We start from the raw sequence: 143767 nt of genomic DNA on the forward strand, positions 1-143767 counted from the left end.
GTGCAATAAAAAAGAGAAATGATTGTCTATGTTGAGATGATTATAGTGCAATAAAAAAGAGAAGTGATTGTCTATGTTTGAGATGAGATGATTACAGAGAGGGGGTGTTCGACTCTCCGAGGGAGGCGTTGTAAAGTTTAATGACCACAGGCAGGAACGATTTCCTGTGGCGCTCTGTGGTGCATCTGGGTAAGAGTAGTCTTCTGCTGAAGGTGCTCCTCTGCTGGGCCAGTGTGTCGTAGAGAGGGTGTGAGACATTATCCAAGATGGACTGAAGCCTGGACAGCATCCTCCTCTCAGTCACGGTCGTCAGTGTGTCCAGCTCCTCCCCCACGACATCACCAGCCCTCCAGATCAGTTTGTTCAGTCTGTTGGTGTCTGCGACCTTCATCCCACTGCCCCAGCATGTGACAGCGAAGAAGATAGCACTGGCCACAACAGACTGATAGAACATCCTCAGCATCGTCCGACCGATGTTAAAGGACCTCAGCCTCCTGAGGAAAAAGAGTCGACTTTGGCCCTGACTTCAGGCTGGGCAGAGAGGCTATGCAGCAGATGATGGTGGCCCTGAACACGGACAGGCAGCACGGATGGGCCCGACCCTGGAGACACTCGTGTTCCTGTTCTGGCTGGCAACCGGTTCAGCCTACCGAGTTGTCTCCAGGGTCTTTGGAATGCCTCTACCCACCGTCCACAGAGTTGTCCACAGGCTGGTGGATAAGGTGGTGGCTGTGCTGCCTCAGTTTGTCCACTTTCCCCGCACACAGGAGGAGCTCCAGGTGGTCGGGGATGGTTTTGCCCGGTTGGCTCATCACCGAGCATTTGCCAAGGCAGCAGGGGGAGTAGATGGCTGCCACATCAGAATTAAATGTCCTGGCGGCCCTGATGGTCACGACTATAACAACAGGAAACTCTTCCCGTCCGTGGTGCTCCAGGCAGTCTGTGACCATCAGGGTCGCTTTATGGACATCTTTGTGGGTTACCCAGGAAGCGTGCATGATGCACGCATCCTGAAGAACAGCCCCATCTACACTAGGGGGACTTACCCTCCACCTGGGTATTTCCTCCTAGCTGATGGTGGCTACCCATGTCTACAGGAACTCCTGGCCCTTATCACACCATATAAGAGGCCAGTGAGAGGCATGGCAGAGCAAAGGTTTAATTACCATCATTCCAGAGGTCGCACAATCATTGAGTGTGCCTTTGGAATGATGAAAACCCGCTTCAGGTGCATCTTTTTAGAAGCACTTGAAGTACATCCAGTGTTTGTCCCTAAGGTAATAAATCACTGCAATATTTCTGTAGTGAATTTCTTAATCAAATCATAATATCCTACTCAAAACAACAGTTAATGCTTAACAACTGCTAAAGTCACACTACATCTTCTGTGTTCATGTTTTTTCATATGTCAACAAAGTCTTGTCTTCTTTGCTCTGCCTTGTGCACAGGTGGTGACAGTGTGTGTAATTTTACACAACATTTGTGTTGGTGTTGGGGATGAGCTGGAAGAGGCTGTGGAGGAGGACGACAACCAGCCACCTCTGGAGCGTGATGGTAGGGGAGAGCCGGAGTGGAGCTGCTTGGCGAGCTGCGCTGACAAATGACGTGTCTGCACTGCCATTAAGAGAACTGGAGACAGTGTTCGGCGGGAAGCCCCGTACATTCCAATGAGAGTGCTCAAAAGCGCATAAAGCAAACATGGAGCTCGGCTCTTCCGCATTGTTGACCCATAACGCTGGTTGGCTCACGATGGGCATGCGCACTAGCAACAATTTGTTTGTGTTGTCTTAGCAACATGCGCGTTCATGAGCTCCTCTCTCGTGTCTCGTACAAGTGGCGAACTCATGAACTCGCCGTTTTCATTGTCTAAAATATTCACTAACGTTAAACATTGTGCTTTTCGTTGTTCCCGATCGTTTACATGCTTAGCTAAATAAACGGTAGATGTATTTAGCTAGACAACCAAGGAGATTTAATAACTATGTTGTGCTACTAGCTAGCTAATAACAAGCGCTAGCAGTTAGCCTGCAGTTTCGTGAACAGAGCTCATCCATGGCTTCATCCCTCATCCACGTCACAAGCTTTACAGCATACAGCCCTTGGATGTATCATAAGAGAGAACTAAGGCGATGTAATCACTATGTCTGTAGTAACGTTATGTAGCTAGGCGTATAACTAGCTATGTATAGATCTTAATACAGTCATGCTAGCTACCCCTGATGTTAGCAACTAGCTAGCTAGCCGATAGCCCACCAGTTTGGGAAACGCTAATGACGTTATATCCACGTAGCTAACAGGCTTTACAGCATGCATACATCCATCGGATGTATCATAACTTCATAAGATAATACAATGGACGTATTAATAGAACACATGGTGAATTAAAACCATTAGCTATATCCATTATTACAGCTAGCTACATGAGCTCGGGAGAACAGTCATGTCAGCGGGCGGGCGCAGTCCCGTGGCTCTGCTCGCGTCCACTATGCGCGTTCATCATGCCAAATTTAATAATTCTGGATTCGCTTCTAGTGAATGTTAAAAATGTTAAAAACGTGAAGTTTTAAACAAGGACCCTTTCAGTGTTCGGGCTGGTAAGTTGATATACCCAGAAACAAATTATCCGCTGAAATATAAACGTTTCTTTCGCCATGCAAAGTCTATGTGAAAAGTCTTTCTGGGCCATGGGGTGCAGTACCACCGTTATCCGCTAAGCCCATGGTGGCTTTTAGACTTGACGCTCTTCCTGAGAGAGACACTGAGGGTGTTCGCGCAAGCGTAGAACTGATCAGGCAGTGTCGTAAAACACGTTGAGTTTCTGCCAAAGCCCATTTACGTCCCTTATTAGAAATTCTTTGGTTTTTGCGCGTGGTCTGAATTATGCGCATGCGCAGAACGGATTTTACAGGCGGCCTATGGCTGTGGCCTATATCCATATCTATGGGCTGTGGCTATGTGTTGTCGGGGCCATGGCCGGGGCGTGTCAGGAGACAAGCTTGTAAATAAAAACTGAAGTTGCAGACTGAAGTCTTCCTGTATCGGAAATACTCTTAATCGCCCGAGGACCTTCAGAAAAGTCTCCGTATGTAAGTAGAGGATGAGTCTCATTCAGTTTGTACACTGTTGGTGAAACAGCAGTAGGCTACGTTTATTCAGACTAGAAGCACATTGATTCCTAAATCACTTTTACCTGACAGGTTAAACGACACAGTCAATGGTTACAGGTGAAAAAGTATAATGCTATGTGTGGAGCTACTTAATGTAACCTAAGTACTTTATTTTTTTGCTATACAAGAGCGATAATAACCATTTCAGATGTTGTTTCTACCATATCGCATCGAAAAATTAGGAAGTTTAATACTTTATTGAATGTGTGATGTTTTATAAATATATTTACAATCTGGCCCAATGAGAGAGTAAGATACTAGTCCGATGAAGAGATAAAAACATTATTTTAAGTTTGTAATAATTAATGCTCTGTCCTCTTTCCTGTGTGTCAGACACAATGGCATCTCCAACCCCTCTGTCCAAGGCCAACACCACCTTCTCTCTGGCTTTGCTCAAAAAGTTTGGAGATGACGACAAGACGGCAAACATCTTCTACTCCCCTTTCAGCATCTCTTCAGCACTGGCTATGGTGATGCTGGGGGCCAGAGGAAACACAGCCACACAGATGTCAGAGGTATAATACACACACACACACCAACTGTCTTTGTAAAAAGTAACAGATTTACACTGCAGGTTTGTGCACCTAGTTTGGAGTGGTTTTGTGAGGCTTTTAATCGACGGTGTTGATGCTTTTCGTGTAGTGGACAAATGATGCAGATTTGGCATTATAGAATGCACTCCTTTTTTTTTAAACTCAACATTGTCATTTATCTAAAAAGATACATTTCCAAAAACTCAAACTGCACTAACTAGTGGACACAAAAAGCAATTGATTTTATTATTTTAGTACAGGGGTCTTCAACGTTTTTTTAAGCCAAGGACCCATTAGCTGAAAGAGAGACTGAGCAGGGACCCCCTACTACATATATTGTATAACATGAAGTTGCATAATAAACTGGGACTACAAGTACGTGTAGGGTGGCCTTTTTTTTTTTTTTACATAGAATACTAAGCTATTAAAATAGCTTAATAATTGTAATAATTTGCATGATTTTATATGTATCTGTGGGTGGCTATTGACTACCTATAGGTAAGCCTATCATAAGTGGGGATTTATATTTGCTAATAATATGTTGGATTCATTTTAGGACAACAATAATCATTTGAAGGCCCCCCTACATTGACCCCCTTAGGGTCCCAGACCCCCTGTTGAAGATCCCTGTTCTAGTACCAAAAAGTTAAATTCTCATGTGCAATTTATTTAATAAAAGCTCAATACTTGCCATTGGTGTATCAATACAGTATTGCCACAGAAAATATTGCGATACCATGCTGTATTGATTTTTTCCCCCACCCTAAAACTGTGTCTTTTGAAATTACCATAAAGATAACCCAGCACCTCTCTTTGTACAGTACATGATGAATGAAAGGCAGAGTGAAGAACTGAGGCGTGTAAGCCCATACTTAGTATGAATCACCAGTTTCTTTCTGTCAGCATCAGCAAGAACAACAAAGATCTTTCCTGTTCAGACTTTGACTAGAATTTATGGAGGGGTGGCTCTGTGTTGTGTTACTATAGGAACAGAAAACATTATATGGATGTGTAAGGGCAGTACAGATATAGGTAGAGTAATCTGTACGCCTTATCAGTTCCCATTATGTGCAGCAGGCCACTTGTCTGGCAGCCTGGGTAGTTCCCTAAAGTTGAGTCGCTGAATGGATGCCAGCCAGAAGAATATTTGCAGTTCTCTATAATTAAACTCAATTATTCCCCATTGGACAATAAATATGAATGACTATTATAATCATTACAATTATAGCTTCCATTCTTACTGTACTCCTATGTGCAATGTAGATAGTTGTAGAATGAATTCCTAAGTTTCTCTCACACAGTGGGAGTCTGTGCACAAGAAGAAACAACAGAAGGGCCTTGGCAATTAAAATACAGTGAGAAATCAGTAAAGGTAGTCAGAAAGTTTATGTGGGAGTTAACATGGTGTAAAACAACAATAAAAGGATTGCCAAAGCAAAGCCACACCCAGATAACTGGACTGGTGGAAGTGTGAGAATGTGGGAGGGGCAGGACCTTACTCTAAATCCACCATGTTTCTATGAGAACAACTCCAGTCAATTGAAATGATAATATTGTTAAAGATTACACAAGAAAGTGATTACAACATACTGCTGGAAACGGTGGGGAACTGGGGATTGTGGGGAAATGAATTGTTTGAAGAGCAAGTTGACAGTCAATACTGTTAAAGTTATTAACAGCAATGTGCAGGTTACAAGTATGATAAAAGATATTACAGTATTTTGTCCTTTTTGTTCCCTGCTGTCTTCTGATGCAATGACAGTGGGGTTATTACCATGCTGTTAGACAAGTTCAGGGACAATGTTGGTGTTATACTGTATTACAGCCAGTGGTGGAATGTAACTAAGTTCATTTATTTAAGTACACATTTAAGGTACTAGTTCTTTACTTGAGTCTTTTCTTTTCAATCCACATTCTACTTCTACTCCACTACATTTCAGAGAGAAATATTGTACTTTTTACTCCACTTCATCTGCCAGATTCAGTTACTAGTTACTTTACAAATTAAGATTTTTGCACACAAAACACATGTAGTTTTTTTGAGTGAGAGAGAGAGTGGGTGTGTGATTGTGCATGCATGAAAGAGAGCAGAGGTCACAGTAACATGTGGCTGCTGTTTAAAATGAACATTTTAGATTTTAGTATTCAATTTTGGTGAGGTCTGAGACACCAAAGGGTCATTTGTCCAAAAGGACAGTTAAAGCTTTGGTGCGTAACTTTGTGACATTAATGAACGTCCGTTTTGCTGACAAAATTAAGACATTTTGCTTAAACCTTCTCTTTACTTTTGGCTTTGTGCCAAGTCATGCACCTTTTCTCAAGGCACACTGATTGGCTCAGGTAAATTTAAAAGGCCCAATCTTGTGTTTGCTGACCTCCAGTTCCTTCCTCCCCTAACTCAGAGGTGTACTCAGGGTGCGGTGAATACACCCTGACTACATAGTTGGGTGTGGGTACTCTTTAGGACCAGAAAGTCCATTCTGTAAACTGGTTTCTTATAACTTGTTCATGAGCCAGCTGGCTACCATTTGCTTTACAAATACTGGAGTCCATTGATGAGATTTAAAAATCTGTGGGTCATTAATAATATTAACCAAATTTGCGAGAACTTGTCTTTAATCTTCTCCCCAACCATTAACGTAATAATAGCAATAAGAAATATTTTTGGAAATATGACGTCAGCATTACAAGTGAGATGTCTTTGAATTAGTCCAAACCAGTGGTTCCCAACCTTTTTTGTCTAATGCTTGAACTAAAGTACCCCCAACACCCTCTGTCATGTTTTATTTAACACTATTAATTATATAAAAGAAGATATTGGTTAAAAAATTTTTTTCCTGCAATTGAGCTGTCAATGTTAAGTGTCAGTTTGGTCGACTTTGCATTCATACTACATCCACTTTAGGTCAATATATTTCAGCAAATGCATGCTGGAACATTGTCTACGTTCATAGGTGAATAGTTTGACTTGGAAGATAATCTTTGGACAGTGTAAAATGTGTACTATAACTACATCATCTCATACATTTCTTTTTAGCCTGTATAACTGTTTATTGTTTTTATTTTAACTTTTATTTCTTTGCTTTGCTTCTGTTTTTACCCTGTTTTTAATCTGTAGCACTTTGGCATTGATTTGTCAATGAAAAGTGCTCTACCAATACAATGTATTATTATTATTATTATTATTATTATTATTATCATCCCAAAACAGTGTTTTAATGAACAAAAAATGATTTAACTCACTTCTCTCGGTTTCGCTGTTTGACTTTGCATAGTGTTTGATCCATCTTCCCAATCTAATGGCAATGTACCGGACCACGCCTGCGGAATACATCATTGTTAGGATGATATCATAACTTCCTGTACACAACCAGAGACACATGGTCTCTAACTTAACAGTGATATACAATTGCACCCCTAGGTCCTCTGCTTCACTAAGGCAGAGAAGCCGCGGCATGCAGGAGCAAAGCAAATGCAGGGGCTGCAGCAGCAGCAGCAGGTCCAGTCCAGACTGCCAGCGCATCTGCTGAAGGGGGTAACAGAGTCAACAGCAGAGGAATAATAAACTAACTGAGGGGCATTTTACTGTCTTTTAGGGGCATTTTAACAGTCATGGTGTCATCTGGTGAGGGGGAACCTTGGAGACAAAGAGCTGGTGGTTTGAGAGAAAATCCCACGCTTGTTTTCACTCTGCTTTGCTTGCTGATCGTCCAATCTGCTGCTGTCTTGAACTGAATTTGAGAAAAAAGGCAACGCAAGGGTGCAGCGCTTGTTTACTGAAGGGTTAGTGTGTGTGTCCAAACAGCTCAAAACCCCATAGTATTACTTAATCTTCATTAATGTAGTCCTGCCTTTTTTATGGTTTCTCCCTGGTGTGCTTCTTATCTCTTATAAGCAGCTGCTGGAAACCACAGTGTGATTAGACTTCACCCTCACTTACAAATTTGAAATTATGACAACAAAATACTTTAGGAAAATAAAGTACACATAAATTAAGCTGTTTCCTTTTGTTTATATGCCGTATCCTAGTGCATTACTCTGATAACACTCATCTATGTTCTTAACACCAAAGTTAGCAAACGTCATTATGACTGTCTTCTGAAATGCTGATTTGGATGCACACCAGACAACACATACCATCCTGAATTCAGCAGAATAAAAATATGGAAATTAGTTTTTTGAAGATAACCATGTAAAAAAACAACATGGTGGAGGACTGACGTGTGTCTTCATGTATATGTTTCTGGAAGGGCTCGTCAAAGCTTGGGCAGGCATCTCCATGGGTTCTTTAAAGTCTGTGTTTAAGGTGTTAAAGTCTTCCTTTTCCACGTCTGTTTTTTATTGTATTTATTATGCCTTTTGCAATATTTTTCAGTCCGTGTTGGGATGTTGTACACTAACATTGACTTGCAAATGATTTAGGTGTTCTCATATACAATATGTCTGTTATTTGGAGGACTGGCGAATGGATTACTGAAAACCTTCAAATTTAAATAGTACACCAGTAAAGCATTTTACTACTACTACTACTACCTATTAGGTAGATCATTATGGACCAATCTATTGGTGTTGTACTAGACTGCTCATACCATTTGCATATCCACATTTTAAATACCTTTTAACCTTTTTGGAGTTTCTTTTTATGACCAATTGATTTATAAGAGAGAGAGATTTACAGCCAAAGAAATAGGGTTTAGTTTGGAAGTATATTACATGAGTGACTGTGTACTCACATGTTACCCACCATCATTCAACATGCATGGTTAATGTAATGCAAATGCATAGCATTGGAGCACAAAAGTCAACAACTACAACCAAAACATTTCTTATTTAGTCTATAGTCTCATCACTTAACAGGGAAGATGCCCAGTCTAATATACTGTTTATAATAGACTGGTCTGTCAATGCTCAGTGCATCTCTGTAACAGTTGTCTCCTTTGTCCACAGTGCCTGAAAACCAAAGGATTGTCAGGATGATGTCCATGTTAGCTTTGCCCAACTGCTGAGTGAGCTCAACAAGGCTGATGCTCCGTATGCCCTCAGTGTTGCCAACAGGCTGTACGGGGAGCAGTCCTACCAGTTTGTTGAGGTGTGTGTGTGTGTTTCAGTATGTGTGTATGCATCTTCATGAGTATGTGTGGTGTGAGAGGCACTCATGGGAATATTTAAGCTCTGTAAGAAGGAATGATGAATGAAGGAGTGGAGAGCAGCTGCTGTCCACTTCCTCATTGTGAAATAATTCCCTGGCTGTAATGACTTTAAATTTCACTAACTAAATTAAGTAACTGTTGTTGATGCTTCCAGGATTTCTTAGGAAAAACCAGGAAGCACTACAATGCAAAGCTGGAGACTGTTGACTTCAAAGCTGGCTCAGAGGCCGCCAGGCTCAACATCAACAGCTGGGTGCAGAAGCAGACTCAAGGTGGATCATACACACTAACATACACGCTACACACATGGAAACGTGGCTAATTAGCTTACAATTTCATCAAAACTTCAGACTTGCTTTCAGTTGTGTGCCATTAGTTCACGTATGTATCAATTATGTTTACCAGATAAAATTAAGGATCTGCTGGGCAAAGGTGTGGTGGACAGCCTGACCAGGCTGGTGCTGGTTAATGCCATCTACTTCAAAGGCAACTGGAACACGCAGTTTGAGGAGAGGGCCACACGTGATGCTCAGTTTAGACTAAACAAGGTAACACTACTCTAAGAAAAAATAATTAGACTAACACTGATTCACAAAACCTCAGTAAAATGAGTTTTTAAATCTGTATTATGGTAGCATAAACCATTTATGCCACTAGGACGCTAATCCTGACTTCATTAAAAGTAGTGAAAAAGTGTAAATGAAAAAAATGTGACATCAACCTGACCATATGAAATGGTGGAAACCAGGGACAAAGAGGGTGATATTTGATTACTTAATAAAAGCAAATTTTTCTTGACATTTTTCTATTGCATATTAGTCAGGGCTGGGAGGATTTGTTGTAGGAAGGTACCTTTTCTTAGACCATATGTGTGAGGGTAGGAATTAAAATGGAACGGTAGATCGAGAGCTTTGCATTCTGGCCTCGGGTCTCCTTTTGTCAATACCGCCCTCGCTGCTCCGATTCTCCAGGCAATCTCCTGCTCCATGTCCCATCCTTGCGAGCAAGACACCTAAGTACTTAAACTCCTTCACTTGGGGTAAAGACTTCCCTACCAGAAATAGGCACTCCATTGATTTCCTGCTGAGAACCATGGCCTCAGATTTAGAGGTGCTGATCCTTATTCCACCCACTTCACACTCAGCTGCAAACTGATCCAGTGAGCGCTGAAGTTCACAGACCGATGATGCCATCATGATAACATCTACAAAAAGCAGCGATGAGATCCCCAGCCCACCAAACTGCAACCCCTCCACACCAACACTATGCCAGCTTGATAACTTGTCCATGAATATCATAAGCAGGGTTTGTAACAAAGGAGAACCCTGGCGGAGGCCAACCCTTGACTGGAACAAGTCCGACTTACTACCGAGAATCCGGACACAGCTCTCAGTTTGGACGTATAGGGGATTTGTTAGCTCTGAGAAGAGACTCCCTCACCCCATAGTCCTACAGCACCTTCCACAGTTTCTCCCGGGGGACACACCTTCCTTATATCCACAAAACATATGTAGAATGGATGGGCACACTCCCAGTCCCCCTCCAGGATCCTTGCAAGAATGAAGAGCATGGTCCAATTACCTGGACGGTATCCGCATTGTTCCTCTTTAATCTGAGGTTTGACTATTGGCCAAACCCTCCTTTCAGAACCTTGAAGTGGACTTTACCAGGCAGGCTGAGAAGTGCGATACTCCTGTAATTGGCACACACTCTCTGGTCCACCTTTTTGAATAGGGGAACCACCACCCTGGTCTGCCACTTCTTAGGCACTGTCCCCATGCAATGTTGAAGGGATTGTCATCCAAGACAGCCCCACCACACCCAAAGCTTTTAGCATTTCTGGACAGATATCCTCAATCTCTGGGGCTTTGCCACTGTGGACTGCCTCAGTGTCTTCCACCAGGGAAATTAACATCAGCCTACAGCTCTGCCTCTACCATAGAGGACATTTTAGTTGGAATCAGGAGTGCTCCTTTCACCGCCCATTTGCCTCCTCAGTTGAGGTAAACTGTGTCCTATCTTTGCTGTTCACAGCTTGGATGGTTCCCCATTTCCCCCTCCTGAGGTGATAACATACCCAGGAAGGACTCTCTTTTTTTTTTTTTTGTCAGACGGCTACCTTGACCACTGGTGCCCACCATAGTGTTTAAGGGTTACCACCCCTTGAGGCACCTAAGACCCTGAGACCACAACTCTCCGCTTCAGCTTCAGCAATGGAAGCTTTGAACATTGCCCACTCTGGTTCAATGCCCCCAACATCCACAAGGATGCCAGAAAAGCTCTGCCTGAAGTGTGAGTTGAACATTTGTCAGACAGGGGCCTCCTTTAGACATTCCCAGTTCACCCCCACTATTCCCAGTTCACCCCCACGACCCGTTTGGGGTTACCAGGTCTGCCCAGAGTCTTTCCCCACCCCAGACCCAACTCACCACCAGATGGTGATCAGTTTACAGCTCCGCCCCTGTTTTCTCCCAATTGTCCTAAACGTGCGTCCTCTGATCAGACGATACGCTCACAAAATTGATCATCAACCTTCGACCTAGGGTGTTCTGGTACCAGATACACTTATGAGCATCCTTATGTTCAAACATGGTGTTTGTTATAGACAATCCATGACTAGCACAGAAGTCAACAACAAATGATCGCGAGCGGTTAAATCAGGGAGGCCAATCCTCCCAATCTACCACGCCTCTCCAGGTGCGCATTGAAGTCTCCCAGCAGAACTTTGGAGTCCCCCACTGGAGCCCCATACAGCCCTCCATTAAGGGTCTCCAAGAAGTATACTCTGGGGGGGTAGACCAAGTAGACCAGGGTGAACTCCAACGTCGCGGTGCTTAGCCGGGGACTGTGAGTACCCTCACACCCTGGGCAACTCCGGAAAAGAAAAGAGTCCAACCCCTATCGAGGAGTAAGGTTCCAGAACCGAGACTGTACTGAGAGGTAAGCCCCACCAGATCTAACTGGTCACGCTTCATCTCCTGCACAAGTTCTGGATCCTTTCCGAAACAGAAATGTGACGTTCCACGTACCAAGATCCAGCCTCTGCTACCCGGGTCTGGTCCGTCAAGGTCCCTGAATGTGTAATTGGCAGTGCACCCGGCCCCAGCCACAGGTGGTGGGCCCATGGGATGACATTGAACTTTCCTCCTGATAAAAAAAAATTGATTTGAACTGGTGGACAAAAAGCTAAAGCCGCATACAGTGATTTTAACCAGTAGGTGACAGAAACACTAAAAAACTAACTCAACTGCAAGTCTTGGCACTGTATCAACTTTTCATGCAAGGACCAGCAATCCTTTTATTTATTTTTTTAAAGAATATTTTTGGGCTTTTCCACCTTTTAATTTGACAGGACAGCTAGGTGAGAAAGAGGGGAAAGACATGCAGGAAATCGTCACAGGTCAGATTCGAATCCTGGACCTCTGCATCGAGGCATAAACCTCTCAGTATATGTGCACCTGCTCTACCCACTGAGCCAACCTGGCCACTGGCAATCCTTTTTATATAATGGAAGAAATAAAATTTTTACTGTAGCTTAATGCAGCTTTAAATGTACTGTAGACTGTGTCAACGAGTAACTTAATAAGAGGCTGAAAAGCAGTGTTTTGCAGCTATCTCTGGTTGAAAGTTTCAAGATTGTTGCACTTCTAAACCACACCCAACAGTGATGTCACTATGTACTGACCACACCCTGCTGAACATTTCTACATTACTGAAACAAGGTGATGTGTACAAGATTTTGGTTGGTGTTAAGTTTCTCTTTAAGCTTATGTATTTTCTGCTTACTGTTTACAGAATGACACTAAGCCAGTGAAGATTATGCACCAGAAATCCAAGTTCCCTTTGACCTACATTCCTGAAGCCAGCTGCCAGGTAATGATGCAATTGAAACAGTCTTATAACCTTTGTTAATAAGGTTAAACAGGATTCAATGAAATTTCAATGAAATGTGAATGATTCAACGGAGAATTGAGATTTTGGTTATGATTCATTTACCATAACTGTGAAACTAACTACCTAACAAGTTGTTTTGTTGTTGCATGGAATCCCATACTATCTTGTTGATACACAAAAAAGCAGTTGTCAGACCAGTATATATTTGCTATAATGTTTGAAACCCTCTGTTGAACAGATCCTAGAGATGCCTTACAAAGGGAAGGAGCTCAGCATGCTCATCTTTTTACCCAATGAGATAGAGGACAGTACAACAGGTCTGGAGAAGGTAAGACACACACTTACACACATACACACATAAAGAAACCCACAAACTAATCATTGATTCTGCGTCCACCTCCAGCTGGAGAAGCAGCTGACCTATGAGAACTTTATGGAGTGGACTCGTCCAGACATGATGGATAATGTTGAGGTCCAGGTGGGGCTGCCTCGGTTCAAGATGGAGGAGACGTATGACATGAAGGAAGTCCTGGTCAGCATGGGCATGGTGGATGCCTTCAACATAGCACTGAGTGACTTCTCTGGTAGGACATGTGCCTTGATCATATTAGATATATTCATAATCATTTAAAGAACAGGCAGCTGGAACCTGAACTGTCTCCTGTTAGTTTAAAAGAGACCACAAGTTAATACAGAGGTTCTCCCAAATCAATCTACTCTATACATGTCGTAGGGTGAGACCTACATTATATTATAGTAAGTCATCTTTTTTGTTCTCTTCTGTGACAGGCATGTCTCCTGCCAACGACCTGGTACTGTCAAAAGTTGTCCACAAGGCTTTTGTGGAGGTCAACGAGGAGGGAACTGAGGCTGCTGCTGCCACTGCTGCTGTCATGATGATGCGCTGCATGCCCATGCGTCCACCCGCGTTCATCGCAGACCACCCCTTCCTCTTCTTCATCCGACATAACTCCTCCATGAGCGTTCTCTTTGCTGGCCGATACTGCTCCCCTGAGTGAGCAATACATCGTTTAGAGTAGTGTTTTTCAACTTAAAGGGGGGTTACAATACACAGTCTTGAAATGGTATACAGTTTTATTTGGTATTACTATAAAAACGTTGAGAATTACAGCCTTAGTGTTTTACTACTAATCACACCCTGAGTTCCCGTCCTATATTTTTAACACCAGAATGATGAGTAAAAACTGTGGTGTTGAAAGAAGCTGTGGCTTCTTGTTTGCATCACTTCTTACATTCTGTGTTTATCCTGAACATTAGGTTCTTGCATTGTTTATCTTTTGCACCTAATCTCATCCTATGTTCTGTTTACTTTATGCATGGCCCTCTCTGCTGCATGCTCACACCCTACCCTAGTTAATCTATACCGGTAAAGTCTAGTTTATCTTATCTTAAACCTTACACCCTTTGCCTTTGTCACAATTTCTATTATGCCTATTTTTTTCAACTGTACCATATTAATATAGGACGATTGCAGATTCTCTGCACTTTATCTACAGAACATGCAATGTCAGCCTTTAATATATTCAGCTAACCAAAGAGAATAATGTGATGAAGTCACATTGTCAGAAAGATATGAACTTGGTAATTATTGGAATTGTAATCAACAAAGTGCAGTTATTTGTAATTGTATTGACATTTTTATGTATGCTTAATACTATTACATATGGAATAAAAGTGTGTGGTTCACAAATATTGTTTGTCACATTTTTCTTTTAGTTTAACATTTTTCTCAGACCTGTGAGATAATATGGATAACCTGCAGTTCGATCTGCCAAGAAATGCAGTGGGATTACTAATAACACAACATTGTGGAACAGAAAATACTACATTGGTTGTCTATGAAAAGTCTTTATCCTATTACTTAGTGTTAATGTTTAACCTGAACACACTATAGTATGATGCTTTGATCAATTCTATATGAGGAAGAACAAGGAGGCTATATTACAGGAACTATTTTAGTGTCCAATTTCTGCAGGTGCTGTATTTCTTCTCTGTGAGCAAAAGAGTAATTCATGTTCTTTAAAGAAACATGGTTTGAACCTTCAAATCAGGCTGCTACATGATTCAAGCATGAAGATATAATAGTATTAAAATTACATTTTTAAGGGGATTAAATGTACGTACAAAAGTGTCTTGTCTGACGAATGTAAATGTAACGGAAATGCTTATTAACAAAACATGACAATATTACAAAAAATAAGTACGTCATAGTCAAGCTTAGATAAGAGGAACAAACACTTTGGCTAACGTATTCCAGCTCAAAAACGAGAAAACTAGCTAATTTAGCTCCCGGTGCTGAGTGCTATTCTGGTTTCCCCTTCGTCGAAGACTGAACACCTGTCGACAACTCCCTAATCACAGAGAGAGCGCTACTCATTTTAACGGGATGGGGTTTGACTGGTTTTCAGGGACGACGCTGAAGTGGGACGTCAGCGCTTAACATGAAAAAGCTTAACGTGGTTTAATGTACCTAAACAATGATCAGTGATCACCAAAATTCTCATGGCCATATCTTGTCATGAACACTTAGCTAAGCCTGTCAAAAAAACTAAACCAAAATCCAACGATTATAGTTATCTCACATTAAAGGTGCAATATGTAATACTGACAGCTAGTGTTTAAAATAGTTACTGCAGTACAAATTCAAAATACTGGAGAGAGTCGTCTCCCCCACCCCCTCCTCCCCAGACTCTAAGTTCACGGAGGTTGCCAGGCCGAGGCCGCAGCATCCTCAACAATGTTGCTAGACGCTTATCTCACATAGCCAGACGTTACTTCACAGCGGAGTAGCTAACGTTAGATGCTGGCTATATTGTCATTAAAGCCTGTGCTCACGCGGAGCTCTGTACTGTACCTGTACCAGCTGACAGGCACACTTTTCGGCTTAGAATTACGGTAGGAACCACTAAAAACACAACATCATCGCTGTCTTCTCCACCCGACGGACAGACACACTTCCTAGGCTTAGAACTACGGTGAGGACCGCTACAAATAACACTACCTTGCCGTCCTCTCCACTAGAATGAACACACTTTTTTGGCTTAGAATTACGGCAACAATCACTAAACACACTGCAAACTCAGTCATATCTTTCCACTTTACAGCCCCCCTCTCTTGGCTTAAAATAACTCACCGTTGACGGCTATGGCCGCTGAACAGGCTACACGTTGTAAACAGCCGTGGCCCGCTTGTTTGGTCCTCCAGTAACGTTAGCTAGCAGTTAGCAGGGTTAATATGGTGGCGTTAGCCAGGACCAGTCAGAATCACTTTACTGGCTGTGTGTCAATTGTTTTTGCAAGTAACCAACTCAGGTACTCTAGCTATATAATTCAATGTGAGTACACAAATGTTGAAATGACATAAAATGCCCATCCCTTGTACCTGTTCAGGAAGAAATTAGCCAACTCGGTCTCCTTTTGGGCTCTAAGATGTCTCCATCTTTCAAATACATCTCCAGTATGGTTTCTCTGGTCACACAACTGTTACAAACATGCCGTCTTTTTAGGTCGGGTAGAATCTATCTCCGTTAATCCTGTTTGTTTGTTTGCTGCTTTCATGGCTGTACTAACGTTACAGTTGTAGTGCACTGAGTTTAAGTTTTTACAGGTATATCTGACAACCCGGCCTGTCTGTCAAACTGGGCCGTTGATAACAACACACAGGCCAAAATACAAACAGAAATTCCGTCACGGAACTGAAATTTCAAAAGGAGAAAATACTGGCGTTAGCATTGTTGTCAGAAAAGATAGTATTTCAACTTAACATGTTTCCTTAATATCTGATGACGCATTGGGGTCATTTTTGGATTTATTACAGTAAATATATTACATATTAGACCTTTAACGTTTAGGCCTATTTCTTCTTCACATGGCACCTATATGGCGAGGAAAAAGCTTAACGTGGTTTAATTTACCTAAACAATTATCAATGATCACCAAATTTCTCTCTCATATTGCTCCACATAACCACTGAAAACTGTCAAAAATTGAACCCAAAATCCAATTATTATGGACGTTATCTGACATTAAGCGTTTCGATCTGCTTCACATTTTTAGCAGGGCAGCGGAGCGCCTGTGGGTTGACTCTCCACGGTTCTCATGGGCTTTATAAATCCTAACGTGAAAAAGCTTAATGTGGTTTAATGTAGGCTACCTAAACAACGATCAGTGATTACCAAATTTCTCTCTCATATTGCTCCTCATAACCACTAAAAACTGTCAAAAAATCCAACCCAAAGTCCAATTATTATGGACGTTAATTATCTGACACATTAAATCACGTTAAGCGTTTTCCTCGCCATGGGCGCCAATGAAGAAATATATTTCTTCATCCAACGATTATAGTTATCTCATATTAACGTTTATAAACGTTAATGTGAGATAACTAAAAAGTGTTCATGACAAGATATGGCCATGAGAAATTTGGTGATCATTGATCGTTGTTTAGGTACATTTAACCACGTTAAGCTTTTCCACGTTAAGCGTCGATCAGTAGGAGTTAGATTTTTAAGTTGCATGTGGCAGCTTTCGATTCGGCGGTTAAGGGGACATTAAATAATGCAATTAAGGGGGAAATTTCCCCTAAATCTGAAACTGTATTTTAATAAGCCTCTCTGGGATAATTTAGCCCAGATTTGACAAGTCTAGATAGTGGTTTTGGATCTGGACCTAGTCTAATGTGGTCTACATATGAAAAAGAAGAAGGGACATCCTCCTTATTGCATTTTCACAACTCTGAAACTGTGTTTTTAAGAATCTTTAGCCTCTCTGGGATAATTAGTACGGATTTGATGTCTAGGTGTAGTGGTTTTGGATCTGGACCTGGTCTAATGTGTGAAATCTCCCATATTGCGTTCTCAAGACAATAAAGCTTTCACAAATCTAAAAGTGTGTTTTAGACATAATTAATAATTTACCTTAATGACTTACACGCTTTCAATACAGTTCAGAGGTTCAAAAAATGGAGGATCAGTCACTCAGTAATGTAAATTATGTTTCTCTGCTGAATCGGACGCTGTGAATCGGAAGCTAACTTCAGCTTTAAGTTTCCCTTACATTTCCCCTTAACCGCCAAATCAGAAGCTGCGAATCGGAAGCCAACTTCAGTCGTTTTTCAGGGCGTGTCAGGAGTCAGCTTGTAAATAAAACTGAAGCTTCAAACAGAAGTCTACAGTATACACCTTTCTCGAGGACCATCAGGAAAGTATATATAACTCCTCTAGGGGCTGAGGAGTTCTGAAACATACTGGGGAGCCTGACCATTAATGGCTTTAAAAACAAATAAAAGAATCTTAAAATCAATCCTGTATTTAATAGGTAGCCAATGCAGGGATGCTAGAATCGGTGTGATGCTTTCTCTTTTCCTTGTGCCAGTCAGAAGTCTCGCTGCAGCATGTTGCACCAGTTGCATGCAAGGCAAAGAGGACTGGCCAACACCCAGGTACAGTGAGTTGCAATAATCAAGTATGGAGGAGATTAGTGCAATGGTGACAGTCAGTTCAGTTTAGCAATATTCCTGAGTTGAAAAAAAAGCAACTTTTCACCACTGAATTGATCTGCTTCTCAAAACGAAGTGATGAATCAAAGATGACACCAAGATTTCTGGCATGGGCGTGCAGGTTAAGAGATAGCAGACCCAGGTGGCTAGCTATGCTTGCTGTGGTGTTAGGGGGACCAAGAATAATCACCTCTGTTTTGGAGTCATTCAGTTGTAGGTAGTTTTTGGCCATCCAGCATTTCACATCCTGGAGGCAGTTGAGATTGGATATAACCGAGTTGGAATCCCCCGGATTTAACGGCAGATAGATTTGTGTGTCATCCGCATAGCAGTGGAAGGAGTCATTGTTTTGGCGGAATATATAGCCCAAAGGGAGCATATACAGAGCAAATAAAATAGGCCCTAAAATGGAATCTTGGGGTACTCCACAAGAAATAGAGGCTGTGGAGGAGGAGAGGCTGCAGATATTAACAGAGAAAGTCCTATCGGTTAAATAGGAGGCAAACCACTTGAGGGCACTGCCCTGGATGCCAACCTGGTCCGTAAGACGGTTTAATAATATATTGTGATCCACTGTATCAAATGCTGCACTGAGGTCTAATAGAATTAGGATGGGACATTTACCACAGTCTAAAGCCAGTAGCAGGTCGTTTGAGACTTTGAGAAGGGCCGATTCTGTACTGTGACGAGCCCTGAACCCAGATTGGAATTTTTCCATGATGTTGGTATTATCTAAATGAGACACTAGCTGAGCATGTACAATTTTCTCCAATACTTTAGACAGGAAGGGAAGCTTAGAAATGGGACGGAAATTATTTAAATCTGATTTGTTCAGGTTCGGTTTTTTAATAAGAGAATGGACTATTGCATGTTTAAAAATGGATGGGACAGTTCCATAGGCAAAACTGCTATTTATAATAAGTGAAATTATGGGACCTACCGTGTCCAATACATCCTTTAAAAGGTGTGAAGGAACAATATCCAAGGGGTAGGTGGAGGACCTAGTACGAGCAATAGTGTCATAGATGAGAGAGCTACAGGCTGAAAGCCATTAAGGACAGCAGGGAAGGTTAGTGCTGCGAACAGTGTCCTAAGCTGATGCCAGAGAGGGAGAGAGGGTTTCCAAGGGGTGGGTGTGTGTGTGTGTGTGCGTGTGTGTTGTGTAAATAGTCAGTTGTGTGGTGAGGCCTGCACAACATGCTCGATGTTAGTGGCTAGCATTTGCGAGCCTAGCTTGTTTGGATGAATACCGTCTCTCATGAAGAGAGAATATTGATCCCAGAAAACATTTAGCTACTTAATGTAACATAAGTAGCCTACTTTATTCGTGCTATCCAAGAGCGATAACTATTTCACATGTTGTTTCTACCATATCCCATTGAAAAATCAGGAAGTTTAATACTTTCTTGAATGTGTGATGTTTTATAAATATATTTACAATCTTCTGGTAAATTTGCATAAACACCACCAACTATTCAGCTAATTTCAACATTATGTTAAATTATTAACCACTATTTTTTCTTTGTTATTACTAATAAATAGTTAGGTGGGTTAATGTTTGGGTACGTGAATTAACTCTGCTTGAGTCTTACCGCTTCAGAAATGGTCTCAATATATCAGGTATTCATATTCAGAGACTTTCTATGTATTTGTAAATTAACCAATATTTCAGTCGAGGTTTGGCCCAATGAGAGAGTGAGAGACTAGTCAGATAAAGAGATAAAAACATTATTTTAAGTTTGTAATAATTAATGCTCTGTCCTCTTTCCAGTGTGTCAGACATAATGGCATCTCCAACCCCTCTGTCCAAGGCCAACACCACCTTGGAGATGACGACAAGACGGCAAACATCTTCTACTCTCCTTTCAGCATCTCTTCAGCCCTGGCTATGGTGATGCTGGGGGCCAGAGGAAACACAGCCACACAGATGTCAGAGGTATAATACACACACACACACACACACACACACGTCATAAAAGTAACAGATTAACATTGCATGCTGGTTCAGAGTGATTTTGTAAATTGCATAAAATCACTCCATTAAAGCACCAACACAAACTGTGTCTTCTGAGGTTACCATAATGTTAATCTCTATCGACGACGATTTTGCAGAGGCACCGTGGCTCTGTCCGGTGCTTAGCGGTTTAAAGAAATTGGTTCTAAAGAATTGCTAAAGCAAAGCCACACCCAGACCAGACCAGGACCTCACTCTAAATCCACCATGTTTCTAAGAGAACAACTCCAGTAATTTGAAATGATAATATTGTGAAAGATTACACAAGAAAAGTGAGCGTACTGCGTACTCTAGTTACTCACCATCATTTAACATAATGTATGCAAATGCATAGCATGAAACACACAAATTCAACAACTTAAAGGAAAACATGGCTTATTTAGTCTATAGTCTCATCATTTAAGATGCCCAGTCTAATATACTGTTTATAATAGACTGGTCTGTCAATGCTCAGTGCATCTCTGTAACAGTTGTCTCCTTTGTCCACAGTGCCTGAAAACCAAGGATTGTCAGGATGATGTCCATGTTAGCTTTGCCCAACTGCTGAGCAAGCTCAACAAGGCTGATGCTCCGTATGCCCTCAGTGTTGCCAACAGGCTGTACGGGGAGCAGTCCTACCAGTTTGTTGAGGTGTGTGTGTGTTTCAGTATGTGTGTATGCATCTTCATGAGTATGTGTGGTGTGAGAGGCACTCATGGGAATATTTAAACTCTGTAAGAAGGAATGATGAATGAGAAGTGGACAGCAGCAGTGTGATTGTGAAAATGCTCTTCTTGCTGTAGTGACTTTGTCACGGCTTCAGAGAATGAGTTGGACCCAAATGCAGAGACTGACAGGTAGTGTAGGGTTGCCAGAGGATTTAACAAATGAATCACAGTCCATACCAAACAAAAGGTGTCCTGAGTACAACATGCAGAGTACAAAGCAGAAACAGGCAGAATCCACAAACTGGAACAGGCTGAATCCCCAAAACAGGAAAAACAAAATACCAGGAACACTGAGACAAAACGGGGCAGCCGCCACACTAACACAGAAACCCATACACAGTAAAGAATGACCTGACAACAGACAACGGCCACACAGAGACTAAATACAGGAGGTAACGAGCAAACAAGGCACAGGTGAGACAACAGGTGAAACACATAAGACAATCACAAGGGCGGGAAAACTAAAGACAGGAAGTAAAACTTGACAAAACAAGGGAGAAAACAGAGACTTCAAAATAAAACAGGAAACAGAACAAACACAACCATAACAGACTTTTAGTTCCACTAACTAAAAGTTAAGCAAAGCTATTAATATGTTTGGGTGATCAGAATTAGTAACTGTGTTGTTGATGGTTCCAGGATTTCTTGGATAAAATTAAGGATCTGTTGGCCGAGGGTGTGGTGGACAGCCTGACCAGGCTGGTGCTGGTTAATGCCATGTACTTCAAAAGCAACTGGAACAGTCAGTTTCAGCAACGTGCCACACAGGATGTTCAGTTCAGACTCAACAAGGTAACACTGCTCAAGGAAAGCATGAAATATACTAACACTGATTGATAAAAGTCTGGTAAAGTCAGTAAATATGAGTTTTTAAATCAGTAATATGGTAGCATAAACCATTTACACCATAGACACTAATTCTGACTTCTTCATTGAAAGTAGTGAAAAAGGGTGAAGGACAAAATTCAACATCAGAGCTAGGGTTGGGTACTGAACTCGGTACTTTTTTGGGTACCGACCAAATTACGTCAGTACTACCGTGGACCTGCACTGTTTATCTTTGGCCCCTGATCTTAATCTCATCCTTAGGATCTTGTTTACTTTGTACGGCTGTCTTTGCTGCACCCCCTAGTTAATCTATAACATTAAAGTCTAGTTTAGACTTATTTTAAACCTTAGACCATTTGAAAGAATTTGCCTATCGCAATTTCTATGATGTCTTTTTTTTTCAACTGCCAGACGTCAACTGTACCATATTAATATATGATGATTACAGATTCTCTGCACTTTATCTACAGAACCAGCAATATCAGCATTTTATTTATTCAGTTAACCACAGAGAATATGATGGGATCAAATCGTCAGATAGGTCCTTGGTGATTATCAAAATTGTAATACTAATAATTCCTTATATTTGTATAGCACTTTATCATAGACAGTCAAAGTGCTTCGGGACAAGACACTCACCACACATTAGCTTGGTAGAGAGGGGGAACGTGTTTTTGGTGGTGGGGGAAACCCATGCAGACACGGGGAGAACACGCAAACTCCACACAGAAAGGCCCAGGACGACCAGGGTTCGAACCCGGTACCTTCTTGCTGTGAGGCCACAGTGCTATCCATTGGACAACCGTGCAGCGTACAAGCTTCACGTTATCATGAATCCCACTAGTGCAGTGATTTGTAATTGTACCACTATGCATAATGAATATAGACTATAGAACAAGAGCTATTATGAAGGTTTGAACTGCTATTAGGTCAGGTCATTTTTATATGTATCCATATGCTATTACATATGGAATAAAAGTGTGTGGTTCACAAATATTGTCACTTTCTTTTTTCTTTTTTTTACTTATTTTTATTGACATATTTTTAGTGCCCTATCTCTGCAGGTGTCTCTTCCCTGAGAGCAAAAGAGTAATTCATGTTCTTAAAAGAAAACAAAACTGGTGTAACCTTCAAATCTGGGGCTGATACACTATTCAAGAATGAAGGTCTGATAGTATCTTTAATAACATTTTTGAAGGGGATTATATGTTCATGCAAGTGTCCTGTCTGACCAGTTCAAATGTAACGGGAGCTAGGCTATATGTCACATAAGAAACATTTTCGACAACTGCCTAAACGTTATCCCTAACCACCACGGAGGGGGCGCTACGCATTTTAACAGGATGGGATTTGACTGGTTTTCAGGGCGTGTCAGGAGCATGTACTGTTATGTACAGTCAGTGGTCAGGAGTCAGCTTGAAACTAATATAAAGCTTCAGACTGAAGTCTTCTTGTGAAAAGGAAATACTCCTTATTACTCGAGGACCACCAGAGAAGTCGGTAAGTAGAGGATGAGATTGCATATTAGATGGTGTAACAGCAGTAACGGTAACTTGATCCAGACTAGAAGCACATTTATCCTCATTGTCTGGTGTTATGAATAGTAATTGGTGTATGTAATGTAGGTACAGTATAATGTTATATATAGCTACTTAATGTAACATACTTTATTTTTTCTATTCAAGAGCGATTCAAACCATTTCACCTGTGTTTTCTACCATTAAAAAAGACACTTTCACACGTACTATTGAAGGTAACATCCGCGAAAACCGACGAATGTCAAACATTAAACTATCTTCACCGCGGTTGGTTTCACACGTGTGGTGTTTTGTAAATATATTTACAATCTGCTGGTAAATAAACACCTCCAACAATGCAGCTAATTTCAACATTATGTTAAATTATTAACCACTACTTTACTTTTGTTGTTACTAATATATTTTGGTGGGTAAAGGTTTGAGTAGGTGAACCAATTGTTATAAAATCTATACTGAATTAACTCTGCTTGGTCTATTTAATATTTGCTGAACTAAAGACTGAGTCTTACTGGTTTAGAAATGGTCTCAATATATCAGATATTTACATTCAGAGACTTTCCATGTAATTGTAAATTAACAAATATTTCAGTGGAGTTTGGCCCAATGAGAGAGTGAGATACTAATCAGATAAATAACATTGTTTACGTTTGTAATAATTAATGCTCTGTCCTCTTTCCTGTGTGTCAGACACAATGGCATCTCCAACCCCTCTGTCCAAGGCCAACACCACCTTCTCTCTGGCTTTGCTCAAAAAGTTTGGAGATGACGACAAGACGGCAAACATCTTCTACTCCCCTTTCAGCATCTCTTCAGCCCTGGCTATGGTGATGCTGGGGGCCAGAGGAAACACAGCCACACAGATGTCAGAGGTATAATACACACACACACACACACACACACACACACACACACACACACACACACACACACTTAATGCACTCGACAAAGCCAACATCTTGTCACTGCCCACGACTTGTTTAAAATGGTTCCATACCTCCGACTTTCCTCCAAACTTGCTCAAACTTAATTCTCCTGTTTTTCGTTTTTTCTTTACATCTTCAAGCTCCATGTTGCACTTAAGCACATCAGGCCCGGTGGGATGCGTGCGACTGGAGGAGACGCTGCGCATGAGTATGACATAACTTTCTCCTCACCCAATTAGGCTAATAAAGTAATCATTAAAAAACACAAATGCTTGATCAAGGGCCCGGTCCGGCCTGGCCCGAGGATCGTGGCAGGAAATATCGTTTCGGGCTCGGGATTGGTCAGAGAATCTAGACTCTACTCTAAATCCACCATGTTTCTAAAAGAACAACTCCAGTCATTTGAAATGATAATATTGTGAAAGATTACATAAGAAAAGTGAGCGTACTACATACTCTAGTTACTCACCATCATTTAACATAATGGATGCAAATGCATAGCATTGGAGCACAAAAGTCAACAACTACAACCAAAACATTTCTTATTTAGTCTTAGTCTCATCACTTAAGATGCCCAGTCTAATATACTGTTTATAATAGACTGGTCTGTCAATGCTCAGTGCATCTCTGTAACAGTTGTCTCCTTTGTCCACAGTGCCTGAAAACAAAGGATTGTCAGGATGATGTCCATGTTAGCTTTGCCCAACTGCTGAGTGAGCTCAACAAGGCTGATGCTCCATATGCCCTCAGTGTTGCCAACAGGCTGTACGGGGAGCAGTCCTACCAGTTTGTTGAGGTGTGTGTGTGTGTGTGTTTCAGTATGTGTGTATGCATCTTCATGAGTATGTGTGGCGTGAGAGGCACTCATGGGAATATTAAAGCTCTGTAAGAAGGAATGATGAATGATGGAGTGGACAGCAGCAGCGTGATTGTGAAAATGCTCTTCTTTCTGTAGTGACTTTTAGTTCCACTAACTAAAGTTAAGCAGAGTGATTAATATGTTTGGGTGATCAGAATCAGTAACTGTGTTGTTGATGGTTCCAGGATTTCTTAGGAAAAACCAAGAAGTACTACAATGCAGAGCTGGAGACCGTTGACTTCAAAGCCGGCTCAGAGGCCGCCAGGCTCAACATCAACAGCTGGGTGCAGAAGCAGACTCAAGGTGGATTATACACACTAACCTACACATAACACACATGGAAACATAGCAGCAACCATTTTTCAACACTTCAGACTTGCTTTCAGTTCTGTGACATTGCTTCACTTATGTGTCAATATTGTTTTCCAGATAAAATTAAGGATCTGTTGGCCGAGGGTGTGGTGGACAGCCTGACCAGGCTGGTGCTGGTTAATGCCATGTACTTCAAAAGCAACTGGAACAGTCAGTTTCAGCAGCGTGACACACGGGAATGCTCAGTTTAGACTCAACAAGGTAACACTGCTCAAAGGAAAGCATGAAATATGACTAACACTGATTGACAAAAGTCAGCTAAAGTCAAGTAAATATGAGATTTTAAATCAGTAATATGGTAGCATAAACCATCTACATACGCAATAGACGCTAATTCTGACTTCTTCGAAGGAAAAAAATTCAACATCAGAGCTAGGGTTGGGTACCGAACTCGGTACTTTTTTGGGTACCGTCCAAATTACGTCAGTACTACCGTAGACCGATTCAAACAATGAACAGCAACACACATTTTAGCCACCAGATAAATGACCACTTAAAAAAAGCAATATCAGTTTAAGTGTACGCTATATATTTAGATTTTTTCACCACTTTACCTTGCCATGAGAGAGCCATGTTGAAGTTTATGCAGGGGAATCTGAAGGGGTTCTTCAAAGCCACCAGACTCCTTTGACCAAAAAAGTCATTTTACCTACCAGAACATTAGGAGCTGCTCGTCTACCACTGCCTCAATCTCTTGGTTAGTTTTTGTTATTGAATGACTTTGGTGAATCCAAACTAATCCTTTAAAACACCAAAGTCATACAATAACATAAACAAAGTAACTGATCGAGGCAGCTGTAGACCAGCAACTCCCATCTTCTGCGAGGAAAAATGATTAGCAGTGCTAGCTGCTGCCAATTTTTCTCAGGTTAGCGCCGTGAGGAGGTAATCCCAGCCCAGACTGAATTTCGTTCTAAAAGTCAGTGTGTTGTTTTCAGAATGACACCAAGCCGGTGAAGATGATGAACCAGGAATCATTGTTCCCTTTCTCTGACAACCCTAAAGCCAACTGCAAGGTACTGATGCCATTGATTAATTCATTAAGTGTAACTGACCAGGCAACAATCAAACTAATCATTTATAACTTTTTGTTAAACAGGATTTAATGACATTTCCACTGAATGTGAATGATTCAAAGGAGAAAGGATGAGAGTTTGGTTATGATCCATTTTACCATACAGTAACTGTGAAACTAACTGCCTAAAAAGTTTTTGCATGTCATCCCATCTTGTTGATACACATAACACAGTTGTCACGCCAGTATATACTGTATATGTACTGTGATGTTTGAAACCCTCTGTTGAACAGATCCTAGAGATGCCTTACAAAGGGAAGGAGCTCAGCATGCTCATCTTTTTACCCAATGAGATAGAGGACAGTACAACAGGTCTGGAGAAGGTAAGACACACACACACACACACACACACATAAAAAAACAGACACAGAAAAAAACAGACACAGACAAACTAATCATTGATTCTGCGTCCACCTCCAGCTGGAGAAGCAGCTGACCTATGAGAACTTTATGGAGTGGACTCGTCCAGACATGATGGATAATGTTGAGGTCCAGGTGGGGCTGCCTCGGTTCAAGATGGAGGAGACGTATGACATGGAGGAAGTCCTGGTCAGCATGGGCATGGTGGATGCCTTTGACGGAGCAAACTTCTCTGGTAGGACACGTGCCTGGATCATATCAGATATATTCATAATCATTGAAAGAACAGGCAGATGGAACCTGAACTGTCTCCTGTTAGTTTAAAAGAGACCACAAGTTAATACAGGTTCTCCCAAATCAATCTGCTGTATTCATGTTGTGGGGTAAGACCTGATGTTATATTTATTTAAAATATTCTGTCCCCTTCTTTGTGTGACAGGCATGTCTCCTGCCAACTGGCTGGAACTGTCAAAAGTCGTCCACAAGGCTTTTGTGGAGGTCAAGGAGGAGGGAACTGAGGCTGCTGCTGCCACTGCTGCTGTCATGATGACTGGTGTCCTGCATGCCCATAAGTGCGTCCACCCGCCATGTTCATCGCAGACCACCCCTTCCTCTTCTTCATCCGACATAACTCCTCCATGAGCGTTCTCTTTGCTGGCCGATACTGCTCCCCTGAGTGAGCAATACATCGTTTAGAGTAGTGTTTCTCAACTGGAAGGGGGGGGTTACAATACATCTAGTATTGGAACAGTGTACCATTTTATTTGGTATAACAAATGTTAAGAATTACCACTCTAGAGTTTCCTAAAGCTAATCCCACCCTGAGTTCCCGTCACCAGAATGATGAGTAAAAACTGCGGTGTTGAATGTTCTTAACTGTGACTACTTGTTTGCATCACTTCTTATATGAGTGAGGGAATGATTCTGTGTTCATCCTTAACATTATGTTCTTGCACTGTTCTTTGTATCTTTTTCCCTTAATCTCAATCTCATCCTTAGGATCTTGTTTACTTTATGTCCTTGGTAATTATTGGAATCAAATAAGTGCAGTTATTTGTTATTATACCAATATGCATGTAATGAATATAAGACTATAAAGATAAAGAGTTTATATGAAGGTTTGAACTGGTATTGATTCTTCCAGGTCATTTTTCATTTATGCTTAATGCATTTTTATTGACCATTTTGTGTGACAAGAGGGATATATATATATATATTTCTACAGGCTTGTCTTCACTGAAAGCAAGAGAGAAGTTAAAATAAACAAATTCTTTTAAAAAAAAACACTTTAAACCCCCAAATCTAGGGGTTGTTACACTATTCAAGCATGAATTATTTAAGTAAAATCAAGACTTCTTATGGCATGCATGATTTTATTCCCTTGAAATGAGCACTGTGGTAATTTCAATATGCATAATACTCCACTGTCTATTATTATCACTCACTTGTTTAGTTGTAAGTAATAGAGAAAAGAGGTCTACTAGCCATGAGTTATTTGTTTAATTCAGAAATCAGTGCACTGTTCAGTCACCAGACCCATCCAAAAAATGTTGTCATTCATGTTGTACCTACCGTTTTCTTCTCAAAGTGCCAATTATATATGCAACAATAAGCCTTTTGTGTGACTTTGTGTGATTTATTTTCATACTTACATGAAGGTTTGAACTGCTATTAGGTCCAGGTCATTTTTGTATGTATCCTTGTGCTATTACATATGGAATAAAAGTGTGTGGTTCACAAATATTTTTTGTCACATTATTTTTTTTTTTTAACTTATTTTTATTGACATTTTGTGTGACCTGTATGATGAGATGGATAACCTTCAGTTCCATCTGCTACACAGGTCGTGTCTGGCCCAGTAAAGTAGTGGGATTCATAATACCACAACATTGTGGAACTGTTAATACTATACTGGTTGTCATTAAGAAGTCTTTATCATATTACTTACTGTTTAACCTGGATAAACAGTAGTATAATGCTTTGATCAATTCTATATGAGAAAGAATAAGTATATTACAGGAACTATTTTTAGTGCCCTATTTCTGCAGGTGTTTCTTCCCTGAGAGCAAAAGATTAATTCATGTTCTTAAAAAAAAAACTGGGTGGGGTAGGAGTGTGTGGGTGAGTGTTTGTGTGTGTGGTGAGGGGGGGAGGTTGTGTGTGTGTGTGTGTGTGTGTGTGTGTGTGTGTGTGTTTCTGACGGCAATGGTCCGGAGCAATCCAGGAAGTGGAACGTCATGGATATAGACCGTTCTCTTAATACATCCGTGATATAGACTATTAGGACTACAAATATCCAAAGCAAATGTCATGTAAATCCAGCTGTTGCTTTTGAGGTGCTTTGACATGGACACAGGTGTTGGAAGAACAGACCAACAAAAGACAGAAAAGACAGAACAAAGTCAGAAAGAATTCAAGAAAACTTTTGAACATTGTGCACGAGAGGTCCCCTAGTAGTCACACTAAAAATGAAAAGGATAAGAAGATCAGATTGTCTTTAGTGGATACAAGCTGGTACAAACCTATTTATTGAGCAGTATGGTTGGAGTGACTCTCTCTGTTTTTGAACTTTATTATTTGAAATGTATCTAGCTGCTCCAAAGACTCTGTCTGGGGTACAGATAATAGAGATAATATTATATTCTCCTATATAAATATCTTAAATCTGCTTTGTAGCTCGACTGTTGCTTCAGTCTAGTGCCGATGCATTCTGCTGCTGTTTTGCAGGTTATTTTGTGTTGCCACACTGCACAGCTGGAACATTGGTTGATTAAAGAATCATCCAGCACAGATGGACTGTATTATAAGGAGTGTATTATAAAGAAACACAGCCCACACCTGCCCTCTACTGATGCAAAATGTGCCCAAAGGAGGATTTCTAATCCTCCTCACACACTCCATATATATATACTGTATAGTATTTAAAAAGAAGGCAGGTGTCTGGCTCAGCTGAGCAGATGAGGGGCCAGTCGAGGGTCTCGTTTCAGCTTCTGATCAAGAGTTTGGTACTTCTGAGGAGCTGCTTCCTTGTGCCTGGAACAAACACACATAAATAATCATATACACACACCATTTGCAGTTAATGTCTGCTCATTTTCTGCAGTAACAGCTAGCCGACCAATGCTTTTGCATCATTACACTACTTTAAATCGTTAAAATGTTTAAAATAAATGAATCTTATTAGTCTAATCGTATTTTTAAACTGGAAAATACTGATGATCTGTGTGTGTGTGTGTGTGTGTGTGTGTGTGTGTGTGTGTGTGTGTGTTTGAGTAATTACATGCTGAGGCGTTTCTTGGCCACATGTATTTGTAGTGTTTTCTCAGAGCAGTAGGTCTGGTACTCTTTCTCCTGCGGTTCGGTCATGTTGAGCTGGTTCTTCTGGTACCACTGCTGTTTACTCTGCAGCTCTTGAGTCTCCTAAACACAGATTGTTGTGAACATGTTAGCGTGCCCACAAAAAAAGTTTTATAACAGCAAAGTTGTAATGTCACTAAATCCGTTAAATCGTTGATTCCAAACTCCTTTCGTTGACTGAACCTCTCTGGCTGATCCATTTGTGCACAAAACAAAACTACATCTTTAAGGCGTCTATGTGCTGATTTGGGTTGGTTGTCATGCAGACACTCTTTCTGTAGGTACGGTATATAAACTCCACAAACACAAAGCATGTCTCCTTAGAAAAATGACTCTAGTATATTTAACCTTCAAATACACACAATGCATTTTTTTTTACTGCAGAGACGTAACACCCTGTAACCTCAGTCTGACAAGGTTCTTCTTCTAGGTTTCCACTGTAGTTTTCAAACACGATGTTTCAGATGTCAGTAAACAGGCATCAGCTGGACCAACTATACAATGTCATAATTATGTTATGTTGGTCTTCAGAAGGGCGCAGACCAACATAAAATAGCTAACTGTTGCCTCTGGGAGCAGTTAGATAGACCTACAACCAATCAAAGCATTAAAACGTGTGACTTAACGGCAGCCTGCTCACAAACTTTCTCAAATTCATGCTAAACAGTATCCTAAAATGTGTTTCTGAAAACATTTGAGGTAGGAAATAGGCAAAACGCTAACAGAATATTGACTCATATTTGATCAGCACTGCCTAGTTTGACAGTTGAAGTTTAATGAGCCTGGTGCTGCAATAGATACACCTACAGGACGCTGACGATGATGAGATAAACATTGTGATTGATCCGCCCAGGGCCTGGTCGGCTGGAATCTGTCTGAACGGAAGGGGTGCCAGACGCATCTGCCAGAGGAAATAAAACCCAGGTTCCAAGGCTAGCTCTGTATAGCTGTGTAGGGAAAAGATTCTGCCAGACGCAGCTGGATGCCGAGAAATCTTTTTCTTTCAAATGGCTGAACCCAGCTCCCTCTGAACGGCCTCCTCTTCACAAATACCAATGAGGGTCATTTAACATGTTGATTTCTCCAACAACAGTGTTCTTCTTTTTTTAAAGTTTGGCTGTCCTGCTCTGTACAGAAGCAGTAGTAAAATGATGCTTCCTGTTGTGCTTGTTGTAGTCATCCTCGTTCAGATATGACTAACCATCTGCCTGACTCAATCATCAATGGCACTGCTGGTAACACCTGAAAGTTCCTGCAACATGGATTTAATGTCTGAGCAGTGCCTACATTTAGTTCCAGGAACTGGTCTACAAAGCGGGCAGAGAAGAGTGGAAACAAAAGCAAACATTCTGTTTGCTTTGCGGTTCTGCTACATTCTTTTGAGATCCAAAAACACACCTGCAATTACAGCTTATCTCCTTAGATGCTGCCAAATGGAACGAAATGGAGCTCTTAGAGATTGTAACTTTAAGTTCCTGCAGTGGAAAAGCGATACAATATACATCAGGAGTACATTTGTGCCGTACATTTTCATAGCGTTCCTGAATGAGGTTGGCGTGCTCTACCAGTCTCTGTTTAAACTCGGCCAAACAGTCCTGGTGGATATGCTTGGCGTCTCTGGCGCTCAGAGTCTCTGCGTTGTCCAGCCGGATCAGGAGGGGAGCCAGGATATCCTTCTCCTTCTCCTGCAACCACCTCTGCTCCTCGGCGGCCAGATGCTCCTGCAACAAGCAAAGAAATGGCGACACAAGACATCACGAGTGGTTTGCTTTCCTGAAGGTGTTTTAGCCTGCTTGGTTGTATGAGGTAAGGTAAGATGAGGTAGGTAGGTAGCAGAGGTGGAAGAAGTACTCTTCTCAATCTCCACCGTGCAGGAATCCTCTGTTTTAGGTCAACTGCATTCAAAAACTTACTTGAGTAAAAGTATTAGCATAAAAATATACCAAAAGTACTAAAAGTAAAAGTACTCATTATGGAGAATGGCGCATTTGAGAACAATATATACTGTATATAATGGAATTATAATTATTGATGAATTAATCTGTTCATCACTTTAATGCTGAAGCTGGTAAAGGTGGAGTTAAAGGACTACTGTACAGTATATTATGACTACTGTACAGTATATTATATACTGCTGGGTAGTTTAATCCATTATAAAACATAATCATTTGTTAATTGAGTTATATTTTGTGTTACAGTTATGATCTCAACATTGAAAAGTAAAGTAATTAGTAGCTAATGTTATCAAATAAATGAAGTGGAGTAAAAAAAAATATATATATATTTACCTCTGAGATGTAGTGGAGTCGAAGTAGAATAGTAAAGTAGCAGAAAAAGGAAAATAGAGCACAATAATCTCAAAAGTACCTGAGTAAATGTACTTAGTTACATTCCACCACTTGGTAAGCATAGTTTAGTAGGGTACGGTAAAGTAGTAGGTTAGGGAAACAGTCATCCATAGAGACATAACAGCAATCAAACTGGGAATCTGACACAACCATAATGTGTGTGTAGTTTCAGTGTGTGCGTGTGTGTGTGTGTGTGTGTGTGTGTGTGTGTGTACAAGTGCGTGTGCGTGCGTGTGCGTGCGTGTGTGTGTCCCCCACCATTTCCTGTCTCTGGCTGCGGGCCCTGGCAGCTCCGGTTGTCGTCCATGGGGAGAACTCAAGCTGAACATGTCTCTCTTCCTCCTCTCTGCAGGCCACAATGTCTCTCACCTGATCACACATTAAGGTCCTTAACTCGAGTAGAAGTAGCAACAGCACAATGTTCTATAAACTCAAGTATCACACAACCTTCAGGGGTAATGAACTGGGAAATGTTTGACAAAAGGAGTGGGACTGCCAGTGGGATAAAAGATCTTTTCCAGACATGTTTAAAAAAAAATCTTCTTAGAATGACATGTATGGCATGGGTTTTCAAAACTGTTTGTCCGTCATTCAGAAATCCAGAATATATGATTATTATGGGATCTTACCTCTGAATTGGGACTCTAGCTATACATTTACTCCAGGTGACATGGTTACCTCTTGTTTAGACTCTTTGATTTGGAGAACCACCTTCTCCTCATCCTTCATCAGAGCCACCAGCATATCATACAGAGCCAGGGTCGTAAGAGGCTTCTCAGATGGATCCACCTGAACCCCCACACACACACAGATGCACACAGACACAAAGTTATTATTGGAGTGTATGAACTCATAGATTTTTAGTTTAAAAGGCTGTGAACTCTACTGTTTATCTTATTGTGTGTTTGTTGTCTGTACCTGAAAGCTGGATACCATGTCAGGTGTGAAGTCCTCGGCCTTCTTATTTTCTGTTGACTCTCGCGGTTTGATGAAGCTCCTCTTTGAAGAAATAAATCGGTGATCCTCTAAGTGATAGGTCAGCTCAATCCGTCTTTGAGCCAATAGGAACACTCGCTGCGCCACGTCTTTGTTGGCCAGTTTGGATCTGTTCCTGTGGAAACGCTCCACCACTTTCTGTTTACACACACAAAACCCAACAGAAAACCCACATTGATGCACATAGAAATCCTGTCTAGTTTAACCTAGAATTTTGCGGTTGTATGCTTCCGCTAACCTGTCAAGTTGCAGTTTACTGTCCAGGCTAATATAGTATATGTAGTGAAGACTTTGAGGCAATTTAATAAAAAGGCATCAAGTGCATTTTTGGGGAAACATTGTTGTTTCATGTTTTATGAAATGGCTGAGACCTTTTCTTAAACATGAAGATTTATGGTATTAAAGATTTACGTCTTCAGTAGGAATCAATGGGCTGATAGCCACAGACAGAAAGTCAGTATTAAGAGACGGACTTGTCTTTCAACATGGTGTTTTTTTTGTCTTTTCTTTGAATTTAAGTAGATAAGAAAAGTAAACATTGTTTTAAAAAGCGCTGACCAAATACAGTTATTATCATATTATGTGCCCAACATGTAGTGGAGACATGTATCAAACACTGTTAAAGATGTATGGCGAATAACCTAAAATAACACTCAAGTCCTGATACAATTTATAAACTGATGATAAAGTGTGAATTCCTTATTTTTACCTCCAGCGGTCGGTCATCCGGATCAATGCCCAAATCTGGTTCTGAAAGCTGAACAAAGACGACGTGCCGGTAGTAGAGAAAGTCCTTCCGACCCTCGAAGAACTCGGTCATTTCACATGGTGACTCCACCCTCCGCACCAGATCGTCAACACGAGCACTGCTAAACTCCATCTCATGCTTTGTGTCTGTGCTCATGGAGGTGTAGCTGTGAACTGAGCAAAACAAACATACCATCACTCAGGTGACTGACTTTACACTGAGGAAACAATATTAAAGATTAAAGCCCTGATTCTGGTTAACTATGTTCCTGCACATTTCCGCTCTCAAACTTTATTAAATATATGTCCCATGAAGCAGTTGCTGGACAAGACGGGGAATTAATTCATTAGTCAGTATAATTTGAACAATTATTTGTTCTTTCTTATTGTGATCGTTAATAGTTAAGATTCTCCTGTTTGAATCACACTTTTTAATGTTCTTGTTAGAATCAGTTCAGCATTTAGTATTACCAAAAACTTCTATTTACAGGATTAAACTGAGGAGTCCGGCCCTGCAGTACATGCCGTGTGCAAAGCTCTTACTCAAAGACATTGTTGTACATTACTTTTTTGTTATCACAGTAAACTATTTAATACATGTTAAATATCCAATATAACTCCAAACTTGAAATCCCACTGCTAATTAAACATCAAGAGAAAGAAAAATGTTTTTCAAAAGATTTCACATTTTTGGTTCCTGGAGCTATTTCACCCACATCTGTGATTTAAGAAAGAAGACGTTTTTAGCAACTACAAAACCTGCTTAGAATTATTAGTATGTAGTGTGTGACTGGGGCACAGCAACTGCTTTTTACAATGTGTGCTCACAAGTAAGGAGGATAACATAAAGAGATCTTATCCTTCAAAAAAAGACGCTCCACATTCTTCATTGCGACTGTGTTTTAATTCACCTCTGCCCCTTGCACCTAGTCTGTTTGTCTGTTTTTTTGTGTGCTAGAGGTGAGGTTAAAATGTGTCTGGATGAGATGCGAGGTTCTAAGTGGACAGCTGCAGAAAGCAGATTTACATAAAAGGTGGAAACGTCTTCCACGTTTGAAGCGTTCTGCGGTTAAGTTGTTGGCCTTGTTGACCTCCCTCTCCACCAGGTGGTCCTTTCTGTGTTGATACCACTCCTTCACCATGACGACCTCTGTGCCTTCAACACACACACACACACACACACACACACACACACACACACACACACACACACACACACACACACCACATGTTATGCACAAACAAATTCCAATGTCATAAACATTTTTTTTTAGATCTGTAGGGACTGTGGTAAAAATAATAATATGCTGAATTATTTTTAAAAAGTCCAAAGTTTCTGTGAAACACTCACAGTCCAGGTCTTTGTAAGAAGTCAGTCGTGTGTCCATGCCGTCTGACTGCAGGTAAGGCGCAAACCTCTCCAGCTGTGCTTTTCTGTAGTGGGTCACCTTCTGTCCTCCTGGCCAGCGGGTCTCCAGGTCTGAACGAGAGAGGAGAGGCTGCAGTTTGTGGAGGATTTAACAGCACCAGCTTGCATGTGTTTGGTTCAGGTTTGTATTTCCTTTCTCTGCTATATGCACTTTATTTGAATAATACTCAGATGTTCTATTGCATTAAGGTTTTTATTTTGTGATTCACTGTTGTAGTAACAGCAATATAATAATAATAATAATAATAATAATAATAATAATAATAATAATAATAATAATAAGATAATATGAGAATAATATAACAATGATATGATAAAATCATCATTATTTGTTTGTTTGTTTGTTTGTGTTTGCACATACACGTTAAATGACTTGTATGTATACACTTCCTTGGCCAATAAAGCTGATTCTGATTATGTTTTTGTCTTTGATGCTTTCATGTCAGTTTTTGTGCTCTGACCCGTTGACATCTCCATCTGTATAGATGTAACGACAAATAAGCATTAACTCGACCTTTAGAAAACAAACAGGTAAAGAGTGTGGAGGGTAACGTTCAGTATCAGTACCCCGCCTGCACGGTCAGATGGATAGAGCTCATGTGGAGTTACTGTACCTTTTTTTTGGATTGTGATGTAATTGACCCAGGATCGTGGCATCTCAAAAGCCTGGGGCTGCTCATCTTCCTTTATAATGAACAACACACTGTTGAGTTTACAAATAACCTCATTATCAGAAAATCAGATTTCAGTGTCAATGCTTCTTTTAGCTGTAACTCTGGTAAATCGTGCCATTATTTTCTCTCTCCACACCTCGGACGGCTTAAATGCATGTTTTTTAATGAATCAACTTGGTGTAAAAGGACTAAGGAAAAAATGGAAGTAAATGCTGCAGTTGGAGACATTAAGACAACATCTGGGAACTGGGCAACGTTTTTTGGTCTTTGTTTTTCTATATTTGTCTTATTATCAACAAATCCAAATGTGCAGATCCAAAACATGTTGGTACGTCTCTCAATAGTTTCTGACTTCCTGTCTGTGGCTCTCAGTTTCAAGCACACTGGTTCCTACTCAAGAAGTAAATCTCTAAACGTTCATGTTTAAAACAGTCTCAGTAATTTCCTAAAGTTGCTGGTCACTGTAATTTTTATCAATAAAAAAGGAGAATAATTTGTTGGGGTATATTTTCAGTAGCGGATTAATCCATATTTGGTGCTCTAGTGAATATCAGGGGCAGTTAAGATCATTTTAGTCGTACCTGCTCTGCTTCTGAGTCTTGCTTTTAAGTCTAATTATCCACAACATACAAACATATGTATATACACAAATGTAAAGATACACATACACATACAGAAAATACACATACACACCTCGTCATCATTGCTGATTTTTCTCATCATCTTACTCTCCTTTTTCTTCAAGACATCTGAAATCAGCTGCTTTTTACTGGTTGCGCCGTACAGGACTGGCTCCCACACCTTTAAATCTTCCATGTCATACACCACATCCTACACACACACACACACACACACACACACACACACACACACACACACACACACACAGAAAACATATAGCATATTTCTCGTCTAATGATTGTTGTTTGTGATGTGTTGATCTCTAATGACTGTAACTGAATATTGCGTCTGGAGTGGACATGGACTCACAGCGCAGCCGTTCCTGCAGTCCTGCATGTTGACGTAGTAGTTGAGATTGTTCCACGCGCTCTCGATGCCCAGGAAGTTGTCGTTGTCAGTGGTGTAGCTGTTCCCGGTCAGAGGGTCGATGAAGAAGTTCTCCTGGACGCTCCGACTCCCTGACAGCACCAGCACCCAACAGTGCACCCTCAGTCCTCGCAGGGGGTCCGCAGGTCGCTGCTCACTCTCCTGTTCATGAAGAAGAGCTCAAAGGTGAAAGGAGGGAGAGTAGAGACGGACTGGTTTCGTAGCTTTCTTTCAGCTTTATTTAAGAGACCTTTTCTCGTGTGTGCTGTGATGTCAGAACAAACAGTTTCTCCACAGTGACTGTTGATTTGATCCCTGGTCTGGAGTCCATGAGCTACCTTTTGTTATTTTTTTTATCAGTATGATCCTTTATTGTTTTGTTCTTGTTGGTTTTACAGTAAGATCACATTACCTGCTGTAGTTTTTGTTCCTGAAGCAACGCAGCTTCTGCATCCTGTTTCTTCTTGTCTTGCTGCGTCAGAAAGTGACTCTTCAGCTCCCTCAGAGGTTTCACTGTGTATTTATTCTCCTGTGAACCCTCCTCTGAGATCACACTCTGCAAACACAAAGCACAAGCAAGCAGACATGCTCATGTCTGTGAGTCAACAATCTGGGAGGAAACCCATGTGTTCAAGCTGTTCACCACCCTTTCTATGTACAGTAGATAGATACGCAGTAATGTACACTGCACTTACCTTGACCTCAGTGTCCAGCAGGGGGCACTGCTGCAGGCTTTGGTCAAGCAGACACATCTCTTTGACAGCGTAGCCGCTGACGCAGTAAGCGTCGTAGTTGACGCCAAGCAGCAGGCTGCACAGCAGGGTGGCATATTCAAAACATGTGGCTCTCTGACTCTGCAGCACCGAGGTGGAGGAGAACAGGTACCTGGGCTGGGACAGCAACACACACACCTGCTCAAGAATTATGCATTTAGCTGCTTCTCCAAGCTACCTCGTGTTCTACAAGTCCCAACTGCACAATCGATTCATTATGGAGGTTTTCTTTTTTTTCATCCACCTTTCTGAAACCCTGAAACATGTTCCTGAGGTGTTCTGTCCACATAGAGTAGAGTATCTACTACAGTACTGCCATTTAAAAGGGGCCTTGCACTAATTCTACACCTGAAGGTCAGTTAGGTGTCATAAGTAGTCTAATAAGCCTGTGAAAACAGTTATACAGTATATTGTCTTCTGTCGCTCTGGAGGAGTTTTGTTAAGTCTATGAAAATTACCCTGATGACATCATAGTGACATCATCAGGATTATCTCAGTTTAGGCTTGAGACATTTTGAACAAGTGGGGTCTAATGAAAGATGCTATTGAGTTGCATCATGGGTAGTATAGGAGCCAGTGTTCCTGAAACTTGACTCCTACTGGAGACTAAAAGTTACAGTTCTGACCGTTTAGTGACTTTAGGGAAGTCCAGCACTCAATGGCTTTTTAGAATTGAACAACTTTAGCTCCCATTGGGTGTTCATAACACACCACCAGGTACAATGATCAAATAAAGTCTAGGACTTGACTGTTCTGACCCTGACAACGTCTGATATGATGTATGTCATAAATACATTGATATGCTGAAATAAACCAAACCAAAATGACAAAGACTTATGAGAGCTTGTCTTTTTGGTTTCATGCAAAGCTCTTTGAACTGTCTTGTTGTTAAAAGGTGCTATATATGTGGCTCAGTTGGTAGAGCAGGCGCACATATGTAGAGGTTTACTCCTTGGTTGGTGGCCGTGGTTTCAACTCCGACCTGCGGCCCTTTGCTGCATGTCGTTCCCCCTCTCTCTCCCTTTTCATGACTTCATCTATCCTGTGAAAATAAAGGCCTAACTTTGCCTAAAAATGCCCCCCAAAAAAAGGTGCTATACAAATAAACTTGCCTTGTCTTACCCTAACCTAACCACTTTCTTTTTGTTAAAATGACAAGGTATTTCCTTTCACATAGCCACTAGAGTAAAAGGTATCCATTTGTTATGGACAGGAAAGTCCAGTGCCATTTTTCAGCTTTCCAGAACAACTGATTGCTCCATCATATCATCTCTGAGATGGCACGCAACTTGCGACCATAAAACACCATTGGACAACTCAAGACAGTAGTATGATAGTAGAGTTGGTCGTGTGAACAGAAAAATAGTGCGTGGTCACTATAGCACTACCCAATTTGCATTTAATTACTTTAAACACGGATTTGAGGCACTCATGTTTGGTGGCTTTGTCAGGCACATCCGTATTATTTAGCGGAAAGTTGGCTATTTCGGAGCTTTCAGAAACACCTGAGTTTCCCAGTCATAATTATGATGTAGTTACGGTAACTCTAGTCTCGCTTTGCCAGACCTTTCCTTCACACGCTGCAGAGGAGGGTCTGGCTAGTCCACACAGCAGTCCGAGATGGGAGAAAAACGTGCTCTGATTTATTGACATTTCTTTAAACCAATCACAATCATCATGGGCGGGGCTAAGCTCCACACTGAGCCGCTGCTAAATAGCCTCGGGAAGGAACTTGTTTTGGTGGAACATGTGTACGTTCAAGGGTTGTTTTAGTCGTGCAACAGAAAACTCCTATTGGACAGATAGTCTAGCTAGCTGTCTGGATTTACCCTGCAGAGATCTGAGGAGCAGTTAACCATAGTCCTCATGAATCCACCGGAGTTTAAAATTCCAACACAAAGAAAGTGGAAGGAAACGGACATCGGCGAAAAGACATGCATCCGGCGGAATTTCCTGCGACACCGGAACAATCCCAGAAGTGGAACGTCGTGTATACGGTAACTCCAACATGACCTGAATGTGGCATGAGGAAATAAACCCTCACACATTCATTAGCCACATCTGCATCTACCACAGAGCCCAGTTCTTGTTCTATTAACGGCCATTCTATCAGCTACTGAAATAAGTGCATCAAATGTATGTGTCTGCACCAGTGTTGCCTTTCTCACCGGGTCAACAGGCGGGTCCAAAGGGTCCAGAGACAAGAAATTAGCCACAAAGGAGGCGCAGCCCTCCCAGGTGAAAAGTTCAGGGTAGACTGTCGGTGTGGGCCGAAGAGTCATGGACACAAACTTCTGAATGTTATGAATGACAAATATACATAAGTATTAGACAGAGGTACATATATTAGTGCTTTTTAAAGATGTAAGGACTAGTTGGTATTTCTCTAAAAAAAGGAACGATGATTTCTACTGAGTTGAGATGGATTGTTAGTGTTACCTTAACACCACATTCGTTGACAGGGCAGAGCAGCAGTGGTTTGCGGCTGGGCAACAAGTGTGAATACTGACGCTGGAAGTTGTCGGCGATGGCCAACAGTCGAATCTCGTCGGGGGAGTTAACCCTGTAGGACTCGGGATACAGCTCGTCTGCCTTGTCCAACTTCAGGCTGGTGAAGCACAGCAGGAGAAGAATTGTTTTATGGTCATAAGGCGTTATACCCATAATCACACACAGATCAGATTATCAGATTATAGCTGATATTAATATGAGGGAATGCAATTCAAGGAATGAAGTCTCGAGTGCATGAGTTTGTATTTTGAGGTCCCAAACTATTACTCTGGAGCAAATGTCAAAGTTGTGAAACAGCCAATCACATTCTCTTAGAGTCCACATAGACATAAAAACTTGTTCTGTCTAAATGTCCAAAAACTGAAAAAACACACTTTACAATTATAAAGTAGTTTTACTTCAAAATGAATACCAATCAATTAAATGACAGCCTTAAATGTATTAATAGATATATTAAACGCAACAATTAGTAATGGATGAGTCATTTGAAGACAACTCCTTCGCTGTGTGTGGTGTGTTTATACGTCGCGGATGCTCACAGAAGCTCCTGAGGAGCTGAAACATGGAGATTACTGAGAGTTTCCTTCAGCTCTCGGTCGTCGTCCTCCTCCTCCTGTGGCTCTCCATCTCTGACTTGCTCCTCACTGTCTGACTCCAGTAAGGTCTCCATCTTTTATAACAGTATTACATGTAAAGTTTATACAAACACACAGGGGAACCAGTCAGAAACACAGATGTTATCATGAACCCGACTAGCAGCTCATGATGAGTCATTGCTGTCCTGTCACCTGTTTGTAAACTATTCCTGATGGAAATACTGTAATATTTATATATTTGTAAGTTTTTTGAGTGTTATTCATTTATTTTACATTTTTTGATCAACTTTTTATTGTTTTTATACTTTTGAACATACAGAACAGACAAAATTGTTATTCATGTATTAACTGCTCTAACGTTTCCAATAATTTAGACACAGATATAGTGGTAATAATTGTCCAAAATGATGTGAAATTGCATTTTCTTTTTTCTATGTAACATTTTCTTGAGGGAGGACCCCTAAACTCACTCCGCCAAATATGTACACCCAACTCTTCCACAAACCTAGGCAAAACACTGGAAGTACTTATTATAATTAATATAGTGTAAGGTTAGCTATATCATTGATGCTGGGGAAAACATGAGGCCAATCCTAGGAAAACGTTAGCTGTATAGTTGTGTGAATATTTGTTTTTTTATTATTGTATTATTGTACAGTATCAGGGGCGATTCTAGGATCAGACCTTTAGGGGGGCTCATCCCCTAATGAGAACATGACACGGATATAGTGCGTGCAAAATTGTTAACCCCCTTCTAAATCTTTTATTTCATTAGTTGATAATCTCTGAGCTAGCTACTGAACAACCTCCGATTGGCCAACACTACGTTTCTGTTAACCCTTTCCTTGACTGGGTTACAGGTGCTAGCATCAGCGACAGACACACAGGATATTAAACCTGTTTCAAGCCCTTTGAACCTGTAATTGTTTGTCCTCTGTCACTAACAGACAAGTTCGCAAACTCCAACTAGAAGCACCAAAATTGATTTAAAAAAAAGTTTTTATTATTATAATTTATAGGGGGGATGAGATGAAATTTTAGGGGGGGGCTTGAGCCCCCCTAAAAAGAGTCTAAGATCGCCCATGAGTATTGTTTTCTTGTATCTACATATTGTTACCTGTTATGTTCTGTTTTTGTTACCTACCTTTAGGGACTAGGATGTAAATTCGCATTCTTGCTAACTCCAGCATGTTTAACGTTACATCTTCATCATATAACGTAAACGTTACTTATTTTCATTAACTTGCCTTGTCCCTATGAATCAACCAATATCTAAAACTACGAATAAATAGTTGAGGTTATAGGGGACATTATAATTCTGTATACCCAGGCTGGAGAAATATGTTTCAAACCCCTAGCTAACGTCACCTTACCAGACTAACGGACCTACCTTACCAGTGTAAAAAAAAAAAAAAAAAGAAGAAGCACCGGTTGCGTTAATAACTGTGGAAGTTGTGGAATTTGAGTTAGCCTAAGATAACGTCAGCTAACGTTAAGCGTCAAGGTAAAATAAGGCATAACGTTACATGGGTGACTGACCTTAAGTTATTCAAATATATATTCAAATATCCTATTCAAAGTTGTACTCACCTAGCTAGTCCTATCCACCTTATTCTCGGAAATAAACGGGTTTTTTTGGGAAAATATTTTCTGTTCATCAAACTGACCCTAACGACGTTAACGTCAATTCCTTTTGAACGATTGAAACTTGGAGCGTTGTTGTACTCCGTGTCCATGGTAACAGCCAGACGTGATGACGTAGAAATATGTTGCCTTCAAGTGCTCTAAAAACATTGTAGATTCCCCCGTTTCAACCCAACATACCCTCCGTCACAGCCATGGATGTATTGATCACAGCAGGGTCATCCAAAGCCAGTGAAGAGTTGTTTTTTTCAGCACACAGTCTTTTCACTTGCTTTGAAACAGGCACGACTTTGAAAAAACAAGCAAACTTCATCAAAACGTTTTCTGGTTGGATAATAATCAATATCCTGTTCATATAATATTGGCATTCCTCACAACTTCATCACTTTAAACAATGACATGGACATGTGGTATAGCTACATACCCCATGTGTTGCATCAAGTCAGCACAAACTTATCATCTGCAGCTGAGCACCGATTCATGCTAATTTTCCAAACAATTCCTTGAAAATGATCAACATAATCAGTGTTAAAATCTATGTCCAGAACTTGTTTTTTGTTATATTATCATTTAGAAAATGTAATGCTGAAGTAAATCTAAATCTAAATACAAATACCATTTGAATCATGAGTTTAGACACACACACACACACACACACACACACACACACACACACACACACACACACACACACACACACACAATTTAAATTATCATTAAGTTAACTCAGCGACTTACACGATTTCACACATTTATTATTCACCATTTTATTTATTTTTTCTTCTGACTCAAACTAGAATTATGGGGGGTGGCTCAATGTTGTGTTACTATAGGAATGATAGAAAGTGTAGTTATAAAGTTTAGGTGGGACTTAACATGGTGTAAAACAGGAACAAAATATTTGCTAATTGTTGAACATAGAAAAAGACATAAAATAAACAGTTGAACTATTAATAAGTTAAGGTAAAACAAGTAAAGGCATTACAATAATGAATAGAAATAAGAAGCTGTTAAAAGTCTTAATATAATTTACTGGTTTGGGCGCTTTAGACATCTGTTGAGCAGAGAAAATGACCTTTATATAAAACCTTATTTGTCAAACTAGCTGTCTTGCTGTCTGAAAGTTAAATTTGAAATTGAAAAAACATCTTAGCCTATGTGTAGTTCATGGCTCAAATAAAACGGGATCAAAAAAGTACCTATGACTATTCACTACCATAGACTGTAAAAAATAATGGACAAAACTTCTGGGTCTGAAAAGTGAAGCCAATGCGCAAGTGCCTTAAACCTGCATATTATCTAATTTCCAGCAGGGGGCGACTCCACTGGTTGCAGAAATAATTCTGTTCTATAGAAGTCAATGAATATGTTACCCTACTTCTGCCTTGATTTATTACCTCAGTAAACATTTTTCTAATGAGTTTAGGGGCTCAATCTCTAATTGTAGATCTTCTTCAAATGTTTATGTTCATTTAGTAAATTATGGTCCCCTTTATTTTAACATAGACGATAAAGCAGGGCATGCTTTAGGGCGTGGCTACACGCCGACCTATCAATCATGACAGAGGCTTAGCAATGCATATCCTTGGCACTGTGTATATTAAAATAGACATTAAAACTATACACGACACTGGCTTAGCCGTTCCATCCTCCCCAGCTCCGGCCCTCTTGTCCAAATGGCTGACATCACTGATGCTGCGTCCATTATTTTTACAATCTATGGTCTCACCCTACTTTGAATCCTGGCGTGTTTTAACTGCTGCAGCTTTAAATTTGAGATCAAATTTGGGATTTAGCACAGACACACCAGAATGAATAGACTATCAGAAACAACTGCAACATATTTTGTGACAGATGAATGGATAAGATGATGAATTAAATACAAGGGCGAAGTAGAAATGGATCACAGATAGAAAGAATTTGGGAAAAGAAAGCAGTTAGGGACATACAGAAGGTAAACAGAGACAGAATCTAATCTTATCTAGCACCATAGTTTTCATTCAAAGGCTTTATTGCAAAATCCTGGTCTTGAAAATATAGGACAGGGACACAGATGAAAATTAGATAAAATGACACAGTCTAATGCAATGATTCTCCATTTTTTTTCCAGCAATACCTATTAGTCTCTTATACGGTAGCTACAATAGATACATCCCACCCCTGGCTGAATCACAATGCTCCACAGGCATGAACAGATTACTGAACTGGCCTACTGGGCACAGGCCCAGCAGCCTAAAGGGCCACAGCCTATTGCTAACATTTCTTGTGGAAAGTCACAAAGAGACACAAAACTACAAACAGACACAAAACTACCATAAAGGGTCACAAAACGACTACAAAGAGGTGCAAAACTACCATATAGAGAAGGTGTCTGTTTGAATTTGTGATTCTTGTTCTGATGTAGGAGATGTGATGTGGGGGGCCTTTTACATATCTGGGCCCACCCCCCCCTTGTCTTATAATCTGTCCATGTCTACAGGATGTACAGTAGTGTTCACTCAGGGGAGCAGTATTGTCCGGCAAAGAGAACGCTCATGGTGGGGTTATGTCGGATGAAGAAAAGGAAGGGGTGGTCTGCAATGAACGTGGCGGGAATCATTGCAGAGCGTTCTGATAGGATAGCAGCAGTGGCAGCAGCAGCCTCAGTTCCCTCCTCGTTGACTTCTACAAAAGCCTTGTGGACGACTTTTGACAGTACCAGGTTGTTGGCAGGAGACATGCCTGTCAGCACAGGAGAGAGAGAGAGTCCATTGCTTTACCATGCACACTCAGTAAATCAGTAATGCAGACTACCTCGTGTTTTGCATAGCTGATGTCACGTTTTCGGCGTGCTTGATGTTAAAATTTCAAGTGCAACCTTTAGGGACAGACTGATCAGTTAAAGGTGCCCTGCCACATAAAACCGTTTTTACTTGTATTTTTTAAAATATGTTAGGTCCATATGTGTTTGTGTTATGTGGTGAATGTGAAAATGAACTGCTACCTCCTCTGTCAGCTCTAACCACTGAAAAGAAACCAGCGGAGAAATCAGGCCAATTACAAAAGCTGGTCAGTCTGACGTCATGTTGCCTGAGCTCATTACTATTCATGAGCTCGCCCAGTTGCGCTGGGTAAAGGACGCTGATAGCCAGGCTCTCATTGGCTAGCTGTTAGCCAATCAGAGTCAAGCAGCTTAGCTCGTTGAATATTAATGAGAATTGGCAAAAATCGACTTGAGTCTTCCTGCAGACTTTCTATAACACGCTAGAATGGCTTGAAACAAGGTAACCAAGGCATTTTTTCTACAAAAAATGTTACAGTCCATGGTAGAACTTCAGACATTACCACAAAGTAATGAAATACGTGTTGCAGGGCAACTTTAATGACATTTCTACATGGAAAGTGGTTTTTATTTGTCTGTTCATATATGTTGTGCTCTTAAAATAATTATGCAGCTTATATGGCATATGTCTCACCAGAAAAGTCACTCAGTGTGACGTCAAAAGCGTTCGCCATGCCCATGCTGGTCAGGACATCTTTTAAATCGTACGTCTCCTCCATCTTAAATCGAGGCAGCCCCACCTGGACCTCAGTTTGGCTCATCATGTCTGAACGAGTCCACTCCACAAATTTCTCATAGGTTAGCTCCCTCTGCAGCTAATGTGAGTACAATAACAATTATTAGTGTTTTAAAGTTTAAAACTGTGCATTTGTTCACTGCGTGTGTATATGTGTCATACCTTCTCCAAGCCTGTTGTGTCGTCCTTTATCTCATCGGGCAGGAAGATGAGCATGCTGAGCTCCTCCCCTTCATAGAGCATCTCGAGGATCTGTCCAAACACATTACGTTTTTTATTTTTCAGATAATCTGATTAGTTACATGTATGGAGAATCTTTTAAAAACCATAAGTCAGACGGTTTCAATCATTGATCATTTTCAAAATGGAACCAATTGTAAATCACTACATGCTATTGGAATCTGTTCTTAAATTACTGAAATATCAGATTGCATGGCAGACAAACAGGCATGGGAAAAACCATACTGTTGAAAAACATGGACATTACCTTGCAGTTGGCCTCAGGAATGGCAATGAGAGGGAATTTACTTTTCTGCCACATCATCTTCACCGACTTGGTGTCATTCTGAAGACAGCAAACAGAACATTCATTTTTCTTGTTGACATCATAGGTCCGATTTCATAGTTCAAATTAAACATTTTATTATTACGATGGAAGCCTGATATGTTTACATTTTGTTTATCTGGTGAAACATTTCACTAGACATGTTTCCTCGGACCAACACCAAAGGAATGTTCTGGGATCAAGCGCATGATGGCAGGGGAACACATCTACGGGATATTTTTCAGGATAATCCCGAAAATCAATGACCAATGGGAACATATGCATTGTCCTGAAACTTATTTTCATTTAAGGAAGAATAGGACTAAAATTGGCTTTTCTAGTCTGCTGCAGTTTGCACACCAGTGGTTTCATTGAGCTGCAGCAGATCAAACTACAAACATGGTACAACATAATAATAAGTATGACTTTCAAGATGTAAATTTCCATCCAGCTAAATAACTTAGCTTTGTAACGGTCCACTATCAGAGTGTCCTGCACATTCCAGCTACAGCATTACGGTGCTCAGGTAAACGGTGCGCTATCGTGCTAAATCATCAAGTGTAACAGTTTCCAAACCCAGATGGCTGCTTTTGCCCCTTAGTGTTTATCCATCCAGTGCTGCTTTTGTGCAGCGTTACCTTGTTAATTTTAAACTGCGCATCAACTGTAGAATCCTCCTTGAACTGTTTGTTCCAGTTGCCTTTGAAGTAGATGGCATTGACCAGCACCAGGATGGTCGAGTCGTCCACCACATTCTGGACCAACAGGTCCTTGATTTTACCTGGTGAACAGTAATGAGAGAAGACATCATCATTAAGACAAAGACACAGATACAAGCTCTCGCAAGGTTTTCATCCAAAGCTCAGGAAAATTTGATTTCTTACTCTACTGCAGCTTCTAGATGTACTAACACTACTGGAAAAGGAAGAACTAGAGAGGCACAAAATGAGTAACAGAGCACTCAAATATAACATCAGAAAACAAGTCAAATGGTAGAATGTTGTAGAGAAGAGACACAACTATTATAGAAACCCAAAGAAGGATACAAAACATAGTAACTGTAAATGTGGGTCAAAAATTCCCTCCCTGGTAGTTATATTTAAATGTAAACAAAAACTTGAAACAGTGCTACCTACATGTACCTCCCCAAATTATCATGTACTCTCTTGTTGGATCTTGTAATTAAAGTCTGCTTGGTTGTGATGGTTTTAGCAGTTGTAGTGAACTAAAAGCTTCAAATTGAATGCATTTAACCAAAGGAAGTTGTGAGACATGAAGTTGTTCCTGATTTGTTTCTCACTCATTTGTCAATGAACTAATCATTAATAAACCATTACCTAATCATTAGCTCGTCTATACAATTTGATAAGGAGTTACTCATTAACTAATGGTTCACTAGCAGTTAGTTCCTCATTCGTTCCTCAATTGTTACCTGCTAACTACTCAAGATTTTGTGTAACTTATTGTTAACTGTTACCGGCCACAGATTTAGTTTCCAATTTATGTAATATGTACTCATGAGTGTGTGTATGTTAATGTGAGATCTACCTTGGGTCTGCTCCTCCACCCAGCTGTTGATGTTGACCCTGGCAGCATCTGCGCTAGCTTTGAAGTCCACAGACTTCAGCTCTGCGTTGTAGTGCTTTCTGGTTTCTGCCAAGAAATCCTGGAATCATAGACAGCACATTTAAATACTCACACCAAAATGAAATACTCCCATTACCCAATTCACAAACAAAAGAGACATCAAGGAATACTATGTAATTGACATGAGCTTCGTTTGTATGTTGACAGTTTTAAGTTCTAAGAACATAGTAGAACAGATTTTGTAGAACAGCACTCTCTTATTTTAAAAATTGATTTCCTGAGAGCTGAACATGTAATTACACACACCTCAACAAATTGGTAGGACTGCTCCCCGTACAGCCTGTTGGCAAGACTGAGGGCATACGGAGCGTCTGCCTTGATGAGCTCACTCAGCAGTTGAGCAAAGCTTGCATGGACATCATCTTGATCATTCTGGGGTTTCAGGCACTGCAAACAGCCACATATTGCAGTATGTTAATATGGAGCAATGGTGGTCAGCTTACCTGTTAAATGATGAGAACGGACACCAAAATCATCATTAACCCTGGTGCTCCATGATACAGTTTTGCATACACTGTGTTTAGGACACCATTACCAAGGGAGACAGCTAACAACTCTTAGCACCTTAAAAGCAATTTACATTTCATGAGTCCATACTGTAGGCCAAAAATCTAAATTCCTGTTCCAGAGTCAGTTTTTTGGATAATGCTATATTGGCCATTGTTTCTCAATTGGTCTATGTGCTAGAATGCTGCCCAGTGATTTTGGCGTCAATGTTCTCATTATTTACTGTAATTAGAATGACTTTCAGCAAAACCTCCCATGATCCAGACGTTTTCAGAAGTTTAATTTCTCTTTGTGTGACCCGCAGCACCTTCGAGAAAGAATATGGAAAAGGCAAAAACAGACCAAACAAAAGCTTTACAACCATTAAAATAAATATCAAACAACCCAAAAGGGAGCTTTTTTTTTAAGCATTTACACAGACAATTCCCCACCATTATGTTGTTTTACACCGTCATCTTCATTGTGGACCAAAGAAAAGTGTGGATGGTGTGCTTTTGTTGCTGTCTCCAGACACTGAATTTTCCATCTGCACAATAATTCTGCTTGTTTTGCTGTTTTAAACTTCACGTTACACTTCATATTTTCAAATTCTGTTTTAAAAGATGCAGCGAGATATAGAAAATAAGCAAGCAAACCAGTGGGAAATTAAGTGTGTAAAACCAAAATCTCAGATTTGCACACCAGATGGCCCCACCAAGCCTTATCATTAATCATTTACTTCATTCGTTTTGGGGTTTGTTACCACCTTGAGCAGATACTGTGGCAGTCTGCTGGTCTGCTGTATCTGCGTCCGCATCTGCATCCGCGTCTGCATCTGCGACTGCATCGCCGACTGCACCGTCGAATGCGTTTGCATCTGCTCTGCTCCCGTCTGCTTCGGCTTCTCTGTCTCCGTGAAGCAGAGGACCTGGGGGTAGAAATGGTAATTTCTCTTATCATTAGGATCAAGTTCAACATTGTGTGTGTGTGTGTGCGTGTGTGGCAGGGCAGATTGATGCACAGGTTAACTAAAACTGAGGCGTTGCAACTGCACTCTGGTGACTAAATAAACCTCTCTATAGGCATACACGTACACACACGTTTTGCTCACCCTAACATGGCTCTCATTCATGATTACACTCTTTTGTTTAACCGAGAAAGTCTTCAGAGGTCTTCACATCTGGCCCAATCATTGCTACATCGACATCCCATGTGTTCAACAGTTGGGAACAAAACCACACATGCATAATTTATCCAAACCAGGTTGTCAGGTTTACAGTGTATCCAATACAATAACCATAAAATAAATCAAATGATGAGGCAACCAATTTTGCAACTCCCATTCCTATGTTCATATACTACAGCATATGCACAGTGCAAGGGCATGGTAATACTGTACAATTCAGTGTACAAACCGATCCTAGCTTTTTGTCCCTTTTTTTTCCTTATTCTTTTCAATTATAGTTTCCTTTAACTCACAAGATTTGTGATTTGCATAGTACATTGCTGTAACAGCACAGTTTCACTGTTAAACTCCCTCAGTGGTGGATGAAGTATCCACGTGCTTTTAATTACTAGTTTAAGTAGCAATGCCACGCTGTGAAAATAATTCATGCATTAAAAATGTTACTAAAGTAAAAGAACAGAAGTATTGACAGCAAAATGAACCCAAAGTCTGAAAAGTAAGAAAATGTAACCGGCAACTACAGCTACAACTAAATGTAGCAAACAATACTTTATTTATCTTTGAAATGGAATGAAGTTGAGGTATAAAGTAGCAGAAAATGGAAATACTCAAGTAAAGTACAAGGATCCTAAAAAATGTAATTCACTGCAGCACTCGAGTAAATGTACTAAGCTACATTCCACCAACGTTCCCATTTGGCTTTCCTGTGCTCGTCATTTCTGTGGTCTAGAACTCACAGAGGAATTTAACTATTCATCTTACTGTAATCGAAGGCAGAACAGAACAGATCCTTGCCATTTCTGATGACGCAGGGAGACAGAATGAATAGTAATGCATGTATGGGCACTTTCTCCTGCCACACCCCACTCTGCCAGACAATTAGGTCAAAGTTTTCCCAGTGGAAATTTGGACCAAAACCCAACAATAAATAATTTACTCATGTTTTTATATTATATTTATATATTATATTACTTGGGAGATGCCTTTCCTTTCATACCTGTCGACAAAAAAACCATACCCACAACCTTTTTCTTTTGATGCAATAATTTAGTTGCGAAATTCCAACAGCATGATCAACTTCTTCAACTTCAACTTTATTTGTGTCCCCGAAGGGCGATTAGGTGTGCAGCAAGTTTAAACACATGATGAACAACATCTGACTTGCAATAACATTTGAATGCGTTCCAATACAAACACTTCCAAATGGGTGTGCTTACATGAGAACTGTAACTTTTTAACAGTTCATTTTCAGTGTGTGTGTGTGTGTGTGTGTGTGTGTGTGTGTGTGTGTGTGTGTGTGTGTGTGTGTGTGTGTGTGTGTGTGTGTGTGTGTGTGTGTGTGTGTATTATACCTCTGACATCTGTGTGGCTGTGTTTCCTCTGGCCCCCAGCATCACCATAGCCAGGGCTGAAGAGATGCTGAAAGGGGAGTAGAAGATGTTCCCTGTCTTGTTGTCCTCACTCAGCTTTTTAAACAAAGCCAGAGAGAAGGTGGTGTTGGCCTTGGCTGTCTTGGATGGGGTTGATGCCTTCATTGTGCCTGAGGCAGAGCAGAGCATTATTCATCACATTATGAACTGTAGCATATATTTGTATCTGATAAGTTGCACTCTCCTGTTTTGACAAGATATGTTTCGTTGATTATGTAAAAAACAAATCATTTTTTAAGTGAAAAGTAGAGGAAGCTACTAAATTCATATTATCCCTTTGATGAAATCCAAGTTTTCAGGCTCTTGGTTTGATTTGCCAACTATTAAATAGTTTAAAGTCTTAAAATGCAGCTTGTGCAAACCTTTAGAATACACTTTTGCATTGGTATTTTATTTTACAGTTTGGTAATCTAACAACGTCCTCCTTTCCCCAGAAATTTGTAGACCAATCCCCATTCCTAATTTATCATAATCTTTTCACTCACCGATACATGTAAATCTAAATCGATTTAGATTCTTAAACAAAAATGAAATGTCACCAAACTCACCAGAATCACAGATATTGCTCATCACTACTTGACCACTGTTGCCTTTGGAAACCAGGTGAAAAGGGCATCAATCAAGAACTGTTCCTTGCCTGTTGACCCCCTGTTATCTTTTGCTATCACCCTTCTAACCTTAACCCATCAAAATCAAATGACAGATCCTGTACTTACTGACAGAGACTCTTCTTCAAGGGGAACAAGTGATCTGGAATGATTCAGCCAAAGTAAAACGTGTTGTGTGTTTGAGCCACCTCTGTGTGATTTTACAGTCTGACACACCCAAGCTCAAGAAAGTCTGGCTGCAGCCTGAGAAAGTATCTAGAAATCACACCCATCAGTGAAAGACACACCCACCCATATTATGCTTTGGGTGCATGTCTTGTGTCAAAGGGTGTGCTTAGTAAGAGTCACCAACCACAGATATCCCAAATAATAAAAGGCCGGATGAGTGATGAAGACAAGGTGCAGTCTACAGTTGATTAAGCCAAAATCATCATCACTATACCAATGTGATAATCACATTTCTGACCAGCTGCACTGTGAATCAAAATACATCAAGCTATTCAAAGTTCTTTGTTTGTATAACTCTGGAAAGGTAAAGTACACTTGAGATGCTGACTACAGTGGAATATTATTTGCTATCAATGACAATGACCAACCATGCATGGAGACAATTACTAAATTTCCATAGTCATATAATGTGTGGTCACTAATTGTCCTGCTGCTCACAAAATATAAGGCTTGCATCAGCTATTATATGAATGCAAAAAATTTTGTATGTGCGTGCAGAAGGTCTGTCGTTGTAGTGTTTGCATTTTGTCATCTTAGATGCATCAATGCAAAGTTTTCTATTTAAAAAAAGTGAGCTAACCTAATCTTCCATGCTAAATGATTTAGTTTGAGAGCCACTGCTTTCTCTACTGCCAATAATGTTGCCATTAGATAGGCTAACAACAGATTGTAATTTTATTGTCATTCATATGGTATAACTTCCTTTTGAAAGACCTTTTTTCAACTAGTGAGTTAAAAAATTTATTTGGTTTTAGGGGGAAACAGTGATGGGGATGAACATTAGGGATATTGCAAGTTGGGTCAAGCTGGACTTTTCATTCAAGTGTCCAGGCTACTTCACATAAATGTATATAGCCTACTCACATCATTTCTGTACAGGTTCATTTTTATTTTATTTTTATACTTTAGACATATGCTATAAAGAATGAAAAAGACAAAGAGCTGTATGTTGTGCAGTGTGAGCATGTGCTGACCAGGCATGGTAAGCACTGACAACCACCACCAATCCGGTTTTTCCTAGAGGTTACAATATAACAATACAACTCATTTTTATTTGCTGCAGAATTACATTACAGTGCGGTTTATTTTGTAGGCTATGTTACAGCGCCCTCATCTGGCTATCTTAAAACACTGCAGCTGTCGTGGTCTGAATTCAACCGAGCTAACATGAACAGGGAAGAGGAGGATATAGTGCATTCGATTTACAGCAACAGGACAATCAAACGTCGGGCTTTATGTGTATATTAACTTTATTTTCTGAAGGGGACAGATACTGGCCTCCTACGGTAAGCGAAGGTCGTTGTCATCATGCGTCATCTTAGCTTTGGCTGCCCGTCCTAGCTTACTAGCTAGCTAACGTAAAGGTAATGTAATAACCTTATCTTTCAGTGGTGTGGAGAAAAGCGTTGCCCTATTTACTAATGGCAACATAAAGCTACCTAAAATAAAATAAAATTAGACCTTAAACAAACATTTGGCAATTGCTACTCGATTCGGCATGCATCTTATATTAGAAGCAGCTCTCATTTTAACAATATTTTAGGTAACAGTTAGCTCAACGTTAACGTTACTTTGTTCGGAGTGGCGTAACGTTAACTTTAAATAGTAAGCATAACGTTAGCGTTACGAACCTAGCTAACGTTAGCTAGCTGTCGCAGCGACTGGAATTATGATTTTTTTGAAAGTGGTTTACCACATTTTGTTAATGGTGTTGGTACTGTTCAGTAAAAGGAAGTTATCCTTTGCAGTTAGGTTAGCGTGCGTGCTTGCTAACTTCACCTACCAAAGGCTCGCTAGCTAAACTATTAACGTTAACCGCTTGACTTAGCTAAGTTAGCCAAAGCGTGAAAAATGTGACTTAAAAGTATAACGTTAGTTAAAGTAGGCAGCCAGCGTTTTGTTGCCATGCTGGCTCTAGTCCCACCTCTTTCGTCACCAAAATAGCTGCAGTCAAGAGAGCGAGCAGCATGAGCAGTAAATATCATCAATGTCACTTTGTTGACTGCCTATATTTACTAGTTCATTATTGTAGTTCTTTATTGTTTCCATTATTTTTTCTTTTGTCCTCTTGGCCTTGATATGGCATTGACATGTGTATTACCAGTAAGCAGGACTGCCCTCTCTAATCCACTAATGCTGAATTAATGTGAACACGTTTGACAGGTAGCTGCCAGTCTCTCAATCTGAGCAGAAATCGATTTCAGGTCCTGCTCTTCCATGAAAACCAACATGCAGGTTCCTCTGCCTTTATCTCAAACCAAAGCATTATGGCTTGTTCCTGTTTGCATTCACTGGAAAGGGTCCAGCTTATAATGGAACAAGTGGATATAACCTAATCAATTGACAAGATGATCTGACACACTAATCATCTACGGATCTTCAAAGGCTTTTTCCATCATGAATTATTCACATAATGCACAAATCTATAAATTATGAATGGCATGTGGCTCATGTCAATAATTAATCTGCCCTCACAGTCTGGTACCCTCAATTGTGTACGTTTTTTAAGGGAAATCTGAGGATCCAACTTTTTCAGCCTGTATTTAAGGAAGCTTATAGTCAATATTGATGACGGTAAATACAATGAACATACCAGTTTATTCTTTTCTTTTTTTGTACAGGGTGCTCAGGCTTCATCAGCCCCTCAGAGTGAGCATTACTGCTTCACTTCATCATCATGCTGCACCACTGAAGAAAGGCGAGGTCAGTGTCAGTGTGAAGAACCTTGTTGACTGCACCGGTGGTGGCGGGGGGAGGGAAGGAGCATAAAGCTCAGGAAGATGGCATCACCCTTTGTGCCTGTCCCTGTGCCGATGGACAGAGCTTTGTCAGGAGGTAGCAGCAAGCTCAGGCGGCCACAGCGAGCTTCATCACTAGGCAGCGTCTCTAGCTTCACGACCGGGCAGGACCACGGAAGAGGATGTGGAGGATTAGGTACCCAGCACCAATCCCGCTGCGTGGACAGAGGTAGCCGGAGCAGGACACCACCACCCCCCCAGAGCCCTGTGACCCGGGCCAGGGTGAACGGGACTTTGGAGCCCTCCATGGAGTACTCTAGCTGTCCCCGCTCCATATCAGATCCTGCTGGGAGCCAGCAAAGCGAGGAGAGGCCCATTACCCCCACTGTGCTGGGGTATGAAGTCATGGAGGAGAGGGCCAAGTTCACGGTATGAAACTAGAAAATAGGCTTATCCTAGTCTATATCCTTGACGTTCGCCGGATTTCACTCATTTAGGTCGGATCCCACTGCCACATGTTCCACCAAAACAAGTTCCTTCCGAGCCTATTTTGCAGCGGCACCGCAGCTTTTCTCCTTTTCTCCGGTGCTTAACATCGCAATCACAGTTGTGATTGGTTTAAAGAAATGCCAATAAACCAGTGCACGTTTTCCTCCCAGAGCACATTTTCCTCCCATTCCCGAATGCTATGTGGAGTAGCCAGACTCTCCTCCAGCGCGCTTTGGAGGAGGGTCTGGCAAAGCGAGACTAGGCTTATCATAATAACCTTTTTGAACTTGTGTATCGGTGGCACAACTTTCCAGCAAAGTGCACTGATTAAAGTTAAGCTACGTTATTCAGCCTATATTGAGATGTAGGTTGGCAGCATGTGATTCTCTTTATCAGTTTTCCTACAGTTATAGTGACAGGACGACACTTTAACAAAGGGGACAGCCATGCTCACTAAGGACAAGCAAACATTATGACGCAAACTAGAGATGACAAGTCTACTGTCAGCATTTACTCAGCACACGGATGTGTATTAATTGGATACAAATCATCTTCAAGCGCTAGCAAAAGGCAACAACTCTATACTTTTGGAGTCATAAACAATGCTTTAAGATCACCTTTGTGTGTTTTGTCTCTGCTGCAGGTATTTAAGGTCCTGGTCAGAAAGACTCCAGATGAGAGCTGGGTTGTTTTTAGAAGGTACACAGACTTCTCCAGACTCAACGACAAGGTGTGTTATGTACATATGTTTGTGTATGCATGTTTTGAATGAAAAGTATGTGCAGTCCCAAATCTCAGCCCAATGTGAAGCTTTTTGTTTTGTGATCATCTGTTTGCAGACACTGTTTTTGACCATCAAAATATTGCTTTCAGCATGATTTCTTTTGTTTTTGAGTGCACTGTGGAAGTGATTAGAGCTCCACAAAGAAGCCTTCTGTTCCCAAATAGCCGACATGCCCGAACCAACTAGGGGAAACCGGTCTCTCATGGTTCCGGGAAGGACATTTCGGTCACAGATTACAAAAGGGAAAAATATTAAGACAAATTCAATTAAAACATGATGGTTAAAAAGCTGCAACCAACAAACAAAGCTTATCTTTGTAGGCCTGCAAAATATTGATTAAACCTACTACTGAAAGTCACAATTTATGAATTTAGACACAGTAACCCCAGGCAAGAAGAATGTAGCACAAAAGATGGGAACACCCTACATTCAACAAGGAGAGAGAGGACAGAGAGGGGGGTGTGGACATGTAATAATAGATATCTGGCATAGTAGTCTGGACCTCACCCAACCTTGCTTTACTCTGTTTATGCACATGACTCGGTTCCAGTGTGAACACAGTATGTGTGCAAGTTTATGCATACACATACCAAGCCACCTCCTTCTGAGCAAACTGCTGACATCAGTGCCTGTTATCACTTAGGGGTGGGAAGTTATTACCTTTTTTCCAACTTCAAATTTTCCCCAATTTCAAATGATGTCCCCAAAAGGAAACTTTGTCAACATCTGTTTTATCTAAAAAGATACAGTTCTCCGTTTGTTCATCTCGCTTCAATTTTATTGCTGCAAAATGGGATTGTCAAGCAGACAAACTGACCAACACATATATAGTAAAAGGCCGATACTTGGCGTCTGTGTATCAATACAGTATTGCCACGGAAAATATATTATGCTGTATCAATTTTTTTTCCCCCACCCCTACTATCAATACAGTAAACCCCAAACACAGTCAAAAATGACTTTGTCATAATCTGCATACATCTGTTTTGAGGATTTAGTACATTACCAAGCAATGTTTAGATTGTTTAGATTAGATTAAAGGCAGAGATGGATATAGGCTTGATTGACTTTGAAGGCTCCATTAGAGGCAGTCAGCACAGGACAATAAACAGAAGAGTCAGGTCAGTAAGTTTATGCAACAAAGGCATTTGGCAATATTAATAGCCTGGTTGACACCAGACCCTTCTCAGTTGTAACTGAGAGTGGGTGTGGGCAAGGTTCATTCGCAGCTTATTTCCAAAGGGGCGTCACCAACGGACGCCGCTCAAATGCCTCTGGGCACATTGGATAGTCCTTCAACCAATCAGACCAAAGATCCAGGTGACGTAGCAGCGACAGCGGCATCAACGGGTCGCTGCGCTTCGGTGGCCGTCATGTTGAATGTAAACAAAAAGCTGCTCGCCGTCGCTGTGCTATCGTCATCGTGTAAAGCCCGCCTCAACGGTTGTGATTGGTGCCTCGATTTGGAAAAATTAGAAATGGGCTTGAATGGGTTTTTGGCCAGACTGACTCGCAGAGTAAATCTCAAATTTGCCGGAAGTTCGTCACGGGTTTCCAAGGCTACAATATTAAGTCATTCCTCACAAATGTGAAATGCACACAACAATTTTAACTAAAAGTACCACCTACCGTACACAGTAAATGGACAGCCCTAGTTCTTATTAAAGAGCAGTTTCTCGTCATGTAGGATTGAGTTTATTTATAATAGTACTTTGACAAGATACGTTTGAGTTTTCATGTCAAACATTTCAGCTATGGCAGTAGTTTCAGAAGTTCTCTGGTTTGGCATGCTCCCAACAAGTGGGAACAGTTTGTGAGGAGAGAATGCCGTACCAATGTCATTTACTTCAGGGTTCTCCAGAGGCATTGGCGCTTGTTGCTACACAAATATTTTTTTAATATTTTGGTGTAATGATGTGATCGTTTCTCCTTCTGTGTAGGACACTGAAACACTGTTCTGTACATCTTATTTGCTGTAGCGTATACTGTCTATGCTCATGTATTCAATGGGAAAAAGACAGTGGCAAAGACACACTGAGTGGCAGCTGGAGCTCAGAGATAAAAGGTTAAAGAACCAGCAAAATATCTGGCAAGCTGATATTATTTCCTGCAATTGGCTTTTTTGTCCACTGATCTACAGTATGCTTGACAGCATAATGGTACCGGCACAGTGCTGCTTGTCTTACACAACACTAAGTATACCAGTACACAATATGCAGACAAAACAATTCAACTGAGTTTCCTGTTAAAATAACAATAAAAGTTTATTATATTTTACCCCTTTATTTTAACTTATCCACTAATGTATGTGTTAAATTCCTATTTGTATGATTTTCTCTTTTTATACTTATTTCTATGAGCGTTGTTGAAAGGGAACTAATATTGCAACGACTCTGTATTTGTTTTGCATTTGACAATAAAGTCTTGAAACGTGAAACTAGAATCTTGTCTTCGCCAAACTGAGCTAATGTGTCATTTCAAATATATGATCATATTTTAAGAATGAAATTGTGACCTTAAAATTAAAGATTGTATCAAATGTAAAAAAAAATAAGGTAAGTAAGTAGGTAAGGGATACAGAATAGATGACAGCAGACTTGTTTTATTACTTATTTGATTAGAGTAATGCAGAAGTGAAGTGTGAGTGTTTCAGGGAGCAACATTATTTTTCTTGTCTTTGCCTTATGTCTGCGGAACTGCTGTAACTGTATAAGAGAGATCTTGTGATACTCTTTCCGTACTCTCTCTGTGTTTGTGTGTGTTCTAGCTGAAGGAGATGTTCCCAGGCTTCCGCCTCTCGCTGCCTCCTAAGCGGTGGTTCAAAGACAACTATGACACCGACTTCCTGGAAGACAGACAGTTGGGACTCCAGGCCTTTTTGCAAAACCTTGTTGCACACAAGGACATTGCCAGCTGGTATGTGACATGATTATGCAGCGTTTAAATGAAATTATTCAGCCTTTTTGTGTAAACTACAGTACAGGCCAAAAGTTTGGACACATCTTCTCATTCAATGCGTTTTCTTTATTTTCATGACTATTTTCATTGTAGATTCTCACTGAAGGCATCAAAACTATGAATGAACACATATGGAATTATGTACTTAACAAAAAAGTGTGAAATAACTCTTAACTCTTAAATAGGTCTTATATTTTAGATTCCTCAAAGTAGCCACCCTTTGCTTTTTTAATAGCGCTGCAAACCCTTGGTGTTCTCTCAATGAGCTTCATGAGGTAGTCACCTGAAATGGTTTTCACTTCACAGGTGTGCCTTGTCAGGGTTAATTAGTGGAATTTTTTGCCTTATTAATGGGGTTGGTACCATCAGTTGTGTTGTGCAGAAGTCATGTTGATACACAGCCGACAGCCCTGTTGGACAACTGTTAGAATTCATATTATGGCAAGAACCAATCAGCTAAGTAAAGAGAAACGTGTGGCCATCATTACTTTAAGAAATGAAGGTCAGTCAGTCCGGAAAATTACAAAAACTTTGAATGTGTCCCCAAGTGCAGTCGCAAAAACCATCAAGCGCTACAACGAAACTGGCTCACATGAGGACCGCCCCAGGAAAGGAAGACCAAGAGTCACCTCTGCTGCTGAGGATAAGTTCATCAGAGTCAGCAGCCTCAGAAATCTCAAGTTAACAGCAGCTCAGATTAGAGACCAGATGAATGCCACACAGAGTTCTAGCAGCAGACACCTCTCTAGAACAACTGATAAGAGGAGACTGCGCGAATCAGGCCTTCATGGTCAAATAGCTGCTAGGAAACCACTGCTAAGGAGAGGCAACAAGCAGAAGAGATTTGTTTGGGCCAAGAAACACAAGGAATGGACATTAGACCAGTGGAAATCTGTGCTTTTGTCTGATGAGTCCAAATTTGAGATCTTTGGTTCCAACCGCCGTGTCCAACGGATGAATTCTACATGCCTGGTTCCCACCGTGAAGCATGGAGGAGGAGGTGTGATGATGTGGGGGTGCTTTGCTGGTGACACTGTTGGGGATTTATTCAAAATTGAAGGCATACTGAACCAGCATGGCTACCACAGCATCCTGCAGCGACATGCCATCCCATCCGGTTTGCGTTTAGTTGGACCATCATTTATTTTTCAACAGGACAATGACCCCAAACACACCTCTAGGCTGTGTAAGAGCTATTTGACCAAGAAGGAGAGTGATGGAGTGCTGCGCCAGATGACCTGGCCTCCACAGTCACCGGACCTGAATCCAATCGAGATGGTTTGGGGTGAGCTGGACCGCAGAGTGAAGGCAAAAGGGCCAACAAGTGCTAAGCATCTCTGGGAACTCCTTCAAGACTGTTGGAAAACCATTTCAGGTGACTACCTCTTGAAGCTCATCAAGAGAATGCCAAGAGTGTGCAAAGCAGTAATCAGAGCAAAGGGTGGCTACTTTGAGGAAACTAGAATATAAGACATGTGTTCGTTCATAGTTTTGATGCCTTCAGTGAGAATCTACAATGTAAATAGTCATGAAAATAAAGGAAACGCATTGAATGAGAAGGTGTGTCCAAACTTTTGGCCTGTACTGTATGTGCTTTGCAAAGTGGTCACATGATCACTGATAATTCCAACTTTTTATTTAAGTATTTTTTGTGTTTCTGACCACACTGGTCTGTTAAAAACACACACACACACACATTCATGTTACACCATTTGTTCTCCTTGACAGCCTGGCAGTGAGAGAGTTTCTGTGTCTGGATGACCCCCCTGGGCCTTTTGATAGTCTGGAGGAGAGCAGAGTAAGTGTGCATATACATGAAAGTATGTGTGCTCATGTACTGAATGTGTGTTAATGCTGCTATCCATGCCACTTTAAGAAGCATTCTTGTCATTTTAGTAGGGCCGGGTATTGAACATTAATACAGTAGCTTTGACAACTGACCAAGTTTGGTCCATAGCAGGAATTTCACACTACATTATTGTGTAGACTCTTAGAGGGATATTTACTAAGCCTGCTGTTGCTGCAGCAAGGCCACAAAAGTCCCACAATTTTTGAATTTAGATTACAGAAGACGGAAAGAGAAATGGAAAGGTAAAATACAGTGCTTGCGTCCGTGTACTTTAAGAATTATAAAGTATTGTATGAAGAATCAAAGTGTTGGTATGAAGTAGTAGTTTTCAAGTCACTGCCAAACCACAGATACCATATGGGCACTGTATTTAAGCTTTTAAAATGATACCCAGCCTGACATTTTTACAAGATATAAAGTAGCTCGGTGTTAAGGGCAGGGGCCCACTCGCATTACAGCAGGCAATAAACATGTCTCACTTGTCCCCCTACAGCAGTGCTTGTAAAATTGTCTACTTGATTTGACCTAGACGTGTTTTCAGGCAGACACCTCAAGGCCCCCCACCCTCAACCTTTTGTTTACACTGTCGGCACATATTTTATGCTCGTCTTGCCTCTGTCACTGACTCCCTCCAGGCGTTCTGTGAGACTTTGGAGGAGAGCAATTACCGTCTCCAGAAGGAGCTGCTGGAGAAGCAGAAGGAGATCGCCTCCCTGAAGAGGAGGCTGGAGGAGAGGGAGCAAGCCATCCTGCTACTGGAGAAGCATATCAAGTCAGTAGACATGCACAAACACACACATAAGTACAATATATAGGGGTTAACTGATTACAAACTACAAATTACACATGGACAGGCCAAGGACAGTAGTAACTGGGGTCAACACACAAGTTCTAAAATAGCAGTTAAATGATATGAAGTGTTGTGTGTGTCCGTGTGTGTCCGTGTGTGTGTGTGTGTCCCAGTCCCAGTGGCGAGTGTGTGAGCCCGGCGTCTGTGTGTGTGTGTCCCAGTCCCAGTGGCGAGTGTGTGAGCCCGGCGTCTGTGTGTGATCTATCAGCTCAGGGCAGTGAGAGCAGTACAGATGCAGATGTGGAGTCGTCTGCTGCAGAGGCTGATCAGGATGTGCCTGAGGACACTGGGTAAAAGACACAAACACCACACACCTCATTGTGAATAATCACCTTCCCACTTTACAGTTTGTTTGTTTTTCTGCCATGAAAATAGACAAGTACATTTTCTAATGGTTTTAAGAAGTGGTTCAGGGGCCAAGGGTTAAGTGGCGAACGGGGAATGCTGACATGCACTTGTTTATTTTGGTGTTTAGCTGCTGCTAATGAAACTATTTTAAAGATGATATTAAGCCTTTTAAGTTTTTTTTCCTTTTCCTTTTTTTGATTGTGCGTTTGTGATATAGTGATTCAACTGATTGTAGGGGGGAGCCAATAATCCTCCACCTCTACCTCTCATCTTAAAACACTAAGCAAATCACATTTCCTTTGGTCTATCTACCTTTATATGTCTTCACCTGCTGTCAGCCTCCTTTTTTGCACTGCATTTATTTCTTAATCCTTACCAGAGCATAGTCCCAATTACTACAGACAGTACGAATGACATCCATGCTTTGGACCTTAGCACATGCCTGGATAAACTCAAAAGTCTGATTTGTCCTTTTAAAGGAATGTTTCACTGGCATGTACGTCTGTGAAGAAATCAGGGATTTGAAAGTGAAAAGTTGATTACCGTTATTATTTTCATCATAGTCCTTTTTTTAAAAATGTTTTCCCTTCTTGTGTTTTATTTTATTTTTTTGCCCTCACATTTCACAGCAGTGCTGCCCCTGAACTGAAAAAAAAGAGCCCCATAACATGTGAGGTACTCCACATACCACCTTAGCAGGCTATCACTATAGCATGCTGTCTGTCTTCTTATTTTCTTCTTCTCAGTTACATGCATCCCACTGTTACCTACTGTACTATAATGGAGGTGCCCTGTTTCGTGGTATCAGGATGTTAAGGATAGGTTCCTGTTATTTTCAAGTCCTGTCTTAAAGGGTAATTCGGGGGGGGTTAATCCTGTTTCCCCACGCATTTGTGTCTAATAGACTGATGTGAACAAGAATCTTTGAAATTGGTCCAGAGTTTCCTTCTGCTTATAGCTTAATTCCGACAAAACGGCATGGTTTAATTTTAGCCTGCATGCACGGTTTTGTAGCCTAAAACAGAGCCGCTTATATTGGTAGAGAGAGCAACAAGTAAACGGACTGCTCGATCGTGTTTTTTGCCTCCAATGGCGCCTTCCAGGCAGCTAACCCTGCACTTAACCCTAAACATAACCATTGCCGCGCTGCCTGGAAGGAGACGTTGGGGGCAAAAAACACCAAAGACCAAACAGACTACTGAGTCGCTCTCTTTGCTCTGTGTCTGCTCCGCTGCTAGACCGCTGTGCTCTCGGCAGACCTTTTTTATTTATTTTTTTTACTTTATTGACAATAGAGCTTTCTGGAAAATAGGAGAGAAAGCAGCGCGACTGTAAATGACAGCAAAGCGCAGCAAAGACTCTTACATTGAGCTGAAATGGAAACACTGTGCTGCAACATATGTTGTAAGGTTTAAGCCGATGCTTTTTTGGGGTTAACACCCTTCACTTTACCAGCAGTATTGACAACAGATTAAGCCACTGTGTCGTGAGAAGCTTGTTGTTTTATTGTTCACTTTAGCTCACTTTATATTGTCTATGCTATCTCCCTTTCCCCTCGCTTTTCATCACTACCGCACTCGTATGCCACCAGATCTCGGCGCTCGCTGCGCGACCACAGCGGCACTGACGTCGCTCACTAAAGGCACCCTGCCATTCTGGCTCTAACTCACGCTACTCTCGTAACGGGGGGTCGCGGTTATATCCCGCCATATCATGGTGATATGTTGTTTCTTCACCGCGGTAAAAATCCATACCGTTACAGCCCTACCTGTAGGTGCTGTGCATGATGCTGTGCCCCTTTGCCCAAAGTGGAAGAATGCCGATGTTGTCAGGAGTGGGACCTGTTGCTTCCCGATATTAGTGGTCTTTATTTGTCCAGGGATGATCCCCACATCAGAGGATTTCCCCCCCCTGTAATCCACAGGTCTGTGAGACCTGAGCAAATATGAACCATTGTTATTATTACAAATCTTTTAGATAACACGAAACCATGGATGTATTATAGCCTATTGACCGCATGAAATACTCCTCCGTCTGCTGCTCTCGCTCGCTCGCTCTCTCCCTCTCTCTCTCTCTCTCTCTCTCTCTCTCTCTCTCTCTCTCTCTCTCTCTCTCTCCCCCCCCCCCACCCCCCCTCAAATGAATACGGGCGGCCATCGAGTTATGTTGACCTCATCCACATTCTCGAAATCATTTAAATATTGAGCCACGGCACTTCAAATCTTTTAGATAACAAAAGCCTGTAACTTCTGTAGCCTATTCCAAAACAACAGAATCCCAGAATGCCTTTCTCCTGACTTAACACCGCTGGCTTCGGACAAGAAGTCACCTCATGAGATGGATAATGTTGTCAGACACTTTTCATAATCATCTGAGCCTGTCAGTAGTAAAAACAATCACTTTTAGTGGACAAAATCAAGGGTGCCCAATTGGCCCATTAGGTTACATTGCAGCTCCGTTCGCTGGACCAATTTTAAAGATTCTTTTTCACATCAGTCTATTAGACACAAATGCATGGGGGAATAGGGTCCAGGTTGAAAAAACAAAAACAAATGACCCTTTAATACAATGCTCACTTGCTAATACGTGCAGGTAATTGTTGCTGTAATAGTTTCTCCTGTCCGTAAATATGACGTGAGTATTGTATTAAGATTTACTTTAAAAAAAAAAAAAAAAAAAACGTGTGTGTGCTTGCAGTCCGGATGTTTCTCAAGGTTGGGGTCAGTTAACTTTCAGTGCACCTAATTCAGGAAAATATCTTCTCTTCTCTTACACAAAGCCCCATCTCATTGGAACTAGGGTGGCCTAATGGACACAAACTTTAAAAGAAGGGGGTTTTAACTCCAGAGGCTTGAGGGTTCTTGATATTCATAAGAACAGGGTCAAGTGATATACTGTGTATTATTTGCACTTTTTGAATTGATTGTCCTGAAAATGATTTGTCCCCAACCATGGTGTGTATTTATTGTTCTGCAATGTTCTGTGCTCTGTAAACCCTTTGGTTTGTCACGCTGCTCTCCTGCATCATAATATATGTGACTAACACATGCTGTTAGCGCCTCTCTTTCATGTGGTGATGTGTCCTCACTTTGTGGGAATTGTAGGTTGTTGGATTTCAGGTCTTCCTCCCTTCTCTCCCCATCTGGTATTTTGACACGCAGGGGGAATCCCATAAATCAGCCTGTGTAAAAACAGAATTGGGTCACATCAACCATCTGTTTAAAAGTCTGAAAACTACTCTTGACACAATAATCCATAGCACTAAATAAAAAAAAAAAAAAAATGAATAAAGAATGTCAGGCAGTAATGTATTCAACAACTTTTGTTGAATACATTTCATGTTTTACGACGGTAATAAATAACGAGATTTGGATCTCAACTAGTCACAATTTTTGAGTCCTGGTCCCGTATACAACTTTCTCCTCTATCTGTCACACAGTGTGAGATGGGAGAGAGTCAGAGGTAAAAAACCTGTCTTCCTGCTGTGTTTTCAGTGGACCTGTAACTGTAACTTGCTGGTGTTGTAGCATTAATAACATGTCCCTACAGTATGTGTCTCCTTTCACAAGGATGGCTCACAAGTTGGGCTATATTAGCATCTCTCCTCTAATGTGCATTTCCTCTTGGATCCTCTCAGTCTGTCTGGCTTTATGTTGTCTGAGGTGCACAGCTCTCACAATGCATTCATTTTTGATTTGAAAGAGTCATTTGCTGAATGTCTTTCCTTTGCTGTAACCTCCCTCTCTCTAGTGGCAGGTGTGCGGTCCAACCGGTGCGATCCTCTGCCTGTTGGTGTGGACCATCACTCAGCAGCTCTCCTCCGCTCATCCAGGTCACTCCGCTTTACCACCAGAAGCTGGATCAATAACAAGAAACGCTGGTCCTCCTTTTCTCTTCCATCTCCTCCTCCCCTGCTAGACCACTGCACCTTCCTTACGTTTGAGTGTCATTCCATACTCTGTTTCTTCTCCATTCTCCTTTTCTTTGACCTTAGTATTCCCTGCTCCCACCACAACTCCCATTTTCCCTTTCCACCTTCCAGACTGTAGCTGCTGTTTCACCTTCCAGTCTTGCAGTTGGATCTGAAGCAGGCTTTATTTCTAGATCTGCATGTAAGTTAGAAGGGAACAGTTTTATACTGCAACAGCCGGTCTGCTCATATTTCCCCCTATACGATGGGTCATGGGATTTTTTATCTGGCCCATGCGAAACACTTCATTCTGAAGACCTCACGCAACTTGTGCAAGATATGAACTATATCTGGAATGACATGGCTACACTCCTTAAAACCTTAAACCAAGTGTATCTGTCTTAAACGGTGTGGGGGCTTCTCAGTCCTCCTTGTTCACTTTTGAACCTTGTACCGCGGCCGCCTGATTGAATCGATTTGATCCTGCGGTCACAAAGCCAAAGTTTGGCTTCTTGACCAAAAATATAACATAACTTGAAGACATTCACAATTGTGACAATCTAAAGAAAACCCGAATCATCACTTCCTGCAGACGTGCATTGCCTCATGGCTCAATACTTGTGACAGATTCAGAGAAATCACACCCTCGTGTGGCTATAGAAATGTAAAAATAAAAAAAAGTCTGGATGGAAAAAATAAAAATCTATGTCTCAGGATACACATTGGTGGGTATCACAATGGTTTGATAACTTTCTGTTTGCAACTACTTCCATGGCATTGCTTTGTACTGCTATTGACTCTCATTGAGGCTACAGAGACAGACCTCGAGAAACGTCATTGTTTTCACCTTCAGTCACACTTAGTTTGCATCTCATAGCCTAGATTTCCTCATGTTTTAGTGCTATGTGTGTTTTTTGGTAAACAAAATTCCTGTGAGAGACTATACAATCTGTAATGCACTCTACTAAGAGAAAGCAAAGGAAATGTGGCCTATTGTTGCTGTTTGAGATATGTGATATGTCACATGCATCAGTTTGCTTTTAGACATTAACTATGCCAATTAAAGTAAAGTCCATACATTTGTACAGCCTTAAACCTCTTCTGGCACCTTGCCACCTTAATAGAGTGTAGACTGGGCCTGCACTTCTACTTCTGTCGGTTTCCTCAAGGTCTACCTAAATACTGTAATGTGGGTATAATTAAAGGATCAGATCACCCATTTTACAAAAAGAACAAAACATTTTCCTACTTAACCTTTACTGGTGTGTGGCCATTCCGATAGTTTTGGGTTTATCTGCTGACAATTTTAAGATGTCCATTTCGAATATGTCTGCTTCTATCTTAATACAATTGAGGTGAATGGCATGTAGTGGTGCTCAAAGTATTGGAAAATTACATGTGAAAAAATTCAACAGTAATCCACAGACACAAATATATTATTTCAGTGAACCCACCATCTACTGAAGAATAATGTCTCTTGACACAGCCACCCCGAAGTAACATCCTGAGTAACTGTGACCTCCATTGAGTTTGTGAGAATGTTCTTTTTGTAGTTTGATAGAACTAACTTTTTAAGAAACTCAATCATTTATTCATTTTAGCATGAAACCTCAGCTTCAGTCAAGGGATGCAGGAAATTCCGCCGAATGTCTTTTCGCTGATGTCTGTTACCTTCCACTTTCTTTGTGTTGGAATTTTAAACTCTGGTTGATTTCTGAGGACTATGGTTAACTGCTCCTCAGATCTCTGCAGGGTAAATCCAGACAGCTAGCTAGACTATCTGTCCAATAGGAGTTTTCTGTTGCACGACTAGAACTACTTTTGAACGTACACACAAGTTCCTTCCTGAGGCTATTTTGCAGAGGCTCCGTGCGGAGCTTAGCGCCGCCCATGACGGTTGTCTGGCAAAGCGAGACTACCGTGGTGCAAATTTACCTGAAACCTAGTCTCGCACTGCCAGACCTTCCTCCACAGCGCTGCGGAGGAGGGTCTGGCTAGTCCACACAGCATTCCCGGGATGGAAGGAAAACGTGCTCTGGTTTATTGGCATATCTTTAAACCAATCACAGTCGTCACGTGCGGCGCTAAGCACCGGGAAAAGCCACGGTGCCGCTGCAAAATAGCCTCGGGAACTTGTTTTGGTGGAACATGTGTATGTTCAAAAGTAGTTGTAGTCGTGCAATGGAAAACTCAGATTGGACAGAGTTTAGCTAGCTGTCTGGATTTACCCTGCAGAGATCTGAGGAGCAGTTAACCACAGTCCTCAGAAATCCACCAGAGTTTAAAATGCCAACACAAAGAAAGCGGACGGAAACAGAGGTGTGAAACGTCGAGGATATTAACTACCGGAGACCTGACGTGAGAGACTAATGAGTTACAGTTCTGAGAGCAGGGGAACTGACAACACAGGGAACTTTAACAACACAGCTTTGGTTTTAATAGATCAAGGCAGCTGAAAATGAGACGCAGGGCCCATTACTGGTATTTCAGAAAGAACTGGCAGACATAAGCAACTGGAAGAAAAAAAAAAAAAACAACACTAGCCAGATGGTTAAGGCCTACACATCATTCCCAAAAGCCATATTTAACATTTGAGAGGCAGAGGTTTCCACATATGGTAGTGTGTGCCGACCGGCTGTTGTTTTCATTCTTTGATGAGTTCATGAAGTGTATAATAACCACACCTGTTAAATTGTCTCAAACTTGGCCTGGGAGAAGGTTGTGTGATGCACTTTAAGGATGAATGGCAACCCATAATGTTTGCCAGGATATGGTTTTTACTACTTTGTTTGAGACAGAAAAGTGCCTTGTCAACCACTGAATCTGTCTTGATTCCCAACTGGATGTAATGTGTGATTTTTGTTCATGTTTCGTTCTTCTGTAAATTCCATTCACGCGTAATTCTAAGTGCCTTGAACATCTTCCACTTCTGTTGATGTGTTTAAAATAGCTTTATAGATTTGTGTAGAACATGAAACACTTCTACTTTGTTCCTCTGATGGAAATAATGTTTTTAAATGACAGTATGTGTATGTCATTGCTTGGAATAGACCAACATGTTTTTGTAATATTGCATTAAATTAATATGAAGTCTTAGTTCACAAATACACCTATAGTTGCTCTATAAAAGACATTTGGTATCAATATTAATGTCCTGAATTTAAAGGGATAACTCAATAAAATGACTACTGTAGATACTGTAACACAGAGACATATTTAATATGCACACAAATAAATGTGGAATGATCTATGGAATACACATGTATGTTTCCTCACATTCAGCCGGTTTTCATAACATCAGGTGGTATCAGGAAGTTGTGCTTGGGTGAAATAAACTGGGCTTACAGTTACACTATGGCCCATTTTAAAGGTGTGATGCTTTCAAAATGTAATACATTCTTTTCACTGTAAAATCCTATTCTTTACCAGCATAGTATCTTTTCAGCTATAACCCCAAAAATACAACTTGAACAGTTCTAGAGAGGACTATACGCGTACTGTGAGCAGTAAATACTTGTAACTTATGATACCCCCATCTATCCAGCACACATTAATGTTTCAGGGGTTGGATTTCAGATGTGTTTAGCTTTTGACAGGCAGGGATCATCCGTCATACCGCCTCTCAGCAGTATGTATCTGTAGCTCAGAAAGATTTTGGGCTTTTGGCCCAGTTTGTTGGGTTCTATGACATTGGGTGGAAAGTTAGGTAATGGGCTAAGAAAAAAATGATTAGCTTTTAGTGCAGATTCACAGCAACTGTCATTTTTCTAGCACTTCTGTTTTGTTGAATGACTTGGTTTAAAAGCAAAGTTCTTATTTTTTTTGGATTTCTTGTTTCAAAACAGCAAAGGACCTTATGGGCAACACCAATCCTTCCTAAACAGATTTAATGCCATCTTGAATTTTTGGCAATTTGGCAAAACTTGTTTAATTCATTTTGTACATTCGGCACAGGAAAAAGTGACATGCTCAAAGTTGAAATATGTGTGTAACCGCACAAGACCGTAGAATATCTATCTAAGGTCTATCTAATATTAAGAATATTACATTTAATATTTAGTTTTTTTGATACCCCATGCTGTGTTCCAAGACACAGTGACATGCCACTCGTAACTTTTGAACACATTAATTGCAGCCAAATTTAGACCAAGTGAGTCAAGGCATCCATTAATCAGTCTTCCTGTGACCCCAAGCAGGTAATCAAGCTAATGTCTTTAATTTTTTTCTCGTTTTGAAAGGCCCGATTTTGTAATATTTACAAGCGGTTCTCTGTTACCTCTCAAGAACTTAGTGATAACCCAGGAAAATGTCATTAAGTTATTCAAGAAGGTGAATACTGGTAAAGCTGTCGGCCCTGACTCTATCTGTGGTTGCTCTCTGAAGCACGGTGCTGACCAGCTCAGTGGGGTGTTCGCGACACTTTTTCAGATGTGTGCCGACTGTGGTCAGATACGACAATATGGAAAATATCTACCACGGGGGGGTCTCCTACAAGTAGCTCGCCAACAGGTTGACAAACTGAAACACAAAATGACCACGATGTTAAAAGGGAGGTAGCTAACTCTGTAGGCCATAGAATAGTAAAGTGATAATGTTTTTTTAGACCCTGATGGGAATATTTTCAGTTATGTAGCAAACTATTTGAGCTAAAAGAAGTGTAAAATAGTCATGAACCTTGACGGGAAGTGACGATTTTTCATAAGCTTTGGGTATTGCAATTTGTATATGACAGTAGCTTCATTCAGCTTATGTGTGTTATGTAAATAAATGCAAGCGATGTGATGCAAGTAGCTCTTGGCCAGTTTTTTATTTTTATTTTTAAGTAGCCCTCAGATAACGAAAGGTTGGAGACCCCTGATCTACTATAATACCTGTTCCAAAATCTTGCAAACCTAGAGAACTGAATGATTTCCGACCAGTGGCATCAACATCTCTTGTGATGAAAGATTCTTTGTAAAGATAATGTCTTCTTAATCGACGGCAAACTTGAAGCAGGGAAAGATGTGGACGATGCTATTTACATTAGACGGAGTATATAAGCAGCATGAAAAACCCATATCCCATGCCAGGCTTTTATTTGCTGATTTTTCTTCAGCTTAATAATGAGCGACTTGCCTCTTATTTTAACATCAGATTTTATTGTTGCTTTTCAAACTTTTTAACAAGTTTTTGCGACACGTCCAACATCATCATCTCGAATAGCCTACAGGCGCTCCTCGGGGCTTGCAGTTCGAGGCAGCTGTCAGACCTGATTAGCTTGACTCGGTCCCACATGCCTCAGAAGCTGTTGTGATTACAACATAGTGGGCCCTGCCGAGCAATGACAGGCGTTGTATGTGTGTGTGAGGAAGTGGGCCAGGGTTTGAGCTCCAAAACTGATATCGCTCTTGCACTCAACGGTTTTGTTTTGTCTAGTTACACTAGGTTCAGGGGCGTCTTGTGTTTTTGTTTTTGCAAAGTATTGAGGTTAGAGAGGATATTGGTTTATCCGTTTGTTTACCTGTAGCTGGAGTAGTGATCTTCCCTTTGAGGATCTCCTTTTTGTTATATTCCTTTGTTGATTTCCACAGCACCCATTTGGCCCATTTTCTGTTGTGAGTCCTGTTTGCCTTGTTCTAAATAAATATCTTTTCAAAAATACCAATTACATCTGGATTATGTTTATGTCCCGATACCCCTAGCACCACGGGACTTAACCATTTCTGACAGACCAGTTTAGGCTTGAAAGGGGAGAGAGAGGGGGAACGGCATGCAGCAAAGTGCTGCAGGTCAGAACCGAACCCACTGCGTCGAGGACTGAGCCTCTGTATATGGGCGCGCGCTCTACCAGGTGAGCTACCCAGGGGCCCCAAACCAACAGATACTTGAATTTCTTCAGGCTCTTTGCTGATGGCAGCAACCTGTAACATCCAGAGCTACTTATCCTGGGGAAGCATAATGCTTTGATTTACTGTATATAGGCCATTTTATTTATTTTTTGGTTGATTGAATGATTGTGATGGTGTTTATTCTTATCTGCTTTCATGTGACTGGTTGAATTGCCCTTTTGGGATAAATAAAGGTGTTTGTTTGAGTTGGCAGCACTTGAATTTTGATTGTATTGTAGTTGTGTTGCGCAAGAATCCAGAGGACCAGCCACATTCACACTACAGCATGGACAGTTTGCAGCTTTCTTTTCTGACCCGTCAAACCTGTTGAAAAATCGGTTCAGCTTAATTTATAGTTACCATCCATTTATAGAGACCCTCCATTCATCCATTTAACACTTTTAGATTGTTGTGCAGCATTGTGTGTGCTCCCAAAGACCTTTGTAGTTATTCTAGCTGTTTAGGAGATGAGTTACTGCTACGCAGGTATGCATGACAAATTACAAGTGGAAAACCTAAGAGGAGAGTTGATTCTCACTTATTTTCTCTGGCACATATGGAACATCCATAAACTAAAATTCCATGAAAGGTATACTGTAGCTTTGTCACGTATAAATGATTTAGTTTTGGTTGGTCAGAACAGGGAGAGGAATAAACATTATTAGATGTGCAAGAGACAGTGTGACATTTCCCTCTACTTTTGCCAATACCAATCATGCAGCATTATTGTCATCAACCTATTTGCTGAGCTAGAAACAAGGAATGGCACAGATCTGGGCAACATTAATCCCCTAACAAGTTGACTGCACCCGGTCAGTTCTGATAGCCCTGGATAGTTTTAGAAGCTAGCACATTAGGCCTGGCAGCCTGTGATGTTTAAGTTTATTTGTTTGTTTATCCCAGCAAGCTATGCTGTAAAACGCTTATGGTTTAACAAGTAAACTGAATTGTAAATATAATCACAGTGCAAATAATTACATGATCTCATTTTATCTTGCAAAAGAACAACAATAAGTCCCCCTCAGCATTCATATTTGTCTCTCCGTCTCTCCCATGCGCAGTGTCTTTCAGATCAACAGTCAAAACACAACCTGCCATCTGATGGAGCACCTCCACACCAACCTATAAAATAATTCAATTTAGAAACGTTCCATTCCTGATAATATTATATGAAGGTAAATATGGTGCAATATGCGAGAGCTTGTAGACTTGATGTGAGCACTTGTAGAATATGATGTAAGAACTTGCAGAACAAATTGTATTATGTTCTCTGCTGCACTTTGGGATTATCAAATTTTTTTTTAAATTTCATTTATTAGTTTATTTGTCAGGGACAATGCAGCGCACGTTATTACATACATCATTATCACAGTCAAAGCCATAACAATATGTGTAGATGTGTTGCATAAAAGGTTTCTAGCCAATAGGCTAATTTGAAACCCCAGTCCCTGGTCAGGCCTTTCTAGAAAGATAATCCAAATATAATTTTTTTATTTTTATTTTTTTTATAAAAGAACTACATAGTGTGAGTTACACAATCATGCAACAGATGCATTGTATACTAATATATTACATCAACATTTCACAGATTCATCACAGTCATTCATCACATCACAAACTACTACAACTCCTATTTCTAGTCATAGTTCCATTATGTTTGTTGTGACTATTATTGCCACTGTTCATCACACCCCCAACCGGCACCGTCAGACACCGCCCACCCAGAGCCTGGGTCTGTCTGAGGTTTCTCCCTAAAAGGAAGTTCTTCCTCGCCACTGTCGCACTAAATGCTTGCTCTTGGGGAAATTACTGGAATCGTTGGGTCTTTGTAAATTATAGAGTGTGGTCTAGACCTGCTCTATCGGTAAAGTGTCCTGAGATAAGTCTTATTATGATTTGATATTATAAATAAAAATGAATTGAATTGAATTGAATCACGTAACAACACAAACCCCAAGCACCCAGCCGCTCGCACCCGCTCACCTATACCCAAAAAATCACCTATACCCAAAAAATCACCTATACCCAAAAAACCTAACACAGAGTGTAGACAAAGCATTTCATTAAAACTTGTGCGTGACAAATATATGTCAAAATATAAGCTTTGTCTAGCTGCTTTGTCTAGGAAGTAGACAAACTCTGAATAGCAAACTCAGATTTTTATGTATATTTTTAAAAATCACGGATGGATCGAGATCGATAATCGGTTTAGGATCGAATCGTTGGCCTCTGAATCCGAATCGAATCGTGAGGTGCCAATCGATTCCCACCCCGAATGTTTAGCTCCCATACCCAGACCAATCTCACACAACTTCCCAAAGGCAGTTTATGCTTCTGCGTTAAATCGACGCCGTGGTTACGTACGTGGTTACGTACGTGGTTACGTACGTGGTTACGTACGTGGTTACGTAGAGATACGGACCCTATGTCGTAGCCTGACGTACACCTCTCAAAAAAATGTAACTACACGTTGCAGCGACACAGACCGCAACGACTGTGATTGGTCTGCTTGGCCGTGGCTTGGCAGCGTCGCATTTGCCCCGACTCATTTCCAGGTTCTCCTTCTCCATAAACGACATGAAATCAAGGAGAGGGTTAACTTTTCCTGCTGCAGATTTCAGACCGTGGTCAGAAAGCACAGAGGAGACACTTTGTTTCTCCCACTATGCCTCTAGAGTCGGTACTCGCTCCCAAGCTAATCCCCGTCACTCTCTCACTCGCTCTACCACACAGTCACCACACACACACACATTCTCTTAAAGAGATCCACCAATACACCAATGCACAAGCATAAACTTCAGGCCACTTACGTAGGCTGTGGCGAAAGCTCTGCGTGAGCCTCCGCAGAAGCATGAATCCCACTTTAGGAGTGGCAAACCATAAAATTGACTACTGGGACAGAACGATGTGCTGGCCTTAATGACTACAGACCTTTAAGTAATTACAGTGAGTTTTACTGGATGTCTGTTAAGGACAATGAGAGACTACTTCTACTATGAGTGTCCTAATTATGTTGCCCAATGTTGGGGTAACATCACATTCAAAAAGGCCCCAAATCTGCTCCTGAGGGTTGCAGTTTTGTTTTTGTCGAAGTTCACGGGGGTTGCCAGGTTGCGACCGCTAGACCCAACGTCCCACAATGTCAATGTTAGCTAGATGCTAGTCCCACATTGCCAGAAATTACTCCAGCAGAGTTACTAGATGATGCTATGTTTACGGTTATGAAAGCTCATGCTCTCGCAGAGCTCTGTGCCCGACTGACAGCCACTCTTTCTCGGCTTAACGTCACTGCAACAGCCGCTAAAAAGACCGCGACACTCGCACATACCAAAGTCACAGTCTCCGCTTGTCGGCTACAGCCACTAAACAGAAGTAGGGGAAAAATTTCGGCAGGATGTTTTGCCAAAGTTTAATTGCATGTTTCCGTTATGAGGAAGTCAAACTTGCGGTTTCTGTCATATGTCCGGTAACGTTAGCTAACACTGTCTCACGGCAGTTCGTGTAATTGTCACGTTATTTTTAATCTATTGATTTGTGTACAACAACGTCCCCGTGAACATGAATCAATAGATTAAATAACGTGACCATTTCACGAACTGCCGTGAGACTGGGTTGCGTTAGCAGTTAGCGTGTATTAGAGTGGCGACGTTTGCCAGCGCCAGTCGGGATCACTTCACCGGCTGTGTCTCAATTCTTTTTGCGAATAACTTACGCAAGTACTATATAAGTACTATTACGCAAGTACTATATAATGCAAGCACATGAATGTGGAAATGACTGAAAATGCCCATCCCTACTGCGTTAGCCCGTGAAATTAATGGATCTCAACGCTTACCTGTTAGGAGTAAATTAGCCAACTCTGAGTCCTTTTGGGCTCTAAGCTGTCTTCATCTTTTGAATGTATCTCCAATATTTACTGTGTTTTACCACATCTCTGCCCTGGAGCAAGCCACCCAACTGCTCGGGGCGCCTGTCATGGGCAGCCGCAGCCCCCTCACTCTCACATCTCTCCATTTGTGCGTGTGTGTATTTCAGGCATGTGTGTAATGAGTGTAACTAACAACAGAGTGAACAAATTGTAATACATTTAATTAAGTAGGCCCATGTCAAATTTCTCAGTGTGCGCAAACCTGACACATACTGAGTTTATCATATATACTTTATTTACATTTATATTTACCATGTCTTTGTTTCATTAGCATGAGATGGCTTAGACCTACCTACATTATGGGAAAATGATTAAGGTCTAGCCTACATACCTTACTTGTTTACTACCTTGATTATTTCTGTTGACACCCCCAAGGTTTCCTATTCTCTATTTATCATGTCTGTTAGTAGGGATGGGGTTTGCTTGAGATAGGGGTAGCTATCACACTTCAACCACACATAGAGACACGCAACGCTGTACCTGAAATGGAAATAAATGGACCGGAAATGGATTTTCATTTTGGACTTTCATTTGTGCGTTGAAATTATACCCCTGTGTTGGTAAGTGGCTCTGAAAAGATTTGAAGTCACTGCATTCAGTTTATTAAATAAAAAAATGACAACATAAAAGATCACCCCACAATGGATACAGTGTACTTTTACCCTCTGCCTAACTGCAATATCTCAAAAGGATAAAGAAATAATCTTAAGACAAATATTTTCAAAAATGGAGGGTAAAATGGAGGAACTCCAGGCTGTCTAAAAGGAGCTAAAGAGGAAACTGAGAGAGGACAAAAACAACAACAGGAAGATTGAGACCAAAAGGGGACAGAACATTGCAAAGGACGTGTGAGCAGTTCAGTTCAGTTTATTCTTTGTCCCAAAAGGCCAATTTGTATGCAGCAGGAAGACATCACATGAAGAATATGCAACACAAACCACACAACAAAAACAGCAGCTTCAGCCTGAGTTAAAAAAATACATAGTTGCAGAGTTGTATTGGAGTGATAATGAAAGTAAAAAAGAACTACAAGAACTCAAAACAATAAATAATAATAATAATAATAAAGATAAAACAAATAAAGGGGTCATTAATATAAACAAGGGCTATCACATCCTCTTAGCTGAGTTGAGTGCCTGAATGGAACGAGGAATAAAAGAGTTTTTGTATCTCTGTTTAAGAGCCAAGGGGGTGCTAAAACGTAAGCCAGATGGTAATAACATGTATTCTCCGTACCGAGGGTGAGTGGTGTCCTTGCAAATAGACATGGCTCTTTTTTTTTTTTCTTTTTTTTTGCTGGCCACATTCACAATTTTTAAAAGTGCATTTTTATCCTTGATGGTGAGGTTTCCATACCAGCAGATGATAGAAAATGTCAGGACAGACTCAATAAAAGCTCTGTAGAACAAAGTGATTAATGTTTTATCCACCTGGAATTTAATAAGTTTTCTGAGTGCAAAGAGTCTTTGTTGGCCTCTCTTGCACACAGAAGCAGTGTTCAGTTCAAATTTAAGCCAGTTATCAATCAAGGTGCCCAGATATTTGTAATATGGCACCATGTCTATGTCCTGGCCCTTGATAACACTACTACAGGGGACATTGGGATGATGTCTGAGATCAATGGACATATCCTTAGTTTTTGTAATGTTTAGATGAAGGAAAAGCATTCTCACACCAGGCAACAAAATCACCAATCACTGGACCATGGTCATTTTCATGTGCACTGAGAAGGCTGACAATAACTGAGTCGTCTGCAAACTTGATAATGTGCCTATTGTCACGATGACTACAACAGTCGTTGCTGTATAGGATGTACAACAGGGGGGGGGGACAGGACACATCCCTGTGGGGATCCAGTGGATGATATTAACTCACTGGAAAGCTCACTGTTCATCCTCACCCTCTGACATCTCTGAGTGAGAAAATCCAGCATCCAGCCTACTAAACTAGTAGATGAGGTTGTGTGGTGTTGAAAGCAGATGAGAAATCAACAAAGAGTAGCCTTGCATGATTCCCACTCCCCTCTAGATGCTTATATAAGAGGTTGAGTCGGGTGATAGTGGCAGTCTTTAACGTGCACAGTCTGTACTTTACCCCTCTTGAGGGCAGTGCGATATGAAGGGACGAGATGTGGTCGAATGAGTCTAACGGTGGGAGAGGGATGGACTTTTATGCGTCTTTAACAGATCCAAAGTTGCACTGTGCCTGGTAGGGCAAGTGACTTACTGGTGAAAATCTTTAAGTGTTTTGGACAATGAGCAGTTTATTCATAGCCCCAAGAATGATGATTGGGGCGTCGGGAGATCGCGTTTGGAGCCTTTGAGTTGCTTGAAAGATAAGTTCATATGCATTGGGGCGTGTACTGTGGATGTGTAAACCTGCCTCTCTAATAAGTTTAAGTCCGAGAGGAGTGAGAAGCCAGACGAAGAACAAGAAGTCCAACAAGTTGGATGTAGGCTACAGGCAGCTGGCCAAGCAGCACACGGTTTCCCCTCTATTTGCTCCATCGTGGCGTCGGAGGAGAGGCGGCTGCTTACAGTCAGGATGAAAATGGCAGTGATGTGGTTGTGCATTCTGCATTTGGCTTTTGTCAGTGCTGGACTCTTCACCCGCAACGATCTTCAAGCTGCCCACAGCACTGTGTCAGTCAGCAGGGCCCGAGCCCCTCAGAGCACAGGTGAGTGCACGGGCAGCTGTGCTTTAATGGCCAGGTTTATAGCCTATACAGTGTAGGCTAGTTCATTAATCACTGCTAACGTCGATTTTGTCCGATACAACAGCTAATAAAAGCTGAGATGTATACAATCAATTATAAAGACTAACCTAGAAAAGACAGGAGGTTTAGGAATAGAATAAAAGTCCCTATACACTTACAGTAGTCTACAAGAGTAGCCATGTCCATTAATTATTGTTTAAAACTATTTATTTATTTTAATTGTTTATTTAGATAGGGACAGTGCATATTAATGGACATCAGTACAAGTACACAATGTAAATATGCTAGAGTTAGCACCATAGCTAATTATTTATATCCTACCACAGTTGAAATGAAATTGAATACATGAAATTGAAACAATACATAATATAGAAAAAAAAATAGGAATAAAAGTACTGCAACTACATAAAATATGAAATACTATTTAAACTTAAATATAATTGTAAAGACATTGTACCGATGTATAAGATAACATGCAGTACTGTAAGATTAGGATAATTGCTGTGCAGCAGTTGCAATACAAAGGGGGGGGGGGCTCCGGCCCATAATGAACTGACAGCGGCCCATTGGTTAATTTTCTTTATTGACACTGACCTGACCCAGTCAAATTCAGGAAGCCCCTTCACTCCCAGCCCTGACGGGGTGTAATAGTTTTCTTACTGGAAGTTTAGCATCCAAGTTAAAATGGACAAACGATCACTAAAGTGCAGAGAAATTACGGGAGAAAAAGATTAAGAATCTACAGGCGGATGCCTCAAAATGTGCCAAAATTTCTGACATGTTTGGGGCTGTAGTAGCTGCTTCAACATCAGCATTACCTGAAGTAGAGGAGGCTGGATCATAAAAACATAAGGTTAACGCCAGGTATCATATATATATATATATATATATATGATAGATATGATATGATGATGTTGCACATTATGTCCCATTATGTAACGTGAGTCAGTTGTATAAGGAGTTGATTTGTAATGTGTGTATGTGACCTGGCACAATGATTCAATGTCCTTGTTCTAAGCTCTATTTCTGTTTAAATGAGAGCAATTAGAACTCTAATTTCTTATGTGTGTGTACACATCCTTGGCCAACAAGGCTGATACTAATTTTGATTCTGATAAATCAACTCTTCCATACAAAAAGTTGTTAAAAAATACATATGACAATACAATCGTGATATGTTTATAGAAATGCCAATAAACCAAAGCACATTTTTCTCCCATCCTGGAATGTTGTGTGGACTAGCTAGACGCTTCTCGCCTGGTAATGCGAGACTATAGACACCACATGACCTGGAAGCTGGAGGCCCTCTGTTCCCTGTAGCACAGCATATGTCAACATGGAGACACTTAACATTCTTAAGCAAAACTGCTCTATGTATAATACTACTAAAATGTAACCTTTCCTGTTAGCTGAACACATTTTAATCTGGTTTTAATGTCTTACTTACTTAATGACTTACCTCCAACCCATTAATCCAACATCATCAGTGTGCAGTAAATTAGGATTTAATAATAAAGCCTGATCAGATGCAATGAGGCCTCCAGGCACCGCTGTCACTTTTCTTGAACTGGCCGCCATGGTGCTCAATCATTATTAGCGTGGTTACTGCCGAGCTCTTTTAGTGTTTGGGTTAACCTCTTAAAAAAAGTCCCAAAGGATGATACAGCAGCTGAAATAGTAATTTTTTACAGTGATAAAGAGTATACTGTAGGTGCAAATTTCCGTTGACTTTGTATTCAAAATGCAATGCATTCATGCACTTTCTAAATTGTGTGTTAAGAATTGAGTTGCTGTTGCATTTTTGAGTAAAATCTCAAATATGTGACCATGGGAACATTGCATTGCATGCCAAACAGTAGCCTATAGTTGTACACAGAGACTCATTAGATGATGAGATCCAGCTGGCGGCTAGTAACAGGAAAGCCACTACGCTCAGCAGAGCCATATATTAGAGAGAGTTTGGCCAACTCAAATCATGGGCGCCATATTGGATACTATCGTTAGATGACTCTACAGTGTAACCCTATGGGGCGAATATGCTATCTTGAAATAAATCGCTTATTTTCACCGTAAACAGGCATATACATGTTATTATCATTTGTCAATATGTAAAAGGCCCTTACGGAAATATTCCAGTGTATATTTACCTTCTATATCGTAGATGGGCCTCTAAAAAAATGCCCATTGTAGTGAGTGACCACGTCGCCTAATAAGTCTCTGACCAGTGTTTACCTTTCTTTTTCTCTTCAGTCTCCCGAGTCCTGACTAGCAACTGAACTCTTAACAAAGTTACTCACAGTCTTTTGACAAAATACTCAATAAGACAATGATAATGCGACCAACAGCATACGGGTAAAAAGTGTGTTTTGGTCAGGTGTAAATCGCGGTAGGACAGAACCATAAACGTCATCACGCTAGCAATAATAACTTAGTAGTAACCGAGGCAAAGTTATGTATAAATAATATTTGGTGATCTAAATCAACATAAATGACTGCGTGGTCACAGTATATTACATCTGAGTTACAGATGACAATTGAAGTCAGACTAGCTTAAATTCAAGTCATGACTATGGCAAGATCACAAGCATTTCTAAGCATTTAGGTACATGGAGTGCTAGCAGAAAAACTAACGCTAGCATAAGGCTTGGCTAACTTCAAACTTCATTCATTTCTAAAGCAGTGTTAGAACTTTGTTGACAGCGTGGTACACATTAACAATGGTATTACTGTATTTGTCCTATGTAATTTGTGGACATTTACATTTACCTCACACAATAATGAGTAGTCACTTGCCCTCCAGTTTGCTCTTTTCACCTTCAGCTTCCATACTTTTGGCCTTTTTGGTTCACGGGGGAACTTGTGAAATCTTTTGCCGCCTCCCTGTCTTTCAGTGCAGCCAAAACGCGCAACAGTAGGGCATTTTTTCAATGATTTGTGCCATTTTTTTTTTAAATTATTAAATTTTTCCACTTTTCCCTGCACTATGTCAATGGGAATCAGATCAATGTTGATATCCAACATGGAGCCCACCAAACACGTGACCACCTTGGAACCAATCGCATAACGGGGTAGCTCAGAACATTCGATTCCCTAGTTGGCCAAACTCTCTCTAATATACGGCTCTGCTGTGGGGATTTCACTGAGGACCTCTGGTGGACAGAGAAGGAAGTGACAGAAAGCTGGAGAGGTGTTGAAATTGTTTAGGTTTTCTTGTGTTGTGATTACAGAATGATTACTTTACATCTTGCCATAAGAGGATTTGTTTTCTGGTGATTAGGAGATAATTACAATATATTATGATGAAGCTACAGAGACTAATACTATGCCTCTGTCTGTGCCTCAGTAGTCAACAGGTGCATGTATGGTGACCTAGCCCAAGTATTTGCCTCTCATGTGTCAGTGGTGTTAAGTTGCTAAGTACATTAACTCAATTACTGTACAATTATGAGGTACTTGTATTTACTACTTATACTTTATATTTGCACTTTACTAATTTTCAAAAAGAAAAGGTGTACTTTTTACTCCACTACATTTATTTGACAACTAAAGTTACTAGTTACTTTGCAAATTATAGGCCCTGCACCCCCACAAGTACAGGTACTAAGACAACAAAATACATCAAACTAGAAGTGCAAAAAAGCAGTAAAGTGCATAACAATGCATACCAAATTTATAAACAGTTGTTGTATGAATACACTAGAACATATATATACAGTATGAGCCGTATGAACAAGATTAATAGCAATATGCACTAAGAGTGATAACTGGATAAATTGCCCCGCACCAAAGGTACAATAAAATCAACAGTAGGGCGATGGAGATGTCAATCAAACAGCACTAAGAAGTGAAAACATGTGTGGGAGGACCAAAGATATTCAGGGCCTTTAAGATTTTGCTTACAAATTATATGATACTTTTATTAAATATGAAATACTTATTAAACTACCAGACATCATAAAAAGAAGTTAGTTAGTTAGTTAGTTAGTTAGCTGCTCTCGACCAGCTACAACATTAAAATGCTGCTTATACTTAGCATTAAATATATTAATTATGTGATGTATAATAATGTAACACTGAAAGGGTTCATCCTGAATAATGACTACTTTTACTTTTGATACTCAGGAGTTTTCAAAGATTGCCAATCACGTGGCCGGGTTGGCTCGGTGGGTAGAGCAGGCGCACATCTACTGGGAGATTTATGCCTTCCCCCTCTCTCTTCCCTTTCTCACCTAGCTGTCCTATCAAATAAAGGAGAAAAGCCCAAAAAATAATCTTAAAAAAAGATTGCCAGTTAGTTATTTAAATAAAAACTTGCTGCTTAGCTCTGTGACTGAAATGTACAGTACGGTAATGCATGAGAGGCAGACACTGGGAGTAATGGTGACCTTGAGATTGGTAACAAGACAATCTCTGGCAAAGATGTTCTGCAGCAATATCATTCAATCAAGTTATTTATTTGTATATACAAATCCAGTAAAAAGTTCCCATTATTTCCTTAACACATTCTTGATGTTGTTTCAACAGGGTCTTTATACCAAGGCAGACAGAGACCACTGTTTGCGAGAAGAGGACAGTATGAACGACAAAGGATTAATGTGCTGGTAAGATCTGTGTGGTTTATATTCCAGTCACATTGAGCATAGACGTTTCCAGTCAACAGGAAGCATTTTTTTCTTAGCAATACATTATTTGATTATCTTTTAGGGTCTACAATCTTGATTTTGTGAGTTCTATACAATTCACTTTGATCTTTATGATCTTAATTGAGAATTAATTGGACAAAAAAGTCAAAAGGTTCAGCTACAGTTTGCACAAAGCCACACGTCTGATACAGCACAACTTAGAATAGTCTTCATTCTTGGTGCTCTGAGACATAGTTGTTTTTGTGCACAAAAACAATGGCTTCACAATAACTAGTGCGCCTCTAAATAAAGTTGTTGTTATTTCAGCTCTGAGCCATTTAGCCGTTTTCAGCTTTCAATGAACAAAACCAATCCTTTTTAGACATCAAAAGAAGAAGGTGATATAGGCAATATTACTTGATTTTGATGCTCCCACATTCACTTGCCTCCCTCCTTCTGTTCTCTCCACCTTCCAGAAGGCCAAACTGGCACCTGTTCCTCTAAATGACATCCCACCTCCTCCTAAAGTGGCACCCAATCCTGTAAAGCCAAAGTGCTCTCCGCTTACACAAAGCTGTTTGCCCCAGTCTGGCTGCTGTGACCCATTCGCCACATGCCACTGCCGCTTTTTCAATGCAATCTGCGTCTGCCGAAGGATAAAATAGGAATACGAGGAGAGAACACAAAGAGCACCGACACACCAAAACTGAGACTCAAAAATAAACTCAAACACACACTACTACAGGCCCATGAACGGAGACAAAATCACCCAGACTGCCACAATTGTGTAATCGCAGTTTAATCAACCACCTCAACACACAGACTGATGTATCATATGGATGGGACAATGGGCATCGAACTCAGCCTTAAGACAGTAAATGCACATTTGAAGGAGTTTTAAAAAAAGTTCATACCTCTTCTGACAGGCAGCTGTTTGGAAAAACTATCCACCATATATTTTATATATTTCTTTGTTTGTTTGTTTTTTGTTTGTTTTAAAATGATTATGTCCATAATTGAATGAGACCTTTATCTGAAAGTCAAAGTCACAGAAATTTACCAGCAATCAGATATTGACTCACTAACTGTCACTGTGCTTTCTCATGTTATCGCTCTCCTGCAAAGGAATTCACGCCACATGGCCTCAGTTGATGGTCTCTGTCTGCAGTCTTTAGTGTGTAATCTATGGGTATAGTAATGTATGTTTGATACACAATCACTGCAGTGATTAGCAAGTGCTAAGTTATGAACACAGGTACAACCACCTAAGTAAAATAAAAAAAATAAAGACAACAGTACATGACAGCAAGGTTCTACTGTAATAGCTCAAAGGAAATAATAATAGCAGCTGCAAATAAGCAGTTCATCATCACTGTAATGTAATGGTCTTCTTAGTCTATGTGACTTTCTGTACACTCATAAGCATTTCTGGTTACACTTTCCTTGAAGGTATCGACATAAGAGTGACATGACACTGTCATGAACGTGTCATAAACATTATAAACAAGTCGTTTATGACATAACGCTTCTTTTAGTAAGTGTCATTCGGTTTTTGTCATGACAAGTTAGGGTTAGGGTTCATGTGTCATGACAGTGTCATGTCACTCTTATGTAGATATCTTCAAGTAAAGTGTTACCGCATTTCTTTGGTCAGTGACAGCCCAGTGTGTTGTGTAAGACTGAAAACATTGAATGTTTGTGTGTGTGTGTGTGTGTGTGCGTGTGCGTGTGCGTGTGCGTGTGTGTTTTTTCCTGTACGCAATTACCTGATGACCTCACAAATAAATAAACCCTTTATCCAAGTCAATTGTTTCTCTGTAATTGCTCAAATATTAAATCTTTGTGAAAAGCATTAAATACCACCCATTGTGTGTTAAGAAACAAACATATTTGCTGTCATGGTGTCAGCCGTTCTCCTCTGTTCTCTGTCTGTAATTAACTTTGATTTAAAAAGTCCGCTGGATGACATATTCCACTGTTACATAAATTAATGCTGAGTTCCAGACAACTCTGAACTCAAAAATTTCCGACCTCCTACTAGAAAAAAGTAAGAAAAATAGAGACAAATCCATCTAACCCGACTTCATGAAGTAGCATTTGTCTGACAATGTACAACAATGGCAGCACCCATGGAAGGACACATTGTACATGTTAAACCATCAACTAAAAGGCAACATTAAAGCGCCCATATTATGCTCATTTTCAGGTTCATAATTGTATTTTAAGGTTGTACCAGAATAGGTTTACATGGTTTAATTTTCAAAAAACACCATATTTTTGTTACACTGCACAGCTCTCTCTCAATGCTGCAGATCCTCTTTCCACCTGGTCTCTGTTTTAGCTACAGAGTGAGACCTCTTTTCTTCTTCTTCTTCTGTACTATCTTTGATTGCACTCGCACATGCAGTAGCTCAGATGTAGATCATGTCAGCTAGCTAGCTCCATAGACAGTAAAAGAAAGGCTGTTTCTCCAACTTCGGTCAGTTACAAGGCAGGATTAGCTGGGAGACTTCTAAATGAGGGCGCACATGGAAGTAGTTCTTTTGTAGATTATGGTGAACTTGTGTGTGTTGTAGCAGTGCTTTGCTATTGAGAACGAGGTAGCATGCTTGCGTTAGCATTAGCGTTAGCATGCTAACGCTACGAGCTAACGGTTGCGGTTAGCCAGCTCACCCGGAGACTGAAGCCAGGACACATTCAGAAACCGTATCTCACTCAAAACAGCATGGATGGATTTTTTTTCAAAGTTTGTATGCGTGTGGAAGCACCAGAGACACAAAAGAACACCCCAAATCCCAGAAAAAGTGTTTTTTTCATAATATGGGCACTTTAAGTAGGCTATGTTTGCTTGTTGTATTTAAGTAAAATAATATTTATGAAATATTTAGACACATTTCCATGTATAAAAGTGCCGTAAAAAATGGTGTCTAATGGTGTACCTTATGCTCATTTTCCCTTCTCGGTTTCATTTATATTTATGGTTGATACTGTATATGCAAGGAGGCTGCACTGCTGAGAGTTCAATTGTGTGTAACGTTTGCCAAAGAAACATCAGTTTGTCACGGTTAGCCATGTTTTTCATTTACTTTTGGCGCCGTTCACCTGGAATGGTTGGAGGTCAGAAGTTGGACATTTCAACTGGAAAATTCCAACCTCCACCTCTGACTGAACAACAGCATAATTACCAACAAGAGGGTTGTTTTTTTCTTTCATTTGAGTCAGGGTAAAACAGCATTATAACAGATTTATAACCATTGTGATGAGAAAAGGCGGTTATCATATTGAGGTGTAGGCGCTTGTTCTCTTACTACCATTGTGTCCCTGGATGTAGTCAAAGTACAAACAAACAGGGCTTCAAAACTATGATATTCAACCTGTTAATGGCTCAGTCTGTCATACCCACAAGCTTCCAAGTGTCCACTATTATTGCTGTGTCCAAGAAAACAAGACCAGCCCAGTGACTACCTACTGGCACTCACCTATGTAGTGATTAAATACTTTGAACTGGTCAATGATTACATCTGCTCTTAAGTACCCAGCACTGTGGACCTATTAAAGTTTGCCTACTGCCCCAACTGATCAACAGAAGACGCCATAGCACACATCCTCCACACCCTATCTCACCTAGAAAAGAAAGCTATGTGAGATTGCTGTTCATTGGCTACAGTTCAGCATTTAATACCATAGCTCCCTCCAGGCTCGTCACAAAACTCAATGCCCTGGGATTAAACACCACATTTCCTTCATCAACCCCGGAGCATCCCAGGGCTGTGTTTTGAGTCCCCTGCTGTACTCCCTGTACACACACGACTGTGTAGCCACTTTTAACTCCAACACCATCAAGTTTGATGACGACACAGCTGTGGTGGGCCTGATCACAGACAACAATAAAAAGGCCTACCTAAGAGAAGTAGAGGACCGGATCTGCTGGTTTCAGGACAACAACCTTCTCATGACTGCCAGCAAGACTAAAGACATGAACAATTTAGTTCTGGATTTTGTGAAGCAAATGTAGTAGGCTAATATCTTTCCTAATTCCCCCGGTTTCCACCCCTCCAGCAAGGGTATAAAATGCATTAAGCAAATCCCATGCAATATCAACATAGGCTCAACTCTGCAATGTGGCAAGGTCAAGGCCAACAAAAACAAGTCAGAGTTTAAATGTAAAATTAAAGCTTGTGGATGTTCTCCTTCTATTACATTGGGATATATGGCATTGGTGGCAGTGAGGTTGAAAACCACCATATCCTGAAGTTTGCACCTAGAGTTTCACACCAATTATAGAAAAAGGTAACATCAGCTTGACCACCAAACCACGCTTTGTAAATATTGCTTTTAAATTATTATTTACTTATGTACTCTATGTTTAGATTTTTAGTATATGTTCTTTTTAATTGCCTTGATCTTTTGTTATTTCTGTTTTAGCCTTGCATTGCCAGACCTATCTCCACAGCGCTGCGGAGGAAGGTCTGGCAACAGGAGCATAGACTCCTGGATAGGAGAAAAAACAGTCAGGGGTTGTTTGCATTTCTTTAAACCAATCACAATCGTCTTGGAATGCAGTGAGCGTGGATCTTCAAAATGGTCTCGGTAAGGAACTTGTTTAGAGGGAACACTGCTGAAGAAAACGCCACATACAATATTAAATGAAGTTAACTGTTCACAAAATACAGTAATGTGAGCTATTTAAATAAGCTGGATACCTGGTAAAACGTAATATGCTCCTACCAGTGTATCGCTGTGTGTATTTTGCCCATAGCAAATCCCGCCAATCGGTCCCAGAATGTCCCAGTTAGAAAGTAAATGTCGTAAACATAATCTTTGTAAATCTTTACAATCATTCCCCGAACGAACCAAGCAGGCCTGCCTTGATCCAAATTTTCTTCAAAACTTGCCATTTTCAGCGTGTAATGTTGCTCGAGGTTCTGGTTAATGTTGTTAATGATCCAGACTATTTCCGTTTTTTTACTGCTGCACAACCGATTGCCCCTCCCGGCCCGCATCCGACAGAGTAGTAACTGAACCCGACCTGAGCCCGACAGGCATTAAGATATTTATGTCCGAGCCCGACACAGTTAAAATCAAAAAATGTTCTCATACTAATGACACATGTACGTTTGTTTGTGTGGAAAGCTTTTATTAAGCAACTAGGAAGGCATTCGGAAATGTCAACAGATGAGCGCATCAGCGCACACGGGGGAACAAGCACACGTTAACACAGGCGCGCACCAGAGGCCCAATCATATAGCCCGAGCTAACAGAACAAAATCCAAAAAATTCACACCAGAGGTTCTGTGGACCTAGGTCTCTTAATGAAATTCAAATCAACACGAGTGTCCCCAGCAAAGTAAAATTAACATTAACACAAAAGCAGCTCATTGAAATGAAAATCACTCTTCACTTTTTCCTCGAAAACTGTATAGGCTACTAAACTGCAACATGGGATCTATTTACATAATCCATCCATCAAAGTTTAGGCTAATCCATGTTCTTATGCAGAAAAAGGATTGCATCAATGGTGGATGGCTCCAAGGCTGTCCTCTGCTCGATGGTCCTGCCAGCAGCACTGAAGTTACGCTCACTGCTACTGCTGCTGGCTGGAATGGCAAGGATGCCGCGGGCAAGGACACTAAGCTTCGGGTAGTTGAGTTGCTGATCTCTCCACCAGCCCAAAACATCTCTGTCGTCCTGTATTGCATGATTTTGAGTCAAGTACATCTTGACTTTGTCCGTGGCATCTGCCACAGGTACATTTTCCCACTCCTCAAAGTCAACTGCAGCTTTCTTGGGCGCAGGTCCTTCAGTGGCGGCCTCCTCGCTGCAAAGACGGATGTTAGGATAATATTTTAAATTTATTTTAATCACAAAAACTAACCTTTTCATCAAGTGAAACAGGCCCATTGGCTACCTACATAATAAGTTGTTTTAAATTTAAAATGTGACCGAGCCCGACCCGAACCCGAATATCATTTCTAAATGTCTGTCCGAATCCATCCTCTAGGATGAATACAGTTCTACTTGACTTGACTTAACTTGACTTGACTTGACTTGACTTGACTATTAAAATCTAGCACATGCCACCCAAGTCATCACATCTGCGTATTTATCTGGACAAACTAAGGACAGTTTGTTATGTCAATACAATGTTGTCAGGGTGTTTCACTTTCATCCACAGCTGAACCCCTGGCCCTGTTCCCTTGCTTGCTGATGAACTGGTGGACTAACTTCCTGTACGTCACTAGGGGGGCTCACTGAAGGGAATAAATCATGGGAAGGCAATGTGGTTCCAAATGCAGCCAGGCATGTTTATGTATCTGCTCACTGCAGGTAACTTCCCCTTTAGGATCAGGGAGTTTAAACGTGCACCCATCTCAACGTCGTGCCATTCATTCAAATGGAAAAATACATGAAGAAACGTGCATTTGATGAGTGCAGACAGATTAAGTAAGAATGCAGGCATAATAACTGCCCTGCATGAAACTGCTCACAACCATGTCTGTAGATTATCTTGAGTAATCCGGTCATTATTTCTGTAAGAGACATTGCTGTTGAGTTTTTCAAATGTATTTTTTGGCTCTTGAGCTCCACAAGCTGAGTGCCATCTAGTTCCATTATATATGGGAGAAGGCAGACATCTGTATGGCCGATATCTCCAACGCTGGGCAACTCACACCAAAAACATCTCGATTGATAAACAGCACTACAGGTAAAAGGAAAAATATGTATTTTTGGTTTTGGGGTGAACTGTCCCTTTAAAGGTTGAAGAATGAAGAATAGAAGAAGAATGGAGAACAGAATAGTGGAGGCGATAACATTATATGTACAAGGTATGAAATACTAGATAGCACAAGTTAGTCCTTAGCACTAGTCTCTTTTTTTATTTATGTTTTTATTTTATTTTCACACGTTTTCTATACAATTGTACATAGCGCAACAGTGCTGCCATGTACATAAATACACAAATATACAGCACAATATACATTACCTACACAAATGTCTTCTACCCAACTCCCCACCCTCCCCAATCCCCATGCATCCTCATAACCTATCCATACAAGTATACATTTGGAGTAAAGTGAGCCTACATTTTGCCGCCCACAAACAAATAGACAAGGTAGGGTATATCCTACATACAGACAAAATGCTACATAAAGAAGCATAAGAAGAGAAAGAAAAGAATAATAAAAAACAAAACCAATGAAAAAGTTAAATAAAAAAATAAAATAGATAATTAAATACAGGCCAGTCATTTAGTTATCCTCAAGGTAGCACTACACCTCTTCCCAGTCCACTGCAGAAGCCTCATCAAAATAGCCCATTAAAGATCCCCAGGTAGAATAGAATTCGCTCACGTTTCCTCTGAGTGAGTATTTCATCTTTCTAACTTTAAATGATACATGACGTCTTTAAGCCACCTGGTGTGGGATGGAGATGTTGGGCCTTTCCAATTCAGCAAGATAAGACGTCAGGCTAGTAAAGTTGTAAATGTCACCACTGTGTGAGATTTTCCTGACCACCGGGAGTGGGAGTCAACAGGCTTGGTCTCAAATAGGGCCGTGACTGGATGGATTTCAATAGCAATGCCTAAAGCGTCCCTAAGTGATGTAAATACTGCCTCCCAGAATGCTTGTAAGCGAGGGCAGGCCCAGTACATGTGTATTAAGCTAGCTGGAGCACTTTGACATTTTTCGCATTACGGATCTAGAGAGGGGAACAGTTTTGCCAGTTTCACCATGGACAAATCCAATCTGTGAACAATTTTAAATTGTAGCAAGCCATGTCTGGAGCATGGTGAAGAAACACCAGTCTCAGAATTTCGCTCCATTCATCATCTGAGAAGCTGGAGCCCAGGTCCTCCTTCCAAAATGCTCTTATGTTAGCTACTGTCTGTGGGTTTATGCCGCTTATGAAGGTGTAAATGAGGGAGATGGCGCCTCTATGTGGCATTGCTATGGCCAGTAATTCATCCAGTGGTGTTGGGGTTGCCAAATACGGAAAAGCTTGATAATTATGTTGAACAAAATGTCTTATCTGAAGATAGCGGAAATGGTCAGAGGCCTTAAGGTTACATTCTGACTGAAAGAGGCAAATACCCCATCTATGTAAAGGTCTTGTATGTAGCAGATACCATTTGAATGCCAAGCTCTGAAAGCTAGGTCGAGCTTTGAGGGTGTAAACAAGTGATTATGCAGTAGTGGTGCCCTGAATGAGATGCCGTGTAAGTTAAAATGTTTTCTAAATCCAAAATCCTGAGAGAATGAATTACAACTGGATTGTTAATCTTCATCTTTGTAGCAGACTTCAGGTGTGCAGTGGCAAGGGAGTAGGCTGGAGTAAAATTGTTTTCCATCCTAACCCAGCTTGGTGCCCTATCTCCCTGACTGTGTGCCCTCCATCCTAGGATTTTCTGTATATTGCATGCCCAATAGTAATGTAGAAGGTTCGGTAAGGCCATCCCCCCCCTCCTTTTTTGTTCTTTGTAGATAAGGCTTCTTGATCCTGGGATGTTTACCAGCCCAAATGAATTTAGATATGGCTTTGTCCAGCCCTTTGAATTTGTTCAAGGGAATAAAAATATGGAATATTTTGGAAAAAAGATAAGAGAAAGCGGGGACAATATCTCTTTTTAATGGAATTGAATAGTGAAGTCAAACACAGCCCATGGGAGAGGGCTGGGAAACGTCTGGAGAACATCTAGTCTTCTAATTTTTTTTTCAATGCTTGGCAAGGAACGTGTATTCTGAGAGGTCCCCTGAAACATACTCAAATACTGCACCACTGATTTGAAACAGATGCATACGCTGACTTACCTTTGAGGTATATTTTGTATAGGTAGACTTTGTAGCCTACTGAGGTAAATAAAGTGTTTTTTGAAAGAGTCACTCTCTGTTGTGAAGAGTAGGTTTCTAGTTACAGTTTTTTCCGACTGCTTACACACTAAATCTTTTCATGTTACACAATTTTTGAAACCTCTCACTCAAAGTGCAAAACTACACACCAAATCTCCAAAACCATGAGCTATTTCTCAGCCTTTCACTCAGTTTTCAATTGCATGAAACACTTTTTTTCCTTTTCCAAACACAACCAATCAAAATGCTACACTTATTTACCAGGGCACACACACACTCCTCACATGCAAACACATTATGCTTAACTGAACACTAACCAATCACTGCTTCAGTATAGGCCTATACATAGGTCAAAGGTCAGATTATCTGTTTTGAACAATGGATGCCAACAATAGACAGAGAGCAAGGGGAGGAGGAGGGAGAGACAGGAGACGACAACAAGGAGGAGGAGGAGGAGGGAAGAAGAGAAAGAAGGAGAGCCATCTCTGATGAGATCAGGGCCACACTTATTCATCATGTGATCAACCATGGATTGACCATGAGAGAAGCCCATCTTGAGTAGCTTTCCATACTTCAAACTTTCAGAAATGAGAAGGCATGCAACTATCTAATGACTATTTCAGCATTACACCGTAATACAGTCCAGCATTGAAAACTGCAAGTTTCTTCTCACTAATATAGCCACTCAATGAGTCTATTTCTATATAAATGGTTGAAGAAATCTCTGGATATATTTACACTCAAAGGAATGTAATTATAGTAAGGGAAAAAGCATAGAGCGAGAAGATCAAATCATAAACAGATTGTCAGAACAAATCCAAACTTCATCTGTGCTGTCACATAGTATACAGTTTTTATTAAATAGACACAAGCTTTAGCCGAAAGAAGACCTCAATGCTTTTGGAATGAGGACACAGAAGAACCTGGCCTTGTATTGTGGTCCAATATTTGCCAGACTAATGTATAAGCCTCACTGTAAACTCTGGATTTCAAACCTCCAACCCGATAAATCCTTTTTTTTTAGTTACTCAGGGAATTAGTGCTTACATGTGCCAAGCTTTTGCTGGGTGTCTGATATTGAAGGACCCAAAACACACAATGACCCCAGGTGTATCTTAAATAAACAATAAATAAATGAAAATAAGAGAAATTCGAGAAATATCAATATTGGAAAACAAAGTCAGAATTCAGCGTTCACTTTGACAAGTAACTTTAGATAAGATAGTGTTTTGGTTTATGCACTGTAAAAAACTACACACATTATGCATATTTAAATTACACTTATAGATGATAAGCACGGGAAAAGTACATATTGTCTAGTCTAACTGTCCATCTAATGGTCTGGGTAGTGAGGTTGTGCAATAACAACATTATACGTATATATTTAAAGTATTGACTTAGATGGTTAACTCGTGTCCCGTGTTATTACACAGCAATATTTGGGGTGGCGCGCCTGTCGCCCGAGTGTTTTGCTGCTCGGAGGTTTCTGCACAGAGATGGCAAGAGGACCGTAGCAGACTGTGGGGCCTATACGGTTGGTCATTTTACCGACAACCGTAACGTTAGAACAGCAGAGACGCAGCGACTAAGAAAGGAGTGGAACAACGCACAAGGTAAACACAGCTGCTTATGTAACTCAAACCATTACGAACTACTTTCTCGTAATGTCCAAAATGTATTCTTTACAAGTCTGTCTTCAACAGCTAACCAAACTGTTTGACTAACGTTAGCTCTATGATGGCGGACAACTAGCAAAGCTGCTAAGTAACGTTAAATTCGTTAGCAAGCCGGCTGTCCGGCAGTCTGGCAGCAATTGGATAATAGCTTGGCTAAGTTTGTAAGGTTAGCTGGCTAAACTAGCCGTGTCTGCTTTGCTGCAAGTTGTACAGCTAAATATTAAACAAACACATTGATTATTTCAATTATGTGAGGATATCACCATCTAGCTAGCTAGTTGGATAGATATATATCGTGACGGCAGTTAGGATAGTCCGCTAGCGGTAAGCTAGTAACGTTAACTCAAACAAATAACAATAAAACGTTTTTGTTTTTTTTCTGTGGCTAGCTGTATAGCTTTCTAACTGACTTTAGCTTTCGTTGCAGACTAGTGCTAGTGGCTACGACATAGCTAGCTACATATCGTTAGCCTTATAACTTACTGTACCTATATGATATGCTTGGTGTGAATATAAGATTACCAAACATTGTCTCAGATTTAGGAGATTGTTATCCAAAGGCCAGTAACGTTAGATGCCTATTAAGTTACTCTAGTAACTCTAGTTTTGAGCTAGCGTCAACGTTAGCATGTCAGTAGATTATCAAAAGTTAGCCAATGTTCGTTAACCATATCACTGTGTGTGTGTGTTTGATGGTGATGAGTGTTTGTGTTTGCATCAATAAGGTGTTAGCGTAACGGCTTACATGATTTGACTATAGTTTGAAAGTGAGAGCAATCTGCTTATTTATTATCCAGTAAGCCATGATCTTGTTTACTGAAATTGATCTGAAACGAAAAAGAAACAATGGTTAAGTTAGCTACTTCTAACTTTCAAATGTGTTGGCATCTGTTGTCTACAAGGTGTTTCTCAAGGTGTCATGCACAATACCTTACTTAAGACACAGGTAAACATAGGCTATTTAATACAGCACTGTTTCAACCTATCAGTAGCACCCCTTTAATTAATATGAACACTGTAACGTCCACAAAGACAACTTTGAGCACAATGTGCCATAGAACTAACACAGTGAACTTTGGCTCAGCTAATACCTGTTCTGATGGGAATCCCTATCAATAAAAGTTAGGTCAAGTTGTCTAATTCCCTTTTTGTGCATAGGCTCAGTCTCACAGAGAAATGAGGAGATTTTCTGTATACCGGTAGTCTTGGCAATTTTATTTCAGGACCATTAGTGAGTGGCTTGCTGTCTCTCAGCTATGACCAATGTTGTTGTTTTTCAGCTCAGGCTTGTCACATAGGCTACTGTATATATTAATGCCACATTGGTAGGGATTTACTCACAGGAAGCTGTCACTTGAGTAGTGATGGACCGATTTTATTGGCCGGCCGATATTTGCGTTTTAACTTGCATCGGCCGATACGTGGCTGCTGCGTTTGCCGTGATGATCTGATTATATCTGTCTTATAGATAGATTTTTTTATTGATCCCCCCCAAAAAAAAAATTATAAGTATATTATAATATGTCAGCAAGCAATGCATCATCAAGGCTGTGTTGTAGATGTTGATGAAAGCCTTTTACCCTTGCACAGTTAACCATATGCAGTGCACCCATCCATATGATGCACGTTGCACACATAATTTTGGTGATATGAATGTAAGATGATTGCAGAAGTGACACTGACTCTGTGTTTTGGTTTATTAATTTTTAAAGAAATGGCAGAGCAGATTCCGAAAACAAATCCAGTGTGGCAGGGTTTACATTTTTATGATGTAAATTGAGGGAGCAAAAGCATTATCGGCTCCAAATATCGGCTCAAGAAAATCGGCAGCCCGTATCGGTCATCGGCTAAGGCTGATGAAAACAAATCGGTATCGGCACAAAAAAAATCCATATCGGTCAATCCCTACACTTGAGTAGCAACCTTGGCTGTCTGGCGCTGAAATATACTTGTTATCGTCCTTTCTCAGTATTTCTCTCTCTCTCAATCACTCACACACACACACACACACACACACACACACACACACACATACATGCGTTAACCTTTGAAAAGCAAGAAAGCAGCTGGGGCGCAAATAGGAGTTTGTAGCCTATCGCCACTGTCTGAAGCTAGTGTGTCATGCCAACATAAAGAAAAGTTGTAAGAATTTAAAGGTACAATATGTAATACTGACAGCTAGTGTTTAAAATAGTTACTGCAGTACAAATTCAAAATACTGGAGAGAGTCGTCTCCCCCACCCCCTCCTCTCCAGACTCTTAAGTTCACGGAGGTTACCAGACCGAGGCCACAGCATCCTCAACAATGTTGCTTGACGCTTGTCTCACTTAGACAGATATTACTTCACAGCACAGTGGAGTAGCTAACGTTAGATGCTGGCTATATATTTATAAAAGCCGTGCGCACGTGGAGTTCTGTACCAAACCGACAGACACACTTTTTCGGCTTAGAATTACTGTAGGAACCGCCAGAAACACAACAACCTCGCCGTACTCTCCACCCGACTGAACACACTTTATTGGCTTAGAATTACGGCAACAATCACTAAACCCACTGCAAACTCACGGTCCTCTCTTTCCAATTTACAGCCCCCCTCTCTTGGCTTAAAATAACTCACCGTTGTCGGCTACGTTCGCTGAACAGGCTACACGTTGTAAACAGCCGTGGCCTGCTTTCCTGGTCCTCTGGTAACGTTAGCAGTTAGCAGGGTTAGCATGGCTGCGTTAGCCAGGACCAGTCGGGATCACTTTACTGGCTGTGTCTCAATTGTTTTTGCGAATAACCAACTCGGGTACTCTAGCTATACAGTTCAATGTGAGTACACAAATGTTGAAATGGCATAAAATGCCCGTCCCTTGTACCTGTGATAAATTAGCCTGAAGTTAATGCTTACCTGTTCAGGAGGAAATTGGACAACTCTGCGTCCTTTTGGGCTCTAAGCTGTCTCCATCTTTCAAATACATCTCCAATATGGTTTGTTACGTCTCTGGTCACACAACTGTTAGAAATATGCCGTTTTTTTTAGGTCAGGTAGAATCTATCCCCGTTGATCCTGTTTGTTTGTTTGTTTGTTTGTTGCTTTCATGGCTGTACTAACGTTACAGCTGTAGTGCGCTGAGTTTACGTTTTTACAGGTATATCTGGCAACCCGGCCTGGCTTTCAAACTGGGCAAACTGAGCCCAACAGGCATTAAGATATTTATGTCCGAGCCCGACACAGTTAAAATCTTTTTCTCATACTAATGACACATGTACGTTTTGTTTGTGTGGAAAGCTTTTATTAAGCAACTATAGGAAGGCATTCGGAAATGTCAACAGATGATCGCATCAGCGCACACGGGGGAACAAGCACACGTTAATAAGCTGTTAAAATGTTCAATGTGCTAACCTTTCTTGCTTGCTTCGATTCCGACCGTGATCAGAAAACCAGGGGAGACTCGTTACCTCCAGGGCCGACGTTATATAGGCTAATGTCGGGGTTAAAATCCCGTTTCTGGTGAGCAGATGAATGAACTTGGCTTTCAGTCTGGGGTTTATCTCGGACACCGCACACACTTTGTTCAAAACTAAAACTTATTCCACCAACTCTGCTCCGGTCGCATCTACACGTCTGCTTCCTCTTTCTCTATCTCTCTTCTGCCCACTTTACACACGAAATGAGCTCTCTTAAAGGAGCCTCAGCACCATTTTACAAATGCCTTATCGCGCTGATGTGACCGAGCCCGACCCGAACCCGATCATAATTTCTAAATATCTGTCCGAACCCGGCCCGGCCCATCGGGACCCATCGGGCTCGGGTCGTGTATCCATGCTTTAGAATCAATTAGTTGACTAATTGTGGCAGTTTCTTTATAAAAAAAAATGCTGTCTTTTTTAATAGCCAATCATTTACAGTAGGCCTGTGTAATGCAACCAAGAGCTGGTGAGCAGTTGATGACTTGAAGACTTCTGTCTGTTTTCTTCCAGCTGACTGAGGCTGTGTGATGCAGTGCATTTTAAAGTGTATTCTCTTTATTACTCAATGTATACTATTTTTTTTCAAGGAGTTGTTGTGTTATGTGCCCAGAGGTCTTATATACATCAATTTGTCACATCCCATCTCTGTACACTGCTGGCTGTCTTCACAAGACATTTGAGACTAGGAAACTGAGTTTAGACTTGCTTTGCCATCTGCCATGCATTATCAGACAAATGCACGGACGACAGGAGTTAAAATGACTTATTCTACTTTGTTTAAGAATGCTTGATTCTGATTGTCTGGGAGGAGGGCATTAACCCGACAGGTTGCCCGCTGACTGAGCACAGCGTCATCAAATAGTAGATCAATACGCCGCTTGTGTTTTTTTTTTTAGCACACATGACTTGTATGTTGATTGTCAGAATACACTGAACACCAAGAGGAAATCCAGACTGACACAGGCAGACCATAAAAACCTGATATGGATGGTGATAGGGCCAGGAATTGATTGGGTCCTTCTTGTTGGAAGACACGCTGCTAATCACTATGCCACTGTGTTTTTTTATGCTGTTGCATTCTTCATTAGACATACCTTGCAAAAGTGAGTCTTTAGCTCCCGACTTCCAGGTTTATTAGAAATAATGCCCTAACATGCCACAATGTACTCATGTTTTTTTGGGATTTTAAAATATCCCCATCTATCTCATTGAACAATTTGTTGTTGTGTTAAAGAAATACTTATTTTCGCAACAATCGAGTATCAAAAACTGAGGAGGACAGGCTGTTGGATGCTGTCCTCTCCTACTCTTTCTTCAATGCCTAATGAATCTATCTCTTTCTCTATCTATCTCATTCTCTCCCTGTCTTTCTGCTTGAGCAGCACTGGTTGAAACCTGAAAATATTGTAAACAAATTAATAACATAACTAATTACACTGGTCGGACTGTTCACCTCCGGTTCAGGCAGGTCCTTATCCTCAACACGTGCCTTTTTCAGTTGCGGAAAACTTTTCAATACTCATCTGGATTGAAGCAGCAAACATTCAGTGTAAGATTAAAAAAAACGTGTGCGTGCGTGGTGACAGAGAGACGGAGAGAGAGCAGGGAAAGGCAATGCAGCGGAAAGAGGCAGCAGCATGTTTTAAATAGCGTAAACATATATTGGCAAAATGCAATATGTGGTGGCCGGTGTTGATTGTGTGGCGCACCGCCACAGATTAGTCTATGTGTGGGAGACCATGCACCATGAGCAATTTGGCAACAAAAGGCAGGGAAGAAGACGACTTCTAGTATGGATGGAAAACTCCACAGGGTATCTTTTTTTTTTTTTTTAAATGTAACTAGGAGAGTAAGACTACTGTTCATTGTCTGCAAGCCGTCAACCATATTTGCACTTGCATATTATCTAGCTAGATAATAGCTTAATTATTACACTACATAACTTTCTGGGCAGCCCCAGGTGGGGTGCATTTTTAATTGAAATGCTGCTGACTGGGTTTTGGTCCTCTTGGTTACAGAATTCGTGCCATCCATTTAAATGAGGTAATTTCAACAGCTAAGCGCAGAGCTAGAGATTAGAGCTGAAACAATTAGTTGATTAATCCATTAGATAATTGACAGAAAATGTATTTACAATCATTTAGATAATTAATCAATCAATCATTTCAGTTTTATGAAATTAATTGAATAGGCCTTATAGTGTAATATATTTATTTATAAACCTCTTAACCCATGTGTCAATTAGTCCATACAAACAGTACCAGGGGCAGGGCTATTCAATTACAAATTCAGTTGGGCCAGATTTTCAGTGCCATGTCATTTCAGCAGCGAAGCAGCTCGTAATGACACATTTTAAAACCAACACAAACAAATTTATTGAAAAACATGTAAGGTTTATTCATTGTTTCTCTTTTAACTTTGGTCAGTTTGCACAGCAAAAGGTGCATAGAAACCAAAAGAGCTAACTGAACAGAATCTGAGGTAGCCTCTACTTTGTCCACTTACAAAAGAAAAGAAAACTGACCTATAGGCACCTCTTGCCTATGCCTACCTAGGCTACATATCTGACCTATCTGATCACAAAGTGCATAAAACAAAATAGTGCACAGTAGGCTCTAGAGTGCGACAAAAATTTGTAAGGGTGCGACTAAAACTTTTCCTAGGTCGCACCGGTGCACCTAACGTCCTCGCATCGGCTGCCTCTCCACGAACAAAGCGTTTGTTCTCCTTTGACGGAACTCACACTCATGGTTGGATCATATCGTGGTCTAAACCAATCAGAGACAGAGATGGGGCGGGTCTTTGCCTCTAATTGACTGTGGTCCAGATTAAGGCATGGTTACCCGAACCGAGCGACGGTATCTGACGGGCCGGGCCGGGTTCGGACAGATATTTAGAAATTATGGTCGGGTTCGGGTCGGGCTCGGTCACATCAGCGCGATAAGGCATTTGTTGTAAAATGGTGCTGCGGCTCCTTTTAAGAGAGCTCAGTGCATGTGTAAAGTGGGCAGAAGAGAGATAGAGAAAGAGGAAGCAGACGTGTAGATGCGACCGGAGCAGAGTTGGTGGAATAAGTTTAAGTTTTGTAGCCAACAGTGTGTGCGGTGTCCGAAATAAACCCCAGACTGAAAGCCAAGTTCATTCATTTGTTCACCAGAAACGGGATATAACCTTAACGTTATATAATGTCGGCCCTGAAGGTAACACGTCTCCCCTGGTTTTCTGATCACGGTCGGAAACGAAGCAAGCAGGAAAGGTTAACACATTGAACATTTTAAATTGAACGGCTTATTAACGTGTGCTTGTTCCCCCGTGTGCGCTGATGCGCTCATCTGTTGACATTTCCGAATGCCTTCCTATAGTTGCTTAATAAAAGCTTTCCACACAAACAAACGTACATGTGTCATTAGTATGAGAACAAAAATTTGATTTTAACTGTGTCGGGCCTCGGACACAAATTTCTTAATGCCTGTTGGGCTCGGGCCGGGTTCAGTCACGGCTCTGTCAGACGCGGGCCGGGCCCGGACAGAAAAATTAGTCCCGATCCGGACTCTAGTCCAGATATTCCTGAAGGCCTATACTGCTCCGTGCTGTGAGATTGAAATTGTGACCTGAGCACCAGAGAATCAGTTACGGCAATCGGCATCAGCAAAATAAAAGCAAGAAAACAGACGACGTACAATGAAAAGAAATAGACCTATAGAGAGTTTTTTCTTTAAGAAAAGTAGGCCTGTTCAGGGAAGCACTTTTAAACAGTAGCACTTTCTATTTTGAAATGTTTTATTTTGCTTAAAATGTTTTAGTTTGGCAGCTCAGTGAAGCACTTTAAACATTTATTTTTTTTTATTTTTTTTTTAAGATTTTTATTTTTATATACAGTATAATTGTGCTTCAAATTAAAAAAAGTATGTACACCTTATTCTTGTATAAAATCATTTACATAATATATATGAATGTATATGGAGCGTGATTAAAAAGGTGACCTTGAAATTGTGGCGTTAAAGGTGACGCGATGAAAAATTTGGGTGCACCTAAATTTTGTGCTGGTGCACCTAAATAAAAAAGTTAGGCGCACCAGTGCAACCAAGGCAAAAAGTTATTCTGGAGCCCTGGGCTATTAGTAATAACATTAAGTTTCCTTTTGAAACAAAATAAGCATGTTGCTCACATTTGACCCAGGAACATCTCAAAGTGCATAAAATAAAAAGTGCACAGTATTCACAACTATAACTAACACATGAATACAAGGTGTACTACTGCACACTGAGGGAACATATTTTAAATCACCACGTGTGATTAGGTATGCCTTTGTTACACATCCCACATTATATTGATGTAGGCTACAGTTAACCTGCTGACTTAAGGGACATTTTTTGTTTTGAACGAGAGCAGTGACTTTAGGTTCGTAAGTTGTCAATGCAATCCGAAGGCATTGGTGGAGAGTACGATCAGTCAGGGAGCAATGAGAGTTGCTTTTTATGGAGTTCATGCGTGAAAAACTTGACTCACATGTGTATGTTGATCCAAACATACTGAGCATGATGATCGCTACTTTCTTAATGTTAGGGAACAGATGTACGTTGACATCAGTCCAAAACATTGCAGGCCCGTTAGTGCAAAGCTCCTGTGCCATGGTTACAGATGACTGCATGTCAACAAGTTTGAGTGTAAATTTTCCCTCGTCAATGGAAGGGACCACTTTCTTTGCTCTGGCGGATAAGTCCCCTTCTATTGCAACAGTGAACGGGTCTCTGGCGCAAAAACGGCCACCTCTGTGGGCAGAACAAGTCCATCCAGTTGACCAGCAAAGTTCTTTTTCAGGCTCGCAATGAAATCTGTCCTCACATCCGTGATTTGTGTGGGGGATGAGATGCATTTGCGGAGTATCGGAAAATGCAGCATTCGGCCTGTGCTCAAATCAGTTGCGAAAAGGTCCAGTTTAACTTGGAATGCGCGCATCTGTTCCACAAGGTCAATGACAGTTTTGTCTCTGCCTTGTAGTCCCAAATTGAGATCATTCAGGTGTTTGAATATGTTGCTCAGAAAGCAGGCATCGGCCATGAAGTTGTCGTCCAGTATGCGACTCAAGTGCGTTTCTGCCTTTTTTTGCTTGCTGCTGCTGCGAAAATTTATGATCTCCTCTCTGAGACCACAGAAATGCTCCAGTGCTTTGCCTTTGGACAGCCACCTCACGTCATTATGCAAAGCAGGTCGTGGTGCTCAGCAGACATTTCTGACAGCAGCATGCGGAATAAGCGGTGTTGGAGGCTTGATGTGGAGCGAATACAATTAATTGTAGCCATCACACTGTCCATTGTCGTTTTGAGTGTGGGCGCACAATGCAGTGTAAGGAGATCAACTGAGGTACAACAGCGGACCAACGTGCTGCCAAACCATTCACTTTCCCTGTCATGGATGGAGCCCCATCTGTCACAAGCATGTACGCACGCTTCATATCCAGACCATTGTCTTTAAAAAAAAAAAAAAGAATTATTTTACCTACTGTTAAAAAAAAAGCAAATACAGGCTACACTTTCTGCACTTGCTCTGTTTACTTTAAGTTTTTATTTTTGTATTCCTCCTGAAAGTGACTTTATTTTGTTGTTGGATTGATAGCCTACATCTGGCTTCAGGTTGCACTACAAATTCATTGTACTTGAACAGTGCAGTGTTAAACAATTTTAATAAATAGAGATTTGAACCTTATTGAAATTTGTTTTGTGTAAATTGTTAATAATTGAGCAATGGGAAAATAATCGCTAATTGAAAAATGAATCGTTAGATTAGTCGACTAATCGAAAAAAAATAATCGCTAGATTAATCGTTTAAAAAATAATTGTTTGGGACAGCCCTACACAGCAGGTAACGTTAGCTGGCTTAAACCCAGTTAAAATGAGCTAAACGGTGTAAAGTGTGACTGTATTTCACTGGAAAGGATTCCAACACAGGGACATCAACAGTCTGCAGCTAAAGACACAGAGAAGACTAGCTTGTGACTAGCTTTGAGACCGCGTGGACACTGCCGCTGTACTGTAAACAACAGAGATGGGACTGGTGTTGCGTTTGAGTATTGTTGTAAAATACCCTTCTGCCATCTAATGTTTCTTCTTTTTGTTGTTTAACAGCGAATGACTGGTAATAAAAGTTGTTCTTATAAGTTAGTTATTACATTTAAAAACTGGGGTAGACGAATTTTTAAATTTAACCATATGGCCTAGCAATAAACCAGCCTTTCTTTAATTTTTTATTTATTTTTTGTTATTTATGATAAAATACTATTTTAGTTGCACTTTTGATAAGAGGACAGATCTGCCGTTTTGCACAGTTTATATAAATAAAGGAATATTTTTCAGTCATTTCATTCTGTTAAAAAAAAAAAACTTGAGAAAACCGTATCGTGAACTTAAAATCGTGAATCAAATCGTGAGTTGAGTGTATCGTTACATCCCTGTTGTTCATTTGTCAACACCCTTGAGTGTGATAGCAGATGACTGCTGGAATCTGTCCTATTACCAAAATGTATCTACTAGTTTTATTCTGTTATAGCTGTCACTAGCCTGCTCTTTATAGAGGGCTCAACCTATTCCTTATTGTCAAGGAAGGATTGGTTATTTGCTCAGTCTTTCATGCTATTTAAATAAACTCAAAAACTCCGAAACATTAGGATAAGATGGACATTTTTGTATGTATTGTGGAAGATTTTGCAAGGGGTTTTGAAATTGTATGTAGATCACTAGTGAACTCACTTGGTATGAAACTTTAAGTAGCAAGATAGCATACTTAACTTTGCCTGGCACTGTGCTGCTGTTGTCTTTATCTGCCCTGTAGCATGCACATTGATCAGTTCATTCTGGCATGGACTGACCCTGACGTCTTAATTGGGTTCTTCCTAAGCTGCTTCAAGTGGTCTGCTCCAACTTAAAATGTATGTTGGGTGATCAACCTGGTGCTGTGGTCATGTAATCATGTTGAAAAAAGTTTGATCTTAATTAGCTAACTTTGGTACAAGAGGGTGTAGTGACTTCTGGAGCAGAGACCTCGACAATTAATGGGAGTGTTGTCTTCGCCTTGTTGTCTTGTTTAATTTTCTGTGGAGGAGGCTACCATGCCTGAACATTGGTGATCAGGATGCTGTTATTGTCACTGCTGACAAAAGAAGTTTTTTTCCAATACCGGTGCTAAAACGATCCTTTCAAAACTGTGCATGTGCTTAAACAGTGCCTGAAACGATACTTTAAAAATAAAAAAGACATATTTGTCATTCGGTCTGGTAGATACCGACCATTTAGGTTTCAGTGCCCAACCCTACTCACAAGTGTAGTTGACCTTTACAAAAGACAGTAGTGACACAGTAGAATGTAAAATCACAGCAGTTTGAAGTCAGTTTATGGCTATGATGGGAGAAATCAGCGCTGACAAACGCAGAGCTTTATGGTTGACCACTGCTAAAACATGATGTAGTTGTGATTGGTGATCAGTTGTAGAGAATGCAAGTTGCTTTGTGTAACTATAGAACATACCACTAGATCTAATGTTATTGTGTGACAGTGATAAAAACAAAGCAACAGGCTTTTTTTTACAGAGTGCCCCATTTATTCGGCCATGTTGGGGAACACCACAGTTAGTATGTGTGAAACAAATTGCTGCTATATGTTGCGAGATATACATACAAAATAATAAATAAGTGTCTTAATCAGAGGTCATTCTTTGGATTGCTGCAGTTTGCACCGATTGTGCTGTGCCTGAACTCTTTTCGGTTTCAGAGGAACCATGGGACACGGAGTGGGCTGAACCAGAGGGTCTAGCAGCACACACCAATTGTGAGTATAAATTATTTTTCCGGCATTATGTCCATGTAGAATTATAGTATGGGAAACAATTAAAACATTAGCTAAATAAAGTAATATTCCACTTAAATTAGGTAAATATTAACAGCTAAGAGCTTTTAGGACCTTGATCCCAAACCTGAACAAAATGTTCAGTATGCAAAAACAGCTTCTATGACTTCTCATCTGTATTTTTATTAGAACCCTGCCAAGTTCACCTGTTTCCTATTTGGGATTTTACTGGGCACATGTCTTGTGTGTTTGATGTTTGTTTTATTTGTCTTAATGTGTGTGTATGGTTTTGAAGGTTTCCCACTGTGGTGTATGACATGGCCACGGCCTCATCTAGAGCAGAGTCTAGCCATAACCACAGGGGAACTTCACAGCTCCATGCCATTGGTGAGTCCAAACACAGTAGTTTAGAATGTATGGGAGTGGCAGGGTGGCCTCAGGGTCTTGACCATGTCCCTCCCTCAGAGAGCTCACATTGAAACACTGTTGCCAATTATTTGAACAAGAGTGTCAACTTTATGCTGAAAATGTAAAATGTTGAAAAGAAGAATTCTGATCACTTCCTTCATGTACTCACCGCCAGTTTCCTGTGCCAAAATCAAGAGGAAGAAGAGCCTGTTTGGGACTGCCATTTATGTGGAGGTGACAGCGGAGGGGGAGTCGCGCCGCACAGCGAAGTCTCACAGCTCCTCCAGTCCTAAATGGGATGAAAGGCTCACTCTGTAAGAAGCAACATTTTTGCCTCCTCTGTGTAGCTGACAGTCTGTGTCTATGTGTGTGTCATAGTATGTTATATACACAAGTTCATGTTCACAGTGTGCTTTATAAATGTCGGGACAACTCATTAATGCCCCTTTCATTTTATTATTTGCAGAAGATAAAATGAGAAACAGACTTTGAGGTTTTCTGAGTCTAATCTACCACAGACATCTGTCTTTCGATACTCCTCCTAAAGAGAATGTTCCTATAGATAGCATATTGATCTCCAGATAGCTCATGCTCATATAAAAAGCTGTTATAAGAGAAAGATGGAGCAACAGTTCTGTCCTCTTCTCTAGGTCTTTTAGTATGCTGGCTTTGGTGCAGGAATTTGGGGTCTATGTCTGTCTGACAGTGTATACCTTATGTAACAAACATAAGGTTGGTGGTTCATCTGATAATTATTTGAACAAGGGAAAATGATGTATGGCAACACACAGAGTTCTCTGTACCATTTCCGCTTCCGAATAGCCCGGCTCATTGCGAATGCTAATTGTCTTGATTGGGTCATTATTGCTAACAAGAGCGAGTGGTGCTGTCTTTGTGATCCTGTGTTTGCCCCATGGATCTTTTGCAAGCTATGATGAGTCCTGCACATGGTATCTAAGCTTCAATCCTAGAATTCTTTGCTCATCCGTGAATGCAATGACTGTGCTGTAGTCTTTTATTTTGTGTAAGCACAGAAAACACAAGGAAGCAGCGTTATGTGAGCTGAGTACATCAGTCGCTCAGCCTGCAGCAAGGGCAAGAGTTTTTTAGGAGGGGAGCAGAATGAGAAGCAGCTACCACATGTCTTGGTCTTTGTTCTCCACATTCAAATGTATTCACATGTCCCAAACATTTATAGAATTATCACAGTGAAGTCTCACACAGTTATAAAACACATAGACATATTATACTTGTACTGAAAATCCATTGTGCTTAGTGAATCCAGCCTGAATAAAGTTAAAGATACTACTTATCGAGTAAACAGGAGCTAAATGCATATCCGTATTAAAATATTTGTACCATAATGAGCTAGTCTGTGCTTTAGCAATGCTTTTTTTTTTTTGTTTGGTCCTTTTTTCTGAAAATGTAAATTTGTGTGATTTGTGTTAAATGTTTAAGAATTACATGTGTTTGTTTGTTTGTGTGTTCCTGACCTTTTTTAGGAATGTAACACAGCACACACAGGTGGATTTCAAAGTATGGAGTCACCATACCCTGAAGTCAGACGCTCTGCTGGGCAAAGCCACGCTGGACCTATGTCAAGCCTTGGAGCAGCATGACAGAAAATGTATGATTAAGCTACATCAAACATACATAACCATATTATGATACAAGGTCTAAGGTGGTATGTGTTCATTATTTTTATCAATGTGGTGTAACTTTCAGAAAATATGTAGATTTGCTGGTTTGCAGTTGAGCCACTTGGTGGAGCCTCTCACTTTTTAATTAGATTGAGTGCGGCACAAAATGTAAAACAAATGCACCTCCCTGACCTCCGAGGAGCTTACTGAGGCAGTCCTGTGGATGAACTTATGATGGAGTTGTTGTTTGGTGTCTGTGTGGTTTAGTTTTCTGGGGCTCATGCTAACGCTAAACTAGCATCTTAAACAGAAGCAGTTGCTCAATTAACGCAGGCTGAGAGCTGAGTGTCAGACAGGACACAATTAATAAATACACATGCTTCCAATTAAACCAACACAAAAGTAGTTAACTGGTATTAGCAACACTCCCCTGCTCTTCCTATAAATGCATTTCAGCAGTGGCAGTAAATAAGATAAATAAAGTCGGAGCAATATTGTTTGTCCACGAGACATCCGTACAGCTGAGCAGCTGTTTTTAGCAGCAGTTGAAAAGTGACCGACGCGAGCTCCGCCAAAGTCATTATTTAGTTTTATTTAGTTAGAGACTTGCTGTTTACTTGATCTGTTCTTTTGACTCCTAATGTATCCTGCTGTGATTTTGCGTTGAACATAGGTCGGTGGTTAAAACGGTTTTCTAATGGAAAAACATCCAACGTATTTCAGAAATTATAAATAAATCGATTATTGATTTGCATCCCTAGTACCAGACAACAGCAGACTCATGAAGTACTATTTATGTAGACTAGCCAGCATCAGTATCCATGTATTCAGAACTTTTCCCATCTATTTTACATACCCTTATCATATCTTTATATTAATGGGAATTGTTAAAGTTTGCTATAATCAGAATCACTATAAGACAAGTTTGTTGTCGACGTGTTTTTCTTTAATGTGAACATTATAAATGAAGCATTGCTATGAAAGTGGTTTGCTTTGTTTTTCTTGATGTTACTCTATTGTAATGCCTCCTGCCACACTATCCTTGTTTTGGCTCTACAGTGGAGAATGTGAAGGAGGTTCTGAAACTGAGCGTGGAGCAGAAGGGAGCTCTGGTTCCCACTGGGGAGCTGACTGTCTATCTAGATGGCCTGACTGTCGCTGACCAGGAGGAACTGGCACCGCTTACCAACGGCAATGCGGCAAATGGCACCAGTGAGCTGAGTATTTATTTGTTAGGGGTGGGTGATAGTGCTGTTGCCAATTTTATTTACCATGTGTACTGGTGAATGGAAGTCAACAAGTAAGCACACAGAGAGAAAAATGCCACAGGTACATGTCCTGAAAAATACTGGTACACACTATTATCTTGTACAATCAAGCACTTACCAATTCTTCTTCTTTGAATTCATTTAGTTAATATATACTTACACATAATATCTGTAGGCTAACATTATTTTCTCGATCCACTCTAGAAGTCCAACAGAATGGCGATGCCATCCATGAAAATGGCGACTCGTCTTCTTCTTCCTCAAGGGCTGCCAACAGGTAAACCAATACCCCTTTTACATGTAGGGCTCAGCCAGGGTTGAACCAGGGTTGACTTTGTGTTTATAAGGGTTAACCCACATTAACCAACGCGGGTCAACTTCATTCATCATTTCATTTCATTCATCATGTAATGAACACGACCAGTACGGGAGGCGTGACAAGTTATCTGTCGGTTGCAAGTGGGTGCGCAGTCGTGACGCAATTGTCTCAGGTCGCCTTAGATCACAAACAGACCAGCAGCATGTTTTCAGCTACACTAGAGGTGAACGAGTGACGATTTGAACAACATGGATATGTGGTAAAACTTTGAGTTTCTTCGAGAAATTAAGCGGCAGATGACTGGGAAGGCGAGGGGAAACGTAGGGTATGTTAGCATAACAAAGCGTTGACAGACTGCTCTCATTAATCTGGTCCGCTCTCCTCCAGCTCCGGTCGGACAGGCAAGCGTAGAAATGCCATCGCCAGCAGAAATGATAGAATTAAAGTTACATGTAATGGGGTCTGTGATATCATGTCAAATGCTTTGCTTCAGTCATAACAACTGTTACATAACCTTGCGTTTTTCCCTATCTAATTGTGATGCTGCTGTCTAAATTACATTGCAACTGCAGTCCAGCAGTAAAAATAAATTGCATCCTACTGTTTAAAACGGGGTAAGAAAGCCACTGATTATGTCTATACATGTAACAACACTGGCACATTTTTGTGTTTTATATAACCTACCCTACATAGCTAGTGCTGAATAAACTCTCAGAACCCATCAAGTGTGTGGTTGTTTTTTGATTTTGATGTTGAAATGTTATGTTTGAAATGAAGTAATCATAATATTATAAGCCAAACCAGTTCAGTATTTTTTTTAATGTCAACGTTAACTGTGTTTAATTGTGATGTTCTAATAGTTACTGCACAATGAGGAATGTAAGTACAAAACACTAGTACAGCTGGACTGGAGTACGCAACAATGTTAGCTGTTCAGTTAATATGACATACAAACCCCCCGCCCATTTTCAAAACCTGAGGTCATTGGGATGCATTGCTCCTCGGTTGTTACCCTGGTAGGATCTGAATTGTCATGGCCAGGGATCAACCTGTGTTGACTGGCTTGGTTTAAATAGATAAAAAAGGGTTGAACACGGGCCAGATAAACTTGGTCTAACCCTGGTCATTGGTGAGAACGAACCAGCCTTTTTGGGTCATTTTATGCTGCTCCACATATTTCATGAGGAAGATTCTGTCCACTACACTTTTCGGGTGAGTGGGCTGTGGCTGCCTGGCTCCTCTCTGCATTGCAGTTGCTGAGAGGACTGCAATACACAAACATGGGTATATTTAAAACTTGGTAGCGTTTCCCCTCCCTGGGAGTCCCCAAAATATTTGAGTAGTCAGCCAGACAGGGAAGGTAGCTATCTGAGGGGTATTTGTGCTGGCAAGACCTTTTAATAACGAAATCTTAAACATGTTTATGAAAGCAAAATGATTCAAATAACATACACACGTTTTTGTTTAAGTGAATTTAAACATAAACAGGATTAGCTCTAGTTTAAAATAGGGAAGCTGTAAACAATTTCTTTACAAAAAGAAGGCTTTGAAAATTGGAAGTACAATTGTGGATGCATTTATACCTCCGTTGCCTCTCCTCTCTTTTCTGTCCACCTCTTTCAACCTACCTCCCTTTATTTATTTTTCACTTCTGAAATTTCACCTTGCCTGTGCCATAATTTCTCTTAATTTTTCCTTTTTACTCTACTCCGCTTTGCTTTGTTGCTTTTTCTTCCTTCTTTCCCTCTATTTCAGTTAGGTTGTGTGGCTACTTTTTTCTCAGACGGTCAAGTAGCGAGACCCTTCCTTTGGAGCCTGAGGCGCCTGGTCTCACAGCCTGTCCAAACATTTGATACTGGCCTCCATGCTGGCTACAGGAGTACAATGTTGTATTTGGTTCAAACTGTGTGTGTTCCTTCTTATATAATTTCAGTAATTGCTTGTCTGTTTTGTCTTTGTACCTTATTTATTTCTCTACATCAGATTTAAATACTAAAACACCAAGTCCAGTTGCCCTTGACTAAGTATTTGTAGTTAACTTATAAATATTGAAACATCAGTATAATGGTAAAAATAAAGTATTATACAAGGATTGCCAGCTTCTGCTTGGCTCTTTAATGAAATGTAAACTGTGGCAGATATGGTGGGGAATTTGTTGGCATCACGTTCTGTGCGATGCAGGGTACTGGATATTGTGTATTAAAGGTGCACTATGCGTTCCTGCATGACGTTACTTCTGTTGACGTTCCAAGTAAACTGGAAACAACAAAACAGAGCAAGCTCGCCCCTCCCCCCCATGTTTCCGTAACTGTCATGACTAAGAGCTGTTACACATCAACCAGACGGCCGACTGTCGGCAGAAAAGGCAGTCGTACTGATCAGTCGGGTTCCCGAGGTCCAAAAAAATGCCTCAAAAACACACTGAGGCGACGCCCACTTGAGCGTACGCTTTACGCATGCGCGAAACGTAATACGTCTATAGCAGCAGGCGGCGCTTCTCTGTATTGTTTCCCAGAAAATGACTTTTTCGTTTTGGTTGCTTGCTTGCTGGTCTGATGTTTTTCTTATTGCTGACTGCCTACCCACCTCTTGCCTAGACAAAGCCTGGACTTAAGTCATATGGCTGATTTTGTATTGGTCTTAGTGTGGGCACGTCTGTGGCACCGTCTGAACTATGCCGGCTCACAAAAGGACCTCTTCAGCCAGGCCCATTACGTCACCACGCCATCCTATTATGTGCTGTTGTTACCCCTACAAGACAATAGTCTCAATGTCACAAGTCGGTCTTTTATCTGGCACCCGCACACAAACACAAACAGTTTTTCAATTCTTAGAATTAAGATCTATTTGTTTAATTAAGGAATTGTTGTGTGCATCCCCAGATTCAGATTTGATCAAATAATTTTTGAATTCCTTTGTGTTTTCTCTTAAAGCACAGTGAATTGTACAGACTTGGTCCCAAGGTCAAGTTCCTATTCGGTCTCCAATGGTGTGGATAGTCCGGTGCCCTCCAGCTCCTGCAGCCCTGCCCTTGGTCACGTCGTCAATGGAGACGCCACACCCAACTCCACCCCAGTCCACCAACCCTCAGACAGTGACACAGAGAGTAGGACGGGTGAGCTTGATCTTTAGTTTGCATTTCACAATGTCTGAATTACAGTACCTTGGATGGTTAAAAATAGAATCCCAGATTTGTATGGTGTGTTTGTATGTGGTGGTCTGACCTTTTAAATACTTTGTTGTGTCATTTACAACCTTAATCCCCTTTCAGTTGTAATGTCGTTGTATATGAATATACATGAATATGATTCACTTGAGAATAGGGCTGCAGCTATCGATTATTTTAGTAATCGAGTATTCTACCGATTATTCCATCGATTAATCGAGTAATCGGATAAGAAATACTTAGTAAACAGCTATAGTAAATATTTATTATTGCTGTTTACTAAAAAAAAAAAAAAAGGAAACCTGTCTTTTGTATATATACAAAAGACAGACAAAGACGGTACAAAGCCTACAGCAGGGCTACTCAACTACACTGTTCTGGGGGACACATTTTCAGAAGCCTAATACTGAGTGAGGAGAAAGAATAAAGAATGCAGACATCACCGGCATGATGACGTCATTCACGTGCATATTAAGTGGCCATGCTGGGGGGAGGAGCCGGTTTGTCTCCGGCAGCAGCTAAGTTTCCAAAGATTAGTAGCAAACTAATAAACAGTCAGACTACAAACCGACAGCTCTCGTTTTAGCTTGTTGGTAAAACATCGCTATTTGCAGAGTAGCGTGCTGTAGGCTAGTTGTGTAAAACAGCGCGCGGTGGACGAGAGCAGCAGACGTTAGTTAGCTACCTTGTGTCGGGTTCGCTCCGTGGAATGGATGAGTAGCCTGGATGTTTTCTACAGAGATGATGTAGCAGCATGTTTGCAGCTTAAAATGATCCCACACTTTCTGTCGTTTTCTCTCACCTGTCTCTTCTCTTAGACCCTCGCTTTCGTCTTCCTTCATTTGTAATCTGGGCCGTCAGTCTCGTGTCCACAGAAGCGTCAACCTGTTGTGTGCGCTAGTAATTATCCTCCGTGCGGAAACACAGTGAGCCGTACAACCTTAATTACGTTGATTTGACGAAGCTTCGAGGCAAAGAGTTTTGCTTCGAGGATTTTTTGTAATCGAATTATTCGAGTTATTTGAGGAATCGTTTCAGCCCTACTTGAGAATTCAGTTTTTCTTGATTTTATTTGATAACCATATGCTAATGTAAAAGATGGACTAATGCAAACCATAATCGGAGCACCTCAGTTATACATGTGCGTAGTTCCAGCAGGTATTATGTTGCCTGGGCAGGGCTCAGGCCACTTTAAGATTTACTTCTTCATTGTTCACTTCGTCCTAGTCTATATCCACAATATTCCACTTCAGGGATTGCTCTCGTTCTGCCGGAAATTCCACCCGATGTCACTTTTTTCGGATGGCCGTTTTTGAATGTCCCGTTACCTTCCGCTTTCTTTGTATTGTAATTTTAAACTCTGGTTGATTTCTGAGGACTATGGTTAACTGCTCCTCAGATCTCTGCAGGGTAAATCCAGACAGCTAGCTAGACTATCTATCCAATAGGAGTTTTCTGTTGCACGACTAAAACAACCTTTGATGTTCCACCAAAACAAGTTCCTTCCGAGGCTATTTTGCAGGGGCACCGTGGCTCCGCTTGGCGCGTAGCACCGCCCAATACGATTGTGATACGTTTTCCTCCCATCCCGGAATGCTGTGTGGACTCGCCATACCCTCCTCCGCAGCGCTGTGGAGGAAGGTCTGTCAATGCGAGACTAACTTTGTCCTAGTAAACAGTAGAGTATAACGGTAGATTTATTTTTATTAAGTGATGCCTATAATCTCAGCTTCTTTCAGCTCCTCTGTAGAAAACTCCCTGCAGAGATAAACAGATTGAAAAGAAGGGAGAGTGTAGTATACTATGGAGAGCAGACAGGGCTCCAATAGCACATTAAGCCTAAGTTGATGAGACAATATCAATTATTTACATACATCTAAGTTAGGTCCACGCTAACAAAAACAACAAATGCTACCTAATCAAAAGAATTGGCATGATTTCCCTTATTTGTGGTGTCTATACTGCTAGAAAGTCACTCACTTTCACTTTGTTGTGGTATTGTTACTGTTGCATTTTTAAAAGGTAGCAAATAGCCTTACCTTAATATATCTATAGTGTTGGGTCCAAAATACTTTTACACATAACTTGTTAAATGGGTTGGTGTTATATATTTGAGAATATTTATTTTTTCCACACTTTTGAATGCACATTTCGAATTTCAATTAAAAAGTTGATGTTGAGTTAAGAACTTGATGGCTTAATTCCTTCTGTGAATGATATGTTTACATTCAGAGAGACACCTGCTGATCAGCCATTTGCTATTCGTTGATGCATGTATACAGTATGTATTTAGATTCCTAACTACTAGACTAATAGGCTCTTGTTGTCCAGTCAGCCATTTAAGGCAATTATTTTCCTGAAGTCATCGCTAACATCAAGTCATGGATGGATAAAGTGTTGAGTCCATGCATGTTAATAGCCCCAATGTCTTTCTCTGCAGTCAATGGTGAGTCCTGTGATGCTGCTCTCAGGCCATCGTCTGCTACAACAGGTGATGTGCTGCCCCCTGCAGATGACCACGAGGACTGCAATCAAGATGCCGCCCTGCCAGACCCTGAAACAGCCCCAGATAGTATATCTCAAACCCTGCCAACCTCCACACAGGTTCCATCCTCCTCTTCTGCTGCTAAGCCTATAGATGGCACTGCTGCTGATTCCTCCACATTCACCTCCCCAGCACAGGGAGCCCCCACCATCACAACCTCCTCATCATCGTCCTCTTCCCCCCCAGCAATGGGAGAAGCGAATGCTTCAGGAGGCGGCGGTGGTAGCTGTAGTAGCAGTGCAACTGTAACTACAGATGGGGCCAAGCCCAGGCAGCAGGCCCCCAATGCTGGAGCCTCAGATCCTCTGCCACCGGGGTAAAAAACACCATCAGATGCATTTTCTGTATTCCCTAACTGTTGTTACATTCTTATTATTATTATTATTATTATTATTATTAGGTAGTATTACATTATGAGGCATTTACTGTATTTTAGTTGTTGTCTAACAACTTCAATAACATAAATATTAATATAGTAAAGCCTCCCAGTAAAGAAGCGGGTGCCACCTTATGGTGATATTTGAGCCAAAATCATTTGAGTATCAAACACGCCCACACACACTCATATTTAACAATAATGTAGCAAAATCTGTTGTACATTGACTGTCATCATATTTTTATCCGTCACTGTCCTTTTGCGCAACCTTCTGTAGCTTTTTGTTTGCATCCTGCTTATTTCCAGATTGTTGTTCATTGTTGTCTTTCAGGTGGGAGCAGAGGAAAGACCCGCATGGAAGAACTTATTATGTAGACCACAACACCAGGACTACGACCTGGGAAAGACCACAGCCACTACCACCAGGGTGAGTGTGTCTCTCTCTTTCTGACTTTCTATCTCCGCCCCTTCTTAGACATGGAATCTGTAACTTTACCAGGTTCATCTGTCCATTTTAGCAGTCTCTTTTTGGCTTTTATACCCAAGTCTCTATTGTTCCAAATTAAATTTTTTTTGCACTTGTGTTTAGTCTCTATAGATTAAGACATATTTAAGATTGGGATAGTACATAATGAAGTGTTCTGATAAATGAATATAACCAATTTGCTGAATGAAAAGAGTCCCATGAAGCAGCATGATATTTTTACTGTTTATCTCTAACAAAGAGAAGTATTGTTTCTATGATATTTATTCTGAATTAAATTTCCTTTCAGATATCAATAACAAAATAAACCTTTATTTAAAACTTTGGACAACCTAGACTGGCTCATTCATTTGCTTACCAGCTTGCTTTATGTGTGTCTGTTTGTTTATGGTACCGTATCTCCTTTACTCTGCCAGATGGGAGCGCCGAGTGGATGACCGGGGCAGGATCTATTATGTGGACCACAACACCCGCACTACCACATGGCAGCGTCCCACTATGGAATCGGTCCGCAATTTTGAGCAGTGGCAGAGCCAGCGCAGCCAGCTGCAGGGAGCTATGCACCAGTTTAACCAGAGATACCTCTACTCCGTAAGACAATTTGCACCCCAACATTATTTATTTTTTAATGCCTACTAATAATTCAGTTTGTCAACATTATTACTTTTCAGTTTTAGTTTAACTGTTGAAAAACATTTCACGTACTAATAGTCAAGTAGCATGGACATACCCCTTTAAAAGAGAGGCCACACTAGTGCATGCAAAAAAACATTCTGGCCAGTGTGTCCTCCATTTGTAAATGTGTGACATTTAGATTACTTCAGAATTACTTTAAAATATTAGTACATGGTCTTGTATCCTAGGCATGTCACTTTTCCAAAGGCACTGAGGAAAGTCCACATGGACTGAAACATCTTTGCAATTACGTACACCCTGGGAATTTGTACCTAATAAATATCTGCAAAACTCCAATCTTTAGATCTTACACTCAAAGAACCTGTATGCATTTATTTTAGTCACCTGACCACACTGGCTCTATCCAGCTTTTAGCTTTTATCAGCTCGTCACCTTTTTAAGTGTGCATTTAGCCCAAAACATTCCTAAGTACTTAAACAGTACTACAGAAGACATGTGGTTCTGACTGAAACCGCCTTTAAAAAACCTTCGAAGATAATTCAGTTTCTGGTAGTATGTGATGTCAGGATCTCTTTGCCTTTTGACAACAGCGAAAGCCGAAATTACATTTATTGCTATACCTAACTCGAGCAAGTTTCAAGTCATTGTAAGTTGATTTTCATACTATAGTGAAATGAACGAAAACCAGTGACTACATTAAAGGTGGTAAAAAGACATTCCAAAACACTACATACAGAAGGCTTTGAAAATGATTAGCCTTATTGTAAAGTATTTTAAGAGTATATCAAAGAAAAGTAAACAGTTTTATTTTCTCACCCCAATGATGTTTTTTCTCTCCTAATTGGCAAGGGTAAACAAGTCAATGTCAATCTTTTTATCATGATGAGCTTAGAAATCAAAGCCCAGCTTTTGATGGTGGTTACAAATTATGTAACTTGAAACTTATGTCCTTTCCATTTTTTGCCTAATGAATCTCATCTCTTTCTCTGGGTGCAACCCCACTCACTCAATACACAGCTCAACTCATTTAGCCTAAAGGTGAGAACTTTACCTTGCCAGAATTTAAAATATTCACACCCTAGACCCCAGACCTAATCTGGTTATCTTGGTGACGGTCCCTCTCCTAAATCTTTGATCTCAGCAGTGATGTCATCTTCACTGATGATGATTAGCTTACAACACAAATCAAAGACAGACCGCTGGGAAGTATTGAGCAGTAACCAGCCACAGAGGCCTTCTTGCCTTCACATTTCACACAGTTTTCATTTGGAATTTTTCTTATTATCCCAATGCTTGTAGAGTCAGTTTTTTCTCTTAGTTTATTTCATTTTTTTAAATAAATATACATATTTGGAATATATATATTTTTTTTTACCACATTTGTGTCTTCCTCGTTTTTTTAAATGGATGTCTATGTGTGCATCCCTCGTTTTCAGGCATCCATGATGTCTGCTGAGAATGATCCTCTTGGCCCGCTGCCTCCTGGATGGGGTGAGTTCACATTCTTTCTTCTAAATACTGTACATATTTTCACTTGGTGTACCAAGTGGTTTTTAAATGGGAAATAGATCTACATTGGCAAGTTTTGCTGATAAGAAAAGCACAATTATATGTATCCATTGTATCAATTTACATTGAACCCATTTCCATGCCAAAATTGTTTTGTTGACGCCACAATTTTGACTCTCCTCTCAACCTCCTCCCCTTTAAATCCTCCAACACTGATGATAATCTGACATGTGTTGCCACTTTGTGGGGCATAGTGGCCATTCTGTCTATTAAGCTACAGATTCCTCTCTGCGTTTTCATCAACTTTAGAGAGGCGGGTGGACTCCAATGACAGAGTGTACTTTGTCAACCATAACACCAAGACAACACAGTGGGAAGACCCCCGAACCCAAGGGTGAGCAAAGGATCTTTTAAAGATTAAATTTGTTAATATCATCTAGAAGTTACTGGGCTTATCCTGTTCTGCGCCACATTCATCGCACAGTTCTCTCTGAGGTTTAACAGTGATTTTACTGGTGTTGTTTGCAGTCACTGAAACTGGTGTGCTAAAATAGAATATTTCTTTCTTAGAACAGTGTTCACCAGTTCTACAGTATTTTTACTAATACCTTTATAGTTGGGCTCCCCCAGAAAGGGTTCAAATTATATTCTGTATTTACTGTCTATTGGCTGAAGTCTATTTTCTTTAAATGTGGTAGTATTTACTCAGACAGAAATACTCGATTCATAAAGACTCTTTGCCCCTCACTTTGGCATAACTCTAAAATAAAGCTATAATTTTACTAAGTTGTTATAGTTATATATAATATTTAGCGAAGAAAATCCTGAGGCAGCAAATGTGGTATAGTGAGTTCATTGAATGTGTGCTGGAGGAGAGGAAACATCTGCTTGTCTGACATGGTTTCAATGAAGCCAAGATTAGTAATTAAAGTTATTATATCAAAACAGAATGTCAAGAAGTCCTTGTGACACACCATGATCTACAAGAACAGGATATGCAGATCCCTATACAGATAACTCTTTTGAGCTTAGTACAAAATCCTTTCACAATACCTCGTTGTTGGATTTGTTGAAAGGTAAATCAGTCATGAGAAGCATATGCAAATTAGTATCAGGGTCTAAATCAGTGTTTCTCAGCCTTTTTTGGGCCAGGGCCCCCCCATCCATTATCCAGGTCCCTAACCTATTTTGATATTAAGAAAATGATCGTCTTATATTTACGGCAATACATCATATACTGGAATACCATTACAAGATAAAACCTGTTCAGCAATTAATTGGTTTTCCCACATTCACTTTTTTAAGGCAATATTTTCACACCTTACCCTAAGGGAATGTTTTATGTAGTAGCTTTGTGTCAACTGTCGCTGGCCTGTCTAGATTTCACCGAAGTTATAGTTTGACAAAAACAAGTTCATAAACTAGTATAGGGCTAAAGTCTTTTGTAATGTTTTGGATTTTAAGACTAATAGTTTCCATTTTCCACATGCTTCGGTCCATGTAAATAATTGGTCCGTGTGTGTGCAGGCTACAGAATGAGGACCCTCTTCCTGAAGGTTGGGAGATCCGTTACACAAGGGAAGGGGTTCGATACTTTGTGGATCACAACACCCGAACAACCACTTTCAGCGACCCCCGCACTGGAAAGTCCTCCGTGTAAGAATGCATTTTTAGACAATTTATTTACATGTGTTCTACATTACATAACGTGTTAGAGAAAGCCATGCTAGAAGCTGTGTTTTGCCAGTAGCCTGAAGCGCTGCAGCTATGGGAGCTTGTGCATAGTTTAAGAGAACATGTTAACTGGGACCAGATGGAGTCATGTTTTGCTTTAATTTTGTACATACTGCTTAAGTAAGTTAAAGAAAATATACATTGTTCCCACTGGTATTTAATTTCAAGGGTTCTATGTTACGCGTTATATGACGCATATGTGATGCCTGCCATTAAACAGCCAACCTAGGGGAACGCTGTGATGAATTAATCTTTTTGTTCCCTTAGCACCAAAGGCCCTCAGATTGCTTATGAGCGCAGCTTTCGATGGAAGCTTGCCCATTTTCGCTACTTGTGCCAGGTATGTGTTTTTTCTCGCTTATGCAATCACTCAATCATTTCTTGCTTTTGGTCATTCTTCTTAATTTTATTAAATGCATTCATGTTTTTTCCTGTCTTTGCTCAGTCCAATGCTCTCCCTAGCCATGTGAAGATCACCGTCTCCAGACAGACGTTGTTTGAAGACTCTTTCCAGCAAGTAAGAGGGTCCTTCAACCACTGTCCAGTTCAAGTACAGAAATGCATCACAGCCTACGTGCATTGTTTATTTTAAAGTTTGCATATGCTATACATTCAAACATTTCTGCCAACTGTGCATTTGTCATTTGCTGATGTTGTGTTTTAGCTGATCTTCTGTGTGTTTTCTCTGTTTCTCAGATTATGGCCCTGAAGCCTTACGACTTGAGGAGGAGACTCTATGTTATCTTCAGAGGCGAGGAGGGTCTAGACTATGGTGGCTTAGCCCGGTAATAAAGACAATAAAGATTGTATAACGTTATGTCATATATAATGTTTTTTTTTTTTGGCTCAAACTAGCTTTTTGCAAAACGTAAGCAGTAATGATTATGTGCAACTCTTGTCTCCACCCTCTCTCTTCTCTCATTTTCCATCCCCATTTCTATTGTAATTCATCCGCCCCACATACACTCGTCCTCTCTCCTTGCTTCTGTTTTTTGGCCTACACCTCACTTTGCAGAGAGTGGTTCTTCTTGTTGTCCCATGAAGTGCTGAACCCCATGTACTGTCTGTTTGAGTATGCCGGAAAGAGCAACTACTGTCTGCAGATCAATCCGGCCTCTGCTATCAACCCGGACCACCTCTCCTACTTCTGCTTCATAGGCCGCTTCATTGCGATGGTAAGTTCACATGCTGCCCACACACATGCAAACAATCCTGATAACAGTTACACCTACGCAAACATATGGAAAACAAGCTGACATTTTTTTCATAAGATAGAACTTTTATAACCAAACATTAATTAATAAAACTTGTCCAAACAAAAACCGTTGAGGTTTATTTTGTTACAAACTCAAATGTACTTTGACACTGTGCACAATCTGTATGTGTTCATATTTGTTCAGATTGTCAAAGTTGAAACACGTCGCACAACTCTTCTCCTTATACATAATACATAAATCTGTCATGTGATCGATATATCGCCATAGATACCATATTTTCAGATTGACCAGCACAGTGAAATAAAGTTCTCTCTTTTTATTAAAATCTTGCCACAGGCACTTTTCCACGGCAAGTTCATCGACACAGGCTTCTCTCTGCCTTTCTACAAACGCATGCTGAACAAGAAGCTAATACTCAAAGACCTGGAGTCCATCGACCCAGAGTTCTACAACTCACTTATATGGATCAGGTAATTTGTTTCTTCAGTCTACACAGCCGTCAGATTGTATATGTGTATTCTTCTGACCGTAGAGAGCATGGCACGGAAATGAACATGCGCATATGCTAATTATAATGATCACGTTACAGTCGAACATTTAAGAGTGAAAGAGGGAGAAGAGAACAGATGTTACGAGGGGATGAAGCAGTTATTTGCAGACTCCACAAGATGCAAGAACAGTTTTGAATAAGACGGCACAAACACTGGAGACTTGGCCAGTGTCAGATTTTACGCTTTATGGATGGAAACTTGGATATGTTGGGCATATTTATTCATTTACTTTTGCATATAATGAGCTGTTCACCCTTGATTATGCTGTGGCAGCATCACAATCTCATCTCTCCTCAGGGACAACAACATTGAAGAGTGTGGTCTGGAGATGTACTTCTCAGTGGACATGGAGATCCTGGGAAAGATCACTTCTCATGACCTCAAACCTGATGGCGTCAATGTTCTAGTTACTGAGGAGAACAAGGAGGAATATATCGGGTTCAGTATAACCACTGTTTTATCATTAACAGCAACTATGTCTGACATCAGGTTATCATTTGAAGTGAATCCTATTTTTGTTGTCCTGCTTGCAGTCTAATGGCAGAGTGGAGGTTCTCCCGCGGGGTGGAAGGTCAGACCAAAGCTTTCCTGGACGGCTTCAACGAGGTGGTCCCACTTCAGTGGCTCCAGTACTTTGATGAAAAGGAGCTTGAGGTGAGCAGCATAAACTGATGCTGGTAATGCAAGCAAGCCCTGTTCTATTTGGTGACGTTAATGACCTGTGGTGTCATATTTTTGGTGTGTTTTTGTTTTAATCCCAATAGCCAACCCCACTCCACAGAGCTTTCAACCCATTAGTCATTATAAATTAAGATGAAATACTGTGGTTGTTTGTAGAACTCGCTTCTTGCGGGAGAATTCTTTCTACTTCCGTTTATTTGCTTTGTGTTCTACATGTCATTTGTGTACTTGTTTGACCCAGGTGATGCTGTGTGGCATGCAGGAAGTAGATCTTCAAGACTGGCAGAGGAACACCGTGTACCGTCACTACACAAGGAACAGCAAACAGATCATCTGGTTCTGGCAGGTACGGTCATACATACACTTGGAATGCCAGGGAATTTTCCCTCTGGTTAATAAACTTGGCACAACACCAGTGTTACCGATTACACCAGGCATTTTAATAGAGAAGATATTCTTAGATTGGGTTTACATCCGAAATATAGCCAAATAGGTGCTTTTGCTTTTGGCTTTGATACCAAATCTGTGTGCTGCGACTCTGTTACTGCTGCCGTACAGAGCAGACCCTTTCAGTTTCTAATCTTACTGTGTGCAGTTGTGTCCTGTTGTTGTGTCAGTGTAAGTGTAGCGTTTTGCAAAATGAACTAAATGGGTTTTTATTTCTTTTTTCATTTTTTTGGGGGGTTTGGGGCCTTTATAAAATAGGATAGCTGAAGAAAGGAAACTGGGGAGGGAGGGTGGCTGACATGCAGCTAAGGGCCGCGTCGTCAGACTCGAACCCGGGCCGCTGCGGGAAGGACTGAGCCTCGCGCACGCTCAACCAGGGCGCCCCATGGGTTTTATTTCTATAAAAAAAGAAAAAGAAGCAAAACGACAAGGGAGGGCCCGAGGGAGGGACGCCGGTGGTCAAGTAATGTAATCGTGTATGCCTGAACACCATGTCACCCCTATTTTCCACCTGGTGCGTGCGTCTGCGCTGAGTTCCGGAGGCGCCGCGACCCCCCCCTCGAGCAATCGCTACCATTCAAGTCAATGCTTGATATTCCACCAGCCGCGTCACGGCGCGTCCTAGAAGTGTGTGTCACGCGGCTCTCCGCTCCGCTAAAGATACGCGCCAGGTCTGTTATCACGCGAGCCGCGGGCCGTTCGGACAGCTGGGCAGGAAGTGAAACGGCGAGACTATCAAGTCAGTTTACCAAAAGACACCCCCAAATATCGTTTGTGTCTCCTTTACAACACCACGGACAACGAGAGATTCATCTTGGTGTGTGTGTGTGTGTGTGTGTGTGTGTGTGTGTGTGTGTGTGTGTGTCCTCTTCTGCAGCTGGTGAAAGAAGTGGACAACGAAGTGCGACTGCGGCTCATGCAGTTTGTCACTGGAACCTGCAGGCTTCCTCTGGGCGGCTTCGCTGAACTCATGGGTCAGTGACAGACAGACAGACACGCGAAGAGTGACACATTCACGGCATAATCATTCAGACCCTAAGAGCTGCGGATGCATACTATTTTCGGTTACAGTGTTCTCACCCGTCATCTTCTTTTGCCTTGCAGGAAGTAACGGGCCCCAGAAGTTCTGCATTGAGAAGGTGGGGAAGGACACATGGCTTCCTCGGAGCCACACTTGGTAAGTAGAATGCTTTACCTCTGATTTATGGGATTTTTCCTCCCCTCACAGAGTTTTGCCCAGAATGAAGGTTATTCCAGTATATTATTATTCACAGGGATTTACTGTGATGGACTGTGACTTGGGCGCGACACTGGATTCTTAGTGACTTATTGCAATCACTGACACTGGTTCATGAAGTTTGGCAGAAATGTTCATCATAGCAGCCGCAATTTACTTAGAAAGCTGTTCATATTCCTATGGGAATATGTAATCATTATGGGAACACTGTTTATAACCAATTTGTGTTGCTTTAAGCATCTGACCCTTGATATTAATATTTCGTCCACACACTGTCTTTCAGTTTCAACCGTCTTGACTTGCCTCCTTACAAGAGCTTCGAACAGCTGAAAGAGAAGCTGCTCTTTGCCATCGAGGAAACAGAAGGATTTGGCCAAGAATAAAGGGAGGAGTCCTTGTAGTTCTCTCCCTCCCCAAGTAAAACAAACAAAAAAAGAATTGCACAAGATAACCACCAATGTTTATAAGCTATTTTGTCATTTAAAACCAAATCTTAATTTGCAGCATCATTTTTGCCGCAATCCTGTTCTCCAGCCCTTAAATATTATATGATACCCCATCATGAAATATGCAAGCATTTCAGCATTTTTGCTCCTCTGTTTGAAAACAGAACTCATGGATATATTTTTTTTTTTTTTATTTCCTCCCCACTGCTGTCTGGCATTTTAAAAGAGACTGAAAGTGTTTTTGAGAGGATTTTGTAGTTGATGCGCAATCTTTTTTTAAAGCTCTAGTTCTATAGGGCTTCTAAATAGCGAGAGTAGTATTGGGGTCTGGTGCCTGATACCCCCCCCCATGGACCCATAGTAATTGTTGCAATTTTTGCGTGCTTGCATGGCTGCCTCTGAAGATAAGAAGACTGCTGTGACCACCCGCTACCACCACCTACACACACACACACACATTTTAGCATGGACACTCTGTCTCTTAGTGAGCTTTTTTTTACCATTATCAAAAAGGCAAAGTGTTCAGGATGGACTGATATGAAGCAGAGGATAACCCTGTCCAGAGGATAATCGGATAATGGAAGTTAAGAAAAAAGAAGTTTGTGGAGAAAGGCTACTATATCAAAAGGAATATGGGGACTGTTGGAAAATATTCTAAATCAAAGTAAAAGTGAGGTGTGTGGGTGGGTTATAGTTGTGTCGTTTAAGCCATGGACACTGGACATATCCCAGGCCACCTGCTTCAGTTGGCAAGTGAGATCCACACCAGGATCACACTCACAGTTTTCATTGAAAGATTGAGCTGTTTGGAAAGTTGTCACATCAAAAGAGACAAAAGACAGACTACGTCTCAATGGGTTGGGTGTGCTTGGCTGATTTCTCTTTTGCCTCTTTTGATTTGTGATCTCGGACTGTAAAGTGTCTCCACTCCCATGAAGTCACTGTGGTTTACAGAGCGACAGACATGGTTATGCTTATATGATAACATGAAAAAAATCAAATGTACTTCTCAGTTATAGGTATCACAATAGACAAATACCCATACAGCGCATAACACTGACATGTTAATCATAAATTTAAAGACAGCATATATTTGGCCATCTTGTGTTGTACTAAGGTCCAAAGGACATCTGATTCATATGAATGTACATTTGAACACTGAAAGAAGCTGTTCTCAGCTTAACTTACTGCCAACCATTAAACAAAATTACAACTGAAGCCAATGCTGCATAGAAATCTTAGCATTGTTGCAAAAATCTCATTACCATTGCACTAATTGTCTTTCAAAGTTCCATGGTTCTTTCAGTTTTGGTCAGTGGTCATAAAAGAGATTATGGACTAAAAAATATATATAAAATGTCATGTCTTGAATGACTTGAAAGCAACATACACAAATATCGCATGCAGGCAGCACACAGTGGAAAATGGCCAAGTAAAATAAATTTTCTGAAAGCATTAACTGGGTCATAAACGTGCACGGTATTGTTAGAAAACAATAATTCTGTTGCGTAGTCGCCATAGTGCTGAAAATGCAGTGATTTATAAGTGCCACAGACCAAATAAGTGGAAATATTCCACGGCGCAACTCCTCGGCAGCCCAAGGCCTGTTTGGAGCCTGACACAGCATTGCAGTGCTACATGTTGTGTGCTTTTGTTTTTGCACCCCCACTTTCCCCTTGTCCTTTCTTTCCTTTTAATGCTTCAGGGGACATGTCCTTTGTTTTTCCACGATGTCGCGTCTAACTCCATTGTCTCTAAACTATGGTGCGTATTCTTTCAGTCTGTGGTCTAAACGCAGCTATGGCAGTGGCAGGCCATGCTCCTTGTTTTTCTCTAGCATTGTGTTTTTTTCAGACCACTGCAAACCGCAGCAAGCTGCTTTAGACTTTTTCTAGGAGTAGCTTGCGATTACTCAAGTTATCAGTCATGTATATAACATGTATTCAGCTGGAAGGAGGGACGACAGTATGAAGAAAAACCATTTACTGTAGCAAAAGGAGCCGACTTTTAAAGAGAGGTCAAATCTGCATAACTTTGTGCTTCCTTTTGAGCAGAAACCTGTAATCAAAGAAAATCAACTGTGTATGTGAATATTCATTGTATAAAGATAATGAAAGTAAATAAAGTACTTAAATATTATAATTACAGAGCCGCCGCTCCATTGATGGAAATCTGTGATGCCTTTGTTCTTATCAGAAATAGATGGGACGTTTCAGGTTGCCTTCAGTGTAGCCCATAACACGACGAAGTATCACCTGGACAGGTGTGTTCTCTCAATGCAAAGCTGATTCATGATACTGTACATCATTTCAGTACATGATAATGCAGCAGGGACATTATTTTTGTGCTGACTGCAGTTTAGGCCATCTGAAACGCATCCACACTGTAACATATCGCGTGTAGATACACACTGTAAACACCAACTACACTGTACAGAATGCCCCTTTACTGGAGACGATGTGTATAGAAGATTCATTTTTTATCTGCTTTGACCCATTTTAATGAAGAGAGATGGATTTATGAGATACAAATAAAACAAAAAGTGAATAAACCCCCCCCCCTCCATGACCATGCTTTCTTTCTTTTCTTTTTTTTGTTGAGTCATAATCGGGGGATGAGAGGCCTTCTGCTCAGCTTTCACAACAAAACTGTTGGCAATTGTTTTCTGTTCTTAAATTTAAAAAAAAAACGTGTTCTTGGTTTATCCTTTGTTTTGATTGGATCTTGCCTGTGGAAAAAAAAAAAACATTTAATAAATGTATATCTGACCATGTTTACAGCTGGTTGAGTTTACTTTTAGTTCAGTCAGTATGACATGATGAACGTCTCATGAAACCAGCTCAGTTCACCTTATGCTGGTGAGGAAAACAGCATTCATAGTTAAGCTGAATATGCATTTGTGGCCAAGATGTATTTTATTATTTTTGATCTGAAAAAAAAAAAAAAAAGTATATATACAGGTGCTGGTCATATAATTAGAATATCATGAAAAAGTTGATTTATTTCAGTAATTCCATCCAAAAAGTGAAACTTGTATAATGTATACATTCATTCCACACAGACTGATATATTTCAAATGTTTATTTATTTTACTTTTGATGATTAGAACTGACAACTAATGAAAACCCCAAATTCAGTATCTCAGAAAATTAGAATATTGTGACAAGGTTCAATACTGAAGACACCTGGTGCCACACTCTAATCAGCTAATGAACTCAAAACAGGCAAAGGCCTTTAAATGGTCTCTCAGTCTAGTTCTGTAGGCTACACAATCATGGGGAAGACTGCTGACTGGACAGCTGTCCAAAAGACGACCATTGACACCTCGCACAAGGAGGGCAAGACACAAAAGGTCATTGCTGAAGAGGCTGGCTGTTCACAGAGCTCTGTGTCCAAGCACATTAATAGAGAGGCGAAGGGAAGGAAAAGATGTGGTAGAAAAAAGTGTACAAGCAATAGGGATAACTGCACCCTGGAGAGGATGGTGAAACAAAACCCATTCGAAAATGTGGGGGAGATTCACAAAGAGTGGACTGCTGCTGGAGTCAGTGCTTGAAGAACCACCACGCACAGACGTATGCAAGACATTGGTTTCAGCTGTCGCATTCCTTGTGTCGAGCCACTCCTAAACAAGACACAGCGTCAGAAGTGTCTCGCCTGGGCTAAAGACAAAAAGGACTGGACTGCTGCTGAGTGGTCCAAAGTTATGTTCTCTGATGAAAGTACATTTTGCATTTCCTTTGGAAATCAAGGTCCCAGAGTCTGGAGGAAGAGAGGAGAGGCACAGAATCCACGTTGCTTGAAGTCCAGTGTAAAGTTTCCACAGTCAGTGATGGTTTGGGGTGCCATGTCATCTGCTGGTGTTGGTCCACTGTGTTTTCTGAGGTCCAGGGTCAACGCAGCCGTCTACCAGGAAGTTTAGAGCACTTCATGCTTCCTGCTGCTGACCAACTTTATGGAGATGCAGATTTCATTTTCCAACAGGACTTGGCACCTGCACACAGTGCCAAAGCTACCAGTACCTGGTTTAAGGACCATGGTATCCCTGTTCTTAATTGGCCAGCAAACTCGCCTGACCTTAACCCTATAGAAAATCTATGGGGTATCGTGAAGAGAATGATGCGATGCGCCAGACCCAACAATGCAGAAGAACATTTCTAAAAATCCTATTTTTGTATTGGTCTTAAGTAATATTTAATTTTCTGAGATACTGAATTTGGGGTTTTCATTAGTTATTATAATCATCAAAAGTAAAAGAAATAAACACTTGAAATATATCACTCTGTGTGGAATGAATGTATACATTATACAAGTTTCACTTTTTGAATGGAATTACTGAAAAGTGTGTGTGTGTGTGTGTGTGTGTGTGTGTCCAACAAATAAAATTGACATTTGATTTGACAAATCAGTTACTACTGCTTGATATGATGGCCGCAGATAATTAAAATAATATAATGAAATTGGTTACATTTCTTGAGTCAAACTTTAAAATACAACACAAAAAAGTTTAAAATACATTTTTTTTTCCAAAAGTATATCTGTTGTATGCTTCACCGTCCCACATTTCTCTTGACCGTGTTTCCTCCATCAGAACACAAATCTGAATTAAAAAAACAAGGGACAAAATTCACATTTTCAAACATTTAGCCCAGCATGTGCTCTCTTCATCCTAGTTTCTTCAAGAGGTCAACAGCCTCTTTATGGACCTGCAAAGGAACAAATCTACTGTAAACCAACTAAGGATGTTCACATCAGCAAGTATGATTCATGCATCAAGATTCCTGAAGTTAAAACTATAATGCATCTGGGTCAAGTAGACATTAAAACACAATTAATCAAAGGCTAGTAGTCTTAGTTGATGTACCTCTTTGTCTTCCAGTGTATGAGCGGGGTACTCTTTTGCTTTGGTTAGATAGAGCAGTGCTTTCTTTTGGTCTTTCATGCCCATGTAGGTTTTCCCGAGCATTAGCAGGTTTTTACTATAGAAGTTTGGATCAACTGAGAAAAAAAAACAACAGAAATGTAAGTTAGTTGAATGCATTTTTAACCGTTTAGAGAAATCATGTACAAGCACAGTGCGGTCTTGATCTAAGGATCTGAGCTGCAGCCAACAAGAGATCAGCAATATTTCAGTAAATGTCTCAGTGACTTTATGAGTATACTGTGTTTTACCTTCTTCAGCTTTCAAAAAGAATACCAAAGCCTGAAAAGGGGCAGAAAAACATGACTTCATCCAAATTTGTTAAAATGTTTATCTCTCCAAGCCCAAACCAAAAAGTAACAATGAACTGGTCATCACAGCCTGAAGCAGTTTGAACAGTCAGCCATTGTGCAGTTAGTAACAAAAGAAAGGACGGAGACAGAGACAGAGACAGAGCAGTCCTCACCTCCTCATATGTGGACGTAGGTGGTGATGAAAAAATGACAGCCGCCACCTTGCGTTGATACCAAGGCAGCTCAGCAAAGGCAAAGCACCTAAGAGGAAGAAGACATACAGATAATAAAGCCTCAGTGACTTAAAGCTCTAATGATATAATGTAGAATAATTTGGCGCAATAGCTACATCTTGGACAAAAGGTCTGAGATTGCAACTGCAGTCTGCTGACCCTGTTAACCTCTAGTGGCGAACAAATGAAAGATTTGCATCTTTAAAGTGCTCATATTATGCTTTTTGGCTTTTTCCCTTTCCTTTATTGTTTTATATATTTTTTTTGTGCATGTTATAGGTTTACAAAGTGAAAAAGCCCAAAGTCCCCCCCAAAGGGACTTACCATCTCCAACAGAAAACACTGTTCACAAACTGCTCCAAACAGCTCTACTGTAGTCCAGCCTTTACTTCAGGGACAAATGTATTTTGCGTCATTTTGCGTCACTTTGTAACACACGTTGTAATGCTCGCCTAGCTGCTAGCGTGGCACGACCTCATACTCTGCAAAGGACTAGCTAGCAGTCCTTACCTAGCTACTGCGCATGTGCGACTCCCAAACAAAGATGGTACAGAAGTGAGATGTCTCACTCTGTAGCTAAAACAGAAGCTGAGAGCTCAACACACAGGGTGAAAAGAGGAGCTGCAGCAACAGTGCAGTACAACAAAAGTATGGTGTTTTTTGAAAATTAAACCATGTAAACCTATTCTGATATAACCTCTAAATACAATTATGAACCTGAAAATGAGCATAATATGAGGTATTTAAGTCTCATGCACACAGTTTCTTTTCATCTGGTTTACATCCCATTCTATTTGCATTCTTTGGGCCTGAAAACGTGACAACTGCATTATGTTTGTTTTTCACACTCACCACTGCCACTACAACAACTTACTGCCAAACTGCCACAGCCAAATTCCTTTTCCTTTAGCCTCTTTAGCCTTTAGAGTGTACAAGTGTAACAGACTTGGCTAGTCCAAGCTTGTATCCATGTTTGACTTGATGTAGCAGCTGTATTATAAAAAAGAAGAAAAAGAAATACGTATACCCATGGTTTTACTCACCAGTAACCCAAAATATGTAACGAAGTGGCGTCTTTGGGATTGAGCTCGATGGCTTTCTAGGAAAAGAAACATGTTTCACTTCAGAATATAGAACTGTCACACAATGATAATATAACATTGACACAAATGTCCTCTCACCTCTAAATGTTCCCTGATGATGTACGAATTTCCAATTTTCACCTTGACCCCCTCGTATTCCCCGACATCGCTGAGACATACTGCATACCACTGTTAGGAGAGAAAGAGTGACGACAGTTTGGTCCAATCAGACCTTAATGTCTTTTTAAAGCTCTTTTAAAAAGAAACTGTCCTGTGTCATGTAAAGTTTTGATGAACTTGGCAACAATCCTGCGGGTGCAAATGCAAAATGCAAAAGAGCTAGTTAGTTGGACTGTGATGATTAAAGCCCTGATGGAGGTGAATCAGTGGTGCCTTCTCAGTGAAACCAGCGTCTTACTTTGTGTGCTGCGAAACACTTCTCATCCTTCTCCAGGGCCTTCTTTGCATATTCAAAGCCCTCGAACACCAGCTGCTTTTTCCGTCCGTCCTCCATGTTGGGCAGTTCGGACAGGTCACGAGACGCCCGGGCCAACCTCCACAGGAACTCTGCATCATCACTGGATGGACAGAAACAAAATCACAACTTAGACTCACAATGTGTATACAATGTTAAACTTCGGTGCTCTCTGGTGATTTGTTGTATTACAAAAAGACACTGAGGCAGAGAGTAATGCACTCAAAAACATATCCAATAAATAATACAATGCACCAAAACACGGTTCATTCCAACAACTTTTAGTGAGAACAGAAGAAATAGAGAAAATATGAAAAGAGAGAACAGAGAAGAGCTGGTTATGGTGATTGAACGCTCTCCTTGCCTGTCCTTGTACTGCAGCAGCAGCTGGTAAAGCTTCTCGGTCTCTGCACAGCTGTACAGGTAGTCAGCCTGCTCCAAAACCTCCTCTGCACAGACACAAAACACGGCAGCAAATTCAGCCAAAGATGGTCTTACGTCCTAATTCACTAGACTAAACCTCAACTCTCTTTCTGTTTTCCACGCTGTCCAAAAAAGTTCTCATTGAAAAAAAAAAACTCAAGTATATTTATTAATGACATGTTGATTAGGATTGTGGCATTCTACACCTAATTCCTGAAAACGCAAACATATTTGTTTGCCTAAATCTGTATTCGAATTGCCTACTACCTTTTTCTAAAGCGTGGACCACAGCTGAACTCTGCACTCTGAGATAAACTTCATGGCCCAGACAGGATAGGGTGGGGAACCCCAGGACTAATGCAGCTCCTCCAGTCTGTACACAAGAAAGGAAGTGATATAAAGACACAAAAGGGAAACCTATGCAGGAACTACTTCAGATATAGAGACAAAAAAAGACACGCAAAAAAAAAAAAAAGGGACTTAAATAAAAGAGATTTCTGACTCATGGCTATTATTTACAATGACCAGTATCAGTTGACCCAAGGTAACCTGACACTACCTGAGAAGCAGTAACGTTAGGTGGCACCAGGTACTGCAGTGTAGAGTTTGAATTTGACTATTATCAGTTAAACTTAAGTATGTTAAATGTCTTAACTCATACACAATCTTCCTTATATATCCGTTATGCTAAACCTCACCCATGGACAGCGATGACAGATCCTGATACAAAGGGCTAAGCAGCTCTCTGGCAGTAGGCTACTAAATCGCCGCTGCCCTTTTACCTACATTTGCATATAAGCAATCGCTTTTACAATGGCACCATTTTCTTCCAAAACATAAATTCATACATTTGCGCATCTGTAAGTAGGTAAAGGTGAAGTATTCTAACGGTTTCATGCAGAGGATAACAGCACTGTCCGATGAGTACTAATAAAAGGCATAGTTATAATTACAGTCAGAGCAGTGACAGCTCTTAAAGTTGTCCAGTGGTACCGGTTTGTCCCTCTGATTCTGATGCCTTTTGCACCAGATGCTGACAGTAAAGTCCTGCTCACACATCTCCTGAGTATTATTCCAGCCATTTGTGTCAAAGCCCAAACGCACAATGATCGGGAACTTGGGGAATCGGGCCGCGATGTATTTACCTCGGAACTCGGAAGCCGGAGAGGGGAATGACGTCATACCCGAGTTGAATGCGTTCCGCGAATACAAACAGGAAACACATATGGAAAAATAAGCCTCACTATTTAAATAAAAATACTTTATGTAATCCATACAATCAAGGAGGTTTGAATGTTCTTGATTTCCATACATCTAATACAATTTTCAAGGTGAACTGGATTAAACATTATATAATAAATAAAGATAAAATGTGGTATTTTATTCCAAACTTTATTTTTCAAAAAGTTGGTGGTATTGAATTTTTACTAAAGTGCAATTTTGATATTGATAACATCCCTATTCAGCTATCTAACTTTCATAGGCAAGCTCTTTTATGTTGGCTTCTTATTTATAAACACAATTTTTCACCCCACAAACATGTCATATGGAATAATAAAGATGTAAAGTATAAGAACAAGTCAATATTTTATTGATTTCCCAGCTGATTAATGACAATGGTCAATTACTTACATATTCAGAATTCTTAATGAAGTTTAATATTCCAATAATTGCACGAGAATATAGCATACCCACGGGTTATATAAGACTGCTGCAGAGTAGTAATGTGTCAAATGATCAGTCAACATTTAGAACAGATGTTTTATTAAATGGCATTGACATAAAGGATAAAAAGTGCAATAATAGATATTTTAGACATTTGACACATTGCCCCACAGCTGCTCGATGCAAAAATTATTGGAATAACCAATTTGGGAATATCAATTGGAATTTGATTTGGACCTATTATAATGAATATGTTGTTAGTAATAAAGTTAAGGAAGTATTTTTCTAAATTGTCCATTGCATCTACCCAACAAATCAAATTTTAAAGAAATATAAATCTGAACTTTCTGAATCCTGCACATTTTGTGGGGTTTTCACACAGACGATTGCACATATGTTTTGTGAATGTTTTTATGTCAGATTGTTCTGGATTGATGTGGAGGACGTATTTTATGTATTGTGTGGCTCTAAGATAAAATTACAATGTAGAGACATTATTTTTTACTATGAAGGAAATGATTTGGAAAAATGCCATATTTTCATTTTGAATCTTTTAATTTTATTTGGGAAATTTTATATCCATAAATGCAAATGGTCTGAAAGGAAACCGAATATTCACCAATTTAAAAATGACATGAAATTATATTTTGAAACTTCAAAAGGACTGACATATAAGAAAGCCATCCGGACTCTGAACATTTACAATGCCTTTCAACCTCTCTTGATGTAAATTTCATGCGCCCCTTTTCCATGTTTGTATGTATGTATGCATTTAATGTTTTCAATGTTTGTATGTTTCTGTACTGTAATAATAAAGTTCTTTGAAAGCAAAAAAAAAAAAAATATATATATATATATATATATATACAAACATTCAAGAGCACAAACTAATATAGATGCGTCCGAGGTCCACCGGAAAGGGAGGGACTCTCGCCTGACAGGTTTACCACAACCGCAGCATGCAACATTGTATGTCACCACCGTTCTCTTAATACATCAATGGTCACTACTGTTTCTGTATGTGATAAACGAATTCGCTTCATGTATCCCTGTTAACCAAACAATATGGCGGTTTTAGTTTTACATGCAACCCGTAAATGCACCCCGGAGAAGTCTGTCCCTTTGATGTAACGTAGTCGACAAGAAACAACCAAAACTTGTGAGAGTTCCGTCGTAATTTTACCATGTTTATTGATCCGCAGTGACACTACAAAGTTTCATTACATTTTAGCACAAATATACCAGACACACATAAATTAGTTGCGAGTTGGAATGGACGACTACCAGAAGACGTGAGGTTGCTAACGTCACTAACTGTTAGCTTAGCTAGCTAGCTGAGACTCGGCTCCACCCCCAGGTTGCTCAGCTGTTCTTGTCAGATAACCGTTAAGTGGCAGGCAAAATTGTATATTTTTCAAAAACTCAACAGGTAAATAAGTCTGAGTAAGCTTTCAACTGATATGAGGAAATGCTGTGTAACTAAGGAGGAGACTGTATACATTGGTATTAGTTTTGGTGCTCTAGGGGCATCGACACACCCACTTAAGGCACTGCCTACATGTCTAGCTATTAACGATTAGCTAAAGCTGGGGTTAGCTCCATAGACAGTAAGCTCATATAACGGTACAAATAATAATCCGTAATTATTGTTGTCGTTATTTCCGTTTTTTTTTTTTTGTAAGATGTCTGTACAATATACAGTGGTAAAATAAGTACAGTATCAGTTAGCTAAAACGGTTATTAAAAGCTGCGTGGCTCCTGTCAATGAAGTACAAAAAGTACAATATTTCCTTCTGAAATGTAGTGGATTAGAAGTATAAACTAGCAGACAATGAAAATATTTAAGTAATGTACAAATACCTAAAAATTAGGTGGAGTAATGTAGCCTACTTAGTCACTCTCACTTTGTTGATATTTGTTGATTATCTGTGGTGAATCTGATCATCTTAGTATTACCAGCTGCCATGGCCTCAGGTGGGGTTCCAGTGCCAGGGGCCACCCATTTGGCCACCAAGGTGGAGCTGACCATCTCCTGTGAGAACCTCATGGACATGGACGTCTTTTCTAAGTCTGACCCTCTATGTGCCTTGTACATCAGCACTTCAGGCTCCCGCTGGCATGAGGTCTGTAGTAGGTCATGGATGGGTGGCTATGTAGTAGTATGAGTTAGGCCTTATTTTGAATAAGCAATCTATATAAACCTTAAAATCTAACAGACATGAATGCATTGTTGGCAGGGTAGTTGATGTTGTTCCTGTTATATATTTCAATGTATGTATTTGGCTTCTGATCTGACATCTTAGATTATACATACTGTATGTTCCTTCTTTGTGAAGTTTGGACGCACAGAGATGATCCTGAACTGCCTGAATCCAAAGTTTGCCAAGAAGTTTGTGATTGACTACTATTTCGAGGTGGTGCAGAGGCTGAAGTTTTGCGTTTATGATATTGACAATACCACCTATGACCTGAGTGATGATGATTTTCTGGGGGAGCTTGAATGTACCCTGGGCCAGGTGAGCTTCACTTTGTACAGTTATAAGAGAAACTTTGGGGCTTTTCACCACTTTTTCATTGTTCTGTGACACTGCCAGTATTTTGTGGTCAGATTGTTTCTAGCAGGCAGATAACTCGATCTTTATTGCTGGAGGACAAGAGGCCTGCAGGTCATGGGACCATCACAGTGAGTGGACTCTATCTCATTGGTTTTCATCAGCTGCGATTTAGAAACTGTCTATGTGATTGAGGCACCATTTTTCTTGACATAGACAATCTGGAAAGAATGGCTGCAATGTGCTCAGACAGCCATGACACAATGATCCTAGTTGTGTTTGTTAAAGGAAATCACTTCACCAGTTATTAAAAATACCACAATCATTCTGGGATTAGACAATTATATATCAGCATCTTTTGTTTGTTATAGTGACCTGTGATTGATTGCTTCTTACTCTTTAGTACAATAGAAAAGCAATACAATACAACATCACTGCTCAGATGGGTTATAAAACATGTTAACTAATGTAAACTTCCACAATTTCTGGGTTTGAAAAGACCAAAAATTAAAAGAGTTATGTCACTGTCACAGAGTTTTGATTTCTTTTCTTTTTCTTTCAAATAGATCTGTGCTGAAGAAATAACAGATAACAGAGTGGTAAACTTTGAGGTGTCAGCCCGCAGGCTGGACAAAAAGGTAATGAAGATCACTTTAAAGCTTTAGCGCGTAACTTTTTGATATTAATGAACGTCCGTTACATTCAAGTCATTGCCAAATGAGTTGCTACAAAGCTAATCAAGACTATCAGCTCCACACAACTCTCTCTGGATTTCTTAGTACGGCTATGTTCAGAAGATTGTGGCATCCTGCGACTTTCGCTCGCAGAAACTCGAGTGAAGATAATAACTTTTCTGAAGAGTCCATCATGTTTTTTTTTAATCCTCCGTGTCCTCCTTGGTTACTAGTAGGAGGAGGGGGGGCTTGTATCATGTGGACGCGCCGGAAGTTTTGTTGTCGTTACTTAGAGTTCCTCATGGGGCGGCAGAAACTACGCACTATAGCTTTAATGAGTTAAGTCTGACATATGGGTTCTTTATTATTTCAACTGCCTTTTGATTTACTTTAAATATCTTGAAGTTTTTGTGGTGGTCCGACCCTTTCCTGGAATTCTACAAGCATACAGAAACTGGATGGCAGCTGGCTCACAGAACAGAGGTACACATATTTACCAACAGCTCATTCCTCTGCTTGCACAGAATTATTATTTGACTTTTGGCTCGTCGTAACCCATTTATACAGGTGGTAAACGACAACCTAAACCCAATATGGAGACCCTTCCGCATCTCATTGAGATCTCTCTGTGGAGGAGATGTGGAGAGACCTATAAAGGTAATTTTGTTTACCATTTTAGTTATTTGTCTCAGTGTGTTAGCCCTGTAAAATGTAGCCCATTGACACAACCTGTTCCCTTAACAGTAGATTTGATTTAGTCCCTTTCATTTTTTAGATCAGCTTGATTGACGATGTTACTCTAACATACTAATGATTCATCTTGTAACTGCATTTTCTTTTCATCTTACAATGCTTCCAAACTTAAAAACATGCTGCGACCCAGCTGGAAAAGTGATGTGTGTATTTATGCAGGATTCTTGACGTCCCCACCTGAAGGTGTGCATGTTTGCATGTTCTTTTTAGCCACTTGAGTTACTCCCATTGAATTTACTGTATTTGCATTGATAACTAAGCATGAAATGTGATTGGTTAGTTGTGCATGTGAGGTGTGACTTTTTTTAAATGTATTGTGGGGTTAGACTGGTATTGGACCAAGTGTGCACTAGGGGTGTTAAAATGAATCATTGCATCGCGATGCGGACCTGGACGATTCAGCATCGATGCAGTGACAGACCATAATGGATTATTGCTTTTTTAAGAGCAGATACAATAAAAAGGGGAGTTCATATATATTTGGCTGCTTGAATTTGTTGATGAAAACCATGTGTAGCAATATATAGTATTGAGGAGGTGACGCATCGTGATATATCGAATCGATTCGAATGGTAGGATAATCGTAATTGAACGAAATCGTGACATCAGTGAAAGATTAACACCCCTAGAGTGCACTGAAAATATGATGACGCTTCCTCGCTGACCACAAATATTGAATACTGTGTGTTTTAATTATGTTTATATTACATCTTGCCATTGTAGTATAGGTCTATCTTCCTTAGTAGTCTAAAAAAAGACTGAAAAAGCTATCTACATCCAATTTCGAAAATGTTTACATGTTGACAAAACAAACATTTGCACTGTTTTTTAATTAAAATGGAAATATGTTAAGATGACTATCAGCACAAAGGTTAGTAATGGCTTTGGAAACAAATCACATCAACCTTAATTTATTCATCCTTACCTGATGCTAGTTATTCTGTGTCCTTGGGTTTCACGAAAGGCTCTATATAAATAAAAGTAATTATGAATTATTATTCTCTGAACTTATTATGGGGTGGCTTTTGCAGGTTGATTGTTTTGATCACCATGTCAACGGCTCCCATGACCTTATTGGGAGCTTTAAAGCCACACTTGCGGAGATGCAAATGGGAACACACATTTCCCCGGTGAGTCGTGTGTGTGTGTGTGTGTGTGTGTGTGTGTGTGTGTGTGTGTGTGTGTGTGTGTGTGTGTGTGTGTGTGTGTGTGTGCGCGATTCCAGCTCTACCAATGAAAGGCCTGTTATTTTAACTGGCATGAATATGATTTATGTTCTCACTTGCAGGCTGAATTTGAGTGCATTTCCCCAAAAAAGTTAAAGAAGAGAAACTATAAAAACTCTGGGGTCATTTGCATCAAGGACTGCCAGGTAATCATTTATAAATTAGGACATTTAAAATCTAACTCTACCTTCATTTTCAGTATATTTTCTCTCACTGAGCAACTGCATCTTCTCATTCATTTTTAGAACATGCATTTTTAAGACAACCAGAAACATCTCTTGTTGACTCGTAAATAGGTTACCACTGTTACTGATTTTGATTGCATCACAACACATTGTGCACTGCTGCAAACAGTTAACACAATGTTTACCCTTTCAGGTGGTGAAGGAGTATACCTTCCTGGATTATATAATGGGGGGTTGTCAAATCAACTTCACTGTGAGTTTGGAAATGTCAGACACAAGATGTTATTACTTTAATACTTGTAATTGTGTTCACATTGTTTTAATCGGCACACCACCACACACCCTTGCAGAATCATAGTACCGGTATATACTGTGCTACATATCTCTCATTGTCATTTGGTCACTGAGCAAGCAGCTCCTCATACCTTGATCCTTATCCTCTCTCGGACCCTGGCCAGATCGCCATCGACTTCACAGGCTCTAACGGGCATCCCAGCTCTCCCCAGTCCCTCCATTACATCAACCCTGAAGGCTATAATGAATACCTGACAGCCATCTGGGCAGTGGGTAATGTCATCCAGGACTATGACAGGTAAACGACACCGCTTTGTCCTACGTTATCCTACCTCGTTAATTCTCTCCGTGACTTTTGCAGAGCTTACAAAATATGTTGACGCAAAGCCAAGCAAGAGTTACGCCAGTCAGATTCCATGTAACTTGCCATTTTCTAACTTCTGATTTGAAAACATCTGTATGATAAAGTTTGCTTGCTTACAATGATCACAATCTACTGACTGACGTGCCCTGTGTAATATGTGTTATTAATTAATGTTATTCCTATACATGTATTTTTTCTGTCTCTGTATGTAGTAACAAGATGTTTCCTGTCTTTGGTTTTGGAGCCCAGGTCCCTCCCTCTTGGCAGGTATAAAAACATCCTAAAAAAAACTTTAAAATCCTAACCGTCATTAGAGAGACCAGACATCAGACATTTAAACATACTATATGTTTCTGCTTTCTGCCGCTAGGGGTCTCAATCAAAACAATGGATGGTAAACACAGACTTTTGATGACGTGGAATTATGGGAGTTGTAGTTTCTATTGTTAAACACCGTCACCGATTAGAATGCATCTGTTCACGGACGAGTTTACCCATTCAAGTTTATTCATGTCATTCTAATAAAATAGCTGCAGTTTCTCCAACATAATTATGTTTTTCTTGATTTGATTTGTATTGGTAGCTGACCAGTTAGCTAGTGAGCAAGCAAGCTAACATTAAACAGCAGCTAAAACCGCACTATCACAATATATTTCACATGTCTCATCCCGACTGAAGTCTCTTTGCGCCGGGGTAGTGAGGCAGACCGACCGGGGTGTGCTAGCTGGCAAATTAGCATTAGAGTTGTCGTTTATCTATACAGCTAACGTTACTGGTGAACTTATTTGTGGGTTAGCCCAGTGCTGTTAACCGTGGTCAAAACCATAGACATATACAGTATAGCTACATGTCTATGGTCAAAACAATCATACTAAAAATAACTTTATTAGCGTGTATAACGATGCTGTAACCTTATAACATTACCCTCAAAGCATTAGCATTAGCTAGCTATTGAAATGTATCAATAAATAAGGTATCTGTTGTATTACTGTGTTATAAATGGCATGTAATCAATGACAAAATGATGCCGTATGCCAGAAAAAAGCAGTATTACGTTACTGAGTATTCCTTTCTGTGACACTGTATGGTTTTCAATTACTCTCGAACGTATCACCTGGGTGCCCGTGTTTTGACGGAAGTTAGAGGAACTAGAGAGGTCAAAGGTTGTATGACACCACTGACAGACGACTAAAGGAAATGTCCCAGGTCAGAAATAAATGTAGAGATTTTTCTGTGTTTGAAAATTGGTGGAAACATTTGGGGTAGTGTAAGTACACAACTCAATAAAATATATAACATAGGTATGGTCGTTTTTAGACATTTTAATGCAGAAATGTTACATATTGTACCTTTTAATGACTCAATCAGGTTACACTCATACTATCGACACGCACACTTACCTGGCTGGCAGTGCATTGTACTTTCATAACAGCTCACAAGTATTGGTCTCTTTGTGATTTTAGCTGTGTCAGATGTGAAATTGTTTTCATACAGTAGGTAAGAGTACAGGTTTCTTACAAAATGAATATTAAAGGACACAGGAATATTGTGACTGAGTTTTTTCTCACTTGTTCCATTAATACATTAAATTCAAAAAATGGTGTCAAATTGTCTTGGACTGTATTTTAAAGCTTTTATATATTTATCTATCTATGAATCATGCTTACAGGTTTCCCATGAATTTCCTATCAATTTCAATCCGGCAAATCCATTCTGCGCCGGTAAGTCAAACCTTATGTCAGAAGATTGTGTTTGGTTGTTAAAAGTTGTTCAGTTATGTGGCATTGGTGCTGCCTTATTCTCATTTATGTGTGTGTGTGTGGGGGGGTGTGTGGCAGGCATAGAGGGTGTGGTGCAGGCCTACCGGCACTGTCTACCCCAGTTGAAGCTCTGGGGCCCCACCAACTTCTCTCCGATTATCAACCATGTAGCCTACTTTGCCAGACAAGCTCTCCGGCAGAATATGGCCTCAGTAAGTAGCCAAATTCTTTTTTCTCAAAAGAAAAGTAGTTTAAATACTCAGTGGTCAATGTGAAATCTCAGGACTCTCCGCCAATCAAATAGTTGTTCAATAGATTCCATTTTGAGAGCAAGCTTAGCTGATAGAAAAACTAACAATCTTAAAAATGAATAGGTAATACCTGTTAACTTCACACTCACTTCACATGGTATCAGACAGATGTTTTACCCTGTTTGTTCACTGTATTAGCACTGAAGCATGTTGTTTTGATCTAGCATATTTTGATCTCTCCTGATCTCTCTCTCAGTAATTTAAAAACATTTTTTCAAGCAGTATGTCGTAATGCATAAAATGTGTTTTTAAGAGTTCAGTGACAAGCTGCACAAACTGGAAATTTAAAACGATGATATAAGATCTGAATAAAACAACCTAGGAATAAGATAATCTTGTAATACCTAATGAATGTATACTTTGTATCTGACGTTGTCTAATTTATTTTCTCTCTCCATCTGCAGCAATACTTTGTGCTGCTCATCATCACAGATGGAGTGATCACAGACATGGACCAGACACGCACTGCTATTGTGGAGGCCTCGCGTCTGCCCATGTCTATCATTATAGTGGGTGTTGGCGGTGCAGACTTCAGCGAAATGGAGGCCCTTGACAGTGATGACAAATTGCTGTGTTCACCCAGGGGTGATGTCGCTTCAAGAGACATCGTCCAGTTTGTGCCCTTCAGAGATTTCCAAGTAAGCAGCAGCCCATACCTACAGTGCTGCTCATAAGTATTCATACCCATGCTAAAGTTGACTAAAAAGAGGAATAAAAAAATCATCTTTTGGAAATTGATCTTAATGCCTTAATTAAAAGAATTAGGAAAAATCCAACCTTTTAAGGACACCAATTTGTTTGTGAATGAATAATGTATTGTAAATAAATAAATGTTCTTCCTTAAAATACAGGGGCCATAATTATACATACCCCTATGTTAAATTCCCATAGAGGAAGGCAGATTTTTATTTTTAAAGGCCAGTTATTTCATGGATCCAGGATACTATGCATCCTGATAAAGTTCCCTTGGCCTTTGGAATTAAAGTAGCCCCACATCATCACATGCCCTTCTTATCTCAATTAGCTATTAGGCTAACTGAAATAAAACCATGCCAATCTCTAGGTATGGTGAAGGGTATGTGATGATGTGGGGCTATTTTAATTCCAAAGGCCAAGGGAACTTTATCAGGATGCTCACCTTTAGCATGGGTATGAATATTTATGAGCAGCACTGTATATGCTGCCATAGTAGAGTTATTATATATATATATATATATATATATATATATATATATATATATATATATACAGTGGGGCAAAAAAGTATTTAGTCAGCCACCAATTGTGCAAGTTCTCCCACTTAAAAAGATGAGAGAGGCCTGTAATTTTCATCATAGGTACACTTCAACTATGAGAGAAAAAATCCAGAAAATCACATTGTAGGATTTTTAATGAATTTATTTGCAAATTATGGTGGACAATAAGTATTTGGTCAATAACAAAAGTTCATCTCAATACTTTGTTATATACCTTTTGTTGGCAATGACAGAGGTCAAACGTTTTCTGTAGGTCTTCACAAGGTTTTCACACACTGTTGCTGGTATTTTGGCCCATTTCTCCATGCAGATCTCCTCTAGAGCAGTGATGTTTTAGGGCTGTCGCTGGGCAACACGGACTTTCAACTCCCTCCAAAGATTTTCTATGGGGTTGAGATCTGGAGACTGGCTAGGCCACTCCAGGACCTTGAAATGCTTCTTACAAAGCCACTCCTTCGTTGCCCGGGCGGTGTGTTTGGGATCATTGTCATGCTGAAAGACCCAGCCACGTTTCATCTTCAATGCCCTTTCTGATGGAAGGAGGTTTTCACTCAAAATGCCCTCTGCAGGTCATTCACTAGGTCCCCCCGTGTGGTTCTGGGATTTTTGCTCACCGTTCTTGTGATCATTTTGACCCCATGGGGTGAGATCATGCGTAAAGCCCCGGATCGAGGGAGATTATTAGTGATCTTGTATGTCTTCCATTTTCTTATAATTGCTCCCACAGTTGATTTCTTCACACCAAGCTGCTTACCTATTGCAGATTCAGTCTTCCCAGCCTGGTGCAGGTCTACAATTTTGTTTCTGGTGTCCTTTGACAGCTCTTTGGTCTTGGCTATAGTGGAGTTTGCAGTGTGACTATTTGAGGTTGTGGACAGGTGTCTTTTATACTGATAACAAGTTCAAACAGGTGCCATTAATACAGGTAACGAGTGGAGGACAGAGGAGCCTCTTAAAGAAGAAGTTACAGGTCTGTGAGAGCCAGAAATCTTGCTTGTTTGTAGGTGACCAA

At 40.5% G+C, this 143767-nt stretch overlaps 7 protein-coding genes and 1 pseudogene across 19 annotated transcripts in view; 5 read left to right on the top strand and 3 right to left on the bottom strand.

The window, feature by feature from the left end:
* Nucleotides 1–3150: 3150 nt before the first annotated feature.
* LOC144537040 (leukocyte elastase inhibitor-like) lies at nucleotides 3151–14455 on the top strand. Its single transcript, XM_078280453.1, is given in 10 exon segments — nucleotides 3151–3224; nucleotides 3501–3682; nucleotides 7122–7243; nucleotides 8648–8789; nucleotides 9005–9122; nucleotides 9256–9398; nucleotides 12646–12723; nucleotides 12983–13072; nucleotides 13148–13328; nucleotides 13534–14455. Coding segments are annotated over 10 exon segments (1296 nt in total). The 5' UTR covers nucleotides 3151–3214; the 3' UTR covers nucleotides 13764–14455.
* Nucleotides 14456–23200: 8745 nt separating this feature from the next.
* LOC144537041 (leukocyte elastase inhibitor-like) lies at nucleotides 23201–28024 on the top strand (annotated as a pseudogene). Its single transcript, XR_013503804.1, has 9 exons — nucleotides 23201–23310; nucleotides 24036–24217; nucleotides 24927–25067; nucleotides 25316–25433; nucleotides 25560–25703; nucleotides 26441–26518; nucleotides 26811–26900; nucleotides 26998–27172; nucleotides 27377–28024. The product of XR_013503804.1 is annotated as a leukocyte elastase inhibitor-like (transcript).
* Nucleotides 28025–29842: 1818 nt separating this feature from the next.
* ccdc135 (coiled-coil domain containing 135) lies at nucleotides 29843–41489 on the bottom strand. Its single transcript, XM_078281258.1, has 17 exons — nucleotides 41359–41489; nucleotides 40748–40916; nucleotides 40477–40602; nucleotides 38231–38425; nucleotides 37948–38091; nucleotides 37479–37697; nucleotides 37182–37319; nucleotides 36429–36498; nucleotides 35737–35865; nucleotides 35413–35541; nucleotides 34348–34559; nucleotides 33561–33776; nucleotides 33321–33431; nucleotides 32901–33011; nucleotides 31821–32015; nucleotides 30218–30357; nucleotides 29843–29970 (listed from the first exon to the last, which is right to left on the bottom strand). The coding sequence occupies exons 1-17, from the start codon at nucleotides 41487–41489 to the stop codon at nucleotides 29883–29885; spliced, it is 2523 nt and encodes an 840-aa protein (XP_078137384.1). The 3' UTR covers nucleotides 29843–29882.
* Nucleotides 41490–45052: 3563 nt separating this feature from the next.
* LOC144537445 (leukocyte elastase inhibitor-like) lies at nucleotides 45053–52753 on the bottom strand. 3 transcript variants are annotated; one of them, XM_078281188.1, is made up of 11 exons: nucleotides 52626–52753; nucleotides 52458–52499; nucleotides 51832–52019; nucleotides 50060–50221; nucleotides 49054–49194; nucleotides 48709–48826; nucleotides 47799–47941; nucleotides 47104–47181; nucleotides 46779–46868; nucleotides 46515–46695; nucleotides 45053–45780 (listed from the first exon to the last, which is right to left on the bottom strand). In XM_078281188.1, the coding sequence occupies exons 2-11, from the start codon at nucleotides 52477–52479 to the stop codon at nucleotides 45554–45556; spliced, it is 1350 nt and encodes a 449-aa protein (XP_078137314.1). In that variant the 5' UTR covers nucleotides 52480–52499; nucleotides 52626–52753; the 3' UTR covers nucleotides 45053–45553. The 3 variants fall into 3 exon arrangements, with proteins under 3 accessions (XP_078137314.1, XP_078137315.1, XP_078137313.1); XM_078281189.1 differs by lacking the exon at nucleotides 52458–52499; XM_078281187.1 differs by having other exon boundaries at nucleotides 52458–52753.
* Nucleotides 52754–53865: 1112 nt separating this feature from the next.
* snx16 (sorting nexin 16) lies at nucleotides 53866–72744 on the top strand. 4 transcript variants are annotated; one of them, XM_078281190.1, is made up of 9 exons: nucleotides 53866–54109; nucleotides 55367–55912; nucleotides 56616–56702; nucleotides 59524–59672; nucleotides 61443–61512; nucleotides 62199–62335; nucleotides 62527–62703; nucleotides 63391–63431; nucleotides 66512–72744. In XM_078281190.1, the coding sequence occupies exons 2-9, from the start codon at nucleotides 55526–55528 to the stop codon at nucleotides 66808–66810; spliced, it is 1347 nt and encodes a 448-aa protein (XP_078137316.1). In that variant the 5' UTR covers nucleotides 53866–54109; nucleotides 55367–55525; the 3' UTR covers nucleotides 66811–72744. The 4 variants fall into 4 exon arrangements, with proteins under 4 accessions (XP_078137316.1, XP_078137317.1, XP_078137318.1 ...); XM_078281191.1 differs by having other exon boundaries at nucleotides 53866–54031; XM_078281192.1 differs by having other exon boundaries at nucleotides 63391–63436; nucleotides 66512–66782.
* Nucleotides 72745–94102: 21358 nt separating this feature from the next.
* On the top strand, nucleotides 94103–127063 carry wwp1 (WW domain containing E3 ubiquitin protein ligase 1). Its single transcript, XM_078281243.1, has 25 exons — nucleotides 94103–94266; nucleotides 105550–105606; nucleotides 105920–106011; nucleotides 106208–106346; nucleotides 107535–107659; nucleotides 108732–108884; nucleotides 109145–109217; nucleotides 112193–112374; nucleotides 114866–115286; nucleotides 115678–115773; nucleotides 116247–116421; nucleotides 117903–117957; nucleotides 118285–118369; nucleotides 119503–119631; nucleotides 119977–120049; nucleotides 120155–120226; nucleotides 120406–120494; nucleotides 120725–120884; nucleotides 121263–121396; nucleotides 121775–121915; nucleotides 122011–122131; nucleotides 122400–122504; nucleotides 123483–123579; nucleotides 123710–123782; nucleotides 124126–127063. Exons 3-25 carry the CDS (start codon nucleotides 105942–105944, stop codon nucleotides 124223–124225), a joined length of 2868 nt encoding a protein of 955 aa, XP_078137369.1. The 5' UTR covers nucleotides 94103–94266; nucleotides 105550–105606; nucleotides 105920–105941; the 3' UTR covers nucleotides 124226–127063.
* On the bottom strand, nucleotides 126150–132890 carry rmdn1 (regulator of microtubule dynamics 1). Of its 2 annotated transcripts, XM_078281245.1 has the most exons (11): nucleotides 132669–132890; nucleotides 131983–132088; nucleotides 131657–131741; nucleotides 131236–131395; nucleotides 130917–131006; nucleotides 130779–130834; nucleotides 129676–129763; nucleotides 129461–129491; nucleotides 129153–129286; nucleotides 128920–128994; nucleotides 126150–127016 (listed from the first exon to the last, which is right to left on the bottom strand). In XM_078281245.1, exons 1-10 carry the CDS (start codon nucleotides 132795–132797, stop codon nucleotides 128953–128955), a joined length of 921 nt encoding a protein of 306 aa, XP_078137371.1. In that variant the 5' UTR covers nucleotides 132798–132890; the 3' UTR covers nucleotides 126150–127016; nucleotides 128920–128952. The 2 variants fall into 2 exon arrangements, with proteins under 2 accessions (XP_078137371.1, XP_078137370.1); XM_078281244.1 differs by lacking the exon at nucleotides 126150–127016 and having other exon boundaries at nucleotides 127181–128994.
* A 1389-nt stretch (nucleotides 132891–134279) lies between these two features.
* The window catches only part of LOC144537236 (copine-3-like), an 11804-nt gene continuing 2316 nt past the window's right edge, over nucleotides 134280–143767 (top strand). For 2 of the 6 annotated variants that reach the window (XM_078280774.1, XM_078280779.1), the window contains exons 1-15: nucleotides 134280–134349; nucleotides 135331–135503; nucleotides 135717–135896; nucleotides 135989–136063; nucleotides 136499–136570; nucleotides 137012–137089; nucleotides 137174–137263; nucleotides 138391–138489; nucleotides 138648–138731; nucleotides 138964–139023; nucleotides 139229–139362; nucleotides 139641–139695; nucleotides 141098–141149; nucleotides 141267–141400; nucleotides 141904–142137. In XM_078280774.1, coding sequence (XP_078136900.1) covers nucleotides 134340–134349; nucleotides 135331–135503; nucleotides 135717–135896; nucleotides 135989–136063; nucleotides 136499–136570; nucleotides 137012–137089; nucleotides 137174–137263; nucleotides 138391–138489; nucleotides 138648–138731; nucleotides 138964–139023; nucleotides 139229–139362; nucleotides 139641–139695; nucleotides 141098–141149; nucleotides 141267–141400; nucleotides 141904–142137 — 1530 coding nt within the window. In that variant the 5' untranslated portion in view covers nucleotides 134280–134339. Of the gene's footprint in view, nucleotides 134350–134527; nucleotides 134810–134939; nucleotides 134988–135330; nucleotides 135504–135716; nucleotides 135897–135988; nucleotides 136064–136498; nucleotides 136571–137011; nucleotides 137090–137173; nucleotides 137264–138390; nucleotides 138490–138647; nucleotides 138732–138963; nucleotides 139024–139228; nucleotides 139363–139640; nucleotides 139696–141097; nucleotides 141150–141266; nucleotides 141401–141903; nucleotides 142138–143767 lie in introns of those variants that run through there. The other 4 variants (XM_078280775.1, XM_078280776.1, XM_078280777.1 and 1 more) reach the window with 4 other exon arrangements.

Source organism: Sander vitreus, chromosome 22 (assembly GCF_031162955.1).
Source record: "Sander vitreus isolate 19-12246 chromosome 22, sanVit1, whole genome shotgun sequence".
Lineage (NCBI taxonomy): Eukaryota > Metazoa > Chordata > Actinopteri > Perciformes > Percidae > Sander > Sander vitreus.

Bases quoted from the DNA above. Each gene is read 5' to 3' on its own strand.
- ccdc135 (XM_078281258.1), bottom strand. From the start codon at position 41,489: ATGGAGACCTTACTGGAGTCAGACAGTGAGGAGCAAGTCAGAGATGGA. The intron at 35,542-35,736 runs GTGAGTGTTTCA...TGTGTGTTGAAG, and splicing joins TTCTTACAAAGACCTGGACT to GCACAGAGGTCGTCATGGTG. The intron at 32,016-32,900 runs GTGGGGGACACA...TGCTTGTTGCAG, and splicing joins GCAGCCAGAGACAGGAAATG to GAGCATCTGGCCGCCGAGGA.
- wwp1 (XM_078281243.1), top strand. From the start codon at position 105,942: ATGGCCACGGCCTCATCTAGAGCAGAGTCTAGCCATAACCACAGGGGA. The intron at 112,375-114,865 runs GTGAGCTTGATC...CTTTCTCTGCAG, and splicing joins TGACACAGAGAGTAGGACGG to TCAATGGTGAGTCCTGTGAT. The intron at 122,132-122,399 runs GTGAGCAGCATA...TGTTTGACCCAG, and splicing joins TTGATGAAAAGGAGCTTGAG to GTGATGCTGTGTGGCATGCA.
- rmdn1 (XM_078281245.1), bottom strand. From the start codon at position 132,797: ATGGCTGGAATAATACTCAGGAGATGTGTGAGCAGGACTTTACTGTCA. The intron at 131,007-131,235 runs GTAAGACGCTGG...CTCTCCTAACAG, and splicing joins AGTGTTTCGCAGCACACAAA to TGGTATGCAGTATGTCTCAG. The intron at 129,764-130,778 runs GTGAGTAAAACC...TCTTCCTCTTAG, and splicing joins TTACATATTTTGGGTTACTG to GTGCTTTGCCTTTGCTGAGC.
- snx16 (XM_078281190.1), top strand. From the start codon at position 55,526: ATGGCATCACCCTTTGTGCCTGTCCCTGTGCCGATGGACAGAGCTTTG. The intron at 59,673-61,442 runs GTATGTGACATG...TCTCCTTGACAG, and splicing joins CACAAGGACATTGCCAGCTG to CCTGGCAGTGAGAGAGTTTC. The intron at 63,432-66,511 runs GTGAGGTACTCC...CCCTCTCTCTAG, and splicing joins AAAAAAGAGCCCCATAACAT to TGGCAGGTGTGCGGTCCAAC.
- LOC144537445 (XM_078281188.1), bottom strand. From the start codon at position 52,479: ATGAGCAATATCTGTGATTCTG. The intron at 52,020-52,457 runs GTGAGTTTGGTG...GCTCTGCCTCAG, and splicing joins GAGCAATATCTGTGATTCTG to GCACAATGAAGGCATCAACC. The intron at 46,696-46,778 runs GTATGACACATA...TACTCACATTAG, and splicing joins ACACAACAGGCTTGGAGAAG to CTGCAGAGGGAGCTAACCTA.